Source organism: Cololabis saira, chromosome 15, assembly GCF_033807715.1.
Source record: "Cololabis saira isolate AMF1-May2022 chromosome 15, fColSai1.1, whole genome shotgun sequence".
Taxonomy (NCBI): Eukaryota; Metazoa; Chordata; class Actinopteri; order Beloniformes; family Belonidae; genus Cololabis; species Cololabis saira.
This window is the reverse complement of record NC_084601.1, coordinates 22,939,900-23,082,128: the sequence shown is the minus strand read 5'-3', so window position 1 is coordinate 23,082,128 and position 142,229 is coordinate 22,939,900. Positions and strand designations below refer to the sequence as shown.

Here is a 142,229-nt window from a genome sequence, read left to right as displayed (position 1 = left end):
ACTGATGATGTGTCCCAGAGAGCTGACATCCTCCCCACTTTTCTCAAGCCACTTTCAACATCTTGTGAGTACATACCATCTATTGGCCCAATGGATAGTTTTTACACCACGTCCTGTGTATTTGTGATTCCTCTGGGACCTGTGGTTGCTGGGGCTACAACCCAGACCAGCGGGCTCAGAGACCACCGGTCCAGACCACTGGTCCAGTGGACCTTCACGCGCTCTCGTTTCAGATCTGGCAGCACTCGTTAGATGTCCTTGGTTAATGCTCTAGTTAGTCAACCTGGAAGGATCAATGATTCGCTGGTTCTGAGGAAAACCCTTCAGACCAACACAGAACCGATCCCAGAGGTCTCTGAGTGCAGTTATCAGCAAAACAAGATACGTTATCTTCAAATAAGAATAATTACTCTCTTATGTCTTTATTTACAGCTCAGAAGTCACCATGTGATAAATAGACACCATAGATTCACACCATGGAGGTCACAAGCCCCAGAAGATACCCTGCGTGTAGGTCTAGCGTGTCGCCTGTCCTCTTTAGACTGACCGACGCGGGGTGGCGTGTCAAGCTGCCCTGCAAATAACTCTCCTCCGGAGGTTCACTTAACTGCGAGTCAGGTCTAATGTAAACAGAACTATGTTATGATCCAGGTCCTGGTCCAGGTTTCTTCCCTCCGAAAGGGGAGTTTTTCTTATCACTGTTTGACTTAAGGTTTTTCTCCCACTAGGGGAGTTTTTTACCGGCCATTGTTTAGGTTATGTTTATGTAATCATTGCTCGGGGGTCATGTTCTGGTCTCTGGAAAGATCCTAGACGCAACTTCTGTTGTAATAGACGCTATATAAATAAAATTGAATTGAATTGAATTGAACTAACTGGCGGGTCGTGGGAGGGATTTGCTGAACAAGTAACCTGAGTACAACCCAGGTTCTTTTTTAAATGTATTATTATTATTATTATTATTATTATTGCAATAACATAAGATGTTGCAATAACATAAGATGTGCAACAATCATATGTGCAATATCTGCCAGTCTACCTCACACACACTCTACCTGCTTTTTTTGCACTGTTTCTACTGTTCATATTTCTGTAATTATACATATTTTATATATATTTTTTATGTTTTACTTTTTAGTCCCTTTTTACCCCTCTCCTGCATGTGTGTGCTAAGTGTACTGCTGCCAACAAAATAAGTTTCCCCACTGAGGGAGAAAATAAAGGATTATCTTATCTTATCTTATCTTATCTTATCTTATTATTTTATGAAATAAGGAAACAGCTGATGAGAGGAACGGCAGCAGCAGGATGTCACAGGTAGGATCTGTATTAGCAGGATGAGTAACTCAGGGGACGAGGAGATCCACGAGCTGCTCAGCCATAAACCGGCGTATGTCCAGAATCACAAAGGATAGTCCTCAAAAATGATAAACTTTGCAAGAAGAAAATTCAGCCAAAAAACCCTCATCCTGATGTTCATCCATCATCGTTCTGAAAACTACACCTGTCCGATGGTGATAAATCCTGCTGATTACACATCATGTTATGCGATAGTCTCCCGACTCGCCTTCAGGCACGAGGTGGCGAATCACACGCCTTGCGTTTATATTATCCAACAGATGACAAAAGCAGGATCCAATCTAAAATTGCCTAATGAAGACTGACTCATTTCTAGACCCTAGTGGTCAGAGGCAGAACTACAACCTTTGTTTTGTTTGGAATGTGTCAGACTAGCAAGCCCGAGGTAGCGCCCTGCTTTAACAAACACTCTTTGGAAACTTGTGGGTGATTTTAAAGAGTGCTGTGACACAAACAACAGCATGTGATGAGCAGACGCACCACGGCCATCCTCAGCTGATAAAGAGGCGACTGTTCCCTCAGTCCTTGTTGAGCCTGCGGCTGCAGAGCGTGGAGTTCAAGCCCAGAAATAAAAAGTTCCTTCCTGAAATTAACACCCGGAATAAACATGTTTCCATCCACATAAGGTCATAAAAGCGGCATAAAACACACAAATACACAAAATCTGATATATTCTTTAATTTATCTTCTCCGGCATCTCAGGCGACAAATAATTTTATCATATTTTTGAAATCTTAGATATTTTCAACGGTTCAGTTCTCTACACACACGTCAGGACAAACAAATGCAAAACTACTCTGACAGAACGGGACATTAAAGTGCTCGTCGTGGTTTGGCGGATGCGTGATGCTGCAGGTTCAGTCCAGTTTCCAGGGAGGCTGCATCCGGCCTGAGGTGACAGGTGGGGGCAAGCAAGGGGAGCCTGTGGGCTACGAACAGGACAAGGTCTCTAAGCCCTCGCTTACGACTGCCCCACGGCGGCGGCGGGGGCGTGGCTCGCCACAGAGGCGGCTCCCACCCTCAGCAGCTCCTTCCTGTGGGTCAGGATGACGTCGAAGCTGGACTGCAGGCGGTTCTGCTGCTCCTGCACGCGGGCCTGCAGCGTGCGGACCCAGCGGATCAGCGCCAGGCGCCGGTACATGGTCAGCTGCACCTGGTGCTTCTCCATCTCCTGGGCCTTGAAGCGCTCGCGGTCCTGCAGCGTCCACACGGCGTCCGTCAGCTCCGGCAGCTCGCCGTCGGAGTCGGAGGACTGGAGGTCCCCCTCCTCCCGCAGGTCCGCCAGGGTGCCCCCGGGCAGGTGCTTGTGAGCGGAGCTCCTCCGTCTGGTGGCCCTGGTGGGCCCGGTGGGCTCACCTTCCTGCGGGTTGGATTTGGGCTCCCCAACCCCGATGCGATCCCAGCCCCCCATGAGCATGGCGTCTGCTCCGCCCTCTATGTTCAGGGAGGACATGCTCCCCCCCGAGCGCTCGCTGTACTGGGACTCAGAGTCGCTGTCGCTCCACTCGTCCTCCAGCTCCTCGTCCGCCTCCATCTTCTTCTGCAGCTCTCTGTTTTCATCCCTCATCATCAGCTTCCCCACTTCCTCCTCCATCCTCCTCTCCTCCGCCCCATCGGGGGGCACCCGGCCGTAGCCGTCGTCCCCGCTTTCGATTTCAGGGAGGGGCTCCAGGGGGCTCCAGCAGGGCCGGCGGGAGAGCGGCGAGATGAGCCCCGGGTTGTGAAAGCCTGACGGAGACGTGGAGGAACTTTGGAGGTCATGCCCCAATGTCAGGTTACGGGGCCGCACCCGGTTCCGGTTCTCGTCTCCTCCTCCTCCTCCTCCATTGCCTGTGAAGCCTTCATCATCTTTGCCTGGTAGGAAGTTGAAGTTGCTGTCTTTGTCACACACCCTGTTGGAGAGCGAGGAGGAGGAGCCTCCGTAGGCGGAATTCAGGTCCTGATGGTGGAGCATCACTGACCTTGACTGAGCCTCACTGAAAGAAAACGAGACATGGACGTGAAGTCAGAGCAGCCACAAACAAATGTTCAGTCACGAAAAAAAGCATAACTAAAGTCGTCTGGGCAAATATTCCCTTCCTGCATTGACGGGTTTAAGAGCTGCAGCCAGGTGCTGCTGCTAATCGTCATGTCATCAGCATGTGTGCAGATGTTTTTGAAGTTTCTTGGCCTGGAGCACGCAGGTGTGTCAACACTAAGCCAAAAGTAAAAGACATCATCAATGGTCTTAGAAGAGCAACTGTGATTGGTGATCAATCTGGAAAGGGTTATAATCCATCCATACGTCCATTATCTACACCAGCTTTTCCAAACGCAGGGTCCCTTCAATGGCAGGAGTAACCCCTGGACTGGGAGCAGACATCCCAGCAGACTGAAGGGGGATTTAGGATTGTCTAAATTATTATTGTGGTTTCTTTTAGGTAAAATGTAGAACGTATCAAGAGGTAAATCAGCAGTTTATGGAAGAAATTCAAACTATATTTAATGATGAATACTTGAATGCATTTTAAAGAAAACAGAACCCCCCCCATCCCAAAACCTCAATGCAGCAACTAAAAAACAAAACAAACATCCACAGTTGAATGATTCAGATGAAAACACGAGACCGCGAGGAGCCGAGGAAACAACAACGCAGCTTTCGAGTCTCCAGTTGGAAAGTTTTCAACTGGAACACCCCGAAATGGGTCAGGGTGTCGTAAGACCAGAGAAATACCAACGTAGCCAGGTCCAGACTCCAGTCCAACATGGCAGCTAATAGCGTCAACGATGTAAACACTCTAATGTACTCTTTCAACAGTTCTGTTTTATTCACATGAAGTTATTCTGTTGGTTTATTAGCAGTGTGGCTGCGCCGGTAACAACGGCTAGCAGCAGCAACAGCTAAAGCTTGAGTTATGGTTCTGCGTCAAAACGACGCCGTGCCTACGGCGTGTGGTACGCGTTGACGCAGACCACACGCCGTCACTGACGCCTTCACTGACGTGCACCTCCCGAAAATTGTAACTATGTGTCGAGGCGACGCAGACCACACGCAGACCACACGCAGACCGAGAGGGCTGTGATTGGTTCGCTTGGAAGCAACGCATTTCCGGTTTCCGGTTTGAAGCAGTCGTGAACTTCCAGGGCTCTTTTCTTCGTGTATGTGTGATTTTTTTTATTTCGTTTTTTTGCATAATAGTTGTCCTTATCTCTTTGATTCACTGTGACCGGAAAAAGCAGGATAAACCATTCAGGAAAAGATCGCGAATTAGGGGTCACGGGGGGTACTGCACCGTGACGAAATGGAGTGACGGAGAAGGGTTCACGACGGCGTCACGGTGATGGCGTGTGCTCTGCGTTGGTTTGACGGAAAACCATAACTCAAGCGTAACATTTGGAAAGGTTAATTTCCCGGCGTTGCAGCTGGAACGACTGGTTCCACCATCCTCCAATGGCGCTTTTGCATTAGTGTATGGGGCAATGATAAGTTTTCTTTTGGTTTTGTAATTACAGTAGATTTATATGGTTTATGTTGTAATTTGGATCTCAAATTTGCATATTTATTAGTAATCATTTTGGATTGATGCTAATTGAATGTGTTTAGGTTAACCATAGAACTGGAATACACTGTTTGGTTTGTGTTTATTTAGTGACGCTGTACCTTTAAGAGCTGCTGCTGAGCTCTCCAGTCAGTTAAGAGTTTTTCAGCTACAGAGTTTTTCAGCTACAGAGTCAGTACAGAGTTGAGTAGCAGTGGAGCGACACGGTTTCTTACCCGTAGCCTGTCGTAAACTGAATTGAATGTTCTTGTGGATTAGTGAGTTTGTAAATAAATTTTTGTTTTTCATAACTTGGATTCCATTGGATTTTTTAAAACAACGGAGTTTGGGACTTGGACCGGAGTAAACCATAGCCTACTGCTAACTAGAATCTGCCTGTACAATTAGTATCACCTTAGCTCGGTTCTACCCGTTTTGCGCTTTCGCACTAGGGCTGAGACGAGTAGAGCCACTCCAAGTCGATACTTTTTTCTGTAACCATTTCAGTGAGGTTCTGAAAGCGGGCTGAGCAGGGACTATTTCTGACGTCACCACCTCCTCGCCACCGATTGGTCGGGGGGCGGGGACGTCACCACCCTCCGCGCCTCTGATTGGTCGGGGGGCGGGGCCGTCAGACGTTTGAATCAGGAAGCGGGAGTCAGCGCGAGGCTGTTTGGTGATCCAACTCTGAGGTGCAGATGTTCATAAACCTGGTGGCTGTCGAGAAAAAATTAAAAAAGCGATGTTGCTGTTTTTTTCTCAGCCGCTCGCGGCTCCAGCTGATTTCTGATCAGCGCCGACATGAACAAAGCGGTTGCGCAATCGAGTACGTCACAGCAGCTTCACCCCAACCTGCACACTTCTCCCCTGGCAGTGCGAAAACACACGTGTGGAACCGTGTCGTACCGCACCGAGCAGAGCCGGGCTGATCCGATACTAGTGCAAAAGTGCCACAAGAGGATGAATTCAGGTTCCTAGTTGGAGGTTGTGATTTGAACACCCCTAACATAATCTATTTTCACTCCCAAAACAGTTTTTTAATTCTCATTAAATGGGACAAACATATAGTACTGTTGGTATCTCTATCGGCGGCCGTTTTGAAGTAGAAAAATGTGAAGTAGAATCAGTAACAGCAGCTAGACGGTGTTCTGCCAATCCTTGCTACCTGCCAGAAAATGCTACTTTGTGGTTCTGCGCATGCGCAGAGTGGATTTTCAAAGTTTGATTGGCACGTCCATGATTTCTTGCACGATGTAAAATTGATAATATGGGAAGTTGAGTATTTGATCCTTCAAAATACACGACCCATGACATGAATCACATTACACTTTGTGAACATTATACGATAAAGAGAGAAAAACGATGGTAGAAAACCATTAGGTAGCATTTTTTTGGCAAAGCAGCAGAAATTGGCAGAACAACGGCCATAAAGGCCTTTCAACGGTGATGCCTCAGCCTCCGTGACGTCACTCCACGTCAATGCGTTAAATCATAATCCTCACTCGGGAGCGCGCGGGGCTGACGGACAGCGACGGGAGCGCGCATGCATCGGACAGAAGGATGATCGGGGATCGATCATCTGTGGCAACACGCACAAATGAATACATGGCATGTGAGCGCGAGTGCAACACTCATAAAACAGCTGGATGCTGCGCATCCTCCTGAGTTAAGAAATAAATTAATTAATAAATAATAAATGAGGAGAAATGGCGCTCGGCGGCCGTCTGTTGACGTCTTGAAACGATGATAAAGACAAAAACGTGGAGATGTTTTCCTCCTCCACCTGCTGGTGTTAGTAAGGTCTGATTCATGGTTCCGCGTTACACCTACGCAGGCCCTACGCAGAGCCTACGCCGTAGGGTACGCGGCGAGGCGCACCATACGGTGCGCCTCGCCGCGTACCTTACGGCGTAGGCTCTGCGTCGATTTAACTGCGGAACCAAAATTCAGGCTTAAAACGACGCAAAAAACGCATCAGCCAGGACCGGCCCGGTCCCTGTCCCCGCGAGGCTCACCCCATGTCTCTCCTCCGCAGCCAGCATCAACAGTCAGACCTGCACGGCTGTTTCAGGGCTGTTTCAGGGCTCTCTTACCTTCCTGCTGCTTTTCTGCTCGTCGTGCTGGAGTCTGGACGCTGCGACCTCCCCGTTTCTGCTCCTCCTCCGAGCCTCCTGTGTGATGTTTATCCTCCTCTCCCTCCCTCATCCTCCCCCCTCATCCTCCTCCCTCATCCTCCCTCTGTGCTTCTGGCCGAGTGAGTAACGCTTCCTGAACTGGGCCGAGAGGAAGAGAGGAACAATGCACTCCTGGAAACACCAGTCATGTGAAAAAAACAGCCTCTTTTAACCCCCAAATTTAATGTACCACCACATACAGGCACGTCCTTTATTACTAGGTTTTAAAATAAGGTCAATACCAGGGGCGAAAATCCCGTTTCATAGTTGGGGGGGACAATAAACAGTAAAATTTTAGAGAATAAATCCAGGGGGGGACAAGGAATAAAAGTTTTAGCCTTCCTTTAATACAGCATTTTGACATTTTCAACTCTATCTCGCAAACAGGCAGAAGACCTTTCTTAGAGCAATACAAAACAGTGGTATTAGGTGGAAGGTGGCAATAATACAGCACATCTGACATAATACACTGCAAAAACCCAAAATCTTAACAAGAATATTTGTCTTATTTCTAGTTAAAATGTCTCATTTTTAGTTAAACAAAATCTCATTACACTTAAAACAAGACTCACTGGAAAAAAAACAACAATTTTCACCTGTTTCAAGTAGATTTTCACTTAAAATAAGTAGAAAAATCTGCCAGTGGAACAAGATTGTTTTGCTTATAAGATAAACCTTGTCGCACTGGCAGATTTTTCTACTTATTTCAAGTGAAAATTTACTTGAAACAGGTGAAATTGTCAAATAACAAGTTCTTTTTCTGATGATGACTCTTGTTTTAAGTGTAATGAGATTTTACTGTTTATTATTATTTTCGATTTCAGTTTCAGCCACAAATTTTCATTTTGGTGCATCACTACTAAATACTACTGCATTGTTCCAAAATTATTAATTCTGTCTCAAATTATTCTAGGGAGGGACAGCTTTACTAATGGGGGGGACTTGTCCCCCCTGCCCCCCCCAGGATTTTCGCCCCTGGTCAATACAACCTCAGCTGGTAAATATGTGTTGAAATCATAATCTAGTGACATAATAACTGAGGAAAAACAGCCAGAAGAATGAGAAGGATGCAGCAGCGACCCTCCTGCTGCCTTCTCTGGGAGGTAAATCACAGCCAGGTCTGCTACTCATCCTCCCTGATGAGCTGATCGGCAGGGCAGACCTTTATTAAATCAGATTTTATGGCAGCTTGCTGCTCTGGGACATTCAGGCGGGTGTTAACACAATGCCAAGAAGGAAAGACATCAGCCTGATCAAACCACCAGACCAGATCAAAGCAGAGTTGATTGGTCTTAATGTCCAGCCTTTGTTAGTCCGACACAAACCAGGAAGTGACCAAACCTGACAGATAAGTCAGCCCCGCCCCTCACTCTCACTTATGTAATAATAAAGCCTGGATCACCAGTGACCTGAAAGAGTTCCTCAGCAAGTAAAAAAGGAGCCTTCGGGGAGACGGAGAATTATTGAGGTCAGTACAAAGATGAGTGACAACAAGGAGATGTCCAGGAGGAAGCTGGAGAACAAGGTCCAGCAGGAGATCACAGGCTTCAAGCAGTAGGACCAGATAGATGGAGGTCTGGACGGAGACAATGAGCTGAACACAGTTCAGAATCAATCCCAGCATCCTCCTCTCCTGCCCCTCTTCAAACAGACCTCCCTTGACCCACAGCTTCCTGTCACACCTCAGCAGTCTCATCTTCCCCCTCGGTCATGGATCTTGCTGCTGCTCCATCTTTGTCTCCTACCACATCAGGAGATGCTGCCCCCAACCTCCCCACCCGGGTGTCTGTGAAAAGACAACAGGAGAGACAGAACTGGAACGAGACTGCAGGTCCAGATGGCATCAGCTCCACCGCCATAAAGCCTCTTTGGACCATCTATGACTACGTTTACATGCAGTCAAAATTCGGGTTATTGCTAATATTCTGGTTACTGAAACATTCAGAATATTCCATTTACATGCGTGAGCAAACAGGGTTATCCCTGTATACATGGTAATTAATCATTCGGGATATCTCCATCAAAACAGCGATGCGTGGAGAACATGATGACGCAATTAGCTTCATTTTTGCTTCCTCTTCCTGTATCCAAATTCAAAACAAATGCTGCTTCGCGCAACTTTTCGCTCACCTTCTTGTAAATCTCGCTATCCCCGTACTTTCTACCGTCTACAAATGCAAAAAAGTTCATATCCTTCATTACATTTATGAAGTGATTACTCTCCTCCTGGTCTTGCGTTTCTCCGTGTTTATAAGAACTTCCTGGACTCAAAAGACCAAGATTCCTTGCGAACAGAGCGCGTGCAGAAAACAAATTCATGTTCCGTTTGATCGGGATATCCCGTTTGGCGTTTATATGACCGAATATTCAGGTTTTTAAAAACCGGAATATGAGCAAATTCGGGTTATTCAAATGGGTTATTGGTGTTTACATGGCCGTGCAAATTCGGGTTATTGTCAATATTCGGGTTTTAAAAGGGTTATTGACTGCATGTAAACGCAGTCTATGATTCCTGGACCCTTTAAGGTTTGCTTCATCAGCGTGGGGTTGGAGCTGAAGACGCCATCATACGTCATCTGGACAAAGCAGCAGTACTGTCACCCCTTTTCCACCAAACCGGTTCTGGAGCTGGTTCTGGGCCAGTGCTGGTGCTGGTTCACAACTCGTTCAACCTACAAACCGGTGGTTTTGGATTGAGTTCCATAAATAACAATTCCTGACGTGATCTGTGGCTCAGGAACATAAACATAAACTCAGAAGATTGTTTATTCTGTTCTCGTAGATAAAGAAAAAAACTTGAACCAAGCTGCACTCTCTGTTTCACATGACCGAGCATCACACACAGACACGGGACGCTGACGATCCCTGTTCCAGCTGTTGCCATGGAGACCGTGTTGTGCTCCCAACAACAAGTGGAGGGTTATGGAGGGACTTCCCGTTGATGTAGTCAGCATCACTGAACACTAAGTAGGTCATCGATGCCTCCAGTCGTCCTCTTCCACAGCTCCACGGTTGCACCAGCCAGAGGAACGCACAGACCCCACACAGTAAAAAATATCAAACATGAACTTTCTGTTGGGCGGTAAGAAGCTGTTTAACTCAAACATTTATCTAAACTTTTATTTTTACAGCTCTGATTTTCTCCAACCGGAGACCAGGATCCCCAGGTGACTGACAGCTGCTCCACATTAAATACCAGCAATTATCCATCCATCCATCCATCCATCCATCCATCGCGGGTTGGAGTGAAGCTGCTGTGACGTACTTGATTGTGTGATCTAATAGGAGAAGGCAACAACACTATGATGTAGAACCTGGAGGAGATGATAGATGTGCTGTTGGGTCTGTGGCTTGTGTTTGATATCAAGTTAAAAAATGAGAGTGAGAGAAGCTTCAAGCAGCAACACTTTTTTTTTTTGTTTGTTTGTTTGTGTCGGCGCTGATGAGAAGTCAGCTGGGAGCCGTGAGCGGCTGAGAAGTGACAGAGCTCCTGGTAGATCTGGTCGTTCCTTATCGCTGATATCCCGCTTCCTGATTCAAACCTCTGACGGCCCCGCCCCTCCGACCAATTGGTGAGCCGCTTAGAACCTTGGCAGAATAGATACAGAAAAAGTATCTAATCGGCACGCCTCAACCCCTACTGGAGAAGCGCAAGACGGGGGCGTGGCGAGTAGATGCGCGCTGAGTAGGTACTAGTGGAAAAGCGCCATAAGCGGCTGAGTCGGGCTGTAATGTCATCACACTACAGGCCACCGATTGGTCGGGGGGTTGGAGTCAGACGTCTGAATCAGGAAGCGGGTGTCAGCGCAACTCGTAGCTCGCGGCTTCCTGTTCATTTTATTCAACAGGCAATGGCAGTGCAAACGTCTTTTTCTGATCTAACTCTGAGTTGCAGATGTTCATAAACCTGGTGGCTGAGGAGAGAATTAAAAAGGGATCTAGACGGGCGATAAGGAACGACCAGATCTACCAGGAGCTCAGTCACTTCATAACTGCTCGCGGCTCCAGCTGATTTCTCATCAGCGCCGAGACAAAAAAACAAAAAAAAAAAAGCGTCGCCGCTTGAAGCTTCTCTCACTCTCATTTTTTTAACTTGATATCGAACACAACCCACAGACCCAGCAGCACATATATCATCTCCTCCAGGTTCTACATCATAGTGTTGTTGTCTTCTCCATTTAGATACACAATCAAATACGTCACAGCAGCTTCACTCCAACCTCCTACTTATGATCTGGGTATTGAAAAACAAATGAGGACAAGGCGAGTGGTGGCGGGACGAGGCGCGCTGAGTAGGTACTAGTGGAAAAGCACCATAACTGGTACTATAACTGATCCATCCATCCATCCATCCATCCATCCCTCATCCATCCATCCATCCATCCATCCATCCATCCATCCATCCATCCATCCATCCCTCATCCATCCATCCATCCATCCATCCATCCCTCATCCATCCATCCATCCATCCATCCATCATCTACCATCCATCCATCCATCCATCCATCCATCTATCCATCCCTCATCCATCCATCCATCCATCCATCCATCCATCATCCATCCATCCATCTATCATCCATCCATCCCTCATCCATCCATCCCTCATCCATCCATCCATCCATCCATCCATCCATCATCCATCCATCCATCTATCATCCATCCATCCCTCATCCATCCATCCCTCATCCATCCATCCATCCATCTATCATCCATCCATCCATCATCCATCCCTCATCCATCCAGTCTTCTTTTCAGTTCTGTTGTCAGATGAGGATCTCTGGAGGGACCTGGACCGATTAGAACAAAGCTTAGGTAACATTAGTTAGCATCATAAGTTAGCATGAGCTAAGTAAGCTCCAGTAGCTAACCCCGACTGACCTGAGGGGGCGTGGCCTAGCGGCGACGTGACCTTGTCCAGTACAAACAAAACACAGAGCCTCTGAAATGCGTTACTTCTCACGCGTAACCTGGGTATGTGAACTAGTGCACCGGTTCTGGGAGAAGGTCCTGGAGCAGGTGAGTAACTGGCTCGGTGTGGCAATACCGGTATCACCAAGACCGGGTCGGTTAGGGGATCAAATAGAAAAGCCAAATACTGTATATCTAAATATGAATGTTTTTAAAGTTGGGATGGTCACAGCTGCTGGAATAACTCTTAGAAGAGTGCAGTCGTCCCAGATGTTGAACCACGGATGTAAATGATGTCAGCAGCTGCATCATACGAATGCTTGTTGGTTAACAATGATGAAGAACATTGTAGGACGGCCTGGGGACACATTTTCTTTTTAGGTAGGACATATGGGTTTGTTCTAATGTTATTTGGTTCTCTTTAAAAAATAAATAAATAAAAAAACGGTAGATCTGCAGGAGGCCTTTATAGGATTTTATGCTGGATTAATCCGTGTCTGTTGATGATGGTGATAATGTTTGTTTCCGAGTTTGACTAGATGTTTATGGATGCATGAATAAAAAAACAACAACTTTAATGACAAAAAAACAAACAAAACTTGTAAAACCCACTTCAGGAGCCTGTGGATGAACCCACAGCAGGCTTGTCCAGCTCTTCTCCTACAGTCCACGGTTACTGCACACGGGAGGATGGAGGACCATCTGATGGGTTCTGTCTGTGTCTCATCTTTCCCCACCAAACCAGACCTCTTCTTCTCTGCCTGTTCAGCTGCGTTAACCTAGTTACGCTTTTACCACATAATTTATAAACACTTCTGAAGAATTCGGTGTGACCCCAATGACAGATAAAGTAGTTAAAAACAGAAGCGGGGAGGATCAGACGGGGGATCAGGTGATCAGCAGTCTCACAGTAAAACCCAGAGGGGTTTATTCCCCCGTTGGAGCTCTCCCACTTCACACAGTTACAATGTGTCTTCTGTTTCATTACAGTCTGGTTCACCTATATTTTAGATGAATGTATCTGAAGAGACTTAAGCAGCAAGCACAGAGTTGGACAAAAAAAACAAACCAACAAAAAACAACAAAAGCTAAAGGTGCAGTGTTTTTGTGATCTAGTGCCACCTGGTGGCCCACCAGAAAGTGAAGGGTGCTCTCTCCATTTTTAGGCTTGGAAGTTTCCTGTTTTGTCTTTTTTGCATCCATCCATCAATTCTTACATGCTCTTATTTCCAAGGGCCACAAATGAAACGGCTCATTTTACACTCACCGGCCAATCACATGGCAGCTACTCATTTAGGCATGTATACATGGTCAAGACTATCTGCTGCAGTTCAAACCAGCATCAGATGGGGAAGAAAGGTGATTTAAGTGACTTTGAACGTGGCCTGGTTGTTGGTGCCAGACGGGCTGGTCTGAGTATTTCAGAAACTTCTTATCTACTGGGATTTTCACCCAGAACAGTCTCTAGGGTTTACAGTGAATGGTCCGAAAAAGAGAAAATATCCAGTGAGCAGAAGTTCTGTGCGCACAAAGGCCTTGTTGATGCCAGAGGTCAGAGGAGAATGGCCAGACTAGTCCGAGCTGATAGAAAGGCAACAGTAACTCAAATAACCACTCGTTACAACCGAGGTTTGCAGAAGAGCATCTCTGAACGCACAACACATGGATCCTTGAGGCGGATGGGCTACAGCAGCAGAAAAGCACATCAAGTGCCCCTCCTTTTAGCTAATAACGGGAACTGAGGCTACAAGTAACACAGGTTCACCAAATGTGGACAGCAGAAGAAGAAAAAACGTTGCCCGGTCTGATGAGTCTCCATTTCTGCTGCGACATTTGGATGGTAGGGTCAGAATATGCATCAACAACATGAAAGCATGGATCCATCCTGCCTTGTATCAATGGTTCACTGGTGGTGGTGGTGTAATGGTGTGGGGGATATTATCCTGGTGCACTTTGGGCCCATTAGTACCAGCTGAGCATCGTGTCAATGCCACAGCCTACCTGAGTATTGTTGCTGACCATGTCCATCCCTTTAAGACTGCAGTGGACCATCTTCTGATGGATACTCCCAGCAGGATAATGTGTCATAAAGAATCATCTCAGACTGGTTTCTTCAACATAACAATGAGTTCACCACTCAAACGGCCTCCACAGTCACCAGATCCTAATCCAGTATAGAACCTTTGGGATGTGGTGGAACAGGAGATTCACATCATGGATGTGCAGCTGACAACTCTGTGATGCCATCATGTCAATATGGACCAAACTCTCTGAGGAATGTTTCCAGAACCTTGTTGAAGCTATAGCACGAAGGATTAAGGCGGTTCTGAAGGCAAAAGGGGGTCCAACCCGATACTAGTACCCAGGGCAGCTGACAGTCCTGCCGGGGCCCGGGACAAAATAATATAAGATGGGCCCCCCTGTGCACGGATCTCTCCTTCTCCCTCTTCCTCTCCTCTCCCTCTGCTCTTCAGGTTTTTATACAAGGTAATGGACGTTAACATTAGAGCTAGCCAGTTAGGTTAAGTTACAAGGTTGGTAAACGTTGGCTGCGCTGTTTCTTACCTTGCTCTACGCTGACTTTATTAATTCCAGCTTCACCGTCACCCCCTTTTTAAAATATTTGTGTAGAGAATCTCTGAGGCCTCTATTTTCTTCTTCTCTTCTTCTCTTTTCTCAGCACCGGACTTGTGCTGACCGGACATTTTGACCATTCTAATGGTTGAATTAAATGATAACGTCAATGTTGTGATGTGGTTGTTGAGGACCCAAGCGCAGGAGAGCAGAGTAGGAGGCCGGAGGCAGGAGTTCTCAACCAAAAGGGTTTATTTACCAAAAACAAAGAACTAAAAGCGCTGCTGAGCAGGAACAAGAAACTAAAGACATCACAGGGATCAAAACTGGGCACAGAGGGAAGAAACAGTACGGACCGACAGGGAACAAAGGTATGACAAGACCAGATATACACAGGGGATAACGAGACACGACGAGACACAGGTGCAGACACAATCAGGGCAAATGGGAAGCAGGAGGGACAGAACTGAAACTCAAAAACTGGGGGGAAGTGTCAAACCCTGACAGTCAAATTTTGATCAGCGGCCAAACCATTTTTGTGTTGGGGTTCTTGACCACAAGGACAATTAGGAAGTTTTAAGTTTTCTAGTAAAAAGGTCAGATGAAGCGTTCCAAACCCAAAAGAATTAGCCCTCTAGTGCAGGGGTCACCAATCCTGGTCCTCGAGGGCCGGTGTCCCTGCAGGTTTTAGATGTTTCCCTGCTTCATTGCACCATGATACAAGTGACTGTGTCATTAACAGAATTGTGCAGCCGTGGATGACAAGCTGATGACGATGATTAATTAGAATCAGGTGTGTTAAAGCAGGGAAACATCTAAAACATGCAGGACACCGGCCCTCGAGGACCAGGATTGGTGACCCCTGCTCTAGTGTATCTCTCCGTTGCCTTGAACAGGCTGTGTGCTGCAAAATGTGCTGCAATTTGGGCCCAAATTTCCCGCGCTGGGCTGCGGATGTGACGTCACATGACGCTGCATGTGCCTTCTCCCCGTTCTCCCGTGCCGGCTTCACTGTTGGCTGCAGTACCCCCGACGGCCGTCGTGGTGAAGGGTGGCGCTAATGAGTCTCATTTCTTAAAAGGAGCCTCATGCTCCTTTAATGAGAATTAAAAAAAATAATACATTTATTTTTTTTTTTCTTCAGTTCTGGGCCCCCCCCCTACCCTGGGCCCGGGACAACAGACCCGTTTGTCCCCCCCTATCGGCGGCCGTGCTAGTACCTAATAAAGTGTATTTTTGTATTAATTCTGGATGACGCTGATCTTGTAATTTATAGCCTCCTGGTGGCTAAAAGTGGAACTACACAGCTGCACGTACTGCATAGAGAGAAACGATTCTGTGTGTGTGTGTGATCTCCTCTCTGACAAGTTGCTGCTACCAGGAACCCCCCCCCCCCCCCCCCCCCCCCCCACACACACACACACACACACACACACACACACACACACACACACACACACACACACACACACACCCACACACACACACACACACACACACACACACGTCTACCCTCTACCCCTATTTCTCCTTCAACAACATTTCCATTGAAGTGCACCAGCTCCAGGCACCCCTCCCTCCCTCTCTACTCCCCCCTCCATCGCTCACCAGTAACCCTGGGACATAAAAAATACATCAAACACGAGCGTCCACCCGAGGCCCCGTCACACACACCATCATCTCTGCTTCCATCTCAGAGGAGGAGTTGAGCAGAGGGCTGCGGAGGACGTGATGCACCGACCCCGCAGCCTCCGGAGGGGTGACGGCGCCGCCGACACAACCAGGAACACGACTTACCTAGCGCATAATCAGGCCTTGTTGCAGCAGTGACCCACTTCCCCGGGCCGCCCGTCTGCTGCAGCGCCGGCCGGGCCGTGACAGAGGCCCCCGGAGGCCCGGCTGTCAGATCCCAGAGAAGATCCCAGAGAAGATCTGCTCTGACCTCCAGCTCCCGGCTGCTGCATGTTTGCCCTCGCTCCTCCTCGCAGTCTGGATAAACCGGGCCTGTGTCCCCCAGATGTTTATCAGCTGGCCCTCACGCCAGGACGTGTAGCCCTCCTCCTCCTGCAGCAGCAGAGGCACGAGGAGCTCAGTTGGGGAGTTCAGGCTCTGCTCAGGCTTCTTTCACGACTTATCTACGACCTTCAGGACTTCAAAACTTCTGTAATACACCGATAAGGACAGATGCAGTTCTGGGCCAAACCTGGTGTCGCTGCTGGTTTTCAGGGTTGACCAGGGTTGACCCAGTCTAACCAGTCTGAGGCAAAACAGGAAGAAAAGAAACATGCAGTTCCTCTACTGACCACCAGGGCCTGGATCCAGACCTGCAGTTCCTCCACTGACCACCAGGGTCTGGATCCAGACCTGCAGTTCCTCTACTGAGGAGCAGGGTTATAATAGTTTTGAATTTTTCATTTTAGTTTAGTTTTATTTCGTTTTGACTTTTTCTCCTTCAATTCAGTTAGTTTTTTAGTTAGTTTAGTTTAGTTAGTTAGTTAGTGTGGGTTTGCTAGTTTTTATTCGTTTTTATATTTTCAAAAATGCTTAGTTTTAGTTTCGTTTTTATTAGTTTTAGTTTTAGTTTTAGTTTTGACGTCACGGACCGTGAGGCGTTAAGGTGCCGTAGTGCCAGTTGGAGATAAATGGCCAGAACGGAATAAATTGATCATACCAAGAGGCTTATATTGACAGGGACAAAAACGGAGGAAATTATATCTAATTTCAGTTCGTTTTAGTTTTCTAAACACGCAATATCGTTTCAGTTAGTTATCGTTTTTGTCTTTTAATTTTCGTTTTTATTTAGTTCAGTTAACTAAATTGTTTTTTCAATTTTAGTTTTCGTTATTCCGTTCGTTTTCGTGAACGATAATAACCCTGCTGAGGAGTTGGATCCAGAACCAGGGGCCATTCCAAGAACTGCAACAAATCTTTGTTCCACCTGAGCCCAGACCCAGAAGTTAGACGGTTGGTTAGCATGATTGAAGACTCACTGTTGGATCGGCCCCTAAAGGTCACCAGAGGAACTGCAGCAGTTATTACTGCATTGGACTCTTCCCATTGTAAATTCTGAACATTTTGTCCTCCGTATAGCACGGGGGTTGGAAACCCGTAGCTCTGGAGCCGCATGCAGCTCTTTAGCGCTGCCCTAGTGGCTCCCTGGAGTTTTTTCAAAAATGTTTGAAAATGGAAATCGATGGGGGAGCGAAATATATTTTTTGTGTTAATGTAGGTTCTGTAGGAGGACAAACATGACACAAACATTCTGAACGTTTTCCAATGCTGTAAAAATGCGTAGAATAAATTAATCTCGACGTTTCGACTTTTTTCTCAACATTTCGACTTTTTTAATTTCGATTTTTTTCCTCAAGATTGTACTTCAACATTAATCTCGACATTTCGACTTTTTTCTCGACATTACGAAAATCTTCCCCCAGTTATAACTAATAGAGATACATGCAGCATGTGTTGCCTTCATTCTAAGGCTTATACATACAAGACTTTTAATTTTTTGCGGCTCCAGACATATTTGTTTTTTGTGTTTTTGGTCCAATATGGCTCTTTCAACATTTTGGGTTGCCGACCCCTGGTCTAGCAGGAACCGGTGGTGGAGCCCGGCAGGCCCCGGGTGGGGCCTGTGGAACTGTTAGGGTGGCCAAGAACACAATCCTATGGAAGTGAAGATGTTACCATAGGGCCCTCGTGGAATACAGGAGGGGTCATGAGTGAGTGCAGCCCTAAAATAGTCCTGCTGGCACCCTGCTGCTGAAAACAAAAGGATTCCTCCGTAAAAAACAACGCTCCGGGTGGCCGCCCCCAAATCCGCCACCGGCAGGAACATCCCACCGTCAACATGTTGTTGCACTCTGTCCAACTGTTAAATGGAGGTAGAAAATAAATGATCAAATGATTAAACGCGGTCCATCAAACTCGTGATTGTGGATCAACCAAAAACACCATTAAAAAAAGAAAAAAGGTCAGAATCTGGCTTCTTCTGTCAGACAAAAATGAGCAGCTCCCTCTGGCCGGCGGCAGGTTCCTCCACAAGACTCCTGCTGAAGTTGGCCCCTAATGAAGCATGATGGAGCCTCCTGCATCCCCCCCCCCCACCCCAGGACCTGGTCCTAATGAGACGGAGACGAGCGCGGGCTCGTTAGCGGCCGTCGCCCTGACGACACTATTATTAGCTCCTTGCAGACTCATTAGTCTCTAAAGTGCAGTTGTGCTCCACACCAGGATGGAGGAGGGGGGGGGGGGGGGGGGGTCTCCTCCAGACCTGATCTCGGACTAGGATGTAGGTCTTCCAGCGATTTTACCCACATGAATCCAGGATTTGAGCTCATCAGGGAGGACTGTCCAGAATGATATTCATCTTAATAATGATGCATGCAAATCCTCTGTTCTGCTATTACTGGATCTAAGTGCTGCATTTGACATAGTTGATCATAACATTCTACTCAGCAGACTGGAAAAGTGGGTGGGACTTACCGGCACTGTGCTTCAATGGTTTAAATCTTACTTGCAAGATAGGGCCTTTTTTGTGTCAATTGGAAACCATGAGTCTAAGAGAACCAAGATCACAAGTGGGGTTCCTCAAGGGTCCATTCTCGGACCGCTTCTATTCAACATCTACAGGACTGTCTCAGAAAATTGTGATAAAGTTCTTTATTTTCTGTAATGCAATCAAAAAACTAAAATGTCATACATTCTGTATTCATTACAAATCAACTGAAATATTGCAAGCCTTTTATTATTTTAATATTGCTGATTATGGCTTACAGCTTAAGAAAACTCAAATATCCTATTTAAAAATATTAGAATATTTCCTCAAAGTAAAAAAAAAAGGGTTATAACAGCAAAACAAAATCAAACATTTGAAAATGTCCCTTAATGCACTCAGTACTTGGTTGAGAATCCTTTTGCACAGATTGTTTGTTTTTTTTAAATTGCATTACAGAAAATAAAGAACTTCCATCACAATATTCAAATTTTCTGAGACAGTCCTGTATATGCTACCCCTAGCCTAGATTATGGAACATCACATTTCCTACTATACTTATGCCGATGACACACAGCTCTATATTTCAGTGTCATCACGTGACTACAGTCCCCTGATCTCATTGAGTAACTGTATTCACCAAATCAATGAGTGGATGTGCCAGAATTTTCTCCAGCTAAATGCAGAAAAGACAAAGGTGATCATTTTTGGCCCTAAAAATGAAAGGGAAAAGATCAGCGCTCACCTTGGCTCCATGTCATTGACAGCTATAAATCAAGCCAGAAATCTTGGTGTAATTATTGACTCAGACCTGAACTTCAACAGCCATCTAAAGTTTATTACTAAATCTGCCTAATTCTTATCATTTTATTTGTTATTTACTGTTTAATTGTGTCTTGCTGCTTTTAATGTCGATGTAAAGCACTTTGAATTACCTTGTGTTGAATTGTGCTATACAAATAAACTTGGCTTGCCTCGAGCTGGAGCCATGATTTGTTGTGAAAACTCAACTTTCACATCTAACGACCTTAAACTAGCAAATTCAATAAAAGCATACAAGATATTATTCAAAGCAAAAGGTAATGGACACATATATAGAAACACAATAAGCAAACAAAGAAGAATGCACACATGCATGAGATAAAACGACAACTTAAATTGGTTTTGTCGGTTTCCTTAGCATCTTTCCACTTTCTGTTTTCAGAGCTATTATTATTATCATTATTATCATCATCATTGTTATTATTTTGTGTAGACTTATGATACTTCATTTGTTCTTTTTGTATATTCTATTCTGTTAAAAGGTGGGCAAAATAAGCTTTATGCTTTAAGCCCAGACCTTTTCGGTCAAATAATCACAATGTTGACCAGGGAAAAACCTGTGGTATCTTGTTTGTTGATTTTTGTTTGTGATTGACCGAAATAAATATTAACTAACTAGCTAAAAGTTGAGTTCGAACAAAGCCAGTGGTTCAACACCGCTGAGCCAGTTTTCCTTATAAGTCTGAGAAACAAGCGTGTAAAAGTGTAGCTTTACAAAAACATGGCATGTAGGAGTTACAGATTTAATGGGGCATGAATGTATCTGAGCGTTTGAGCTGAAGAACCCGGGAACGCAGAAAGAACCAGACTAACCTCTGACGTCACCAAGGACCTTTACGACCCCCTCCACAAAACCTGCATCTTGGGAATAGACCACGAGCCAAAGTCTTAAAATACACTTTTATTTACACTTTAGGACAAATAGACGACCATCGTAGTACACAGATTAAAAATCAATCATTTACAGGATAAAACGGATCAGGTCGGAGTTGATTACATGGTCTGCGGAGTCGGACCACTGAAGCCCCTCCTCAGTGGTCCAGGAAGCTGAAGATGCTCTTCTGGCAGCTCTTCGTCTGCCCCGCCGGCTTGTTCTCTCTGCAGATCCTCTTCGCTGTGGGGTTCGCCGCCTCCACCTGACTCCTCTTCTTCACCGCCTAAACATCAAACATTCAGAGTTCACATCAGCCTGAACATCAGCGTCCTCCTCCCGACAGCCCGGACTCTGGCGCCCTCTGGTGCTCAGAGTCGGAACTGAGGACCTCTCCTCTAAAAGTAAGTCTCTTAAAATTCAAATGTCAGAAATAGCTTCAAGAAAAGAAATTAATGAACAGACTGACAGCTGAGGGGGTGCAGCTAAACCTCAAGGTTCAAACACATTTTCCGGCTGAAGATCCCATAATCCTTCAGACTGATGTCAAAACTGAGTACAAGCATGCACATGTTTGTTGAGCGGTTTAAAACCCAGCTGCCGTCACCACGAGAAATGCTGTCTTTAACTTGGTCCAAAATAAAGGCTTTCATTGATTACCGTATTTTCCGCACCATAAGGCGCACCTTCAATAAATTGCGTATTTTAAAACCCTCTTTATATATAAGGCGTACTAAATATATGGTTAAATACCGTACTATAGTGGCTAAGGTTGAGTTACGCAGTTACGCAAGTACTGTAAGTAGGGCTGAGCGATATATCGAGATTTTAATATATATCGATATATTTTCAAACGCGATATGGTACGAGACAATATCGTTTATATCGATATAGCTTTTTTTAATGATTTTGATATAGCTTATTTTGTGACAAATTGACTTGAATGTTTTATTTGAGATTTACACAAATGTTTTGTTATTTGCACAACTGTCAACCTCAGTGGAAAAGTCTGCCTGTTACTGTCTACATTGTATTAATTTACTCAGTGTATTTTAATTTAATTGTTATGCAGGAAAGGGATATTTGTTTTATTTTATTCAAGAAGCATTTTTATTCTATATATGCAGGCAGTTTATTTTTATTTCATTTGTTTTATACATTTTGATATTGTGCAGACCTCTGTTAATAAAGGAACCTGTGTGACATTTAGCACGAGGCTTTGTATTAAAACTGACTGTTTTTTTAAGGGTTTGCCTCAGAAAAAAATTAAGCTAACAGAGATGCTATGCTATAATGCTTTGGGGGAAACCCCAATTATGGCACAGAAAAAATATCGATATATATATCGAGTATCAACATTCAGCTAGAAAATATCGAGATATGACTTTTGGTCCATATCGCCCAGCCCTAATTGTAAGTCAAACTTTATTAACAAAATAAAAACCAGCTTTGCTCCGTCTCATCACAGTGGCCATTATGCGAGTCAGCGTCGCTGCCGTCTTGAACATCTGTGACGATTCCTGCCGTTTTTAGCGTTGTTACTTCGGCAACACTGACTACAGTACCCAGAATCCCCATGGCTACAGTAACAGAAATGAACGTAATGATCCTATATCAGGCGCACCCCATTATAAGGCGTACTGCCGGTTTTTGAGAAAATTAAAGGCTGTTAGGTGCGCCTTATAGTGCGGAAGATACAGTATTTGAAGTCTGAGAGGAGGAGCATCAAAGTAGTGAAGATTCATGACAACCAGTCCACAGCTGATGAATCCAGAGCAACAGAGCTCAGAGTTCCTCCACCAGCAGATGTGGAGTTCGGACTCTCAGGAAGACAACCGGGACACCAACAGAACCCAGACTCTTCCTCGTGGCTCTAAGAGCCTAAGGTTGGTATAATGACCTACATACACATAACTGACATCAACTAACATGAAGGGAAAGTTCAGATTACTAATGAACAGAGGTGGACAGAGTACTCGACCCCAGTACTTGAGTAAGAGTACAAATACTACTGGTCAAAATTTACTCCGTTACAAGTAAAAGTAGCTCAGTCAAAATATTACTCGAGTAGGAGAAGAAAAGTACTTGCTTTTAAAGGTACTTAAGTATCCAAAAGTAAATGCTACTTACTTAAAGTTACTTTAAGTAAAAGTAAAAGTAAGAGTAAATTTCAAAGCAGAGAGGTAGTTCTGCTTCGGCAGACACAATAAACATTTGAAAATAAATGTCACGGTCGAACTCAAACATTGAGTTAAGATACGGCCAAGGATTTTGTGAAAGTCCCTGCTCCGAGTCCGGCTCATTATCAGACTCAGACGACTCAGCGGATTGTCTTTCTTCTCCTGACGCAGGCGTAGCCATTGTTGCGGCTCTGTCTTGACTTGTTGCGGCTCTGTCTTGACAAACGCAGGCTACTTTGGCGGTATCGTTTTGAGGAGGCTTGACGTATTTCCGCTTTACGTACATCCCAGTGGAGAGCGTGCACTGTGATAGGTCTCCTCCTTTGACAAAAACAGCTTGTGTCCAATAGGATTTTAGGGAAGAAGAAAAAAGAGCAGACCTGAAAGTAACAAGTACTTTTCAGCCTCCTAGAAATTTACTCGAGTAAAAGTAAAAATATTTGTCTTGGAAATGTATTCAAGTAAGAGTAATAAGTACCAAAGAAATCTAATACTCAAGTAAAGTACAAATCCTCTGGATATGTACTTAAGTACAGTACTCAAGTAAATTTACTCCGTTACTGTCCACCGCTGCTAATGAAAATCTAAATCTGGGCAGTGGAAGCGGCCGGAGCAGAGCGACTGACGTGAAGGTCACGCCAGGCGACTCACCTGTTTCTGTGGAGCCGCTGATGTCACGGTAACCTTCTCGGGGGACAGCGTCTGGAACAGGAAGCTGCGGGTGTTTCTGGGAGCCAGAGGATTCCCCTCTGAGATGGAGGCCAGCTTCTTCAGGACGGACGGAGGCTGGCTGAGCAGGGAGCCCCTCCTCACCTGGACAGGTTGTGAGGGTCTCTGGAAGGGGTTCAGAGCTGATGTCGTCTTCTTCTCTGGTTGTGGAGCTGCAGGAGTTTCTGGTTGGAACAAACAAAGACTTTTGTTAATGTCAGTCTCAGAAAAACCTTCACACTCGACATGCGAGACCCTCGGCTCTGTTGGGATTTCAGCTGGACCCTCACACACTCTTACTCAGACACACATCTCAGATGACGGGGACCTTCCTGACATCCACACTGGATAACATGTACTGGACACGCCCCCTTTGACATCACTCAGCGTTTTTGAAGCCCCCCTTTTCCCCTGCCCTTAGCGTCGTCCTCGGAGCCTCCAGACTGACCCAGGACCCCGGCCCACGGTCGGGCAGTAACATTAACCATGTTGTGTTGGCCCCGCTGGGACCTACAGTCACCTGCGCTGGTCGGGAAGCAACCGCAACCAAGGTCCTTTTGAGGTTGTTTCAAATAAGAAGGAGTATGTTGTGTTGGGTCTTAATTCACAGTAGAGCCCTGCGCGGGACTGTTTTCTTCAGCGCGCTCCGGCTGAATCTTTGACCATTACCACCCGCACCGTGTGTGTTCCACTCCCACATCTGCAAAACAGAGTTTATGCCCGCACTATAACAGAGATGCATTGATTTAGTGTCTTCTCCCGTCCCGCAAGAGAAATGTTGTCCTAGATCAGGGGTCGGCAACCCGCGGCTCCAGAGCCGCATGCGGCTCTTTAGCGCCACCCTAATGGCTCCTGGAGCTTTTTCAAAAATGTTTGACCTCTTTTTTTCTTTTTCCTCTTCTTTTTCCTTTCCTTTTTAATCTCGACATTTCGATTTCATTTTTTCTCTAAATTTTGACTTTTTTCTTGACATTTCGACTTTTCTCTCAACATTTTGACTTTTTTCACAAAATTTTGACTATTTCCTCGATATTTCGACTTTTGTCTCAACATTTTGAGTTTTTTCTCGAAATGTTGGCTTTTTTTCCACATTTCCATTTTTTTCTCTTCTTTTTTTCTTTCCTTTTTAATCTCGACATTTCGACTCTTTTCTCGACATTTCGACTCTTTTCTCGACATTTTGACTTTTTCTCAAGATTGTACTTCAACATTAATCATGACATTTCGACTTTTTTCTCCACATTTCGACTTTTTTCTTGAAGTGCATAATGAAAAAAAACAATCTTCCCCCAGTTATAACTAATATAGAAACATGCAGCATGTGTTGCCTTCATTCTAAGGTTTATACAAGACTTTTCATTTTTTGCGGCTCCAGACATATTTGTTTTTTGTGTTTTTGGTCCAATATGGCTCTTTCAACATTTTGGGTTGCCGACCCCTGTCCTAGACAAATCTATCCGATTTAATGTTAACATGATCATTGTGGAGCTTGATGGATAATTGACAGTTCATAGGCCACCTTACCGAAAGTTAGATGCAAATCCATCATTATCATTGCACAAGCTAGTTCCCCTTTCACGCACGCATCAATTATGTGATTGAGGTTAAAGCAACGAGAGTAGGCTGTGAGTGGCTCAAATAACACTAAAATAACATAAAATAAACAAAGTTAACGAATGAAATGAATTCATTTAACAAATTATGATTAATTTAATGAATCTCTTGGCCATTATATTGCTGTAGAGGGAGAGAATGCTGCTGACCGACTGAGGTCCCAATCCCTCGTCTCTCTTCCAAGATGCTCCACAGACACTAAACGCAGTTTCTCCAAATATCTGACTTGCTTTGTATTTGTTTTGTAAAGACCTTGTTTGAGTTTCTTTTCCACTTCACTGATTTCCATCTTGTCACAAGGCTACATCCCGATCCTGCAGTGGTTTTTTTTAGCAACCCGCAGCAAAGTTCAAACTGCCCGCTCCCGCCAGATTTGCATTGGGTCCGGCGGGACCCACTCCCAACGCAGCCCTCTAATTCTCAGCTCAGACATTAACCCCGCCCCTTCCGACCTCCCTCAGTGTACGAGTTCATTGGCTACAAGACTAGCTGTGTGGACACAACCTGGTTGGCTGACACATGCGTCGAAGCAGGAAAAGTTAAAAAAAACCTCAACTTTTGACGGAGGAACACGTCACGGTCACCCAGCACCAGATGTCACCTGGTCCGTCTACGGCTGTGAATCCAGCGTTAATCAGGTCAGAAGTCCAGTTCAAAGAGCTGCAGGTTGCAAGGGTGACAGCTGGACTACAATGCAGCCGTCGCTCATCAAACCACGCCCCTCGTGATAGATACATTTGTGCTGCTGCACACGTGGCCTACTCAAGGACCTCCCGTATCCCCCTCCCCTATAAAAGCCCCCCCAGGCTCGTGTCTGGCTGTTTTTAACCTCTGCTGTCACACCTACCTTTCCTCTGCAGAGCTCTGGCGGTCAGTTTCTTTGCCACCTTCATGAACTGACTATCTTCCTCATCGATCTTCTCATCATCTGCGTCAAGCTCTTCTCCTTTCTTGGCTTTCTGTTCAGACTGAGAGAAGACAGAAACATGGAATGGAATACGAGGTGAAGTCTGGACAGCAGATCCCCTGGTGGTTTTAACAACCGCAGAAACATGTGTTATCAGAGACTTGAACATGTTACTGGGATTAAGGAGCTGACTTAAGTTAAACCACTCATAGATTCCAGTTTATTCATGTTTCCTCAGACTTGGTCATGGTGTTCCACAGGGTTCTGCTCTAGGACCACGACTTATCAATAAATGACTGCTTGTTTGTGGGATCTGAGGATCAGTTGCTGACGCGTCTAAATGTAACCGCTCGATTTTTTCAATGGGCCAAAGTTTGTCTCTCTTGGCTGTTAAGAAATCTTTTGACGTATGATAAAAATAAAATATAATAAAACAGCCATTTGTTTAAAGCAAGGATAAATGTCTTGCTCTATTGGATTTTCTAAATATCTTTAACAGAACATATTAATCACAAGTTAACTATGAAAATCTTTTGATTAGGCCCAATTAAGAATTTTTATTAACTAACAGCGGAGGTTTATTTTATGCGCGCGCGCGCACACACACACACACACGCACACGCACATGCACACGCACACACACGCACACACACGCACACACACGCACACACACGCACACACACGCACACACACGCACACACACGCACACACACGCACACGCACGCACACGCACGCACACGCACGCACGCGCGCACGCACGCGCACGCACGCACACGCACGCACGCACGCACACACACGCACACTTCTCCAATCAAATGAAACCAAAATTCAATGAATCTGAAAGCACTACGTTCTAACCTTAAAGAAAAGTTTCTAAATTCCTTGTTTTATTGACTCATATTGGAGGTAAAGTGTGAAGAACGGACAGAAACACCAGGTCCATTCAACTCGCGGGATATTTGTTAGCGGGAAGCTAGCAGTTTTTTTCTTTTGGTACTTTTAATGATTCATAAATGTTTATTTCTCTGCAGATCATACAACCAGTACTAAGAACGTGTCTTAATGGGATAAAGACCTGGATGCCCGCTGACTTCCTGTTACTAAACATCTGCCGTGTCTTGAGGACTTTCAGTGTGAATATTATGAATAAAAGGACAGGTGTACCTGCTCTCTGAGCCACTGTTCCCTCTCCAGACGGTCCTTCCTCCTCTGGACCTCAGCGGGGTCCACGTCGTCCTCCTCTCCATCGTCCTCCCCCTCTTCTCCCGGAGCGTCCATCATTAACCCATCATCTGGATCAGAGGACAAACAAACTCTAAATAAGGCGGAAATACACCTCGACACGTCCAGCGTCTTCTTACAGTTACGTTTCAAACCAGAGATGTTGACGGACCAACGCTGGTTAACAGTTTCCAGATGTTGAGGGCAGTCATCCCCTTGTCCGTCAGCTTACCGATATTTTTCCAGCGGAAGCGGCGAGCTCGTCCAGGGCCGTCAGAGTGCAAGTCCCCGTCGGCCAGGTAACGCTCCTGGTACAGCCTCAGGCGGCGTTTGTCTTCGTCCAGGACCTGCTTCCTGCAAGACATTTTTAAAGACTTTAGCAGCTCCCTCCACCGTTCAGCCGGAGATCCAAGTCCAAGATCAGATCAGAGGCCAGACATGATCTCCTTCTGGTTCTGATGGCACCAGATCAGACTGGAAGACTCAAAGTCTCGACAACAGCAGAACCACAGGGGGATGCTGCGACATGGAGTGGCTTTAAACCATGACAACTGTCCATTTCCAGACATTGAGGTGAGCCATCCAAATAGTTCTTGGTCTTCAGAATATGACCCCAAAATAGGGGCTGTAAAAAAATAAATTATTTTAAAAACTTTCTAAAAAAAAAACCACCCGGAGTGAAATCCCACAATGCAACATAACCACCCCAGAGACACACAGAAGTAGGTAGCTCTCATCAGTCGTTTTCCCGCTGTAGAGGAAGGTCTTGTCTCCCAACTTGATTCACTCGCAGAGACGACATGAGGCCGAACAAATGCCTAGTTGATGAGACTCCCCCGAGCTAACAGTTAATGTAGCTGGAGGACACGTGTGCGTTGTCTCAATTAATACAAGATCAAATATCCAAGCAGGGAGGGAGGAGCCTTTCAGCCCCGCGTGGTGGCTCCGAAAACTGACTCCAGAAATCAGAGCCGAGGTGGTCTGGACCAGCCGGGGCCGGCCCGGCCCGTGAATCACCGGATAACGTGGGGGTTTAAGATGCAGGGCTGTGCGATTAATCGATTTTAAATCTAAATCGGATTTATTAATCTAGACGATGTTAAAAAAGGGAAAATCGGAACATCGATTTTCCTTTTTTGCAGCTGGCTGCATTACAGACAGAGCTCGTCTAGTCATCTTTGATTGGTCAAGAAAATTGTAAATGTTGTCACTTTACTAAACTCAAGGAGGATTTATAGTATCTTTCAATTGCACTTCATTCCCAATAGGGAAATTTGTTTGCTATTTTTCTTTAAAAATAAAGATAAAATATTTGAAACAATGTATTCCATTGTCTTTTGTAGGTTTACCAAAAAAATCGGAATCGAAAATTGGGTTTTTAGAGGAGAAAAAAAAAAAAAAAATCTGGATTTTATTTTTGTCCAAAATCGCCCAGCCCTAATGCAAACAGATTTTTTTTTTTTTTTTATTAATCCCGAGAGAAACTGAAGCCTCTGCTTTAACCCATCAGTAGTTAGACCAGGAGCAGTGGGCCGCCATGTTTCCAGACCCAAGCCCACTTGACACCGCTAGGTGACCATCATCTAACAGTCTCCCTCACAACCGTCCTCGACCTCTTCTCCTGCATTTATTTATTATTATTTATTTGGCCTGTGTTCGATTTTCCGATTCTAAATCGATTCTCATATTCATTCCTAAAAATTGATTCTCATGTCTAAAGATCTAAAGATTTTTTTTCATCATTACATTACAACTTTTGGTATTTTTTTTTGTTTATGCCCAAAAAAGGAATGGACACGAGAATAACTGGTGCCATGTGTTTTGCCTTTGAATATGTTTAAAAGTATGAAAACATTAAAGTTTTCAGTTATAATTGCATAAATTATCTATATTTCTTTGCTTTATATACACCTTCTTGGGGTTACATTTGCATAAAATGCTAAAAACCAAATTCTAAAAAATTAAAAACCGAAATAGCCCGAAAATGGAAAAAATGAAAACGGAATGTGGGAACAAATAAAACAGATTTCATATAGCCTCCGTTTGCTGTCCCGGATCTGTTTGATAATTCTGCCACACAACGTTTCTGAAAGCAGTTCTATCAGCATTCTGGGAGGTGATTGGTCCTTACAACATCATTAGCTGCCAATACATGCTGTGGAATCTCGTAGGTTTGTCCACATGGTTTCTTTTTTTCCTGGTTCAGCCTAAACAAATGAAGCCCGTTCATCCCCGCTGAGATGAATCCTGGGAACTCACATGTGGATCTTGTTGACCTGGTCCTGCAGCTCCTCGTCAGACGGCAGCTCCTCCAGCAGCTCCTCTTCCTCGTACTCGCTCCCCCTGCCGTCGTCTTCGTCGTCGCTGCCGTCATCGCTCCCCGACAGCTCGGCCTCCGAGTCCACGTACTCCATCAGTCTCCTGAAGAGGGGAAACGTTCAGCTCGTCTTTCTGGAAGATGCTCAGGTTCTGTACGAGTGAAGCTGCATTCTAACATACATCTTCTTTTTCTTGCTCCGCTGGGGAGCAAACACGGCCTGCATCTCCTCCTCCTCCACATCATCGTTCTCTTCGTCGCTGGCCTCCTCTTCCTCCTCATCCCCATCATCCTCCTCCTACAAACACATTTCAGTTTACAAACTTCCCAAAACAGAAGCTTGAGCCTCCAAATTTAAACTTTCTACTTTACTACCTGAACACTTTCTACATCTGAGAGAAGGTGGAACTCGCAGTCCTCGTCCTCCTCATGCTGCTCCTGTTCCTCCTCCTCCTCCTCCTCCTCTGGTTTCCTTTTACTGTTGAGAGAAAACAGTGAGTCTCACATAAACCAGAACATCCTTGGGACCATTTTACAGAAGGAAGAACTAGAGATGAAATGTATTTCTAGTTTATGTAATCAGGCAGTTTCAGATAATAAACCTGTATTTCTATTCATTATAAAACGGCCCCAGTGCTGCTTTTTGTCCTAAAAGGAAGGCCTCACTCAGGATGTAGCGCTGCGACCTTTCGTAGAGATTCATTGTGTGTTTAAGAAATAAATAAAAGAGTAAAATAGAGAAGCACTTCCAGACATAACAGGGCTTGCTCATAGACTGGAATTTAAATTAATTAGTTGGAAGCTGACATGTCCATCACTGTGCGTGGACTCCAGCCCGACCCTGGTCCATCCATCCATCTCTGTCTGGATGAATGAACGGTAACGTTAGTTAGCATCAGCTCAGCCAAACAGCCAACTAGAGGTGACGGAGGTGATGTGTTCCTCCAACTGCCAGTCTTGTCCCCCCCATCTGTCCTTTTATGGACTCATCTGTGCAGTTAGCTCCAACCAAGTCTCACTTGGAACGTCGTGATAAAAGACGGGAATCTCTGGTGCGTCTCAAAACTCTCATTTATGATCAGTTCAGATGTTACTGGTTCTTCTCCGTCCTGCCCGTCACTCATCTACCAGATTTTAAATCTCTCATTGATTAACAGCCAGCTTAGAAATAAAAACTTTATTTATTATAGCAAAGAAACTTGTTTTGATGTTTTGGAAAAAAACAGAAAGCCCTCCTGTTAAACTGTGGCTGGAAGAAATGGTGAAGCTCTCTCATCTGGAGAGAATACGGTTCTCACTAGTAAACAAACTGAGACTTGGCAACCCCTTCTACAATATATTGATGACTCAAGCTGAATAGTGGTACGATTTGATGGCCACCCCTGTTGTGACAAGATCTAAGTCCTGGGAAGAGGGGGGTGGGAAATGGGGATTGTTTTTTGTGTGTCGTTTTCTTATGTACCTTGTGTTTGTTTTGTATATTTTTTATTTTATAAAATTAGGACAAAACTTTGATATTGGACATTTTCTTCTATGACCGATTCCTCAATATAAAAAGTTAAACAACAGAAATAAGAACTTTATACTGTACCGGTCCTTTGCTGGTGAAGCTGAGGGAGCAGAGCCTGAAATTTATGAGAAAAAAAAAAGGGAGTGGATCAATTTTCATCATTTTTAATTAATGACGACACGTCCGTGCAGAGAATAGGGGTGTGAACGGACCTGGGCTGGGGAACTGGCCGGAGCAGAGCCCCAGCAGCTGATCCATGGTGCTGCTGGAGTCTTCATCCTGCTCCTCCTTGGTCTCCCCTCTCTGCTCCTCCCCCGCCTGCGTCGCTGGGAACGCTCCCGAACACATGCCGAGCAGCTCGTCCTCCTGCGTGGCCCCGAGGCCGCCGCCCCGGCCGGAGCTGCTCTCCCCCGACCCGAACGCGCCCGAGCAGAGCCCCAGCAGCTCCCCCATGTTGGCGTCCATGGCGTTCTCGTCCAGGTTGTCCAGCATCAGCTGCCTCTTGTGGGAGGGCGGCCCTCCGGCCCGCGGCCCCACGTTCAGGAAGCCGTCGGCGTCCAGCAGCTGCGACTGGGCGTCGTCCTCCAGGGAGAAGCGGCCCTGGGAGTCTCCGCCCAGGCCGGGGCCGGGGGCCAGTCTCCCCAGCAGCTCCGAGTCGGCGTACAGGTCCTGGGAGTCCTCCACGGGGAGGCAGAGGGATCGCTCCGATAGTTTACCTGAACTCTGGCGGGAAGAGAGATGAACGTTTGACAACTGCAAGTATTTGAGGTTTACAGTAATCCCTCCAGGGTTTATACAGCAATCCTTATGTTAAATTTAATACCAATTTAATACCTTTTTCACTACATTCAGATTTTTTTTTTTAAAAACTGTCACAACATTAAGTGTTAATCACGGACATTTTAACATTAATACAGATTTTGACCTATAGAACACTATACAGAACAGATTTATAGACTCGATGTTGACCAGATGTTTCACATTTATTTCACTTTCTGAATGACAATAAAATACTGCTTAAAATGTAAAAGGTAAAAAATAATACCTCTGACAGTGAATTTAACACTTTTAATGGCCTTAAATTTGGCAATTTTCATTTATCACTTTTTAATACTTTTTAAAACCCCGCAGAAACCCTGTCCCTCGCTATAACGCAGTTCACCTTTCACGTCTCACTGCTTCACGGATTTGCATTGTGCATCGTGTTCTGCATTCTGATTGGCTAAATAGTCTCCCCGCTTCTTCACTTCCTGTGTCAATAACTTTGGTTGCTTAGCAACAATGCTGAGAACGGCCAATGAGCTTCAGCAGCAGCTCAAGAACGGGACCCTTTGATGAATCGTTCATTACAGTTTCAGATATAATCGATGGTGACATGTCGGTTTATAAGAATCTTTTTGCCCAGAAGAAAAAAAGAGCGACAACAACGACCCATAACTATGTTCTTCTCTGGAAAAAACACACCTGCACCGTGGGCTTTAGAAGAAAAAGATGCTACAGAGCGAGTCAGGATGCAGCGGCATCAGAAGAGCAGTGAAATATGCGGCAGTAACAATTTGTCCTACTGAACTTATTGTATTTTTTTTCATAATCATTTTTCATTGTCTTCCGTTCACATTCAATTAATCGGGTCGCGGTGGGGCGGGGCTGATCCCCGCAATTTGAAGCCTTGTATAATAACAAAAAAAAAATGACGGTTGCTACTTCACGGGTTCTTTTTGGAACGTAACCCCTGCGAAAAACCAAGGATTTCTGTAATCTGAAACACGGCTGAAAACCTAATCCCTCCATCTCACCTTGGAGGCGGAGCCGAGGAAGCTGGGCCTGAAGAGGCAGGGCGAGGGCGAGCGGAACGTGGAGGAGTTGGACACGCTCCTCCCCGCGGAGCGCTGGTGGCTGACGGGCTGGTACGAGGTGATCATGGACCCGGCCAGCTCGAAGCTGCTGTTGTGACTGTTGTCCTTCACCAGGGACAGAGAGTCGTCCTCCTCTGGAGACGAGGACAGAGGAGTTACAGGACCGTTGGAGTTTCACTCCCGGCAGGTCGGGAAGCCCCAGAGCCCCGGGCCCCCGCCTCCTCCCCGACCTTACAAATGGCAGGATTATCCGTCAGACACAACTCACCCATCTTATTGCTGCCGTCGGGTCCAGCAGGAGCAGACTTTCGGACGCCGTCGCTGTGGAAGACAACAGATTCCCACTGAGTGAACGTTGCAGCGCCACATAAAAGGGGTTTCATTCGCAGGGGAGTAAAACTTTGGGACACCAAGTCCAGACAGACCCGGTGCGTGAGCAGGAGCTGCCCGGGAACAGCATCAGAGTCCCGTCCGTGTTGACCAGGTCAGGGGTTGGTGCTGCAGGAGACATGCTCCTGACGCTCTGCACCACGCTGCCCTCCTCCTCCTCCTCGGCGTCACCACCTCCCAGCAGGTCCTCCACACCCTGACACACAGACACCAGCACACACGCGGTCAGTGACTCGCCCGTCCGTTTTAAAGAAGACGTGTCTTACCTAGGCCTGTGTTGAAAAAAAAAAAAAAAAGATTTTCCGATTCTACATGGATTCTCATATTAATTCCTAAAAATCGATTCCTATGTCTAAAGATTGATTTTCATTTTTCATTACTTTAAAACTTTTGGTATTTTTGTCTTTATGCCCAAAAAAGGATGTTTTATTGCAGTGTCTCCCAACCTGGGGTCCGGGCCCCCCCTGGGGGGGCGCCTGAGATCTCTGGGGGGGCGCGAAACTTTGTCTGCTTTGAGGATATGCAGTTGTAAAAATTATATTTGCGCATGTTAAATAAATAAAAAAATCATAATAACACACCTAATGGAATACTGTAATCAAAGTCTGTATAAACCCACGTGGTATTTTAAAATGACCAAAATATATTTCTAAGTGATTTAGTAGGATAAAAACTTAATAAATTATTATTTTTATTATATCATTATTCAACATTTAATCATACTACTACTCTGACAGGTTGTTAAAGGAAAAATGTAAAAAATGTTTGCTCTCATATTAAAGGAGACATTTTTCAGTAATTATTTTATGGCCTTGCAATTATTTTCTGTGTGTATTTTATACATTGGTGACACAAAATGAAGGTGAGAAAGACAAAGTCATATGTATACAGGTTAAACCAAAGAGAAATGTATCACAAAAACATAATTAATGTACATTTTTTTCAATTAAAGATTTTTAACGAATCACTTTACTCTATTGATGCCAGTACGTACGGGTCGGGGGGCCCGGCTGGTCTTAGACACAAGTAGGGGCTCCAAGGAAAAAAGGTTGGGAACCACTGTTTTATTGGACACAATGTTTTTGCCTTTAAATATGTTTAAAGGTATGAAAACATTAAAGTTTTCAGTTATAATTGCATAAATTGTCTATATTTCATTGCTTTATATACTGCGTTGGGGTTACATTTGCATGAAATGCTAAAAACCAAATGATCAAAAATTAAAAACTCGAAAGACAAAAAGAAAATGGAAAAAAATAAAACCGGAATCTGGGAAAAAATAAAACTGATTTCATACTCATTCTGTTTTCTGTCCTGGATGTGTTTGATAATTCTGACCCACACAATGTTTCTGAAAGCAGTTATATCAGTATACTGGGAGGTAATTGGTCCTTATAGTCATCATTAGCTGCCAATACTTGTATTTAGTATTAGTACTAGTATTTATATGTTGCATAACTACACAGTCATATCATTCATGCAAAAGCTCAAAAAACAGTTTTAACAACACTACCTCAAATCAATATTGGAATCCAATCGAATCGAACCAAATCTTGATAATCGATGCTGAATCTTAAGAATCGGAATCGAACCCCATCCCTGGTCTCACCAGACATCTTACCTCTTCATCCGCCGACTCATCCGTCATGTCTTCCTCCTCCTCTTCCTCCTCCCCACAGTCCTCGTTGTCGAGGCGATGCAGCTCGGCCTTGCGGGCCCGCTCCTCTTTCCTGCGCTGGGCCATGGCGAGCTGCAGGCGCTGCTTCAGCGTCAGCAGCTTCTCCCCTTCACAGATCATAGATCAGGTTAACACCTGCATGGAGACCCCTGTCCACAACACCTGCCCCCCCTGAAGCTGCCAGACCTGGTTTGGTGGGCGCTGGCTCTTCGGCGCCCTCTTTAACGGTGACGGTGAGCGACTCGGCCCGCAGCTCCTCCTGGCCAGAGGGGGCGCTGTCCTTGCGGATGATGCTGAGCTGCATGGTCCGCTCTCCGTGGGGCCGCGGGGGGGCCTTAACGTGACGGAGGTAGCGCTCCTTCAGCGCTTCCACTCCTGGTGGGAGGACAGACCCGAGGGCAGAAGGTTAGTTAGAGGAGAGAAGAACATAGTGAGCAAGGGCTGCAGCCAGGTGCTGCCACCGTTCACACTGTTTTGGCAGTGTGTTGGTCTGGAGCATTCAGGTCTGTGTTGAGGGAACACCTGGAGGTAAATTACCTGATATTAACTTTTTAAACTTCGGTTGGGGACCAAAACAATGGCCACGGTTACAATACAATTCGGAATTACGGTAATTATTCTGGATTAAATAATTCAGAATTAAACTATTTTCCTTGGAGTTTACATGGAAATAGTAATTCCGAACTGAGGTTTACATGGAAAACATGTTTGATCGGCTTTATCCAATTCCACTTAATGTCTGGGGGTTGGGAAGGTTCTGATTGGATAGGGGGGCGGACCGGAAGTTACATCTACTGGAGGAAAAACAAACTTAGCCGCTACAACTTTGAAAAGCTCTCAATTTTTATGTTTCTTGCCATCTGTTCTTTTAATTATTTCCAGGTCCTCCAAGCTATCTATTAAATAAATGGTCTCTGCTCTTGACCACCGTTTACTGCGTGCTGCCATCTTGAAACTTTGTTTGGAAAACAAGCCCAGTGCGGAATATAAGCGTCATCGCGACAGATGGGCAAGGGAACGAGCAGCGCAGAAAGACCGGAATTAATTTAAAGCAGAATGAGTGTATACATGATCGCGGAATTACTCTATTGGGATTTAAAATCAGAATAAACCAGCCACTTACTTCAGAATTAAGTCTAATTCGGAATGGCCATTTTCATTTGAATTAGGTGTTTACATGGTCATTTTTAAGTCGGATTTAATTTTAATTCTGAATAAAATTTCCCATGTAAATGCTGAGTGTTAACTAAAGCAGTTCTGAGTTGGAATAGAATAAGTGTCAGAGAAACGGGTCACCCACCATCAAGACACACGATAAGGAGCTTTCAAGACTGCCTCCCCAGAACCGGATCGGAACTCGGCTTTGACATTTATCATAAAAAACCGGCAACCGTAGCAGAGGCCACCAACTCGTCCATTTGCACAACATCTGTAGCTGACTTGTAACAAGATGTTTCTTTTAGTTCTCCATCTGTAAACGTAGTTAAAATAACCTGTTTTTTCATCAGTCAAACCGAACCACATAAGGTAGTCTGTCAGAGGATTAAGTCAACGTTTATTCTGAGTAGTGCCACAGCTTCATGTCCTGACACTGATCACCACTTTGGGAAGAGAAATTAACTTCCATCTTCCCCTTTGACTCGGGCCAGATCCCATTTCTAGCCCACAGACCGAACCTCGTAGTCAAGGCTGTTCTGGTTTATTTTTCAAATATTTATACCTTTCCCCAGTCTCCGTGTGTGTATTTAACCACAGTTCCTAGAAAAAGTGAAGGTTCTGATCACCCTTTTCCACCAGCTCCTCAGGTAGAAAGACAGGAAGATGGCTCATGCACGTCAGGTACAGAGATGGGGTCAACATAGGGTTCAGTGTCCGGTCCGGGGTCACCTTCAGCCATGAAGGGGCTGCAGATCCCTCCAGTGGACCACAACCACCCCTTGGGCAGCAGAGAGATACTCAAAAGAACTTGAGGAGGACCAGGACTTACCAGGGTTGAGCTGCGGCGGCTCGAGCTCAATGAAAACTCCATCATCAGGACACAGCTTGGCCACAGGCGGGGGGTCCAGCCCGAGCTCCCTCAGCATGGCCAGTCTGTTCTTCTTTGGCTTGACGGGCTCTGCAGGTTCCACCACAGCCTCCGACGGAGGTTCTGTTATCTGGGCTGTAGATTCGGACGCTGCCAGAACCTCACTTTGTTCTGTAGGAGCCGCAGATGCTTCCTGTCCACCGTCTGAAGGAGGTTTCTCTGCAGCGTCTGGAGCAGGTTTCTCTGCATCGTCCTGCAGACTCTCTGAGAGGTAGAGTAGCGGTTCTGATCCCTGGTCAGCATCTGGACCCTGGCTGAGGTTCTCCTGCTGAGGGGAGGATGTGGTTGCAGACTCAGGTAGAGGCTGGATCTGACCAGAGCAGGCGTCCAGAGGGGGAGGAGGATCCTGCTCTGTGGACGGCTGAGTGGAGGCGAGTGGAGGAACCGGTGGCATCTCCAGCATCACCTCTGAGTACTTTGTAGATCTGCATGGAGGAGGACTTTCATTAACTACAGCAGAAAATAACAAGTAATAATCATCTTAGCGCCCCTAGAGATGCACCGATTGATCTGCAACCGATCGGTATCGGCCGATAATGCCCCTATCGGTTTTGATCGGCGTTCTCAAAATAATAGTTCAAAGGGAGGCCGATCCAATGACATTTACAACAGCCTTGATCATCATTTCTGTTGTAGAAGACATCAGGTTTAAACGCATCGTGAGCTGCTTGGATCCCGGTACGTACTGCAGAGTCGCAAATATTGATCACTGATGAACGTCTGCTGGAGTTATACCAGACTATATACAGTCCTAAAAATCACGCAGGACGACAGTCGTGTCAGTCGGCTTCACGAGTGACATTTGGAGCTCTAGTGTGTAGAGTTTCCTGGGTCACATGGGGCGGAAGCTATCGCCAAAGCTTTAGCAAAGCTTAATAATTCATAATTCATTTTTTATTTTCAGATTTAATTCCTTTTTCCACAGGAAAACTAAGGTTTATAGTTAACTTTTATCAACTCTAAGAGAGTGAAATATCTGCTGTTGTCTGTGTTGGTGCACATGTGATGTACACATAATTATTACCACAGGAAAGCTTAAACTACTAAGTCTAAGTCGTCTCTAGAGGGGGAAATATTGCATACTGCCTCAGCCTGAAATAAAACAGTCAATTCGTGATACTTTCTCATCTCCTAATTTTGATACCTAATAATAGAATGTCAGTGTTGTGTATATGAGACAATAATATTGACGAATTTATGGATTTTAAGCTGTGATCGGTGATATTGGGATCGGCAGATACTGATTTTGGAGATCGGCCATCAAAATCCTGATCGAGCATCTCTAAGCGCCCCTGGAGGGACGGTGGGCACATCCAGTAACTCGGGGTGAAAATGCATCTGCTAAAATACTAAGAAATCGACAGTGTCTCTACTGACCACCGGGTCTGGGTTTCATAAGTGGGGCTTAAGAGGACACAAAGATGAACCGTTGCAGCTCACTTCTGGTCTAACACACATTTAGGGTTTGTGGTGTTTGGACCTACTTCAACAAGGCCATGGCCGGCCCCTCTGGACGGGCTCTCCTCTTGAAGAACTGGTCAATGGTCTTGGGCTCGGGGATGTGATACGGCAGGCCGAGGGTGGACTCTACGAGAGCAGGAGATGCAGTCATGAGTAAAAGTCAGCACATCCTCCATGGATCCTGGACCCTGAGCAGAACCTGTCGGGTCTCAAGGACCGTCCAGGGGGCGGGAGGTGAACTGACCTCTGACCAGCCTCTGGGACTCGCTGTGCAGCTGCTTCATGACCTCTTTGCTGGCACGGGCAGCTTTCCTCTCCTACAGATGCCACAAAGATGAATCTCTTCAACATTTATTTAATTTGAAAACATTTGAGCGTTGAATGACAGAACTGTGCAGCTGCTTACGACACGCTGGCGCTTCTCTGGAGCCTCTTCGTCTTCCTCCTCGTTCAGACAGGGTTCCTGCAGCGACATAAACACTCCTCACTGTCTGTTTTCACAACCTGACATACGAACACAGCAGCAGAATGATGAGGCTTCTCACCGCTTCAGGATCTCCAGATCTTCTCTGCACCTTGTGTTTCTTCATCTTTTGTTTGACTCGGTCTCGGATAGCGTCCAGAGACTCCTCCTCTTCTTCGTCGTCCAGCCCCGTGTCAAACAGGTCGGTGTCGCCCAGCAGACACCCGCTGTCGTTCAGAGGCGGCGGCAGAGGGGCTTCCTGAAGGAGGAAGATGGAATTAGTTCATCTGGTTGGAGTGAGAGACATGTAACGGCAGAAAAACGCACCTCATCTCCTTCTGGGAATCTCTCCCTCTTCTTCAGTCTTTCCACCGCCTTGCTGCACTTCTCCTTCTTCTCTCTGCGTCTCTGGCTCTTCTCCCTTTTCTTCCTGTCCTTCTTCACTTTCACCTCCTCCTCTTCCTCACCGTCTTCACTCTCAGCTGGCAGGCTTATCCTGCTCTTCTTCTTTTGGCCTTCTCTGTCGTTCCCCGCCGTCTCCCCCTCCTCCCCACTGGAGGCAGACAGTAGCAACGCCTCCACCTCGCTGACGCGGTTCGCCGACGCCGCCTCCTCTTCCTCGCTGTCGCTGTCTCTGATGGCGTTCCGACGAGGCCTCCTGTGAGCTGTGATGTCTCCATCGTCATCAGAATCTGGGAAACAGAACGACGGGTGATCAAATCACGCCAAGACGTCAGCGATGCCTTCAGATTAATCATCTCAGATTTAAGATAAGATAAGATTGTCCTTTCTTTCTCCCTCAATGGGGAAATTCACTTTGTGCAGCAGTAGTACACTTAACACACACATGCAGGGAAAGGGTAAAAAAAGTAAAAAAAATATATAATCACAAAATATAAACAGTATATACACTGGAATGAAAAATAAAAAAGTAGTGCGGTACGGGAAAAGAAAGAAAAACTGCAAAAAAAGCAGGTAGGATATGTGTGAGGTAGACAGATATTGCACATGTTATTATTGTCTGTTTGCTACTGTGAGCAGGCCTTGTTGTACAGTCTGATTTGTTGACTATTTGCTCATTTTTCCTGGGTTGACCTCACTCTTATGGCCCTTTTCCACTAGTATCTACTCAGCTCGCTTCTACCCGCCACGGCCCTGTCTTGCGCTTTTCCACTACGGGCTGAGACAGGCACCAAGCAGATACTTTTTTCTGTAACCATTCTGCCGAGGTTCTAACCGGGCTGAGCCGGCACTATATCTGACGTCATCACTCTAACGCCACTGATTGGTCGGGGGGCCGTCAGATGTTTGAATCAGGAAGCGGGAGTCAGTGTGAGAGCAACTTGCGGCTCGTGGCGATATTATTATACAGCGCAAACGTCTGTTTGGTGATCCAACTCTGAGGTGCAGATGTTCATAAACCTGGTGGCTGACGACAGAATTAAAAGAGGGATGTAGACGGGCGATAAGGAACGATCAGATCCACCAGGAGCTGTGTTTTACTCTCAGCCGCTATCGGCTCCAGCCGATTTCTCATCAGCGCTGACACGAACAAAGGGGTTGCGCAATCAAGTACGTCACAGCAGCTTCGCCCCAACCCGCCCACTTCTCGCCTGGGTGTGGAAAAACAAACGGAGACAAATTGGGTGGAGCCGAGACGATGCGTGACGAGCTGAGTCGGGCTGAGGAGGTACTAGTGGAAAAGCGCCATTAGTGTCTGGTCTGAAGCTGAGGGCGGCTCCGGACCGGGCCGTGGTGGCTCTGGAGGAGCTCAGACCAAAGTCCAATCCCATCCAGCATAACAATAGATTAACGAGTCAAAACTGTGTTTCTAACAGGACAGAGAGTTATTTTATGTTCTGGGGAGTTATTTGCCAAACCCTGATAATTGTGTCTAACCTCAGATCAGATGGACCGTTCCAGTCCACTCTCTGGGGGTTTGGGGAAGTCCACATGGCTGAAGTGATCAGATTGTGTCTGCACTGGCCATGGGTACCTGATAGTGCTAATTTTTGGTACCAGTACCAGAGTACCAATGACGTAAAGGAACAAATAGTGATGTTATCAGTATTGACAATGGTTTTTTTCCTTGCTGTTTCCATCGCTAGTCGACACTAGTCTTTGTTCATTTTAAAAGTGTTTTAATACAAAACCAGTCGTCAACCACGCTCGTATGTCAGCTCAATGTCAGGACAGACCTCCAGCCACTGAGCATGCTGAATAAATACAGGCTGCAAACACTGCTAGGTTGGACTCTCCTGCACATCGAGGCAGTTGGTTTCAGTTGAAGTCTCCATGCTGTTGTTGATGCTGTCGTTAAGGCAAGTCTGTCATCATCTAGTCTTGGTCACATGATACAGGCTGGACCAATCACGGGTCACATCAAGGAGCACGGCAGTGTAACTGTCATTGTTTGAAATGTTTTTTATTTCAGGGGGTCACGTTAAACCTTACAAACTGTTGGGGGACATCAGGGTTTTAGTTTTTGAGGATCCAATTCATAGTAGGACCGATGGTGGACAAAACCAACAAAAGTTTTATGTTTCAAGTCTCAAACTGACTTAATTCACTCCAAACACAAACAAATGAATCCCTCTTAGACCCACCTGGGCCCTGGTCTGAATGCGTACAACTACTGGATCCTGGTCTACATCTGTAAAACTACTGGATCCTGGTTTACATGTGTAAAACTACTGGATCCTGGCCTGTAGATGTGACAATACCTGCAGGCTTGTCCATCATGCTGACCGTCTGGGTGACCATCTCCTCGGCTGGGGAGCCCATCCCGCTGTCTGAGTCGCTCTCTGGTTCCGCCTGGGCCACAACAGGAATCACATCAACCTGACAAACAGAGAACAGAACAGTGTTGATCCCTTTCAGTCCGTGTGCAGGTATGGAGAACTCAACCCCGGTTCTGAGCAGCTTTCCAGGACACAGAAAAATTAATGTATTAACGGATAGCCCCTTGAGATGAATCATCTCGTTTTCGAAGGGGTCCAACATAAAACATACAACACAGTACTAGGGGTGGGCAAAAATATCGATATGGCAATATATCGCGATACTTTTCCAGCTGATTGAATATCGATTTTTTTTTTTTTTTATATTTTTTATCCCCGATTTTTTTCCCATTATATCACCCAGTGCTCCTACCTAAGTGACAGTCCTGGGCATTCCCACTCTCTACCAACCCTGGGAGGGCCCTGCACTGAGCTCAGGTTTTATTTCACTTTATAATTTATTTTTTATATAACACAATTGCCTGTCCTTAAAAAATGAAAAATAATGGACAGAGGTTTATTTATTTATGGATTTATATCTATACTGACTGATCACTGTGCCTGTCCTTGGTTTTAGTACCCATCTTTCTTGTGTTTATTATCATTTGCCACATAATTAAAGCAACCTCATACTAAATTTAATGTTAATTTCATATGATGTAAATAATATGAAAAACATATACAAATATGTTGTAACTTTAGCTTGTATAGTTATAATAAAACATTGTTTTGACTCAGTTTGTCCCATGAATTGTCACTATAATCTGATGAACGTGCAACTCGGATTTTAAGATCCATCACTATCATCTGATGTACATATATACAACTTGGATTTTAAGATGTGTAATGCATTTTTAAATTTTTCGGTGAACTATGTAGAATATAATAATCGGGATATCGCAATGTGTATCGTATCGTGGCTCAAGTATCGTGAGGTCCTTCCCAATACCCACCCCTACACAGTACAAAACAGTTACATACATAATACATAAGGCTCTCAAACGCAAACCTGCCCATACACCAGTCCCCAATACCTACCACACCTGAAGAGCACAAGTAAACACTGCATATAATGCAGTAATAGCAGCAAGAACACCAATATTAATAATATAATAATAATCATCATTATTATACAATATATGAAGAAATGGATACATTATATATAAAATAAATAAATAAAATGAGAAGGGAATACCACTAGAGGCAACTACATGGTTTATTGAGGTTGGAAAATAGTGAGTTTTACAGAGATGTAATGAATTGAGTTCCCTCATATTTATGGGTAGGTTGTTCCAATCTGATGGGGCTTTGAACTTAAAAGCACGTCAGCCAATTTCTTTAAACGTCAAATGAACGAAAAAGAAGGGTTGCTGAGTGTTTCGGAGAGAATATGAGGATGTATATGGAATCAAATATTGTTTTAAGTAAGATAACTAAAGTGGATACATTAGAATATGAGTTGGAGCCAGTGGTATTGTCTTCTTGATCTGAAGGGTAACCACACTTGACTCATTTTAAGCCTTAATGCTGGCCCATATATTAGTTTATTAGAATATGAAGCAACCGTGTAGTTATTTTGTGTGATTTAAAGCCTCCTGGCTCTGATGTGAAGAGAAAGACAGCGCTGGCGCCCTGCAGCAACAATGGTGAGCTGCACGCTTCACCCCAGCTTTAACCTGCAAAAACATTCATGTTCTCATATACACATGGGGATCTTTAGTGGTCTCTGTGATTACAGACTGTTTTAGTTAAAGGTTAAAGTGAAATAAAGACATGTATGTCAATTTAATCCAAAGAGGGACCGATTCAAAACAACTTTCTCTGCTAATGGCCCTAGCCACCAGCTAGGGCGCTAAAGGCTGATTTTTGGTTCCGCGTTACACCGACGCAGAGCGGTGCGCGTCGCCGCGTACCCTACGCCGTAAGCTACGCCGTCGATTTAAGCCTCCTCACCTGCTGCTGAGCCGCGGTCACACTCATTGTAGTCCGCCGGGAACGTCGGTCCTCTCTGGGGCTAAAACCCGGGACTCGCCGCGGAAAAACGAGCGCTGCGGCTGGCTGGTCAAAGACTGTCCCTCCGGCGGCTGGGCTCCTCGGCTCTTCTCCCTCCGGCGGGTCAAAGACTCTCCCTCCCGCTTCTTCCAGCACCGAGGTGGTTTGAGATTTCGCGCCGTGACAGCTGTCCCGCAGCCTTTCATCACCAGCTGTCACTCCAACCGTCCTCGCTCTGCCATTGGTCCGCTACTCAACTCCGGACCCGCCCACTACGGCCGTACAATGTATGGGTAGGTTCCATTTTAGCGCCCGGAGTGCACGGGCAGGCGGGGATTAAAGGTTTCAAAGGGAGTATGACTGAAGAAAGAAAAGGTTACATTCAGACTCCACTCATTCGGCGTGCGTTGGTGTACAAACAGAGCGGGCCACCGCAGCTCATAGAAACACAGAGGCAGGAAAAAGTCTGAAGACATCTTGGAGTTAGTTTTTTTTTTATTGAAATATATGCACAGGAAAATGTTACATAACCGTAGGACAAAATGTAGATACACAAATATAGAATATTTCACATTTCAAATTTACATATCCATGAAAAACAATAAAGTAAAGGAACAAAAAATTAAAATAAAGAAAATAAAGAAGCTCGAGATACAGGATTTATATTAAATTGTATTCTTCACACAGTCTTCTAGTTTTGCTGGCTTTAGGATTCATACTTTCTTTCAAAGATTTTAAATAGGATGAAAAAAGTGCTTTAAATACTATAAAATTCGGGCGTTGGTGTGCAAATTTGGTACAATGAATATGAAATTTAGCAAATAGTATTAGAAGGTTAATAACATATAATTTATCTGAACTTATTTCCTCATTTTGTGACAGACCAAATAAAACATGTTGGATGTTCAGTTTACAAGAATAGTCAATTTTGTTATTTATGAAATTATTTAGATCAACCAAAAGACATGAGAGTAGGTACAATCCCAAAATAGATGACATATGGTTTCCTCCATACTGCTACAAAAGGAACAGAGTATATCAATATGAATCTTGTATTTTACAAGAAGGGTCTTGACTGGATAACATCTGTGAAGTATTTTAAATGTAACTTCTCGTATCTTATTTGTGATACAAAACTTCCTTGATAACATCCAAGTGTTCTTCCAAACATCTTGGAGTTAGTTGACTTGTTTCGTCGCTACATTATTTGTCATAAAATCTGATCCGAATTTTATTTAAGGCACAATAACTGACCAACACGATGTCCTTAAGCTCGTACCACACAAGCAATTGTAATTTTTCTGTGACTTTATTGAACACATACATTGAGATACATTCTTAAGAATCAAATACTGTTTTTAAACATGTCATTTTATTGTTTTATAAAAGGTCAATTAACCATATATAATCCCTCCTATTATAAAGATAAGAAGTCTTTTTGTACTGCTAATTGTGGTAAGAGAGCATGTAGACCTGTTCTGGGTTAGCCTGGAAGGGTTTGAGAGTAAACTGGCAGCTTCTGGTTATTCTGACATAATTATCGGGCGTTGATGTGGAGTAGCCTCCAGATCAATTTCTGATGACACTCTCAAAGTATATTTTCTACCTGGCATTAAATAACAGCTAATTTTAGAACTGTATGTCATTTTGTTTGTACTTTATGTGATTTTTACTGCCGAAATGTAGTAAATAAAAAATGAGAATTAAACTGATATAATGTAGAATTTGTATTTTGGTAGTAATCTGACACAAATTTTAATAAAAGGTTAGTCTTGTAGATTTTTTAAAGCCACTTTATGGAGTAATACCTTTTTTGGCCACTTGGGGGCATTCAAAGCTTCTGCGTGGACAAAATAGACACTGACAATGCTGTACTAATGAGTTAGGATGGTCTGGCATGCCTTGTAAAATCACTTTGACCCATTGGAGGTGCACTTTGTTGTGTTGTACGCCAGGAACAGATCACAGGAGAACTGAACCAACCCCCTGTGATGTCACCCAAAGGTTTCCATCTATCTAGCCCAGGGGTGGGCAATCCTGGTCCTCGAGGGCCGGTGTCCTGCATGTTTTAGATGTTTCCCTGCTTTAAACACACCTGATTCTAATTAATCATCATCATCAGCTTGTCATCCAGGGCTGCACAATTCTGTTAATGACACAGTCACTTGTATCATGGTGCAATGAAACAGGGAAACATCTAAAACCTGCAGGTACACCGGCCCTCGAGGACCAGGATTGCCCACCCCTGATCTAGCCCCTGGTTACTTTAAATTCATTTTGATCAAATATGTCCAAACATTATTTTTAAGTTGAACCATCAAAGACAACTTCTGAAAGGAGTGCAGCTACAGCTGGAATGAGCCTAGTAGCAACCATGGTGACAGGTATCCAAGCATGGCTACGAAGGGTCCTGAGATGATCTGATCTGAGCTCCGCTCAACCGGAGTACTCAGCTGCAAGAGGTCAAAGCCAAACCGCTTTGTTAAACCCCCAAACCCTTCCAGGCCAACCCAAAACTAGTGATTTAGGTCTCTTAGGACAATTAACACCACATGTGTATTACATTTAAATCAAGAGTGATTATGTTCTGTTGGGTCTTTATTCACAGATCAGAAGTCAAGGTATACAGTTCTAACCATTTACTAGCTAAAATGTCATGTTCTACATACATATAAACTTAGCACAAGCACAAAAGTAAGGAAATTTGTGTTTGGTAGATAATTTTCGTGCTATAACAATATGTTAAACAATATTTTTTTTTTCTAATTTGCAGTCAACAATTTTAGTTAAGCAATTTAGGTCAAAATACCATTAACCAAAACAAACAAAATTATATTAATTTCATAAAATATTAATTAAATAAACAAAAATGAAGAAAAGTGTCCATTGTAAAAAAAATAAATAAAAAATAAATAAATAAATCAAGTCAAATGAAAAAAATGAAAATGAAAAATGAAAAATGTTAAGAAATTATATAAACAGACGATTGTAGCACAAAGACTGTATACTATGGAGGACCAAAACTGACATAATTAAAAATAAAAGCTGAAATATATGTATTTAGATATTTATTTTCCTTATACATGTATTCCTTGCTTTTACAGTCCCTCCTCTCCTCTTCTTACTTTACCATTTCTGCCTCAGTATGCAAATGTAGAGGGCGGTCCTTCTTGGTCCAGTTCCTCTATTGGTCAATAAACGGGAAGGAGCAGGATCGGGCCAAAATCAAGACTATTGCACAACCGGCGGTGACACACTGGGATAAACATACACGCCCCCCACATTCGTTGAAGCGTATGTTTAATGCTGCTCTCACTACCTTTTTGTTGGCACAATGAGCCCTCACTGAAGACTGAATACTGTCTAATTGGCGAATTTATAAAATAATCTATAAATGTTATGTAAAATAAATGCTGAAGGAATAAGGTTTGAACGTTTTTCAAGCATTTGAAGATGTCCCCATTATATTTGAATTATATTATATTCAAGAACTTGGTACAAGCCTAAAAAAAGATGATAAAATAAAGAAAGAGAAACAGGAAAAACAAATATATATCTGCTTTTATTTTTAATTATGTCAGCTCTTTTTTTTAAACAAAACTTTATTGAAAATATACAAACTCTCAGAGGCTAATGGATAAATATCAATTTAAATGCAATATGAAAAGAAAGGAAAATAAAATAAAAAAAATAAATTAAAAATGGGGATTCTTGTAAGGAATACAAAAAACAAGGCGCTCTGAGAATTAAAAGGTGCATATGAATAACAAAATAAATTAAGCATTTAAATTCACATAATGGAGCATAGAAAAGGATAGGAATTATTAAATTAGATTAACAAATAACGAGCAATGTCTAGACTTATTTTACTTGCATTTTTGTTTTCTACTCTTTTGAGACATGTGAAAAACATCTTAAAATCGTTAATAAAACCCAGGAAGGAGGGTTTACAATTTCTCCATTTGGCACAATGAATATGGTACTTACCCAGTAACAAAATTATATTAACAATATCAGAAACAGAAAATTCCAAATCATCCATGAAGAAAATAATATGGCTTAATTCAAAAGGTGGAACATTATTAATTTTAAGAGATAACCAATTGTGTATGTCTGTCCAGAAACCATGAGACAAAGGACATTGATAAAACAAATGATCCAGTGTTTCTTCATCCTTTTTGCAGAAGGAACAATAATTATGTCAACTCGGTCCTCCATGGAATATGACAAGGTTGTAGCGCACCACGGTAAATACAGTCCCATGATCTCATTGAGTAACTGTATTCACCAAATCAATGAGTGGATGTGCCAGAATTTTCTCCAGCTAAATGCAGAAAAGACAGAGGTGATCATTTTTGGCCCTAAAAATGAAAGGGAAAAGATCAGCGCTCACCTTGGCTCCATGTCATTGACAGCTACAAATCAAGCCAGAAATCTTGGTGTAATTATTGACTCAGACCTGAACTTCAACAGCCATCTAAAGTTTATCATTAAATCTGCCTATTACCACCTGAAAAACATTGCTAGAATTAAGGGGTTTCTTTCTAAACAAGACATGGAAAAACTTATTCATGCATTCATTTTCAGTAGGTTGGATTATTGCAATGGCATCTTTACAGGCCTTAACAAGAAATCTACCAGACAGCTGCAGCTGATCCAGAACGCTGCTGCCAGAGTCCTTACAAACACCAGGAAACTGGACCATATTACACCGGTCATGAAATCACTACACTGGCTTCTAGTGAGTCAAAGGATAGAGTTTAAAATCTTACTGCTGGTCTACAAAGCACTGAATGGTCTTGGACCAAAATACATGCTGGATCTGTTAGTTCCTATGAAGCTCCCAGACCCCTTAGGTTCATCTGGATCTGGTTTGTTCTGTGTCCCAAGAACAAGAACCAAGCAAGGTGAGGCAGTGTTCAGTTATTCTGCTCCTCACCGGTGGAACAAACTTCCTGTAGACCTGAGGTCTGCTCCAACTGTCAGCTCCTTTAAATCAGGCCTAAAAACATTACTGTTTACTCAAGCGTACTCCTAAATTAAATACTTACCTGCTGTACTCTACTGTCCTTATTTTTAACAGCTTGTGCTTTTTATTATTTTACTACTTTTCTTATCATCTTATTCTTAATTCTTTCAGTCTTATTTGTTATTTACTGTCTAATTATGTCTTGCCACTTTTAATGTCAATGTAAAGCACTTGCATCCTATACTACCAACATGTGGAATTCCTTACCGACAGCCATAAAAGAGAGCAAATCCCTAATCTCCTTCAAGTCTGCCCTAAAAAGCCACCTACAGGAGGCTGCTACTCGTAACTGGGAATAATCAAAGCCTCTACTGCACATCCCGCTGTTCCTTCTGATTATTGCTTCTTGTTTTTGTTTTTGTTTTTTTTTGTTTTGTTTTCTGCTTTTGTATTGTATTACCTAGCTTATTCTATTTGTCTCATCACCTTTTTAGTCTCTCTCGGTGCAAAATAACAGTAATTCCCCCCTTTTCTTTTTTTTTTTACAATCTTCCCTATAAAGTACTGCTTCTTACCTGTATGTCATTCAATGTTATATGAATTTAAAAAAAGGTCTCCAATGTAAACAAGTGTAATGCTTTCTTGGAATAATGCCTTTTAGTTGACTTTGTATCAGCGAATCTGTACTGTCATGAAACTGTACCTGATCCTATGCAATTCTTCTAATAAATTCGTCAATCAATCAATCAATCACTTTGAATTACCTTGTCTTGAATTGTGCTATATAAATACATTTGCCTTGCCTTGCCTTGGCTAAATTACGCATGCGCACAGAGCACCCCACGTCTGCTGTTTGGCGCAGGCGCAGACACAAATCCAGCAGAGGCAGCGCGTGTCCGTCAGTCAGCAGCGCAGCGCGACCATCGACGTCCCGTTTCCTTAAATTAGCCCCTTTAAGCTTCGCGATACCGCCCCCAATCTCAGCGCCGGTACGGAGCCGCCAGGCCGGGACAGAGACGGAGAGAGAGGCCTCGGCCATGGAAGCGCTCGGACCCGGTGAGTGAGCTGCTCCCCGCCGCCGCGGAGGGCGGGAGGCGCCGCCGCGGCGCTCACTGGGGGCCGCGGCTGCAGCAGCGGCCTCCGGGAGCTGCCGGGGACACACACGGAGGCCCAGCCCGGCCTGGGGGCTCGGGTTTTGGGGAGTGGGGGGGTGGACGGCTGTTTGTGTTCCCAGCAAGGGGGGTGGGCGTCTTTAGCGAGCCTCCGGAGCTGCTCGGGGTTAAATGTGCAGCACGCCGCCCGTCAGGTGGAGCTGGCATTGTTATGCTGCGTTCTATTTACCTCGGAAGTCGGAACTGGGAACTGGGAATGACGTCACAGCCGAGTTATCAGCGTTCCAGTTACAAAGTAGGAAAACAAGATTGTAGTTCGCATATACCACATGAAAAATGTAAATTACACTATAGCAGCATATATATGCCGAACAATACTTGTATACGACTGATTTAGTGTGACCAAAACTAGAATGAAGTGCTACGAATTTTTACAGAGCTCTCTTCTACTGTTTACAACCGGGGCAGCCATCTTGGAATGTGAACTCGGAGGTGGTGAAGACTCTCCCACTTTCCCAGTGGGAAATCCCACTTCGAGGGGCGTTCCAGTTGAAAACTCCGACTCGGAACTGGGAAATCCCCACTTCCGAGGACAAATGGAACGCGGCATTTGAGGGGATTTAACCCGGACCTTCCTCCTTCCTTCCTCCCTTCTCCCCCCATCCTGTTGTGTGTATGTGCTCTGATCTCGGTGTGATTGCGCTTATTAGTGTTCCTACACCCGGATCCGCTCAGGCTGGACGTGGACGTGTCGTGGAAATGTGTCAAACACGGCGTGTTTACACCGTCGCCATCAGCACGGTCCGCGGTGACAGCGGTGCACGGAAAAACAAAATGAATGCCGAGCAGCGCACGTTTCTCGCTCTGGAGAGTCAGTCCGTGTGCGGGGGTTCGCCTGCCATGCGGGGCTGTCATCGGCTCACGGGTGGCGCCTGCACCGATCACACCCCCGTGGTATCCGTCCATGTCCTGCATGATAACAAAGACCCGGAGCTGCGGGGGGGGGGCTGGGTCACCTGCGAGCTGGTTCTGTGTGAGGAAACCCCCTAATTACCGGGTTCAGGCTGCACATCCGTGTTGGTATCACCGCGGTTGAATTGGTTTGATATTGGATATTGGATATTATGAATTCAACACCCATAAAACTTGTGATACATACCACTGATTTTGGTCATATTGCTTGTGATGTGTTCATGGTCATCTAGACTATATATCACAAAACAGTAATTATTAAAAAATCATATATATGGGCTGATTTAATGTGGTTTAATGAAAACAATCGGTGTTATGTATCACAAGTTTTATGGGTGTTGAATTCGTTAAACCTCATTAAATCAGCCCATAATATGATTTTATAATAATTACTGTTTTGTGATATATAGTCTAGATGACCATGAACACATCAAGAGTGGTTTGACCAAAATCAGTGGTATGTATCACAAGTTTAATGGGTGTTGAATTCATAATATCCAATATCCAATATCAAACCAATTCAACCGCGGTGTTGGTATCCGATATCGGAGAAATAGGTGATTTTTTTTTTCTTTCTTTTTTTTCTTTTTCTCCGAGGTAGAAGGTGGTTTTGAATAAACTTGGTATCAAGGTAAAAGGAACAATGTGAGATTCCAAGAGAACTGTGAAGTTAACTATCTATATCACCAGTAGGGCTGGGCGATATGGACCAAAAGTCATATCTCGATATTTTCTAGCTGAATGGCGATACTAGATATATATCAATATTTTTCCGTGACATAATTGGGGTTTCCCCCAAAGCATTATAGCATAACATCTCTGTTAGCTTCATTTTTTCTGAGGCAAACCCTAAAAAAAACAGTCAGTTTTAATACAAAGCCTCGTGCCAAATGTCACACAGGTACCTTTTATTAACAGAGGTCTGCACAATATCAAAATGTATGAAACAAAAATAAACTGCCTGCATATATAGAATAAAAATGCTTCTTGAATAAAATAAAACAAATATCCCTTTCCTGCATAACAGTTAAATTCAAATACACTGTGCAATTAATACAATGTAGACAGTAACAGGCAGACTTTTCCACTGAGGTTGACAGTTGTGCAAATCTCAAATAAAACATGTAAACAGATATTGCATCTCTTTGAGCAAATCTCAAATAATTACAACAAGTCTACTACTGTACATTTTACAGATTTTGTGCCAGGAAAACTAACCTGTCAGCACTGTCAGGTTTCAGCACACAAGGGTACTTTTTTGCCAGCGCGAGGGGTCAGCAACGTTGATGTACAGTCAATTTGTCACAAAATAAGCTATGTCGATATAAACGATATTGTCTCGTACCATATTGCGTTTGAAAATATATCGATATATATATATATATATATTAAAATCTCGATATATCGCCCAGCCCTGATCACCAGGCCAGGGTAAGTGAGGTAGGAAAAGCTGGGAATAATGACTAAAGCCTTCACTTTTAGAGCTTGCATCGGTTTGGAATAATTGCAAACCTAAACATCTCACCATTTATTGGACCAATAATAATAATGATAATAATACATCTTTATTGTCCACCTGGGTGGAAATTCATCTTTGGCTCACCAAGATACATACAGACAGGACATTGTGTGGTACAATACAGCAGTGAGGATCACATCGTAGAAAAGATAAAACTGCACTAAGAAGAAATATACCAACATTAAAAAACCTGTTTCATAATCACCATCATCGTCATGCAGTTGGTCATTCTGTCAAATTTAAGAACGTTGACTGCTCTGGGGACAAAAGACTTCTTATAAATATTTTTGTTTGCCAGAGGAACTCTGTACCAGAGTTCAGAAGCACAAACTCTCTGGAGAGAGGATGGGAGCCATCAGCTACGATGCTCAGCGCTTTCCTCCTTACCCTCTCCTTGTACAGATGTATGTTCCTGCTGTGTAACAGAGAGTTTTTAGAGGTTTTTGAAGTTTGTTTTTGTCAGTGACCTCTTCAGTATGTTCTAGTAGTGCCTCCGCGTGCAACAGATGCTGAGCTGGGGGTGTTTGAACAAGGATGTATTTTGGGAATAATGATTGATTTATCTGATTGACAGATCTGTCTAATCCTCATTGCCAATGGAGTCAACAGACGGTTCACAAATTCACATCATTTCAGGAATTGGCAGAACAAAGATAGGACTCTGTTTGCTTAATATCATTTTTGGAAGTCCAGTATTTCTACTAATGACTCATTTGTGTTGGTGGTAGTTTCCCAAGCTGGTCATGGAAAAGCTGTAAAAGTCACAAATAGTGAATAGACCATAATATCTTTGTCCTCTGGGTTTTTTTTTGTGTTTGGAGTCAATTTCAGAAAGGAGTCAACCTGATTGGTGCTGAAACCATAGCTGCTGAATTCAAACTTTGTTGTACTTCTGGTGGTTACGATTTAGATCACATCTGGGGCTGTTGAGGAAAGCACTGGTGCTCTACAACTTTTATTGTCCTTGGATGATGACTTGGAAGTGAAACTGAACCTCAGGTACCAGGAACTGATGGTGAAGTGATTGTTCCAGCCGTGTTTAATCATAGAAACCCTGGTATATATGCAGCATTACATATTAATGGAAAAAGGCTCAGTTTGAAGCCTACAGAGATGGTTCCCAACAAAACAAACAAACAAAAAAACCCCGGCAACTTTCCCTTTTTCCAGCCCGTCTTATCTTTGTCTTAAAAAAAAAAATCATAAATCAAGTTGAAACCTCCACTTGATTCATGGAATAACAATTCTGTGATAAATCTGTCAGTTTAAATCTTGTATTGTTTCTGTTACTGACTGGAGTGCACACAATACGTCATATCTGCTGATCATCTTGGAAAACATCATTCTTTCTACGTTAATTGGATAATTCCTGGAGTGGATTTGTGAACTTTATGTTGATTCTATTAACTCTGAAGATTCTATTTAGGTGTCAAACATTCAAACCCGTCATGTGTTCCTGAGATTTGTCCTTATACGATACAAACACCCACAGCAGCTCTTCCACATGGGGTTCATATGTTTAAACGTGGCCCAATAGCTTCATTCATTCCGCTTCAAAAAGCTCTAAATAACTCTGTTCCACAATAAGAACACCAGTCCTGGTCAAATAAATGGATAATTGAATAATAATTATTGGATAATGGATTTCTAGAGTGTTTTGGTTTTCAGTACACAAATCCAAACAGATATGAGCTCTAAGAGTGGATCTGGAGGTGTTTCCACACTTTTCAGTTGGTTAGTGTATTTTGTCATATTTTGCTGACATTGCTACTACTTCCTGACAATTTTGTATAAACTACACAAATCACTTCCTTTGGCACTACTGGCAGCACCCAGTGCAGGTCACAAGTTTCCACCGCTCGTCTGAGCTCCTTGAATCACAGCCAGGGGGCGTGTTTACAGAATGTCACTCCGTGCGGTTACTTGCACATCTAAATCAAGCTGTTGGCAACAATCTAGTTAAGGATGAGTTTCAGAGAAATGCAAGTAAACATGCACGAGAAGACAATCAATTTATTGAGTGAGGTGGGTTTGACTCCACAACGCTAGGTGGCGCCACACACAGTTTCGCATTGGCATTCTTCTGATACAATTGGTAAACTAGGAATTGCGAAGGACAACAACAACATGCAAAAAAATGGATGCTAATGATGCAGCAGCTCTGTAAATGTCGTACATACTAAGCCTGAACACATTGCAGGTAAGATGCAGCAAAGTCTCCCTCTTCTTCTGTTACCGTGTTGTTGTGATGCTGTGAATGTTATTATTCCAGCTCCCGCGGCTCGTCACTTCCGGAAGGGGGAGTCCCAGGGCGGTCAGTAGCTCGGCTAAGCGTGGGTTGCGTATACATGCTGGAATAACTCTGATTATGACGCATTATCTGGCACTAAAAACTCAATCTCAAAAGCTTCAGTTCGGCCCGGCTAAGGTGTTTACATGACTTTTAAAAATTAAAAATCAGTCTGATCAAGGCAAGAATTCGACCTTCTGTTTTACTGGCAACTCGCACTTCCTCCCCTCTAGCTCCACGCTTCAAGTAAACATTTGCACACCACCCCTTGAAGAACACAGGATGTAAAACGGTTGGTCGGGGTTATTTTTTTTTAAATAAAAGTTATTTACCAGCATTTGTTCCATTATTGGTTTATTGTGAGGTATTTGTTCTCTGATGCCTCGGATTTCCGTTATAATGCGACCTAAGCTGCGTTTCCATTACACCTTTGCGCAGAAGAAAATCAAATCTATGAAAGTTGGATAAAGGTAGTGCTGCGGGGGGGGGGTGTCTTTTTCCATTGATCGCTGTTTTTCGAGCAAATGTAATCCTCGTAAATCTCCGTGATCTCGTCCTGCAAGACTTCTCTTCAATATGCACAAAACAATAAAAAAAGAATCTCAACGTTGAAGAAAAATTAACTAAAACAGTCTTTTTTTAAATGATTGCGATTGCTGCCACTGCATATGATCATTTGAAATGGTTATTTAGAGGCAAAGCCCTCATGTAATGTATAAAGCTGACGTAATGTTACAGCACAGCTAATTAATGAGGTAAAGAAAAAACTAGGAAAATAGGTTTTGATTGCTTTAGATTGACCGGCTATGTAACATCCAGCGCTAGAGACGTGGAAATTTGCAAAAAGCGCTTCAATTACACTTTTGCGAATAAGTGGAAAAACCACCTCCTGGAAGCGAAAAAGGTTTATTTGATATTTGGGATTTTTTACGAATTAGTGCCGTTTCCATTACATGAAATTAAAAATCTAGTGGTAATGGAAATGTGCCCTTCTCTTGTGCTCCGAACTACAGCTATGCAAGCACTCTGGCGAGCGCGGCGTGGTCATCGAAGGTGGAGTTGAAGTACTGGAGAGGTTTGGGAGGCGTATCAACGGTTGCGGGTTTATTGCCACTCTATGTAGTAATATCACTGCTGACCTAGTGGGGGCGTACATCTCTACTGTGTTGAAAAGGGACCAGAACGATTCTGTGCTAATGAATGGGGAGGGTCCAGCGTGTCTGGGGATGCTAAATGGTCTTTACTTACATTTACTCTGATGAAATCATCCTCTTTTCTATTGTTGCTATGGAAACGACATTTGAAACCATCACCGCCAGAGCTGAGAGGAGGACTGGGGTGGCTCAGATCGAGCAGCACCAGGACCCTCGTTGCATTTTTATGGAGAAAAATAACAGTCATCGTAACAAAAATAACACGGATCGCACTTTAAACACAATGTCAATCAAAATCTGATGTTAAAATGTCCATCAGTCCTGGATAATTAGAACCAGGGCTGAGTTTAACATAAGCTGGATGAGAAGAAACAGAAACTTTCCTTGTTTCTTTGCTTTTGTTGTGCACCAGTTGGTGCTCAGCGGTTCATCTGCAGAGCCAGAATCTCCATCGGTTTTGGTTTTAACCCAGTAAAACGGCAGAGCTAAATAACAGATCACACACACTGATGTCTGAGGCTGTGGATTCTCTCTTAATACTCAGAGAAAAGGCAGATTGAGCACAGTTAGACAGATGTGACGGTTCTGTTCGTACGTTGGGGCCACAGCTGAATGTCCTGTTTTACGTTTACTCGCCAAACAGAAATCTTACCCGCCATTGATGCTTGAGCAGGTGTTTCGGACCCTGGTTGTCATGGATGTTAAATTTAGCTAAGGAGACTGAAGGAATAAAATATATAGTTGAATATTTTAACATGGAAGTCAATGGCTATTAACACACTGTTGGATCCAGACCCTAGTGGTCGGTAGAGAAACTGCAGGTTTCTTAATTTCCTGGATCGAGACTATCAAATGAGATGTAGCTCTTGATACTGACACAACTCATGGATTGGATGTTATAATGATGCCTCAAATCCAAAAAGATGGTAATCTATAATATTAAACATAGTTTAAAGGTTGAGTCTTGTGGATTTGCTTTTAGAAATTTCAGAAATTGATGGCTGATTGTGATTTATTGAATTAAGTTTTGTGCTGAATTACACACTAATTTGATTGTGTCAAATTAGATTTTTTTTAGATAATTTGATACACTATCAAATTACAGATGTTATGGAATTTATTAACTTAGAACGTTTATTAAATGTTTAGTTATTAAATAAATGGTTTTACTTGTTAAAACCCACAGGCCTGCCCACATCAGTGCCTGACTAGACTGATCTATTACACATCTTCAGGTGTGACCATTGATTGCCAGTTACTTTAGCCTGATTTTTAATTGTTTGACTGTTTAATCAATAAGCCTTTAGTAATAGTAATGACGCTATTCAAGAAAAAATAAAATACTTTAAGGAGAGGTGAAGCATCTTGAGATGCCCATGTTTTGGTTCTCAAACCTGAATACATCAATATGAGGTGGCTCAAGCTTTATATTTATGCACTGTAGAGCCGTCGTCTGTGTTGTCATAAAACCTAGAGGTGAAAGGTGGCTCATCAGACAAAATCTGATCTTTCCATCTCAAGAAGGTCCTCGGTCAAGCTGCTGTTTCAGTCCGGTGCAGAGTAATCCAGGTGACTTCAGGTGTGGGTGGTCTTAACTGGTGACTCATCACTGAGCTGGGCACCAAGTCAGCCTGGGGTTGCCATGGAGATGCAGGGCATTCACAAGTGCTGTGAGAGCTAGAGAGAGACTTCATAAAGTTGATCAACAACGGCTACGTTGGCTACGCACACCCTGTGCTGCGTCATACAAGATTCATATCAGTGTTGTCCTGAGTTTCTGATCCTCATCACAGCATCACCTTCCCAGACCCGCTAAAAACTGATGGAAGGGCTTTAGTTGCTTCGACCTTAATTGTCACAGCTACATGGTGTTGGGTGCACAAGTAAATACTCAGACAGCTTTTCTTTTCATCGGTATCTGAGTGTTTCTGCTGCTGCTGTGTGAACAACTCTAGCGTGGAGCTCTGGGGCCGGTTTCACAAAGGAGGTTCAACAAACTCTGGTCCGAGGAAAGGTGTTCAGAGATGGTTCTGTCAAACCGAGTGTATTGACCGAGTTACCGCGACTATGAAAAGCCATCAGTGGAGCTTGGATATCGTGATTCACCATGGCAACGCATAGTGAGCAGATGTCATATTCCCATTTTAGTTTGCTGGAAATTAACATATTGGTGCAACAATATCATGAATATAAGCACATATTCAGACTAAAGTCCAACATGGCTGCTGCAGTGATGAAAAGATAGTTGCCATCGGAGGAAATTGCAGAGCGAATGAATGTAGATGCATATTGTTCTCCATATTCACTGCCATGTATGCTCAATCTTGGGAGCGAAAATAAATATATAAAACAAAGACTTTGGCCAAAACATGTTTCAGACACAACTCAACTGTAACCGGTTCGGTTCTATTCACTTTAAAACCATACGGGAGTAAAACATCAAAAGATAAACTCATTCAAGCTGAGAAATGTCAATCATACATCCAGTCACACGCGTAAACCCTAGAAGGACCTGTCTTTACTCGCAGAAGTGGGAGTGACACTTTTGTCACAGTTTTGCATCAATCACTTTCAAATGTTTTGGTATCCACATCGTTAAGAAAACGGACATATGCAGATACAATTAATAACTCAACCATTTACTGTTGAGAATATATTTGTGATGAACGGACGTGCACATCGAGTGTCAACTTAACCCGTTTTGTGAAACGGACTCCTGTGCGAGATGTTGAGATAGCAGGAGGTACCGCGTATCCAAACATCCGTGAGACAACATGGATATATCTGCACAGATCCGATGCTTCAGATCAGGATTGGCTTTTTTGTTTTTTGAATGTCTTCTGAACTGGAACGTTGACGCTCCGTGTTATTTTTTTAGTCTTTGTGCTGCTAGTTTCTGCCTCATATTATTACAGTACGGCTCCGTTGCCATGACGACATTTCGGGTTACGCATCAGACTGGTTGTGTTGAAACCTGCCGCCCTCTTTTATGGGGTTTGCCTGGTTTCCAGTCGGGCAGACAGGAGGGCGAGCCGGGGTCCTGACAGTACGCAGATGATGTGACGAACACAACACTGTTTTAAAAGTGGCTCGTCACCAAGATCTTTGGTAATTCACCAGATCTTTTTCTCACATTTTATGTATTTTTTGTCAACCCATTTTAAGATGTGGTCATATTCTCCCCAAAAAGACCAGTTATTTATTGCTCTGATGGATCTCTACTGCAAATTCAGACGATTAAGTCCGAGTTGTGATGGGGAGAAACGTCCTCACCAAGCAGAATCACAGAGGGCCGTTGGAGGGCGGGGGAGGGGGTGGAGGCGTGTTATTGGGAAACGATGGGGAGGGTCCCGATTGTCCATGTTCTCGCGCTTCAGTAAATAACTGGAACATGAGGGGGCATGGAGTTCAGGAAGACCCCCTCCTGAATTGTCGTTGACAAAAGGTTCAAGCAGCCTCCGTTCTCCTCAGTAACACGGCTGATGTTTCCAGTCGTTCAAATACTCTGGTTTCAGAGCCCCCCTGGACCTTTCCACAGACATTGGTGCGTGGACCGACACTTAAAAGTGTGAGACGGTCTGTGTTGATGTAAATGATCCTGGTTGGTGTCTGAGGGAGATGATGGAACATGTTCCTGGATCTTTTTAGCTCGCCTCATCGGGGTGATGGTGATCGTGCACATGTCGTGTTTGACATGTGTGCCGGATGTAACGGTAATCTCAGCCTGTGCGTGGTCGACCTCCATATGCTGTCTGTCTGCGAGGGGCCCGTCTTTGTCTCGGGAACGACCCCAGTGCGTCTGGGTGGAGTTGGGGGCGGGGCGATGGATAATTGGGAGCTCTTTGTTTCACCCGTTTCTCGCTGACCCATGTAGGTCAGGGGTCAGAGTCGAGTGGAGTGAGACCACCGGGGGTACAAGCTCAAGGCTCCTGCTGTCTAGCATATCTAGCAGGGTTTTTGTTTCAGTTCATAAATTCGAGTTGTATTATTGATCGTGATGAATGATGATTCAACAGAATACGTTGGTGACCGGCTCTCCTCCTCCTCCTCTCCCCTTCAGGCCCGCCTGCTCCCACCTCTCTGTTCCAGCCTCCGCGGCGTCCCGGCCTTGGCACGGTGGGGAAACCCATCCGGCTCCTTGCCAACCACTTCCAGGTGCAGATTCCAAAGATTGACGTCTATCACTATGACATCGACATCAAGCCCGAGAAGCGGCCTCGAAGGGTCAACAGGTATGTATGAACCCGGAGAAGCTACAAGCTTCATATGCTAATTAAAGCTGTGAGACCATCCTGCTGTCTCTGTCTTGCAGGGAGGTGGTGGACACCATGGTGCGCCACTTCAAGATGCAGATCTTTGGAGACCGACAGCCTGGTTACGATGGGAAGAGGAACATGTACACGGCACACCCACTGCCCATCGGGAGAGACCGGGTGCGTATCACGTTACCAGCTTGGTAATGTGTGTGTGTGTGTGTGGGATGATGGAGAAAAACCTGCCTCAGTGAGTCTAGATCAGGGGTCACCAACTATATTTGTCCAGAGGGCCAGAATTTTACCGGACAGTCACATTGGGGGCCGGAACCCTTAAATAAAAATCTAATTTTGGCATTAATTATTTGATGTTTATTGTTCATATCTTTTTTTTCCATTTCATTACAAAACTGAAGGCATTTTTAGCCTTTATGGGTCAGTCTCCTATCACCTATACCACAGTCATCCACCAGGAGTGATAGAGATATTTTGCCTCAACTCAATTAAGTCAACTTTATTTATAGAGCACTTAAAAAACAAACACCACGGAAGTGATAGGAAATGGCCTCTTAACACAGGTAAAATGGCACTCTCAAAGGCTACGAAGCGAAAAGTTGATATGGAAAACAAATCCTTTAACGATGACTGGACTGAAAAGTACGCGTTTATCATGCCAACCTTCCGAAATGCGTCACCTGTTTGCCTCATTTGCAACAAAACTGTTGCTGTTGCAAAAAAATATTTAATCTGTGCCGTCACCAAAACACTAAACAAAGAAATTTCAAGGATTCATATCCTGCGCTGACAGAGGCCCGTCAGAGAAGAATCCAGTCGTGGGCCAGATTAGATGGTTCGGCGGGCCGGATTCGGCCCGCGGGCCGCCAGTTGATGATCACTGGTCTAGATCATATTTTACAAGAGAAGGTGACAGCTGCATATTTTGTGTGGAAGGTCTTGTAATGGACCGTCACATCTGTGGAGGCAACCTAGTTGTCGGGCTTATCTGTAATGCTAACTAACGTTAGTTTACATAAATGCTGATCATATCTGTCCATCAGTCCTCATTTCAGATGTTGCTCCTGAAACAACATCCAGAACAATTTCTGTCAGGACCGACATGAGGATGAGCATTGCTGCGCAATGACTTGTGCTTGATCGGCCGCCTCACCTCGTCACCGGGCGACTGAGCCATCATGAGTCAACCGTCGGACGGGTACAGAGCAAATCTGCTCTCCTGGTTCTGACTTCCACAGATGAATAGTTTTTATAATATATATTAAAAAGTTGAAAAATACTATTCTCTTCAAAGAGTTGTTGTAGAGGTTTATTGCTCCTGTAGCGGTCTGAGTGGCTGCAGGTCTGAAGGAGCAACAAAGGGCTGCCCACTGATGTGTCTCCTTGGTAACTGATTACATATCAGCCGTTCGTCATTGTTATTATTAACAGAAACAAAAGAAAAAGGCCAATTTTCAGTCATATTGTCTGTCATTTCAGCAGTTGGAGCTCCTTGCAGACCACCAGGTCTTGGTATATTTTATATAAAAGGGACATTTTGTTCCCTCCAGTTACTTAGAAAGAGTTCTTCACAGCAGGAGAGTCTGTGGGGGGGTCTTGATTCAGGTCAGAGAACGTGGGATATGATGCTGGAAGAATGCCATGGAAATCCCTGAGATGCATTTACAGCAGGATGCAGGAGGCTTGTCAATTGCTGTTTTAGTCTCAATGTCCATGTTGCTGGTATTAGTACGGAGTTTAAACGGCCTGCAGGTCAGCAGAGAAGTATTCAGAGGATTTGCACGTTTAATCACATTGTGGATGCACTGGCTGAAGTCCAGATTTATTTAAAAGTATCAGACTGGTTTGTCTCCAGAAGGTCCCTAAAGCCTGTTACAGACACTACTGTTTTGGTGAGTGGGGAGGGTCCGGCAGGTCCACTTTGTCCCAGTAGAGGTGCGGTTGTTGAGGTCTCTTACCGGTAGGTGACTTTATAAAAAGAATTGGAGACACCCCCTACAATGTTTTTGGGTGTTTTTTTTTTTTTTTTTTAATTTAATTTCATTTTAGTAAGAGCTGACTCCACCGGTCTGAAGTTAAATCCAAAAACTAACCTATGGGTGGAACGAGCAGCCCTGGAGGGCGGTTGGAGCACGCCCACCTTCTCCACTTATCACTCTTAGCTTGTTAGCTCATGCTAACTGGGGGTGATTACAAAAGTTACTTTGCATTCATTGAAATCAAATCTGTCCAAACATCCTAATTTTAGAATTTGAAATGAAACCAGCCGGTTCTTGAGGTCACCAGGTGCTGGCTAATGGTTGGTGGTGTAGTTGACCCTTTGTCAAGCCCCGTCCCCGTTGCTAGGTGGGACAAAACTGTTGTCTCTCCCGTTCACTTCCATTGTAAAAAATAGGGTTTTACATCACTTTATTTCTAATTATTGGACCAAAGAAAATCAACAGCAACTAGAGGTACTGAAGGAACATTTCAGGTACCGTGTAGTGAGTTTAAAAAACTGAGGTTTTCGGCGAAAACAAGATATTTTGATTACTTTAGCTGACAGCACGGTGGAGCAGACATTTTTCCTAATTTACCGTTTTTTTTTTTGTTTTTTTTTTCCCCTCCACTGATGTGAACGAGAGACACGGCTGTTTTGTCCAAATATGTCCATGACGGAGAGAATGGACAATAAAAGAAACTTTGAAATTCAATTTTTATTTTATTTTTATTTTTTTTATACTTAATTCATTGCTAAAATGTATCTGATCGGGAAAAATTGTATTGTGAGCCAAAAAAAGTGATCGGATCGAGAAAAATCAGGATTGGCAGATACTCAAACTCAAGTTATCAGAATCGGATCTGGAGCTAAAAAATCCTGATCGGGAAAACCCTAGTAAATACCAAAGACGCCACAGGCGTTGATCGGTACTCTACGTGTGGCTTTGCTACACGGAAACATAAATTAAGCTTTAGTACAGTTAACATAATATGACATATCTGTGGAATAAAAATGATTTATGCATGGTCTGTATTAGGTCTTTATTCCCAGCTCAGAAGTTGAGACATCTTTCATGCCAGATGAAGACTGTCAATCATAAACAGTCCCTGTCACATAAAGACTCTCCCATACATTTGTCACAGATGTGAATCTAACTACGGAGACCAAAACTGTTTTTGTATCAGACTAAATTAGTTTGTCTGCTTGAAAGTCAGACATATTAACGTGTCGGTCAACGTTGATGAACTCACTGTTGGATCCAGACCCCAGTGGTCAGTAGAGGTTCCTTCACTCCCTGGATTTTAGTCAGATGAGTTAATGTAATTGAAGCCCTTGTGCGGACACACAAGCGTTCACGTGGCCTCCACTAATATTTGCTCAGTGTAAATGTTTGTCTTTAAGTGTCCGGCTCTGTGTTGGTTCGTCAGGTGGATCTGGAGGTGACCCTGCCGGGTGAGGGGAAGGATCAGACCTTCAAGGTATCGCTGCAGTGGGTGTCTGTGGTCAGTCTTCAGATGCTGCTGGAAGCTCTGTCAGGTCACCTGAACGAGGTCCCCGAGGACTCCGTCCAGGCGCTGGATGTCATCACGCGCCACCTGCCCTCTATGAGGTACTACTGTCCATTCATTCACACAGATTTCCAAGTCTGACTTGGTACCATTTACATATCAAGATATGCGGAATATAATAGACTGTTTGGCTTTATATTTGGGTACTCTGTGATGCTGTCAGGTGTTTGCAGCCTGTCCTTATACTGGTTAGTAATTGTTTTTCTGCAGGACTTTGGTCAACTTGATTCGGGTATTTGAGTCGTGTTAAATTGATATGTTCCAGATTTATCTAAAATTGGATATTGCTGATGTGTTTTTTACGGAAGAGTATTAGGCCATGCAGGAGAAAAAATATTTGAGATGGGAAGATTTTTTTCTTTTATTGTGCACTTCGAGAAAAAAGTCAATGTCGAGAATAATGTGGAAATACAATTTCAAGAATAAAGTCGAAATGTTGTGAATAAAGTCAAAATCTCGCCTTTTTTCTCAACATTTCAATTTTATTCACAAAATTTTGACCTTATTCTTGAAATTGTACTTCAACATTTTGACTTTTTTCTCGACATTTCGACTTTTTTCTCGAAGTGCATAATGGAAAAAAAAAACCTTTCTCCTCTAAAATATAATTTTTTATTTTTCTCCTGCCTGGCCCTAATACTCTTCCGTAGTTTTTTAATTGATCGTCTGGAGTTTAAAAAACTGTTGCTGCTGTGCAGGTACACTCCGGTGGGCCGGTCGTTCTTCTCTCCCCCGGAGGGTTACTACCATCCTCTGGGGGGAGGCCGGGAGGTTTGGTTCGGCTTCCACCAGTCCGTCCGTCCTGCCATGTGGAACATGATGCTCAACATCGATGGTAAGACCTGATTATGTGACGCAGAAATCTTCAGATATGGTCGTAGAAAATTCTCCACCAAATGGCTGTTGTTCTTCACCTGCTTTAGTGGCTGAGAGCGAATAGTCAATCTGTACGATTGTATTTTTTCTCTTAGTTGATGATTTTTATGTAACTTGGTCCTTATTTGAAAAAAGTAAACGCATCCTATAACATTCAGTTAATGTTTCATGTTTGAGCTGGGTGTAACTACAAACTTTACAATATTTTGGGTCCACTGGTTCTTCTTGAACTGGTCCAACACGACCTCACACAGTTTAAAAGATCTCAGTGTTGCTTTCCTTGACACTTCAAATGAATTTAACTTTTTTGCCTTGTATCTCTCAAACTGAACACAAATTTTGAAATATTAATCTGGAGACCATCATAATGAGAAGTTATCCTTCCATGTATGTCCTGCTGCGACACACGGGTGGAACAATATATCTGCCTGGTAGTAATATCTATAAAAGCTACTATTTATCAGCTCCAGGTCCTGTGTGTTCTTTTTTTTGTTCTCTGTCATGTTTGAGGTGAGGGAAGAAATCAAAAGGAATCTCTATTTCTGGCTACAGCGCTGCAGAAAAGAGGGTACAGTGCTAAAGAAAATAACCCACACTGCCACCTAGTGGTTGGATGTGTAATTACAAAATGGTACAATGACAACGAATGAGTATAACGGCGTATGTCATGTAGACCAGTTGTGTTTATTGTTGCAAGGTAGAATCAAATAACACTTTTAATACTTAATAATATGTGACGATAAATACGAGGAACCTGCAGGAAAACATTTACTGTTCATAGAAGGTCTGGAATGTTACCAAGGAACTTAGGCGTAAATATAAGGGCCAATCCCAATGTTCGCCCCGGCACGCCCGGCAATCACCCGAGCACAGGAGGAGAGGGGCGGCTCAGCCCCTCTCCTCTCCGGGTGGGGTCCGCGCAGTCTGCCCGGGGGATTCAACTTGGGGATTCAACCCGAGGCTCCGCCTCCCCCCACAGATACAAATTTTGATTGACAAGATGGTTCACTCCGCCCAGGTGCTAAGCCCGATGCACAGAGTGAGCCCTCTTGTCATCCAGTGTGTTTGGAGGCCGGAGACGAAGAAAACAAATATGCGTGCATATGGCCATTTATCGAGGCCGGAAACATTATCGAGTCCATTTTCATTTATTGTGCGATTAATTGATTTATTGATTATCGTCCCAGGCCTAGGCCCTTGTAATCTTCCCTAGGGATTGGGACACCACTTGCCACGTCACTGCGTGGTTTACGTTCGGGTACGTAAGCGACTGCGTAGTTACATTTGCACTTAAGTCACACCATATCAGGAAGCCGAGAGCTAAAAGCTGTTTTAATTTCCGCTGTAGCGCTGTTAATATGCCACTTTATTAAGTTTTAATATTTTTCAGGCGTAAAAGTAACCGTTAAGATCCCCAACCTGGGCTCAGTTTATCCAAATAACGCCTGTTAAGAAATTTGCTCCGATGTTTTCTGGGATGAGAAGAGCGGCCGGCTCGGGAGCAGCAGCAGCTCACGGCCGGAGTACAGACGTGATCGCCGGGTTAACCTGCGCCGTCGTCCCGGGGAGAAAGTGATCCAACGAACTGACCTGCAGCTCTGTGGCACGGCGACGCGCGCCGTACGGTGCGCGTCGCCGCGTAACCTACGCCGTAGGCTCTGCGTTGGTGTAACGCGGAACCATAAATCAGCCTTTATTCTGGCGAGATCTGGAAAAGCAACTCAACAACGAGCAAGCGAGTGATTATGTACATTCACTGAGTGAATATTATGAAAGTAAAATATATATTTCTCGCTAGAAATGTAATCAAAACACATTTTTATGCAGAAACTAACTCAAAATATTGATTTTATTCACTAAAAATGAGAAATGTCCGCCATGTTTTTTTTTGTTTGATTCAGTCTGCAAATGATGATTTAAAGCATTCTGGGAAATTTTCTCTGGCCCTCGGTCGGCGAGTCAGCATCTGAAATCCCTCACTCTGAAGGGCTACATTCATACCCCCTACCCCTCGTTATGCCCACTACCCCTATATGCAAAGAGTAATTGGGACACCACTACCCTCACAGGAACGCGCAAAATTTAGGGGTAGTGCTGAAAAGTAGGGCTAGGGGGGGGATTGGGACTGGCCCTTAGTATAGATCCTGCAGGACTTAGGCTGACGAGCTGTTATCAGTTCTCAAGAAATCAGTAGAAAGTTAAAATAGAGGGGGGGAACAAAGGATACAGATTTCCTATGTGCCAGTGTTTGCTTTTTTTAAAAAAATAAATCTGATGATTCCGATTCACTTGGTTAATCAGTTTGAATGTCTTGTTCCACCCCACAGTGTCAGCGACTGCTTTCTACCGCGCTCAGCCTGTGATCGAGTTCATGTGTGAAGTTCTCGACATTCAGAACATCAACGAACAAACCAAACCCCTGACTGACTCGCAGAGGGTCAAATTCACCAAGGAGATAAGAGGTGAGCACAAACATACAACCACAACCCGTATCATTCTGCAGTGCCAGTTCAACACAGAATGTAGGTTCAGGTCCGTAAGGACATTGAAAACTGAAGACAGAGCTGCACCTTCAGGTCCATGTTTTCCAGAGTAAAAACTTTTAACGCTCCCTTATGTCTCTGTTTGGTTTCATTAAGCAGAGCTGATTAAAATTCTGCTCGCTCATTCTACTCAATCTACTCATTTCCAGTAATCTAATTTCATAATCATACATATCAATCATACCACCTCTGGATAGATCCGACCAATCAGAAGCATGTGATGTACGCACAATCCAACCAGACCAGTGTTCAATAAAGACATCCAGAATGACTGAATGAGTAGGAACGCTGGCGAAAGACTGTTTTTGGTTTTACAGTGTTGTTAGTGATTCTGCAGCCTTCTTGGTTGTTTTGAACACGCGGACTGTCTTTTATGAATCGTTTGGTGTGTTCTGTATGGGCTGTGAGTGGGTGGGATTTGGCAAAAATGGATGGGGAGGCCAGGTTGTAAAACAATCCTCTGTGAAGAGACAAAAAGTCTGTTTTGGCCGAGAAAAAGAAAATGCACCCACTGGCCACGGTTACATGATGTTTTTTTAAATCGGAATTAATTATTCCGAATTAAATAATTCAGAATTAAACTATTTTCCTTCGAGTTTACATGGAAATAGTAATTCCAAATTAAGGTTTACATGGAAAACACGTTTGATCGGCTTTATCCAATTCCGCTTAAGGTCTGGGGGTTGGGAAGGTTCTGATTGGATAGGGGGGCGGACCGGAAGTTACGTCTACCGGAAGAAAAACAAACTTAGCCGCTTAGCAACTTTGAAAAGCTCACAATTTTAATGTTTCCTGCCATCTGTTCTTTTAATTATTTCCAGGTCCTCCAAGCTATTTATTAAATAAATTATTCTATTTGGATTTAAAATCGGAATAATCCAGCCACTTACTTCGGAATTAAGTTTAATTCGGAATGGCCATTTTCATTCGGAATTGGGTATTTGCATGGTCATTTTTGCTCATTTTAAATCGGATTTAATTTTAATTCTGAATTAAATAGGAATTAAACTTCCCATGTAAACGCACTCACTGAAGCATAGCTCTTTGAAAACAAAGACTTTCTTAAGAATTCTCAAGAACGCAAGTAGAAACTTGCAAGTACGGGTTGGGAGAACGTCCTTTGGAGGACAGTTGGAAGAGCATTGTGTTCTTTTGTTCTTGATGACGTCATATCCGAGCTAACAGACTAACGCTTATTGCACTTTCCACATAAACTCTGCAGTTTAATTGATTATACAAACAATTACCCTCAATACTAAAACCACTGAGAATGGCCCATATATTGCTCCCTGTCAAGTCTTCTAACCATTCCTTTACGTGATGCGTTTTTAATGAATTTACTTTACACTTTTGTGTGCCAGGCACGTTAAGCTGGGAGAAGAGAAAAGAAAAAAAACTCAGAAAACGTCTGAGGAAATTTTAAAATACACTCAATCGTTATAACTTTACCACAAATATAAAGTTATGACTATATTCCTGCATGAAAACCTCTTAAAACAACAATCTGTCAAACAAAAATAAAGTTATAACTTAACATTTATTCCTCTCTCTTCTTCTAATAATTTCCCTCGCCGGCTCGAAATGCATTCTGGGATAATTGGCCGTCTCAAGTCTACACCGGCCTCCGCTGGAGCCATCCTACTTCAGCTGCGGATGATGACGCTTCACAAGAGCGCAAGAACACAGGAACGCATAGTGAGAAATGGCCGAAATCAAAATTTTGATTAAGAATTACGAGTGGACTGTGCTCTGAATAACTCAGCTGGTTGAGCGGGCGCGCCATAAACGGAGGCAGCGCAGGTTCCAATCCTGGCCTGTGTTTCTTTACTGCGCGTCTCTCTCTCTCTACCCAAGTTTCCTGTCTAGCCAATTTCAAAAATAAAGGCCACAAGAGCCAACTGTCCTCCATCCTTACAGTACAGTAGTGAACTTCCATGTTCAAAATGACCCTGAAGCTCCTGATGTTGGGTGTGTCTGCAGAGACCACATAAGGAAATTCCAGCCATAACTCCAAACATTAGGAAGGAAACTGTCAGTGCGTTTACATGGGAAGTTTAATTCCTCTTTAATTCAGAATTAAAATTAAATCCGATTTAAAATGAGTAAAAATTACCATGTAAACACCTAATTCTGAATGAAAATGGCCAATCCGAATTAGACTTAATTCCGAAGTAAGTGGCTGGTTTATTCTGATTTTAAATCCAAATAGAATAATTTATTTAATAAATAGCTTGGAGGACCTGGAAATAATTAAAAGAACAGATGGCAGGAAACATTAAAATTGTGAGCTTTTCAAAGTTGTTAAGCGGCTAAGTTTGTTTTTCTTCCGGTAGACGTAACTTCTGGTCCGCCCCCCTATGCAATCAGAACCTTCCCAACCCCCAGACCTTAAGCGGAATTGGATAAAGCTGGTCAAACGTGTTTTCCATGTAAACCTCAATTTGGAATTACTATTTCCATGTAAACCATGTAAAGGAAAATAGTTTAATTCGGAATAATTAATTCCAAATTAAAAAACATGTTTTTTAAAACACCTAAAAGAGGATGAATATCTTGTTAAAGTTCTGCTATTGACAAGTAAAAAAGCAATAACAAGGTTATGGTATAAAGCAGAACCACCGACCGTGGGGCAATAGCTGAGCACTGCGGAAGAAATATTTGTAATGGAAAAAATGACATATAAACTACGATTACCAGACACAATTTCAGGAAAAATTGGAAAAATGGACAAATTATAGAGCACAGCAGGAGAACACCACCATCGCCACTGGACAATAAGGACATTGATATGAGAATAATTGCTTTGTGAACTATGTAAAACCTGACACTGGAATTGTTGACGGAATTTTCATTAAAAAAAAAAGTAAAAAAAAAAAAAGAAAAGGGAACTCCGGCCCCTGGTGATGTCATAGAGAGCTGATGGTGAAACAAACTCTCCAGAGCATAGGGTTCATAACCAGATGCCAGATTACGTCTAAAATCTAATTCATTGTACTGATGCTGTAGAAGGAGAGGGTTTTGATATTCTACGTCTAAAATGCATTCACTCTGTCTTTTCCAAGTCTGACTCAAACTTGAGCCAAATAATGTTCAATATTTGGAAATCAAAAACATTGAATCGCCTTGTTTTTTTGTTTTTAATGACATTATGCGGGTGTTTAAAAGGAAACTACAGACCTTTGGGCCCAATATCGGCTTTGATTTTTGTGGTTCAGCCTGTTTGGCCTCCCCTACTCCCCTCACTCACCCTGCTGTAATCCGATGCTTCGACTACGCAACATCCGTCTTAAGCTAGATGGAGTAAAACCTGGGTGTATTATAGTGTGAGGCACTTTATAACCTTTTAAAAGCCAGACTAAATAGTGTGGGAGCATTTAAGTAGATGAAAGATGCATTTGCAGAAGAGCAACTGAAGGCTCAAGCCATGTTTCTTGATGTTGACCACAGGTTCTCTCCGTGTGTCTTGGGCAGGTTTGAAGGTCGAGGTCACACACTGTGGTCAGATGAAGAGAAAGTACCGCGTCTGCAATGTCACTCGCCGGCCCGCCAGCCACCAAACGTGAGTACCGGTGCTCCAGTTGTCACTTTGGGGCTGCAAAGGCAGCAAGATTTGTTTGTGACCTGTTTACTTTGTTCACAGGTTCCCCTTGCAGCTGGAGAATGGGCAGGCCATGGAGTGCACCGTAGCCCAGTACTTCAAGCAGAAGTACAACCTTCAGCTCAAGTATCCACATTTACCGTGTCTGCAAGTAGGACAGGAGCAGAAGCACACGTACCTTCCCCTGGAGGTGAGACTTTATCCTCTTCCCAACACCAGTTCATCCTAGCACTCCGCCCAATCCAGGCTAATCTGAAAAAGAGGAATTACTGGGACGATCAGACCTGAACACGGTTGTCACGAGCTAGCTTAGCTCAACTTAGTCTTGCCAACCTATGCCGCTAATATTGGATTCATTTTGATCAAAGCTGTCAATTTATCTGATTTCTAACGTTGCCGACATCTGAAAAGAATAATGTCGGAGTTAATACAAGGACTGTTGGAACTCTGAGCAGTACCATCGACAACTCAACGCTATCTGACCGCAGCGTGGAACTCTCCTGGGGCTTCGCTCCTGAGCCACGGCTGCTGAGTCGAACTGTTCAGCAAAGACTGCAGCTTTGTAGCTCCTGAGGTTTGACCAAAGCCTGGTCCGAGCTAAGGTAGTCGGTCTGAAAAGAGAGCCTAACTGAAGGGTGACTGCAATCTGGAGCTAAAATATAAATATTAAATATGATTCATATTAAAATATGAAACATTGTGCTCTGTTAGATCTCTCTTCCGCCCGCAGTCAAGACGTTGCTCAGCATCAAGTAGTTAAATTGGTGACAGCTGGGTGGTAACCATGGCAAGCTGTCACTCAAAAGACCAGGCCTCTTATTGTATATACATTTGTGACTGTATATAACTTTGACTGGTGTGATGCATATTCAGATTTAATTAAGAAGTACTTTTTTTTATCCCCTCAGGGAAATTAATTTTTACTTTATTCAACACTGAAGTCTCTACAAAGTTTTAAAGCTGTGGGCAGGAAGGATCTCCTGTTGCGTTTTGTATTTTAGCAGATCTGACTGAAGGCTCTGTTGATGAATCACTGCGTTGTGAAGAGGACGGTCAGAGTTGCCTATGATCTTCATTTTATGACTCATCCTCCTTTGCAGTCATCTCCAGAACAGAACCAGCCTTCTTTATCAGTTGGTTCAGTTTCTTTACTTCACTGGTTCTGATGCTGCTCCCCAACAGATGACTGCAGATGTGATTGAAATCTCAACAACAGACTTATAGAATATATTTAACATCTATCTGAAAACGCTGAAGGACCTAAGCTTCCTTAAGAAGTAAAGTCAGCTCTGTTTCTTATAAACAGCATCAGTGTTGTATCTCTGGCCCAGTTTGTTGTCCAGATGAACATGGAGGTATTTATACTCCTCCACCACCTCCACTACTTCTCCCTTGATGGAAAAACTATCCGACTAAATCCTGGCTCTCCTAAAATCCACAATCATCTCCTTTGTCTTGTTCACATTAAAGATGAGGTGATTGTTCCTAAATGACACAAAACTGTCCACCAGTTCTCTGGGAGATGGATTTGTGAATTTCCTTTTGATTCTCTTGGTTACAGTGATAACGATACAGATGAGAGGCAAATATTGTCTCCTGATCACTCACCCAGCAGATGGAGGTGATTCCATCCATCCATTCACTTCTGCTTACCTGAGTGCAGGTTCTGCACACCTCCTCTAGTTTTGTCCCAGGAGAAGAAAACTATCTCTATAAAGAGGGATGTTTGGACAGGAGATCAGTCTATGTACATATGTTTTAAGATTTGATTTCTTGTGGTTTTCATTAGTTTTCTCTACTCTGTGTGAAGACCACAACAAAGGGAACTTCCTGTGACTTTTCACCTCACCCCATTTTTCCGTTTCTGCAGGTCTGCAACATAGTAGCCGGCCAGCGCTGCATCAAGAAACTGACAGACAACCAGACATCCACCATGATTAAAGCTACAGCTCGCTCCGCCCCCGACAGACAGGAAGAGATCAGCAGACTGGTGAGGCCCCCGTCGTACAATAAATTACAGTAATCCCTGGCCATAACGCGGTTCACCTTTCACGTCTCGCTGCTTCACGGATTTGCATCGTGCATCGTCTTCTGCATTCTGATTGGCTAAACAGTCTCGGCGCTTCTTCACTTCCTGTGTCAATAACGTTGGTCGCTTAGCAACAGTGCTGAGAACGGCCATTGAGCTTCAGCGAGCAGCTCAAGAACGGGACCCTTTGATGAATCGTTCATTACAGTTCTCAGATATAATCCATATTTTGTACATGTAAAAAGACAACAATTAAAAGAGAAAATAAGAAAACAAAACAAAAAAATACAAAGAATTTCATCCTTTAACACTTAATATCTTAATTTACATGTGCAAAAAGGAGTAGGAAGAAGTGTAACTTATTTAATCCTACCTCCATTCACTAATCAGTTATTAACAAGTATTTATTATAACTAACTATACTATAAATATACTCACACACTATACATACATACACATAGTTGAATATTTCTATATATTTGTACACACATGCCCATATAAATATTTACATAAATGTACTTATTTACACCATACTATCTATATATATATATATATATATATATATATATATATATATATATATATATATATATATATATATATATATATATATATATATATATATATATATATATATATATATATATATATATATATATAAATCGGGGCTGATATCTGCAATTTGAAGCCTTGTATAATAATTGTAAAAGAATAAATAAATAAAAAGGTTGCTACTTTGAGGATTTCACTTATCACGGGTTCTTTTTGGAACGTAACCCTCGCGAAAAACCAGGGATTACTATACACCGAAACCCGTCATGCTTTTCTCCCAGAACTTTTTCCACACGTACTTGTTGAAGGAAATCCTGCTGAAACCTTCTTCCTCCCTCCTCCAGGTCAAAAGCAACAGCATGGTCGGGGGGCCGGACCCCTACCTGAAGGAGTTTGGCATTGTGGTCCACAATGACATGACCGAGGTGACGGGCCGTGTCCTCCCAGCGCCCATGCTGCAGTATGGGGGCCGGGTGAGCACCGACACAGGGAGGGACTGTGGAAGGGTGAGTAACGGGCAGGGCTGACCGGGGGGGAGGGCGTATGTGGGAGGGGGGAGCTCCAGGTCTGCACAGGTCATTGATGTGAAAATGAAACACTCAAAAAGAAGAGTGTGAGTGTTTGATCAGAAATCCACAGAGAAAAAATAATGTATAATTTGAGTTTAAGAACAAGTTTGTGTAAAACCTGGATCTCTCCCCGTGACCTGGTGCATCTCAGCAGTCCGGCATCTCCCCTCTCAGCTCACAGACCGCCTGGAGGTGTTTTTAGATGATGATGGAGAATCAGCACCTGTTTTTCCTCCTTTGTAGACTCTTAATATCTCGCCTTTGAGTTGGTAGGTGTTCATAGATTGGATCCTGCTAATATCTCTGGCTGTTGTTTCTCTCATCAGCTGTTTCTTTATTTTATGAAATAATAAAGAAACACTCCCCTGGTGGGCTGCACTCAGGTTAGGTGATCAACAGACCCCTCCCATGACCACCACCCCGTGTTGGTTCTGTTTACATCAGACCTGACCCTCTGTTAAGACTGGCCTCAGAGGAGGGTTATTCGGTGAATGTAAAAAGGATCCGAGCGTTAAAACGCTGAGTATCCGCCAGTGTAACGGGCTTGTGACTAGCCGTTTTGAACCTGCAGTTCAGCGACCCACCATCTTTAATACCTGAAGTTCAGGGTGATCGGTGGCTTTGAATCATGGTCTTACTTCATAATTTATGATTACAGATTTTTTTTTTTGGTTTGTTTGCTTTTTTTAGGCAAGGTAAGGCAAGTTTATTTGTATAACACAATTCAACACCAGGTAATTCAAAGTGCTTTACATCAACATTAAAACCGACAAGACACAATTAAACAGTAAAAAACGAATTAAATGATAAGAAAAGAGGTAAAATAATAAAAAGCACAAGTTGTTAAAAAGTAAGGGCAGTAGAGTACAGCAGATACACATCTCATTCTAACAATGGCAAGAATTACGTTTCCATACGGTCAAAACGTACAAAGACCGGGTCAAATACAGTATTACAAAAGTAACTATTCGTACAGTGAATTAAACCAATTTGACAATTCTATGCCACAATGCCTGATTCTTAATTATTATTATTATTATTTCACACAACTGACGAGAATTACGTTCCTATACGGTCAAAACGTACAAAGACTGGGTCAAATACAGTATTATCCCAAGGAACTCAAAAGTTTAAGCCCAAATTTTGTATTTGGTATTATTTATTGTTATTTATTAGATAATTTGGATCTGAGGTCTTATAGAGATCTGGAGACTCTTCTGAAGTACAAAATGATCATCTCCTGTCATCAGTGATGCAGAACTGTATCAGAACGGGTCAAATGTGACGTCACCCACAGATTTCATCGAGAGTGAAACCATAGACCTTTCAGCTCTGGCAGAACTCACTTATTGACATCATCGGCTTGTAGTCAATTTCGCCAACTTTGAATGGTAGTGAAATGAACCGAGGTGGATTGTCACGTCACCTGAGGAACCAGCTGCCACTAGAGGTAGAAGGTGAAGATCTGAAGGAAGTCCAGCTTGTCCTGGTTTGCAGCCTTTAAATGGGAATGAAGGTTGCAGCTTCAGGCTGCTTTGCAAAGCTTAATCCCAGAAACTCCTAGACCAATTTAGACCTCGCAATCAAAAGACCACACATACATTTGATGCTTTATATCATTTTACCTGATAAGGTACATAAAAACGTCCCCTTTACACTTGTCACGGATGTGAAATCTGACTGGAGGCCAAAATTGTTCTTTGTATCACACTGTGAATGTATATTTCTGCTGTAAGGTTGGATGTTTTTACATGGAGGTCAGTGGAGATTAGCTCACTGTTGGATACAGACCCTGGTGGTCAGCTATTCCACTTGGAACAAAAAGCTGGAAAAATAAATTTTGCACATTAGTTGCCAAGTGTCTGAAAGCTATCTTGCTTTAAAAACATGGAGCTGGGTCTCTGGTTCTGTTTGTGGAAGAAATGAGACGAGGAACTGCTGAGATGCACACTCTGACTTTCGAATCAGTCATTCACGGATCTGCAGTCAAGCCATAATCACACACGAGAGAAGTTTCATGAGAGAAGTTTCAAGTAAGAACTTCCTTCTAAAGACCTTCATGTGGTCAGAGATCAGAATCAGTTTGGGTTATATCTGCCTGGTTTCCAGGTTTCAGAGGCTGACTTGAGATTCAGACTGAATTGAAAGGATGGATGTGTTTGTAACAGGAGACGATGAGACTCTGTCCCGCATGGCTGACATCATTAGGATTGACTCTCTTAGAGGTTTTGGGGGAAATATGACTTGCCTCCGATCTGATAATCAATAAAACTTGAGCCTGTTCCGAGGCAGTGCTCGATGGTTCTGTTCCCTGAGGGAGAAATTGATTTCCATCAACTTCTCTGCTTCATTTTAATGTTCCTCACTGCAAGTGCAGATTTTTGCATTAAGCCACTATATGTTGCGATACCGCTTCTGACCACACGGGGCACAAAAGAGCCAAGTGCTTCTGAAGTCTTGCAACACACTTGTCCCACCAGTGTTCCGCTTTGTCGTCTTGTGCACGGACTTAGTTGCTATTGCCGACTAGCCGACACTCTGCTAACTGACTTCAGACTGGGGCCCAATCAGAGTTTGGCCTGGGAAAAGGTAGCTAGTTGACTGTATTCTCTGACACATAAAAACCATGCTCTGTTAGTCTGTAATTGTTTTTTATTTTATTTTTTAATTTATTTCAAAACAGGGACAGTGCACAATGAGACATTAATCTTGTACAAGAGAATATGCATTGTGCAAGGTTGTAGCAGCTTGCTATTTTCCACCTGTAGTCCCTGGGCAGGTTGATGGAATAGTACATAAAAATGAGTATAGAAAAAGAAAAAATAAGTAAAAGAACAGAACAAAAAAAGGGGCAATAGATAAATAGAAACATGGAAGCAGATTCAACAGAGCATGGGATCTGTCAGATGTTGACACCTAAGATTTAACGCTAGGCAGCCCCCCCCAACACACACACATACACACAACACACTTCATAAATGATGGCTAGCTGTTTGACATCATAGACGTGAAGAGTAAAACTGTCACTGATAAAACCACATCCCTAACTGATATCGGTGACAGCCACCCCTCAAACGAATGAGCTGTTGAGTATCTGTTCCGCAGGGACCCAAACTCGGACATCTGTAGGACAGTAAGCGGTTTGATACCATCACAAAAAAATCCCATCTGCAATTATTCACACATTTCACCACACAAGTCTGATCCAGAGCCTAGTTCTCAGTAGAGGAACTGCATGCATCACCACCGTGACAGTTTCAGGAGTCAGTTGTAGGTGTGTGGTTTTGCACAAGGAGCTGACGTCTCCTGAGATGTGCTGCCCCCTGTGGTCAGAAGTGGTGTTGCCACAGAATGGCTTGAAAGAAAACCTGCTTTCAGCTCTTGCGGCTGGCTTCCTGAACTTGAAGGGTTAACACTAATTCTGTGTCCCAGCCAGAGCATGTGAGCGGAGTGGAGCGGCGAGAATTTCCGCTCCTCGCTCACAAAGGTTGTTACCGCTCCGCTCCGCCCTCAAAGTCGCAAAATGCCGCTCCAGCCATAACCGCTCCGCGCTCCAGTAACACTGCAACCCGCTCCGCTCCGCGCAGCGCTCCACGCTCCGCTCCAAAAATGTTTGCATGCATATAAAATGCACATGTTTACCTGAAGCCTTAGATCTAACCAGAGGTGGATGAGAGAGAGAGAGAGAGAGAGAGACTCAGCAAAGTTACGTTCCTTGCAGCCAGTCACGGAGCCGAGAGGAACAATTACGCAGAGCCGACATAGTTTTAAAGTCCAAAAAATAGATATTTACTGACAAGAAAAAATAAGAAAATAATTTCACCTAATGGAATTATCTGGTTTAATAGACTTTTGTTTATTAACCTTTCCCGAAACAATGTTTCATTCACTGTGTGTTCGAGTGTGTGTGTGTGAGACGTGTGGGTGCAGCGGAGGAGAGAGAGGAGATGCAGGTGTGCGGGTGTGGAAGACCGGTACACGTGTTCAGTTACTTTTCAGTGTGTCCTCCGTTAGTTTCAGTCGTCGGCCCTCACGCGTTTTGTTTGCTCTTATTAGATGTTTGTAATAAATGTGCGAGGTTGCACGGACAGCATTTTTCCTCCGTCCTTTTTTCCCTTCACTTTCCCCGGACTTAACGCCGGCTACGAGCCAGAGACCGAATTAAAATACCAGCTCTCCCAACTACGGTTCAGAGATAGGACTGGAAAAGAAGAAAGGTAACAGGTAGTTTGTGGAGAGGTGGGATATGTTTGGACACGCATCGGGGCCGTGATATGGGGTAACGGAGCGAAACTGGAGCGGGATGACGCCCCGCTCCAGCCAATCATCCTAGAAAAAAAAATCCCGCTCTGCGCTCCTTTCAAAATTCGCCGCTCCGCTCCGCCGCTCGCTCACGCTCCGCTCCGCTCACATGCTCTGGTCCCAGCAGGCAAGGGGCCAAATATGAGTCTAATCGGCTTCTGGTGAAATGCCCTTAAATGTGGACTGAAAGCTTTTCCCATCTCCGTGTTGAGCTGATATGAATGAAACGCAGCTTTGGCCTGGTTTTCCTGCTGCTGCTGGTTTTCCTGCTGCTGCATCAGTTTTATCAGGAAAACGCACAAATCCTCCACATCCGACTGTAGGGCTGGGGATCGATTCAAATGTCAAGAATCGATTCCGATTCTTAAGATTCAGAATCGATTATCACGCTTTGATTCGATCCGATTTGATTCCGATATTGATTTGGGTTAGTGTTAATGAAACTGAGAAATTACTGTAGTTATGCAACATATTAATACTAGTATTATATTGAGATTCAACAGCAAGTATTGGCAGCTAATGATGCTGTAAGGACCAATCACCTCCCAGAATGCTGATATAACTGCTTTCAGAAACATCAAACCAAACAGATCCAGGGCAGCAAACAGAGGCGTATGAAATCGCTTTTATTTTTTCCCACATTCCATTTGAATTTTTTACATTTTCGGTCTATTTCAGTTTTTAACTTTTGAGAATTTGGTTTTTAGCATTTTATGCAAATGTAACCCCAAGACTGTATATAAAGCAAAGACAATTTATGCAATTATAACTGAAAACTTTAATGTTTTCATACCTTTTTAAACATATTTAAAGGCTAAAACATGGCAGTAGTTATGCTTGTGTCCAACAAAACATTCCTTTTTTGGGCATAAACAAAAAAATACCAAAAGTTGTAATGATGAAAAAAAAAAAAAATTTAAATCCATCTTTAGACATACGAATCGCTTTTTAGGAATTAATATGAGAATCGATTTAGAATCGGAAAATCGATATATATTTTTTTTCAACACAGGACTATCCGACTGTGTGTGCCGCATGTGAGGTGGGAAAAGTTTCCGGTAACGTCCTCTGGGTTTTCATGTTCATGTCAGGATCCTGTAATATTTCTGTTGAACCCGTCGCTGATCCTGAGGAAGCTCAGGAAGCGATGCAATAGCTCTTCCTCCCCAGTCATTCAGTGTGGTCACTTGTTTCAAAGAATAAAGCCCTTAATTGTCTTTTGGCAGATCTGGTTATGTTAATTGAAAGCCGCTGCCGTTTTGATTCCGGCTCACGGCCGGACTCTTGAGCCGGAGCGCTCGCCAAATGTCTGAAAGAGACCGAAGAGCAGGCTGAGAAAAGCAGAACCCAAAACCAAGCTTTCCTCCTGAAACAAGGGGCCAGTGCCTCACTGAAGCGGGATGTTTTCATGAAAATGAACTTGTGTAGTAACGTATGTAACGACTCGTCCCACTGGGGGGTTGACTAAGAGCGCAGGAACTCTCTCCGCAGAACAAAACGGTGGCCACGCCCAACCAAGGCGTGTGGGACATGCGAGGGAAGCAGTTCTACGCCGGCATCGAGATCAAGGTGTGGGCCGTGGCCTGCTTCGCCCCGCAGAAACAGTGTCGAGAAGACCTGCTCAAGTGAGTGTTTAGATTCTTACCAGAGGAGCTTCTTGTATTTTACATGAAAGATGAGTATTTGGATGGATAACCTTTAACACGCAATCTGAACCAGGACCTAATGACACCAGGTCAGTGGGTGTCATTAGTGCACAGTCATGGAAAAATAAGGAATCAGTCTTTTCGTGACTCACAATTTAGAGACTGTTAAAATTGGGAAGTGAAGATAGAAGAACCACAAAAAAATAAACCCACTGATTAAAATTATGATGAATGCATCCGGCCTCGTGGTCTGTAGGCTTTAACCATCATCTGTACCCGCTTAGCCCTGTTCTCAGGGATCTGCTGGACTCTGTCCAGCTCTCCTCAGGAGTTGACGTAGACGGATCCATTACTGGACAACATGTACGCAAACAACCACACACTCTCCTACGAACAGTTTAGAATCAACAATTAACCCGACACGTGCGAGGAAGCCAGAGTTCCTGGAGAGAACCCGCTCGAGCACGAGGAGAACTTTGAACCAGATCCTGCTGGAGTCAAACCAGCAACCTTCCTGCTGTGATGCACCCTGCTGATCTCTCTGAAGCAAGACCACACCTGGAATCAGATTAAGAAGATAAAACCTTTGCTTGATTAAAGCCCAATTATAAATATACAATATAAAACAAGACAGATTACTTGATTAAAAACAACCAATTTGTTTCTTTTATTAGAATAATTCAGGGTTTCCGCGGGGTTTTAAAAAGTATTAAAAAGTGATAAATGAAAATTGCCAAATTTAAGGCCATTAAAAGTGTTAAATTCACTGTCAGAGGTATTATTTTTTTTAAAATTGGTATTATTTTTTACCTTTTACATTTTAAGCAGTCTATTTTATTGTCATTCACAAAGTGAAATAAATGTGAAACATCTGGTCAACATCAATGAGTCTATAAATCTGTTCTGTATAGTGTTCTATAGGTCAAAATCTGTATTAATGTTAAAAGGTCCGTGATTAACACTTAATGTTGTGACAGTTTAAAAAAAAAAATGAAAAAGGTATTAAATTTAACATAAGGATTGCTGTATAAACCCTGTAATTGACATTTATTTACATATTATGCAAACTAGTAAACTGTTTGTTAAATTTTCCAATAAAAATAAATACAATTATTTTAAACTTAACATTTCCTGAAACATTAAGTAGGCTACTAAGTATCAAAAATAAAAAATATTCTTAAACACTGCTTTTAAATTGTGCAACTTCACATTCAGAATCAAGACGTTTAAACAGCAATGCTTGGCTGTGGACCGGGACTCTGAACCAGAGTCTTCCATGTGGGCCAGGACCTTCATTTATATTTTAAAATAATCCCACAGCTTTGGCATTTTCTGTCTCTTCCTCTTATTACTTTCTCTTAGCTGCGTTTTCTCCTTGTTGCTGTCACTGGCGTCTGTGCAGCTAAACTGTTCACACGTTCCGAAAAGTGTGACGGCGTCGTCTTCCGCTTTATAGGGGACACATGCGTGTTAGCAGCACGTTGTCACATTAAAAAGAATCGTGAATTTATATTTTTATATTTAAACGAGGCTTCGAGGCAGAGGAAATTCCTCCATTTTTGTGTAATCGAGTTACTCAAGGAATCATTACAGCCCTACAGCGAACCTCCACAAGCCCACCGCTGCTGTTGGCTGGTCTTGGTCACCAGTTCCCGGTCATGGGTCGTCTTGTTCCTGGGTCAGACATCCCAGCTCCCCTAAAGAGCGACCTGGACCTGGTTCAGATGCTCCTTGCAGCATCAAGGAGAACCAGAACCTGGTACCGACCTGAAGCAGGAGAACTGGTTCACCGTTCTTCTCCTGTGGTGTGTTTGGAGGAAGGTGTTGATGAAGACGTGGCAAACAAGAAGACTCTTGTTTGTGATAAAAGGCTCGATGACTGATGTACATGAACCTCAGACGAGAACATCAGCTCATGTTTATTTCAGTGTTTTACCCGCGTACATGTATGATATGAACATGGGTCGTGTTGTAACAGATTATTTTCTGGTTTCCATCAGGAGCTTCACGGATCAGCTGCGGAAGATCTCGAAGGACGCTGGGATGCCCATCCAGGGTCAGCCGTGTTTCTGTAAATACGCCCAAGGAGCCGACAGCGTGGAGCCCATGTTCAAACACCTGAAGATGTCGTACGTGGGTCTGCAGCTGATCGTGGTCATCCTGCCCGGAAAAACGCCGGTCTACGGTAGGAAACCTGAATCCAGACATGGTATTCCCTAAGGCTGGGGATCGATTCAAATCTCAAGATTCGATTACAATTATTAAGATTCAGAATCGATTATCAAGATTCGATTCCAATATCGATTTGGGTTTGTTATTAAAACTGTTTTTTGAGCTGCTGCATTAATTATATGACTGTGTAGTTCTGCGACATATTAATACTAGTATTATATTGAGATTCAACAGCAAGTATTGGCAGATAATGATGCTGTAAGGACCAATCACCTCCCAGAATGCTGATAGAACTGCTTTCAGAAACATCGTGTTGGGCAGAATTATCAAACAGATCCAGGGCAGCAAACAGGCTATATATCAAATCGGTTTTATTTTTTCCCACATTCCATTTAAATGTTTTCCATTTTCTGTCTATTTTGGTTTTTCATTTTTGAGAATTTGGTTTTTAGCATTTTATGCAAATGTAACCCCAAGACAGTATATAAAGCAAAGAAATATAGACAATTTATGCAATTATAACTGAAAACTTTAATGTTTTCATACCTTTAAACATATTTAAAGGCAAAAACATGGCACTAGTTATTCTCGTGTCCAACAAAATATTCCTTTTTTGGGCATAAACAAAAAAATACCAAAAGTTGTAATGTAATGATGGAAAAAAAATCGATCTTTAGACATGCGTATCGATTTTTAGGAATTAATGAGAATCGGAAAATAGATTTTTTTTTTTCAACACAGGCCTAGTCTTCCCAGGTGGTTTGAGATGATTGACCTGTGGTTTTCCTGCAGCGGAGGTGAAGCGGGTGGGAGACACGCTCCTCGGGATGGCCACCCAGTGTGTCCAGGTGAAGAACGTGGTGAAGACGTCTCCTCAAACTCTGTCCAACCTCTGCCTGAAGATCAATGCCAAGCTGGGAGGCATCAACAACGTCCTGGTGCCTCATCAGAGGTCCGTAAGCAGCATTCAGATATCTGACTGTAGATTGTATAAGAAAGAAGTATTACACATACACTACATCCTCTGAAAAAACACAATGTTTGTTTGTTTATTTCGGTCATTTCCAAATTAAGAATTCAAATACAAAAGAAAAGAAAAACACAAATAAACATGAAGTTAATGCTTATATTGCATTAGACCAAAATATATAAACAAAACCGAAAAGGTGTAGGCTGAAGCTTAGCTTATTACCCTTATAATACATTTGTCAGCTCCTACATATACCGATCAATTAAAAGAAAAACATTTCATATACTTTTTGCATATTGAAAACATTCAATATACTGCATAGACCTATTATCTATTTAAGTTCTGACAGTTACATAAACACTCATACAATATGATCATACTTAATGAGCCTCTTGTTCTTCATTTGGTATGTACTGCACTCTTTAATTTCCATTTCCAAAACATTCCACAGATTAACCCCATAAACTGAAACACATCTACGTTTGACATCCGTTCTGTTCTTTGTTTTATTGAACATACAGCTTCCTCTCAGTTCATCTACACTTTATTTTTGCTGAAACAGCTTCTGGATACAGTGGGAACATTATTATAAACCTTGTACATCAACAGTGATATAAATCAACAAGCTCATTAAATTTGAGTATCTGACAATTAATAAATAATTTATCCGTTGGTTTTGTGTTTTTATTGTTTATTCGGATCCCCATTAGCTCTTGCCTTGGCAAGAGCTAGTCTTCCTGGGGTCCAGCAAGGACAAACATTCCAAAACATATTACTCTACAATCGTCCTTTAACCAAAAAACAATAATTAAAAATTAAGAAGCTAAAATAAAAATAAAATAATATAAAATAAACAGCAGTAGAACTCAATACAATTACTTTGTAAAACTAAACCAAAATCACAACATCACATCACAACACTTTGCCTCTGAACAGTTTTGTTCAGCATGTTTTAGTACAGTAGTTCAGTTGCATTAGACTCAAAACCTTGCAAAATAGTACACTACATCAGATGTTCCTTTGGTTTTGTGTTTACGCACCCGGAGCTGCTGCTGATCGATTGATCAAGGGCTGATGATTGGCAGAACGATTTTCGTGAATCTTACAAAGGCAGTAAGGGGTACTTAGGATTGACCACATTAAAACTGTGAAAACACTTGCTCTTCTGAGGTTGTATTTGCTTATGAAGGAGTGATCGAATGAATCGAAACAAAAACTGTTGGTCCAGTGCCTTGGGAGGGGCAACGTGTCCAAGTGGTGGTCGTTAACCAGCCTGATTTCCTGTGTCCTGCTCCTTGTTCAGACCTTCAGTGTTCCAGCAGCCCGTCATCTTCCTGGGCGCTGACGTCACTCACCCTCCGGCCGGCGATGGGAAGAAGCCGTCCATCGCGGCGGTGGTGGGCAGCATGGACGGCCACCCCAGCCGATACTGTGCCACGGTTCGCGTCCAGACGTCTCGGCAGGATACGTCGCAGGTGACTCAGGTGTGTGAACTAACTTGGTGAGGTTTTTGCTGCCCAGAGTTGTGGTTGCGTTTCTAAGTGCTCTGGTTTCTCTCCTACAGGAGCAGCTCTTCAGCCAGGAGGTGATCCAGGACCTGACCAACATGGTGCGCGAGCTGCTCATCCAGTTCTACAAGTCGACGCGTTTCAAGCCAACGCGCATCATCTACTACCGCGGGGGGGTTTCTGAGGGGCAGATGAAGCAGGTGAGTGGTGGTAAAGCAGGAGGGGGAGATGATTCAGCCCCAAAGCACAGAGCAGACCAGAGAGAACTCCATGCTCCGGTGTTTCAGGTGGCCTGGCCGGAGCTGATCGCCATCAGGAAGGCGTGCATCAGTCTGGAGGAGGACTACAGGCCGGGGATCACCTACATCGTGGTCCAGAAACGCCACCACACTCGTCTCTTCTGTTCAGACAAAGCTGAGCGGGTCGGTACTGCTCCCTCTCTCTATGACCTTAACTCTTTTCCTGGTTTGTGTTGAGGGTCTGACCGGGTCTGGATGTCCCTGCAGGTCGGGAAGAGCGGGAACGTTCCAGCCGGCACCACCGTGGACAGCACCATCACACACCCGTCCGAGTTCGACTTCTACCTGTGCAGCCACGCTGGGATTCAGGTGAGGCTCACTAGAGATGCACCGATCAGGATTTTGAGGGCTGATCACCAAAATCAGTATCTGATCAGATATTGACGATCACCGATCACAGCGTGAAATTAGTGATGCACCGATTGTTCGGTAACCGAAATTGTTCGGCCGAAAATGGCAAAAAAACACTTTCGGTGTTCGGTGGAATAAGTGGGAAAAAAACCGAACAATTAATAACGGCGTTGTAATATAAATAGACTGGCCGCTCCCGTAACGGTTGCGCACCACATAAATAGTTGGCCAACCAAAAACTAACCACATAAGAATTTTACCTAACATACACCAGCAGGTGGAACCAAAACAACATAAATCAATCTATTACAGGTGCGTTTAGATAGAGGAAATCAAACAGCGAAGAGCGTGGAGTGAAGTGGTGCGATGCAAACATGTCAGCAGTGTGGAAGTATTTTAGAGTGGCAAATAATAATACAAGAATGGCTGTTTGCAATGAATGTTCTGCTCAAATATCTAGAGGGGGCACATCTGCAAAGTCTTTCAGCACTACAAGTTTGATTTATCATTTGAAATTATAAAAAATGTATTTTGCTAATTTATTTATTTTAAGTTATTGTTCTTTGCTGGTATAATGTCTGCTGGAATATTTAAGAAATGCTGGGAAATTAAATTTTTTTTCAGTTTTTTATGTTCAACAAATGTTTTCTACCTTGTAATTTTGTAAAAGATTTTTTTCTTTTAAAAGCATGCCTAAATCACATTTATTTGATTTATGCAATGGTGAAAAAATTGGCAAAATAAATGAAAAACTGCGAAGAACCATGTTCGGTATTGTTCGGTATTCGGCCAAGTGTTTATTATTATTTTCGGTTTCGGCCACAAATTTTCATTTCTGGTGCATCACTACGTGAAATACGTACATTTTTCAATATTGTTGTCTCATGTACACAACACTGCCATTGTATTATTAGGTATCAAAATTAAGAGATGAGAAAGTATCATGAATTGACTTTTTTATTTCAGGCTGAGGCAATGAGCAATATTTCCACCTTTTTAGAGACGACTTGGACTCATGTAGCTTATTAACTTAAGATTTCTTGTGGTAATAAATGTGTGTACAACACAACGTGCGGTACACAGACAACAGTAGACATGTCACTCTCAGAGTTGATACAAGTTGTAAACTATAAACCTTGGTTTTCTTGTGGAAAAAAGGAATTAAATCTTACAATAAAAAATGAATTATGAATTATTAAGCTTTGTGAAAGCTTTAGCGATAGCATCCACGTGTGAGTGAAGCACAACTCTACACACTAGAGCTCCAAATGTCACTCGTGAAGCCGACTGACACGACTGTCGTCCTGCATGAGGCTTTGGACTGTATATAGTTTGGTATAACTCTGGCGGACGTTCATCAGTGAAATATTTACGACTCTGCTGCGCGTACGGTGGATCCAAGCAGCTCACGACGCGTTTAAACCCGATGTCTTCTACAACAGAAATGATGATCAAGGCTGTTGTAAATGTCATTGGATCGGCCCGCTTTGAACTATTATTTTGAGAACGCCGATCAAAACCGATAGGGGCAGCATCGGCCGATACCGATCGGTTGGTGCGTCTCTAGGGCCCACAGCCGCGGAGGTGCTGCTGCGAGGACCCACACGGAGCCTTTTCATGACTCCACCTTCCTGTCCCTCAGGGAACCAGCCGCCCCTCCCACTACCACGTCCTGTGGGATGACAACTGCTTCACGGCAGACGAGCTGCAGCTCCTCACCTACCAGCTGTGCCACACCTACGTCCGCTGCACGCGCTCCGTCTCCATCCCGGCACCGGCCTACTACGCCCGGCTGGTGGCTTTCCGAGCTCGCTACCACCTGGTGGACAAAGACCACGACAGGTGAGGCCACGTTTGTTTCACCACATCTAGACGGCATTAGAGGCTGGTCTGAGCCGGTGGAGGTCAGGGCTCGTCACTGGAGGGTTTTCTGATCGCTCCAGATTCCTCTTATTAGTAGTAGTAGGAGCAGTAGTAGTATTATATTTTAATAATAGTAGTATTTTTATTATTATATCTTCTCATCTTGAGAAGATATAAAGATATAAGATATAAAAAAATATATAAATCCTCCAATTTAAATGCTTTAGATGGTGTTTAACATCCAGGGTTGGAAACTAGTTTTTAACTTGAAACACTTGTGATCAGCCAGTCAGATGTCAGGGCCGTATCAGCCAATCAGACCACACAAACGTTAAGCAGCAGGAGCGTAAATCTTAGAGGTTCTTCTTTCCAAATTTGGTGTCAAAATTCTTAATTTTCGAGCTAAAATTGACATATTTCACGTGACCTCCTTCCTGTTCATTAATTTGAGGCAATTCTTCCTGGGATTTTATTAATTCATGTGGAATCTTAAAAGGGATGAAATGGAGAGATAAGATAAGTCCAAAAGACCTGCCGAGGCCTTCGCTTGGGAGCAGAGAAATGCAGGATAACAATATATCATACTTGTGATTTATTTTGTTTGATTTTTGAAGTGTGTTTGATGTGACCCCTCATTGATCTGCACTCGGCTCAATGACCACCATTAAACGACGTTGGGACTAGTTAGTAATTGACCCTTTGTCAAGCCCCGCCCCCGTTGCTAGGTAGGACAAACCTGTCATCTCTCCTGTCCACTTCCATTGTAAAAACACGGTTTTACATCACTTTATTTCTAAATATTGGACCCAAGAAAATCAACAGCAACTAGATATGAATAAAAAGGAACACTTCACTGTGTAGTGAGTTTAAAGAACTGAGGTTTTCGGCGAAAACAATATCTTTTGATGAGTTTAGCTGATAGCACGGTTAGCTGATAGCTTTATCCAAAGCAGACATTTTTTGTAATTTACCGTTGGTTTTGGGATGAAATGTAATCCTGTGATTCTCTGGGTAGCGGGTGTCACTTTTACAAGCGAGCACACCGTTTAACCATTTTAAGACGAATAAATAAAGGCATTTGCAGTTGTAGCTGCTGCCGAGCCGGATTTCTGCCAGTTTGGGGATAAAAATACGTTGCACCCTCACTACACTGTGTGCAGTGCGTTCCCAAGTTTCCTTTTACTAATACAAAGTTTAAAAAAAAATAATCCAGGGATTTAAATATCGATACAAAGCCAGTAAAAATTAGGCTTTTTCCACTAAAAACTGATGTGAACAAGAGAGACGGCTGTTTTGTCCAACCAGATATTCTGACCCGGATGTAGCAACGGAGAATGATGTTTCTGATTGGTCAGTCAGGGACCAGTCAGAAGGCTGATAAAGGGTCAGTGCGTGAGGTAAGAGTGTCTGTCCTGCGTACCTGTGAGCATCACTCCCGTTCTGTGTTGCAGTGCTGAAGGCAGCCACGTGTCGGGGCAGAGCAACGGCCGGGACCCGCAGGCTCTGGCCAAGGCGGTGCAGATCCACTACGACACCCAGCACACCATGTACTTCGCCTGAGCGGCCCGCCGGCCGCTCCACCTGTGGATCTGTCCGCCTTTCAAACTCTCCACTTTTGTCTTTTTGTCTCCGTCTGTCATACTCGCTCTTCGTTTTCTGATTCTGCACCAAAGCGGCTCGTAGAAGAGGGAGGAGGAGAAGGGGGGAGGGAGGGAGGGAGGGAGGGGGGGGTGAAGGGAGGTCAAGGAAAATCTTCAAGCAGCGTTCCCAATCAAGCCGCCATTTCAACCAGCAATCCCGCACCGCGAGCCTCGCCGGGGCTTCGGTGCGCCAGCGAAAAAACAAAAACAAACCCCCCCACACACACAGACACCCCCACCCTCCCCCACCCACACACACCTACAAGTTGAGCCATTATTTTGAGTTTGTTTTTGTTTTTTCTCATTGAATGTCAGATACGCGGAGCCTGGGAGGCCCCGGGCCCCCGGGCTCCCCCAGCTAAGCAGGACTCTTATCTACTTTACCTCAAAGCCCCTCGGGGCCAAATCTGTCACAAGGTCTGGGGTTCGGCGGGTGGTGGGGAGGGGGGATACACGGACGTAGGACAGAGGGGCTCGACCTTTTCAGAATGATATATTATATAAATATACATATATATTTTTCCTTTTTATGAGCGTGTGTCGGAACTTTTTCTCCTTGGTCTTTTACAAGCGAGGTGACCTGGGTGTCCACGCCCACTTTCCTTCCATCCTGGTGAAGAAGTGTGTCTGTATATACATGTACTGCTGTATGAGTGTGTGTGTGTGTGTGTGTGTGTGTGTGTGTTTCATGGCAGGCCACTGAACTGTAAAGGGAAATCAAGGAGATGACTGCTGTAAATGCCTCAGATGAGTTGTTTTTATATATTTCACACATAACAGACATAGAAGCGTATATTTCCACGTGTAGGCGGTATCCGGAGCAGTCCTGGCTCGCGTATCGTTGGAAACTCGTCTGGAAGCGGTGGATGAGGCCAGGTCTGCTTGGTGACGGCGGCACCAGCTGAGTTCGTGCCGTCGGCCTCCTTTTTTGAAAAGGCAGGATCTGGTTTTTCTTGGGACCTGATCGTATGATGAGACCGCTGGACGTTTCTGGACTCTCCGGGCCTCCTTTCTTACTGGCCGACTCATTGCACTGACCGGGACGCTAGGCAAGCAACAGAGGGCACTCTCAATCTCTCGTACCTTTATGCATTTATACATACAACAGAAGCAGATTTGTAAAAGTTTAATATAAGATGTTTTGTGGTTATCTTTAAAATTGTTGTTTAGAAGTAGTATTTTACTGTTGTCGTTTATCGTTGTCGTCGTTACTGTTGTGATAAAATTTTAAGGTTGGCCGCGGAGACACTTGTCTGGTTTTTGTGAGTTCAGGATTCAGTTTTTGAGCTGCAGGTTAAAGCTACCCGAGGCAACATTACCGTGTCGGACCACATGGGGGCAGCATATCACAGGCAAGTTCATGTTAACCCCCTAGCAGAAGGCATGAAGACATGCACCTTTAGAGGAATAAAATGGTATTACAAGACATGCAGTGTAGGGTTTTATGGGTAGGGGTCTCTTTAGCTACTAAGATCTTAGGTGAATTTAACATCTGATTAAAAATGTAACAGAGGAGAATAATTCTGTCCATATGACTTAGTAGCAGCTACCTTTTCTCATGGCCGCTACTGGGGCTAACCAGAGAACCGCTAACCAGCTCCTTGGCCATTTCTCCAGCCAAGACCCCCCCCCAGCTTGATCAGAACCCTTCCACCTTAACTGGACCACTAGCCAAAGATCAACGAGCTTGCTTTATTCAGACCTCTGCTGGGACAGAGTTCCCACAAAGCCGGGTCCCTGTATTTGGTCCAGATGCCATTTTTCAACATCAGACAAGAGTTTAGACGGAGCGGAAGGAAGGAGAGGTGGCGCTAGCTGGCATGAGCTCAAACGGTGGTAGCTAAAGTTGGTTAGGCGAGTCCCAACCAGTTGGTTTGAGCCTCTAGTGGTGCAAACTGGTATTACAAGACGTGCCAGCCCATCCCCTCTAAACCACAGTATTACTCCATCACGCCCCCGTGTGGTCACAGGTGGTGTTGCTGAGTAGTGTGGCTTTCAGAGGCAGACTAGCAAGTTGTTTTTATCATTTTCTTTTTTTCAACTTTAATTTTTGTAGCATTTCAGTCAGCAGCGGCTACGAGGATGGATGAATTCCTGCTTTTCTCTGAGGATAACGTGATAGTGTGTAGCAGATCGGATCGATGGAGACAATCAGGGCTTGAGCTGAAGTTGGCTTTTTAGACTTTTTAAAAAAATGGTTTCTACTACCGTGTTGACCTAAATCCATCACGAAGTCGCCGTTTTAACGTTTGTATTGTATTTTAACGCGGTTTTTAACACTGGACTGAACAAGCACTGCCTGGCGGAGGGGCGGGAGCGCCGCGGCGACGCCCCCCGGTGATGGAAGCTGCGGGTCGGGAGGGAAGCGGCCGGCGCGCACGCCTCAGCAGGAGGGGCAGCTCGCAGGAAAACCCTTTTGTAATAAACCACCCGTAAAGCAGCAGGTTTACTATGAATGAGTTTGAGCGCCTTCCTGTCGACGGCGTGCGCGCTGGCGTCCAGCACGCAAAAACCATGTATTTCAAAAGGGCAGCTCGATGTTGCGGGCGGGCGGGCGGGGTTAAATCAGTGGAAACATCGATCCGCGTTTTTATCACCACGAAGCAATATCAACCCAGTTCAAGATTTCAAGCTAAAACTCTCCTCGTTGTGGTTGTTGGTTCTTTTACGTGACTGTACTTTTAATTATTATTTTTTTAATTGTTTGGCTCATTTTTTTTTTTGCTCGTATCAATCAGTGGGAACGTGCATTTTGGTGGCGTAGTTGTGTAGGCTTTAGACAATTTCTTTTCAAGTGACAAATGTAGACTTTGCTCGCCTGCATGCTGGCGTATCACCCTTTTAAAAAAAGGAAAAAAAAAAAACTTTTAGGAAGCATATTTATTATGAGAGGAAAAATATACGACTTGTTTTTTTTTGTGGGGGGTAAATGTTTCTAGTCTAGCAATATTCGTCCCGTCTCTTTCGGATGTGTTGATGAATACCGTGGAGGTCTGTGGTGAGGGGGGCCGAGGCTCTCGGCGCCGGGTCCGGATCCAAACGAGGTACTTTGTTCAAACGTGGACCCGCCGAAGAGCCCCGCCCCCCGCCCCGCCCCCTCGCCGTTGCTGCAGCGAGCTGCGTGCCCCCTGTGGCCACGCCCTCTGTTTCCATGGCAACTCCGACCCCTCGCAGGGTCCTATTTTCTCTGAGGTCTCTGCAGCAACGTCGGAGGAAGACGACCTCTTTTTAACCTTTATAAAGATAAACTCTCCCTGATTGTTTCTGTGCCCGTTTTAAAAAGAGAGCATGAATTATTTTGACATTTTTCTCACTTTGATATCTTGTTATATCTTGACAGATTTGTAATTTTTGTGTATGATGCATTTATTTTTCTTGTCCTTTTTGGTTCCTGTTTGGAGGTTTGTTAAAGCTCTACTTATTTTTATTTTCCCCCTCATCCGGCTCATGTTGGATCAGAGTTGGAGGTTCTGTCTTTGGACTGTTCTGATTGTTTCTGATTGGATGTGAGGGCCGAGGCTAGAGCCATTCACTTGCTGTTGTTGTTATTATTATTGTCATGTGAAATGTTCAGGATTTTTTTCTTTTTTTTAAGCCTGCAGGGAAATCTTGTGTTAATGTGCAAAGTAATAAATTGGTATTTTATGCCCAAAACGTTGCTGTGGTGTTGTCATTATGAGTTCAAGCAGCAAATATTATCTATATATTTTTTCATTATTATTGATATAGTTTTTTGAAAAGTTCTGTCGAAGAGGATAAAACATGTCTGGTTCTGGAACCGCCTTGAGCTGGTGACTTGTACTGGTTCCTGGTTCTGGAAGCAGTCTGGTCTGGCAGCTTCTACAGGTTCCAAGCTGCACCGTCTGGTTCTGGAACAAATTTGTCCCTGAAGCAACATCTGATGATCAAAATGATCTCAACATTGATCATTTGATATGGATGATATTATGGACGTCGCCATTATTGTTCTTATTAGGATTATTAATATTAGTTTTATTTATGATGAATATACAATTTGTAACATTAGAATTTGGGAACTATTGATGTTATGTATTGGTCACAGAACTATAACTGTTACAAAAATTATTATAAAATCATATAAATGTAATTGAATTGTAAATGGTGGCAAGTTTCTGGCTTTCAAAGGGGAGTTTCAATAAAATCGAGCATCAGATTAGTTGTATGTATATTGTGTTTATACGTACGTTCATTTTGTTTTCCAGCTGGCTGGTATGTAACTGAAAGTTTTACCTCTTTAAAATGTCCCAGCGTCCCACCCATTGCTCTGCCATACATAAGTTTTCCCACAATTTTAAATAAAAAAAAAAAACAACTCCCTGTACAGATCTGCTGTGTTGGATGCAGCCACTGGCCAAACTGCACTGACAGAGACGGTCCAGTACCTTGTGATAGCACTTTGTTACACAAGAATCTGTCACATCAACTCGTGTTGCCCTCATCTGGTCACAAGAGGTACTTCTACACAGGGTGGCTTTACATCTACGGTGTGCAGCGATGACAACCCACCCAGCAAAGTTACATTGAAAAGTCGTTTAAATGACAACTGTCAGTCGTCTAAACCACTTTTTGTTCTGGTTGAAAAGTGAAAGGCGAGAAGTCGTCTTTTCCGGACAAGAAATGATTTCGAGCGAATTTTCGAGCGTGACACTGAACGCATTTGGTTTTTATATTTATTAATTCTCGTCTACTATGTTTACGAAGGTACATTATTAATTAGTGATTATTATTGTTTTGTTGTTGATCCATTGTTTTGCTGTTTTATTTTTTGTGCTTGTGTTTGAAATAAAGATATCAAACAAACAATGAAGACATCCATTGACCTCAAAACATCTTTTTTAGAGCTAAATCTGGACCAAGTCAGGCCGGTTAAACACAGACGAATATTGAATGTCTCTTTCAGGGATAAATAAGGGCTGTGACAGGCCAACCATTAAACGCCCAAGAAAGACGTCCAGTGTTTGGTGGGAAAGGTCTGAAAAATAATTTAAAAGGGTCTGTTAGGGCTCCGGACAGCTCAGTTGGTCGAGCGTGTGCACCATCTACACAGGTTATCGCCCTTGTGCACGTGAAGCAGGTTCTGATCTCTATGGAGCTAAAACAGTCTAGATATTCATCAGTGCACAGGATGTTTCACAGGTGCATGTGACAAGGGTTACAAATGTGTTTCTGATGCACACAAATATAACTTGATTTATAAATAGCTTCATTGCATTTGTGTGTGATTTTGAAATGCCCTGACTTGCCTCAACCCATAAGTTGTCTTTTTTTAAACACTAAATGATCTGCAACCAATATATCTTCCTTGTTTCTGCCAATCATAAGAATGCACCTCATGTGGGGGACAATTTACTCATAAGCCAATCACATTAAGCCATTCAAACCACATGTGAATTTCAGTCAGATCAACATGGCTTCCAACAACGACAGTGCAGCGCTAAGTGAAACATCTAATTTGATGTTTGGTTACTTAATCCCATTGTTTGTTATGAGAAGTTTTAAGTTATTAATCTCAATTATGCACCTGTGAAACGTCCTGTGCGTTTGAGAATATTGAGAATATTGCCTTCTAGACACTTTCAAAATAAAGGCACAAACAATCTTTAGGAGAAAAAACCCCCCAACTTTCTGTCTGAAAATTTGTTCGGGAAAGCGATGACACCATTTATGGGAAGAAACAATTTATGTTTCTGTGAAAAGGTTCCTTGTATATGGAAGAATGTCCAGAGTACAGCCATGAAAGACAACCAAGAAGAAGAAAGTCGGGGTATCCGTGATCACTAATGGATAATGAAAGATTATTAAAATGACTTGCTTATTTATTACCAATATTTGGTCCCACCAACTTGGCATGAGCTCCTTAAAATATTATTGACAATATATTCATAAATGTTTTTGTTTTTTTTATATATAAAATACATACATACAGCTTTTACTTTTACACGATCAATTTTAAGTACTTCTTTCATTTTTATTATACGTTTTTTTGGCATTCATGTCATTTCATATGAACACACTCTACATAGCAGTACCATTCCTGACCACATGGGGGCGTACCGCTCTAGGGAGTTGACTAAAGTGTCAGAAAATACAGTGTGGGTGAGTGAGGACGGTCCCATAACACCACTCTATTCTAGACGGGCGAGAAGGAACGACCAGTTCCACCAGGAGCTCTGTCCCTTCCTAGCTGCTCTCGGCTCCCAGCTGACTTTTCAGCAGCACTGAGAAAAACTAAAAAAACTTAAAAAGTGTCACTGCTTGAAGCTTCCCTCACTCTCATTTTTTAACTTGATATCGAACACAAGCCACAGACCCAGCAGCACGTATATCATCTCCTCCAGGTTCTACATCTTTAGTGTTGTTGTCTTCTTAGTTTAGATCACACAATCAAATACGTCACAGCAGCTTCGCTCCAACCTCCTACTTCTGCTCCAGGTGCTGAATTGTTGTGGAAAAGAAACCAGGCTGAGTCGAGCCGAGCTGAGATGAGTAGAGCTGAGTAGGTACTAGTGGAAAAGCGCCATTTCTGTCTAAAGGCACATTGTTTCCAAGGACCGACACTGTGACTTCCTTGAGATGTGCTGCCCCCATGTGGTCAGAAGTGGTGGTGTGACGTAGAGTGTCTTTGGCCCAATCCCAATACTACCCCTACCCCTACTTTCAGCACCACCCCTAAAATCAGGAAGCTGTGAGCCAAAAGCTGTTTTAATTTCAGCTGTAGCGCTGTTAAAGGAGCTTGAGGCAGGATTGAGGCAGGATTTATGAAAAAAATTCGTATACGTTTTCTAGTTTTCTAGTAATAATGTCAGATGAAGCGTTCCAAACCAAAAAGAATGACCCTCTAGTGTATCTCTCCTTTGCCTTGAACAGGCTGTGTGCTGCAAAATGTGCTGCAATTCGGGGGCCGAATTTCCCGCGCTGTCCTGCGGATGTGACGTCACATGACGCTGCATGTACGTTCTCCCCGTTCTCCCGTGCCGGCTTCACTGTTGGCTGCAGTACCCCCGACGGCCATCGTGGTGAAGGGTGGCGCTAGAGAGTCTCATTTCTTAAAAGGAGCCTCATGCTCCTTTAATATGCCACTTTATTAAGTTTTAATATTTTTTCAGGCGTAAAAGTAACCGTTAAGATCCCCAACCTGGGCTCAGTTTATCCAAATAACGCCTGTTAAGAAATTTGATCCGATGTTTTCGGCGATGATGAGACCGGGGCGCAGCAGCAGCAGCTCACGTACAGACGTGATCGCCAGGTCAAGCTGGTCAACCTGCAGCTCTGTGGAGAATTACCGCTGGGTGAAATAAATCATTTAGGAAGATAAATGTTGGTTTAATAGATGAAATCTAACAGTTGTAGATGTTGCCTGTTAAGAAATTTGCTCCGAAAATTTCCGGATTTCCTGCCTGCCTGCTTCGGGAGCTGATTTATGGTTCCGCGTTAAATCGACGCAGAGCCTATGGCGTAGGGTACGGCGTAGGGTAAGGCGTACGGTGCGCGTCGCCGCGTAACCTACGCCATAGGCTCTGCGTTGGTGTAACGCGGGAACATAAATCAGCCTTTATTCTGGCGAGGTTGCAACAACGGGCAAACAAGTGATTATGTACATTCACTGAGTGAATATTATGAAAGTAAAATATATATTTTTCGCCAGAAATGTAATCAAAACGCATTTTTATGCAGAAACTAACTCAAAATATTGATTTTATTCACTAAAAAATAAGAAATGTCCGCCATGTTTTTTTTTTTTTTTTTGATTCAGTCCGCAAATGACGACGAAAAGCATTCTGGGAAATATTTTTGTCCCTAGATCCGCTAGTGAGGATCGAAAATCCCTACGTCCGTAGGGAGAGATTCATAGCAACTACACTACTTTTCTTCACTACCCCTAGGTGGAAAGAGGAATTGGGACACCACTACCTTTACGGGAACACGCAAAATTTAGGGGTAGGGATGAAAACTAGGGGTAGTGGTAGTATTGGGACAGGGCCTTAAATATCAAACATCAGCCTGTTTTCTGTTGTTCTTTTCCTTCCACATAAATGTTCCAGCACCAGGTAAAAATTTGATATCAAACATCTGGTGGCCAAATGGTGACGGAGTCCCACCATCGTCACCTCCTGACATTTTTGCCACAGTTCACAAAGAAGTGTTCAAATATTTAAAAAAAAGAATAAATACCATTGACAAAAACCAGTTCTGCAGCGAAAGCGTCTGCGGTGACCTTCGCTGTCCTCATCCTCTCCGAGTGTACTCCTGTTGTCTGTGTCCTGGCCCGTTGTCATGACCACAGTTACCAAGGAGAGGAGAGGAAACCCGAGCGGCTGATCTCCATGCAGTCATATTTAATTCATCGTATCTGGGTTGGAGGGGGGGTTGCATTCACCTGTGACCCGTTTGTTCTCAGACAAGAAAAGTTCTCGTCAAATGTTTTGTAAAATGCTGCTTTGTTGTGACTGAGTGGTCCTGAGAGTGTAATCCTGGCTGAAGAGCCCCCCCCCCCGACGCCTCTGTGCTGGCTGAGCCACAGACCTCGCCCACATCCATCTGTGCGCCCCCCACCCACTTCCCCGGGTTCAGCCTTGCTCTCGTTGTGTCCGTCAGCGACCACAGAACCGCCATCGCCTCCCTCAGGTGCGACCAGATGACATGGACCCGTCAATTAAAGTCCTGTTGGAACTGGACTGATCCGGTTCCTGAGGCAGTGGGGGAGGGGCCCGCGGATACTCGGAGCTTGAGGATGCTTGAGTGTGTGATGAAGAGCTGCTTTCCTCTGAAACCAGGCGTTATTTCAGCAGGCGTTTGTGTTCGGGGTCTGGTGGGTTCTTTAGACCCTGTCGGGACTGAAAACTGCGAGGTGAGAGTTAGAAAGCAGCTCTTCATTTTTTAAATGGGTCTGGCTGTGACCGGATACTCCTGGCTGCAGGTATCAGGTTCAGTCAGCCTGATCCAGCTCAGTAAACTTACACCCAACCAGCAGAGTCCCGGTGGAACGAACAGCAGCCGGACGCTCGGCCTCCAGGTCTGAACGAGACTCGGCCCAGACGGATCCATCCGGGTCGAGGGGCGAAGACGAGGGCGAAGCCTGGGACTCCCTGAAGCCGTGACGGCTGCATGTTTGTCATGAGGAGAGCTGGAGGGGGGAAGGCAGAGATGCTGAAGAACATGGCTGCTGAGGCAGTGGCTTTCACCGGACCTTAAACAACAGAACCAACGCAGAACCAGCCAGGGGGGGAGCAGACCGAGCCTCAGCAGAGAGAAAGGTCCAGGGGAAACCAGCGCCATGGTGAACACGGGCATGCAGCTGATCAGCTTCACCTGCGCGGTGACGGGCTGGATCATGGCCATCGCCGTGACGGCGCTGCCGCAGTGGAAGGTGTCGGCCTTCGTGGGCAGCAACATCCTGACCTCGGAGATCAAGTGGGAGGGGATCTGGATGAACTGCGTGTACCAGACCACGGGCCACATGCAGTGCAAGACGTACGACTCCATGCTGTCGCTGCCGCCGGACATCCAGGCGGCCCGCGCCCTCATGTGCCTCGCCATCTTCCTGGGCTGGCTGTCCTGCACCGTGTCCTGCTGCGGCATGAAGTGCACCACCTGCGCCGGCGACGACCGCCGGGCCAAGGCCGGCATCGCGCTGGCCGGAGGGGTCCTCTTCATCCTCACGGGGGTGTGCGTCCTCATCCCCGTGTCCTGGACGGCCAACACCGTGGTCCGGGACTTCTATAACCCCAACGTGCCGACGATGCACAAGCGGGAGCTGGGCCAGGCCATCTACCTGGGCTGGGCCGCCGCCGTCATCCTGATGATCAGCGGGGCCGTGCTGTGCAGCACCTGCCCGCTCATGGAGAGGGGGGGGCGCTACCGCCGGGGCTACATCGGGCGGAGCTTCGCCAACTCGCCAGCCTCCGCCCCGGACCCGCCCAAACCCATCAGCACCAGTCATGTCCCGCTGAGGGAGTACGTGTAGGAGGACGGGGGGGTGGTAGTCTATCTAGTGGCTACAGAGGTGGGCTTGGGTCTGGAGGACCCAGGTTCAAGCTCCACAATGGCAACCAAGATGAACCACCTTGGGCCCCTGAGCAAGGCCTTAACCCTAATTGCTCCCTAATTGTGTGTGTTTCTCAGATTTGGATAAAAGCATCTGCTAAATGACAGTAGTAGGACGAGGACGTCAGACTCGTCACGCGTCCGTCAGGACAACACCTGCACCTCCCCCAACATGTAACTACATGTGATGTTGACATCGGCTAGAACAGTGGTTCCCAACCTTTTTTCCTTGGAGCCCCTACTTGTGTCTAAGACCAGCCGGCCCCCCCGACCCGTACGTACTGGCACCAATAGAGTAAAGTGATTCGTTAAAAATCTTTAATTGAAAAAAAATGTACATTAATTATGTTTTTGTGATACATTTCTCTTTGGTTTACCCTGTATACATATGACTTTGTCTTTCTCACCTTCATTTTGTGTCACCAATGTATAAAATACACACAGAAAATAATTGCAAGGCCATAAAATAATTTCTGAAAATGTCTCTTTTAAAGACCAAAAAGAGATAGAGAGCAAAAATGTTTTAACATTTTTCCTTTAACAACCTGTCGGAGTAGCAGTATGATTAAATGTTGAATAATGATATAATAATAATAATTTATTAAGTTTTTATCCTACTAAATCACTTAGAAATATATTTTGGTCATTTTAAAATACTACGTGGGTTTATACAGACTTGGATTACAGTATTCCATTAGGTGTGTTATTATGATTTTTTATTTATTTAACATGCGCAAATATAATTTGTACAACTGCATATCCTCAAAGCAGACAAAGTTTTGCGCCCCCCCCATAGATCTCTGGCGCCCCCCCAGGGGGGCCCGGACCCCGGGTTGGGAGACACTGGGCTAGAATGATAGAATGATTGTGATTCGGTCCACTTGGCCACTCTGCACGTTTGCTGCCGCTAGATCTCTGAGGATGTCAGTGAAAGTTACTGTTCTTCATAACATCTGCTTCATTTAGTCTGTTTTAAGTAATTTAAGTCATTAAGGACGTGAAATAATGGCGCTTTTCCACTAATACCTACTAAGCTCGACTCGCCTCCACTCGGTTTGGCCACTAGGGGTCTAACGTGCTGAGTAGATACTTTTCTGTAACTACTCTGCCGAGGTTCTAATGGCGCTTTTCCACTAGTACCTACTCGGCACGCCTTGTCCTCATTTGTTTTTAAACACCCAGGTGAGAAGTGGTGAGAAGTGGGCGGGTTGGGGTGAAGCTGCTGTGACGTACTCGATTGCGCAACACGTTTGTTTTTGTCGCCGCTGATGAGAAATCGGCTGAGAAGAAACAGAGTGCCTGGTGGATCCGATCGTTCCTTATCGCCCGTCTAGATCCCTTTTTAATTCTCTCCTCAGCCACCAGGTTTATGAACATCTGCACCTCAGAGTTGGATCACCAAACAGATGTTTGCGCTGTATAATAAAATCGCTGTGAGTCGTTCTCGCACTGATTCCCGCTTCCTGATTCAAACGTCTGACGTCCGCCCCCCGACCAATCGGTGGCGTGTAGTGTGATGACGTCAGATACAGCCGACTCCGAACCTCGGCAGAATAGGTACAGAAAAAGTACCTACTCGGCACACCTCCACCCGCCTCGGCCCGTAGTGGAACAGCGCAAGACGCGGGCGTCGCGAGTAGAGGCGCACTGAGTAGGTACTAGTGGAAAAGAGTCGGGCTGTATCTGACATCATCACACTACAGGCCACCGATTGGTCAGGGGGTTGGCCCAATCGCACAATTAATCTATTAATTTGAACCAGGTGTGTTGAAGCAGGGGAACATCAAAAACAACATCAAAAACCATCGGCACTGGACCCCTCTGACTTCAAACACATTTAAATTACGAAGCTAGAGGACACAAACATGCCTAATATTATAACGTAAAAATGATGAGCTGTGTCATGGCAATAAAATTAAAAGCAACTTATAATCATATTTAGCTTCAATAATTCACTCTGAGGCACCATCATGCACTGAACATTATTTGTTATGAAACTGTTATAACCTATGTGCTTTTATTTTGTACAATGCATGTTATTTCTGGGTCTGGCTTACTTTTATTTTGTATTCTGCATTTCATTTCCAGTTCTGATATGCTTTTATCTTGAAGTTTGGATGCTATTTCTGGGTGTGACACTTTTATTTTGTATCCCACATCTCTTAAACATTTTCAATGTTTATTTTGCAGGTCTGGATCTGACATTCTTTTGTTTAGAAGTCGGCACTTTATTTTGCTCTATTTTCGCATGTCTTTTTCCAGCTCTGGCATATTTTTATTATGAATTCCGATCCTACCGATCCGAGTTACATTCTGTCGTAATTTCCAGATCTGACTTTTATTTTGTAATTTGCATGTCATCTCTGAGTCTGACATCCTTGTATTGTGTGGTTTACATTTCATTTTATTTTGAAATCGACACATATTTCTATGTCTGAGCTGAAGAAGAACCGAGACTGCCACCTGGTGTGTGGAGGTGGAATTACAGACCGAAATAAATGACGACAGACAAACACCTGTACAGAGACTGTGTGAGTTCATGTGTTCCTTCAGCACTGAGTTTGTGTTCATCAGAGCTGTGAAATAAATTCAGTTTAGTAAAGTGTGACTAAAGCTGAGTTGGACTCGTCTTCCTATTTGCGTTTGCTGGTTAAAAAGTCATTTCAAGTCTGAAAGCACAGCGTCTCGTCTCCTCCCTGCATCCTCGTCATCTGCACACCTGCAGACCGATGTAAAGTTCCACTCAAGGAACCAGTTCACCTCCAGAATAAAAACCCAGTCTGGCCAGCGTCCGTGTGACCGGGTTTTCACATCAGCACAGGTTTTCACTGGGACTCCATGAACGACGACACCTTACACAGCGTATCTGAAAGAAGATGGAACTGATGAGACCAAACGCTCACTGTGATTCAACCTTGAAATGATCACTCACTCACTCACTCACTCACTCACTCACTCACTCACTCACTCACTCACTCACTCACTCACTCACTCACTCACTCACTCACTCACTCACTCACTCACTCACTCACTCACTCACTCACTCACTCACTCACTCACTCACTCACTCACTCACTCACTCACTCACTCACTCACTCACTCACTCACTCACTCACTCACTCACTCACTCACTCACTCACTCACTCACTCACTCACGTTCTTTTAAAAACGGAACCATTCACAAAACTGCTATAAAAGATATTTTTTTTCCCCAGACAGATCACATCACCTAACATCCAAAACAAAGATGGACAGATTTGATCACAATGAAGCTCAGATAACATCAGTTCGTATCGTAGGTAAGAGGTGAGCGGAGCGAAAGCGGCTAGACCCTGTTGACGATGTTTTTGGACTGACAATGTTCAGGGGGGAGCACCCAAAGACACGGGGAGGACGTGGAAACTGATCCCAAGGCGAGTCTATTTGTAAACACAAGACAATCCAAAGTGCTGTACATAAAACATTTAAAAGAAATGCATTAAAAGAGTTTAAAAGCAGAATTAAGAAAAGGATTACCAACAACATACATTAAAAAGAATTGAACAAATAAGATGCAAGAAAAAAAGGTTGCAATGCATTGTGGGAGATTAATGAAATGCAGCAGTAAATAAAAAGGTTTTCAACCTTGACTTAAAGCAACTGAGAGTTCCAGCAGCCCTGATGCATTCTGGGAGTTTGTTCCACAGATAAGGAGCATAAAAGCTGAAAGCTGCCTCGCCGTGTTTGGTTCTAACTCTGGGTACAGAAAGTAGGCGTGGCCGTGAAGACCTGAGGGTTCTGGTTGGTTCATCATGGACCAGGATCAGAGGCCACGTTCACACCGCAGCCCAACTACAATGTTTTGCTCGGACGTGACTCATATCGGATTTTATAACGACAGTCTGAAAGGGCCAAATCGGGTCTATTCAAATCCGACCCGGGCCACTTTACGTAGCCGATCTGTGTTAAAGCGACCACAGTCCGAACCGTCATGTCGCAAAACGGTCTTACTCTGTAAATTAAAATAAAAAAAGTTTAAATTATGATGTTTTGTTTACAACTTTGGAACAAGATTTACTGAAACTTTAAAACGTTGTAAAGTAACGTTTACTTTTTAAATTATTCATATTGCAGTCACATATTAACCCCCACGACTCCTCCTAGGGGCGTATTTTGGCCATGTTCAACGGGGAGAAGGCCCTGAGGCCGACCCAGGACACCCAGGACTTCTCCACTGGCCTGGGAATGCTTCGGTGTCCTCCCGGTGGATCTGGAGACGGAGGTCTGGACCTGTCTGATTAGACTGCAGCTGGGCTTTGTTTCTGTTAACCAATCGGGCATCGTTCAACGAAGAAATGTGTTTCCGGCACCAAAGTGAGCAGTTTGCACCTCCCTCGAGCAAAACATTTCATTAAAATGAATGGGTGGATTTGTTGTGATCCCTAGTGGAAAGTTGAAAATCAAAAACCAAAAAGTTTCCTTTAACCTGCCCCAGAGGCCAACGTTTTTACTCAACAGGCCTTAAACTGTCATTAAAACAGAAGTAAATCTGTCCTCTTTCTCACGATCTACTACTCAAAACAAAAAGATTTAAAGTTCTTTTTCGAGAAGCCTCCAAATGATAAAAGTTGCTCCGCTCTCTCTTAGAAGCCAAGACAACATCACGGCAGGATTTCCAAATAAATCCAAAACTTAACTCGCTTTTTAACGTTGAACGTTTCCCTCAACACACACAAATGTCACATCAGTGTGTGTGGGAAGTGGGAACACCCTCACAGTGCCAAATAAATTCCATTCAGTTACGTTTTTTTTTCTGATTAGTGGCAGTTTGTGGTAAAGTTTTTGTGCATTTTCAGTGCATTCAGGAATGTTGCAACTTAGACGGCCTTAGAAATGTCTATTTTTCTAGTCTATTGATTCAGAAATGTGGCCGGCTCTGAGGAGTTATGATTCATCGCCTCACCTGAAATTCGCTGCTCTGCATCTGGAGACTCCAGACTTTTCCATCTCCGGGGGGCAGATTCCAGCTGTGCGAGGTCGTCCGGCCTCAGCGAGAGCAGCAGAGTCTTCCTCCGCAGGAGTCTGAACAGCAGCTGAGGAGAACACACCAACACAAGGCAACACAGACGTCCACAGGCGAACAGGAAGGATACTGCTGTCTGTAGTGACGCTCTGCGTCCTGAAGCCACTCCAGCATGTCGGCGACCGACGGCGAGGTGGCCGAGCGCTCAGTGACCGCCGGCAGATCCAAGACGTCTGCGCTCTGCTCGTACAGCTGCAGCACTGCAGACAGCTGGTTACTGATGGCGTCTCTGGCGGACTGCAGGCGGCACCTGAGGAAGGAGAGTCAGATTTAGGTCTGTGCTGGTCTTGAAGTTCTGAGCTCCATCCAAACCACTAAACTATATCACAATATCTTGTGAGTCCTTTGAACATGAGAAATTAGGTAAATTCCCTGCTGGAAAGACACACATCAGATTTCTGTTTTTACTGGTAGCACTACGGACACCCTGGTTGCTAACCAGAGCTAGCACCGGTTGCCAATTTGCCTGTTTCTGGATTAACTGGGGTGGGGGCGGAGTCAACTGCGGTCACTGTGACATCATCCAGATTCCTCGGAAACCTTTTCCTGCTCTGCCCAGCTGGTCTTCAGCAGGAGGTCCCCCCTTATGATCCAGGTCCTGGTCCAGGTTTCTTCCCTCCTAAAGGGGAGTATTTCTTGCCACTGTTTATGTTATGTTTATGTAATAATTGCTCGGGGGTCACGTTCTCGGCCGCAAACCGCCCCAGCACATGCTGGAGGTCCCGGTCTGATGAAGCCAACAGGACAACATCATCTGCAAAAAGCAGAGATGAAATCCTGAGGTTCCCAAACCGGATCCCCTCCGGCCCCTGGCTGCGCCTAGAAATCCTGTCCATAAAAATTATGAACAGGACCGGTGACAAAGGGCAGCCCTGCCGGAGTCCAACATATACTGGGAACAAGTCTGACCTACTGCCGGCAATGCGAACCAGACTCCTGCTTCGATCATACAGAGACCGGACAGCCCTTAGTAGAGGGCCCCGGACTCCATACTCACTCAGCACCCCCCAGAGAATGGCACGAGGGACACGGTCAAATGCCTTCTCCAGATCCACAAAACACATGTAGACTGGTTGGGCAAATTCCCATGAACCCTCGAGCACCCTGCGGAGGGTGTAGAGCTGGTCCAGTGTTCCACGACCGGGACGAAAACCGCATTGTTCCTCCTGAATCCGAGGTTCGACTATCGGCCGTAATCTCCTCTCCAGTACCCTGGAGTAGACTTTCCCCGGGAGGCTGAGAAGTGTGATCCCCCTGTAGTTGGAACACACTCTCCGGTCCCCCTTTTTAAACAGAGGGACCACCACCCCGGTTTGCCACTCCAGCGGTACTGTCCCCTTCCTCCATGCAATGTCACAGAGGCGTGTCAACCAAGACAGCCCTACGACATCCAGAGACTTGAGGTACTCAGGGCGAATCTCATCCACCCCCGGTGCCCGGCCACCGAGGAGCCTACGAACCACCTCGGTGACCTCGGCTTGGGTGATGGATGAGCACGCCTCCGAGCCCCAACCCTCTGCTTCCTCAGTGGAAGGCATGTCAGTCGGGTTAAGGAGATCCTCGAAGTATTCCTTCCACCGTCCGACAATGTCCCCAGTCGAGGTCAACAGCTCCCCACCAGCACCATAAACAGTGCCGGCAGAGTACTGCTTCCCCCTTCTGAGGCGCCGAACGGTCCTCCAGAATTTCCTCGAGGCCGACCGAAAGTCTTCCTCCATGGCCTCCCCGAACTCCTCCCAGACCCGAGTTTTTGCCTCCAGGACTGCCCGAGCCACGGCCCGCTTGGCCTGCCGGTACCTATCTACTGCGTCAGGAGTCCCACCGGCCAACATAGCCCGGTAGAACTCCTTCTTCAGTCTGACGGCATCCTGTACTTCCGGTGTCCACCACCGGGATCTAGGATTGCCGCCACGACAGGCACCGGAGACCTTGCGTCCACAGCTTCGAGCAGCCGCGTCGACAATGGAGGCAGAAAACATGGTCCACTCGGACTCAATGTCCCCCGCCTCCCCCGGGATCCGAGAGAAGCTCTCCCGGAGGTGGGAGTTGAAGACGTCCCTGACAGAGGGCTCGGCCAGACGTTCCCAACAGACCCTCACAATCCGTTTGGGTCTGCCCGGTCTGTCCAACCTCCTCCTCCGCCAGCGCATCCAACTCACCACCAGGTGGTGATCAGTGACAGCTCAGCCCCTCTCTTCACCCGAGAGTCCAAGACATGCGGCCGAAGGTCAGATGAAACGACAACAAAGTCGATCATTGACCTCCGGCCTAGGGTGTCCTGGTGCCACGTGCACCGATGGACACCCTTATGTTTGAACATGGTGTTCGTTATGGACAAACTGTGACTAGCACAGTCATCACGTTCTGGTCTCTGGAAAGATCCAAGAGACAACTTCTGTTGTAATAGACGCTATGTAAATAAAATTGAATTGAATTGAATGATATCACACCTGGTTTGTCCAGCTCTTTTAAAACAGCATTTTAAAATATACATGTCATGCTGAACATTCTAAGTTAAGGAATTTTCAAAATAATATTAAAAATGACCAATTATTACTAATGATAATGCATTTAATTTTACATTTAACAATACATTTGAAACAAACCAATAAATACTATATATGTTCAAAAACAATATTAAAAAACGTTTTTAAGAACATACTGTATCACAGATTTCTTAAACGTCTGTTTCTACATCGCTGTGTGTGTGTGTGTGTGTGTGTGTGTGTGTGTGTGTATGTATGCGTGAGTGTGCGTGTGTGTGTGTGTGTGTATGTGTATATGTATATGTATATGTGTGTGTGCATGAGTGTATATGTGTGTGTGCGTATGTGTGTGCGTGTATGGGTGTGTGTGTATGTGTGAGCGTGTTTGTATGTGTGTGTATGTGTATGGCTATGTGTGTGTGTGTGTGTGTGTGTGTGTGTGTACGTGTGTAGGTGTGTGTGTGTGTAGGTGTGTGTGTGTGTAGGTGTGTATATGTGTGTGTGTGTAGGTGTGTGTGTGTGTATAGGTGTGTATATGTGTGTGTATATGTGTGTGTATGTAGGTGTGTGCATGGCCGTAGCTACCATTGAGGTCACCGAGGTCATGACCTCGGTATTTTTTTCGACCAAAAAACCCCAAAAACGTTTTATTGTGAAATTACGTGGGAGAACCGAGGGAGAGTGACTCCTCTTCTCTGCGGAGACGATCTTTGACACCCGCGTGTCCGCGCGTGCAGGTCGCACTTTGTATTGGCTGCCAGAATGTGACGTGGAAGTAGAGCACGGATACTATTGGACAGAGCTTTGTTTGGGAAAGACGAGGAAAAGACTGCAGCCTGCAACGGAGGTGCCAGCACTCGGCTCAAACGTTAGCGGGAAATACAAGAAGGTACGTATAAAACATATAATATTACCAGAGGTGGGTAGTAACGAGTTACATTTACTCCGTTACATTTACTTGAGTAAGTTTTGGGAAATGTTGTACTTTTAGGAGTAGTTTTGAATCACTGTACTTTGTACTTTTACTTGAGTAGATTTGTGAAGAAGAAACTGTTCCTCTTACTCCGCTACATTAAGCGACGTTGAGCTGTTACTTTTCTTTTATCCCTTTTATCTGCATACGCGTCAATCTCATGACATCAATGGGTGATTCTTTGGGAAAAATGTTTGTTTTTGCATGTTTTGTCACATTTACACAGACTCAAACACACACAGAGTTTCTATGAGTTCATGTTTGTTCTAGTTCTGGTTGAAAAAGAAAAGTACAAAGGCTTGAAATTTTGTGCTACTTGTGCTTAATTTATTTTTTTATTCTGTTATTATTTTATTATTTATTAAAGTACTTGAATTTACTTTAATATTATTTTAATTTAAGCTATTTTTTATTAATTTTAATTAATTTTATTATGTTATTGATTTAATTTGCCTGAAGATGATTATTTTGTACTTTTGTCTGTTTGAATGGTTGTGTTAAAAAAAATAAATCAGACGTTACTCAACAGTTACTCAGTACTTGAGTAGTTTTTTCACCAAGTACTTTTTTACTTTTACTCAAGTAATTATTTGGATGACTACTTTTTACTTCTACTTGAGTCATATTATTCTGAAGTAACAGTACTTTTACTTGAGTACAATTTTTGGCTACTCTACCCACCTCTGAATATTACTGAGTGTGTGGGCTGCTTGCGTCTTGTATTTCTTTCTATATCGAAATTACATTCTATTATAATAAGCTAACCTCAGTAATCAGCGGGAAATACTCGCCTCCCGTCTTGTAACTATAGCAGAGGAATTAACAGATCAATAACCATGTGTTGCTTTTCCTCACTGACACAGAGAGACCATGAAAAGACTTCTGCAAAGCAAGCTCAGGTTTGGAGAGGGAAAGCGTGAGGAGAGTCCAAATAAAAGAGACAGAGGTGATGTTCTCAGGCGCTGGGATGCATCTGGACACAGACGAGTAGCACTGGCGTTCAATTAAAAGGCAGGTAGCATATATAATAAATAAACTTTGAAATATTATTCATTTAAGGCTATTCATATGTTTGTAATAGACATTGTGTTAACAGTTAACGTTCATGTGGGCTAAATAATGTGATTTCAGTGATTCTACTGATAGATTTGTGTGTATTATAGTTTGTTTTGTTAATTTGTTGATAGGTAACCAACATGGACAGCAGAATGGAGGAGCGGTGGAGAACTGGAGGAACATGATCTATGTGACAGCGCTGGCCCGACCCCCCGACTCCTCCCATGACCTCGGTATTTACAAAATCCTGGCTACGGCCCTGGGTGTGTGTGTGTGTATGTGTGTATATGTGTGTATGTGTGTATATGTGTGTGTGTGTGTGTGTGTGTGTGTGTGTGTGTGTGTGTGTATATGTGTGTGTGTGTGTGTATGTGTTTAGGTGTGTGTGTGTGTGTGTGTGTATGTGTTTAGGTGTGTGTGTGTGTGTGTGTGTGTGTGTGTGTGTGTGTGTGTGTGTGGGTGTATGGGTGTATGTGTGGGTGTGGGTGTGTGTGTATGGGTGTATGTATGGGTGTGTGTATGTATATATATATATATATATATATATATATATATATATATATGTGTGTGTGTGTGTGTGTGTGTGTGTGTCTTACATGTGCTCGCTGAGTCTCCCCAGCACCGTGTCCGTTCCCTGCAGCAGCTTGAACTGCAGCCGCTCCTGCAGATCCGGGAACTTGCGCAGCGGCGTTTCCGATATATTGACGCGGGCCAGCGCTGCCATCTGCTCCGCCAGGTTCCCCAGCGCCTCCAGCAGCGGCCAGCACTCCGCCAGCACCTCGGCCCACACCCGCCGGCTGCTGTCCAGAGTCTGGAAACTCCTCCGGAGCGCCGGCTGGAGGGAGCACATCGGCCTCTGGGTGGATTCTCTGACAAACACCCGCGGATTCCTTTACTTAGTTTTGGTGGAAACGCTTCGTGAAATCGATTTTTTATCAGTTTGACGAGATCTCCCCTCAACACATGTTCCCCGAATCTGCTTCCGGTCTCAGGATGTAAACACTGACGTTTGCTGCCTTCACGACACCTCCACAGTCGGAACATTGAACTCTCATGACAATGTTGAAAGCAGCCTTTTTTAGGTCTGTTTAGAAACGTTTAATCATCAACATATTCATCAATTTCTATTACATTTCTTAGCTTTTTGGTTTTATTTATAAATAAACTTGGCCAGAGACTAAAAAAGAAAGATGTTTAGTTTTACATGCATTACAGTATTGGTTATTTTTAAAAACGTATTTGCTCAAAAGTTAATCTAATTAATGTCCTCTGATAATAATTGTATAATAAGACATAAAAACTAAAAGCACAGATCAGATTCTAATCACAATTAGCACAAATAAAAATAATACATTTAAAAAAGAAAAAAATATCACTCAAAAGACATTTATTTGTTCAGCAGAGCCTGAAGGTTCCCGTTCTTTTTGCTTGTAGATTAATTTGTTTACATTTATTTTAATTTTCAAGTTTGTTATACACATACGACGCATAATTTCATGTTTTGTGAACCTCATTAAAAGAATAAAGTCATTTTTTCCTTGTCATTTTCTCATTGGCAGTTCGATTTCCCAGAGGTTCGTGAACGTGGTTTAGGAAGAAGCGTTTGCTGATGACGCAGCAGCAGGTGCGTTCTGATTGGCTGAGGTCGTGTTGTGGCCCCGCCCCCGCGGAGATTTGAAAACGGCTCCGTGAAAAAGAGGGAGACAGCGAGGAGACAGCTAGGACACAGCTACGATCAAGGTATTCAACTATACCTTACTATACTTATCAAACAAACACCACAGAGGCTTAAATGATTACCAGGAGTGTTTTATATAATATATGGATTGAGTCTGTGATTACTAAAAGCACAGGAGAAGCTCGTAACCGTCGAAACTAAGCAGCTAACAGTTAGCGGGGACCGTGCGCGGCCGTTGTGTGGCTTTTACTCCACGTCTTGGTGCGGTGATAGATGTGTTTGTGTCGGTGTTTCTGTCCAGGCAGACATGGCTCCCAGGAAGAGGACCACCAAGCAGCGCAGGAACGACCCGCGGGCCGCCAAGCACGAGGCTTTTCTGGAGGACTTCGACAGCGAAGGTGAAGCTGCTGCAGACTCGGAGCAGCTGAACGACCTGCGGGTTCTGTTGTTTAATTAATCTCATGGTGGGGTTTTATGCTCAGCGAACGTTTGGATACATACAACCATTCTGTGACGTCACCCAGGGGTTCTCTTTACTCAATCTGTTGTCTCTAGAAGCTGAGAGAGAGATGTGACAGCCTAGATCAGGGGTGTCCAAAGTAGGTCCTCGGGGGCCGGTGTCCTGCATGTTTTGGATGTGTCCCCTTTTTTTTTTTTTTTTTTTTTTTTAATCAAACCGTGATACAAGGAGCTTGGTCATCAACAGAACTATCCAGACTTTGATGACAAGGTGGTGACGACCGTTGATTAGAATCAGGTGTGTTGATGCAGGGAAACAACTAAAATATGCAGGACTGCGGCCCTCGAGGACCGACTTTGGACACCCCTGGCCTAGATATACATCACTACACTAGATATACACCAACAACCTGGCTAGCTCTAACTAGACGTGACTAGACGAGATCTAACTAGACTAGACTACATCTGACTATACCCGACTAGATCTGACTAGACTAGACTAGACCTGACCTGACATGACATGTAGCTCAGTGCTTAACTTTTATTTTTAATCCACTCTTCTGGTTGTTCTCCGATATGCTCCCCTAAAGCCTGAATTATGGTTCCGCCTTAAATCGACGCAGAGTCTACGCCGTAGCCTACGGCGTAGACTCTGCGTTGTTGTAACGCGGAACCATAAATCATCTTCACCCGGTACATACATAGGTTTCTCTAAACATCTGTCCCCGCTAAAGTTTTAACTAAAAGAAAATGTGCTCCAATACAGCAGGTCTCATAATTTTATTTTGAACACTGCCAAAACTCTAACTTAAAACGTAACTAGAACTTAAAATTTGCTTGACACAAATGACACTATTATGGCTGCTGCTACTACTAATAGCCTTGAAGTGCACTTTATATTATATTCCTTGTGGTACAAAATGTCTTTTTGTTACTTTTGTATCAAATAAATATTTGATTAAGGAATACATTAAAATGTCCTTTGTATTTTATATAAGCAAAAAAAATTATGTTTGTATCTCAGATGGGGGAAAAACGCCGCTTATCAACTAATCGATGATCGATCGATAAGGTTATCAACTATCAATTAATGAAATAATCGATAATTTGCATCCCTAGTCCTGTAGGGCTGGGCGATATGGCCTTTTATTAATATCTGGATATTTTTAGGCCATGTCACGATACACGATATATATCTCGATATTTTGCCTTAGCCTTGAATTAACACTTTGATGCATACAATCACACCAGTATGATAATTCTATATGTCTACATTAAAACATTCTTGTTCATACTGCATTAATATATGCTAATTTTAAACTTTCATGCAAAAAAGGGGGAATAAGTCAAATTTATCAAAACTGTATCTCTCTGACTCTGTCTGAAGAATATCTGCTAAGAATCTTCTGGTCCCGGTGTTGTGGTTGTGGTGGCAGGTAAAAAGACCAATTTTCAGGGGAGAAATCAGATTCTGGCAGGCAATCACTTTTTGGCACGACACTGGTTTTACATGGTTTTACCAGGATGATCTGCTCTGAGCAGGAGGGGCCTTTAGAGCATCTTTATATTAAGACTAATTGTAGGTGTAGGGACTGCAATGTTTCATCCTCTCCTCCTTTACTTTGCATCACTTTCACTTTCACACTTTTTCACACAAAACATCCCCTCCCGTCTTTACTAAACCGGGTCCGTCGCGCGTAACAACCGCGCGGATGAGCTCACGGCTCAAACGGGCCGAGTTTAGGAAAGTTAAAGTTAAGTTAAAGCGGGGTGGAAGTGAGCGGCGGCCCCGGACAGCAGCGCCGACACCTGCAGCTGGTCGGGGGCCAATGATAACGCACACACGACCGCACGTGACTGACGTATGTGACTGGGTACGCTTGTTTTATGTCTCAGAGAAGGAGAGACGAGACGAGAGAGTGAGAAAAGCCTGTAATTTAATGCCCGCGGCTTAAAGCAAAATGCGTGAACATTTATATTCGAATATGCACGATAGAGTCATTTTGTACATCGCACAGAGTAGAAGCCGAGATACATCAGCTATACTCGATATATCGCCCAGCCCTACTGTCCTGTACCCATACCCTAGTCCAGCAACCGCTAGGCATGATGGGTTCATGGGAGTGGTAGCCTAGTGGTTAAAGAGGAGGGCTGGAGGCTGGAGGAGGCCCCCTGGATGGCAACCAAGATAAACCACTTTGGGCCCCTGAGCAAGGCCCTTCACCCTAATTGCTCCCCGGGGCGCCAGAATAATGGCAGCCCACTGCTCATAGTGTAACTAGTGGTGGGTTAAAAGCAGAGGAGAAAATTTCAGTGTATTTCCAAGTATACTGAGTGACAAATAAAGAATCTTTCTTTCATCACTTAATCACTTCTCTTCTTTTACTGCTGGCTCCTTCTCGTGCTACCAGAAATGGACCACGGTTTCCATCCCCAAACCTTTTTTTTTTCTGGTTGGTGACAGCTGCACAACATTCTTTGACGTCAAACCGTTAGCCTTCATAGCCTTCATAGCCTTCATAGCCTTCGGTGAAGTTTACTGTGATGTCGGGGGCTTTTTGGTCGCTCTGGCCTAAATTATCAAGCTGCATGTCTGGTTCCAGACCTTAGTGGTTGTCGGGGAAAGATACATTTTCTCTTTTTTCAAAAGCAGGAGCACTGTAAAAGTCATTGGTTTTCATCTCCTACGATTAGTTAAACACAGGTTAACGTTTGCAGCATAAGACTAGATCACGGTCTTGTATTTGCTGAATAGCTGGAGCTGTGATGGTAACTACACAGCTGTGGACCAGGATGAAACGGACACACACACACACACACACACACACTGTCTGTCTCGTGGGGAAGCGGTTTTTGTGAAGAGCATGGTGTGTTTCCACAGTGAAGACCAGAGTGGGGCAGCTGAGGGAGAAGCTGAACCAGCTTCTGAAGAGCGTTGACAACAGCTACAACATGGCTCTGATCAAGATCCCTACGGCGGTGAGGCAGACGCTCTGGATGGACTACTGCAGTAAGTCGACACGAGCGCCCTCAGCGGTCTGTGTTCTCTAACCAGCTGAGCACTCATCCACGGCTGTCTTTTCAGAGGCTGAAACCCCCAAGACTCAGGAGGTGGACACCACGAAGGTGAGTCGCCGGCCTCGGGTCGCGCACAGCTTCAGGTTTCAGCTGTAAACTCTGTAAAACACCTTGCTTCTGTTGCTGCTGAACAGAGAGAAGAAGAGGCTGCCATCGTGGAGAGCGTCGTCGCTGAGGACCACGCAGTCCTTCTGAAAAGTGTCAAGAAAAGTCTGTTCAATGTTTTTACTTTTGAAATGACTGATGAAACAAACAAGAACATGGCTGCTGATGCTGTTTATTCTGTGTGACCCGCAGCAACGAAGAAGAAGGGTGGAGCCAAATCCAGTGCGCAAGATGAAAACACCCCCAGCACAACGAGGAAGGTAATGGTTGCTATTTATTTACTGCTTTGCGTCTTAAATTTCCTGAGACATCAAACTGTTCAGATGGTATTTTAAAACGTGCACCGTATTGGCCTGAATGTAAGACGCCGCCCTCTTTTTCAAGACTCAAGTTTGAAAAGACTTTTTGAACACCACATTCAATTTTTATACAGAAAATAATTACAGTACATCTGAAACAAATGATTATAACAATATATTTGAGAGAAAAAGCCTGTTATTTTGCCTCATTCAAATCATCATCTTGAAGTTTGCATCATAACTTCTCCTCAGCTGCCGGTTAACCTGCCGATCTTCAACCCACTTTTCTCCAGATTGTCGCTACGTTTCTCCATTTACTGTTATCTCCTTTTATTTTCTTCTCTTTTCTTACCGCTATTTTTATTTTTCTTCTTCGTGACAGGGGTTTGCTTCGGCCTGGGCAGTTAAGTTCAGCATTTGCTTTAAAGATAGGTGTATCTGGCACCATCTAGCGTTGTGAATGGGTATAATGTCTAGACCCCGAATGTAAGACGACCCCCACTTTTTCAGTCTTATTTCAATGCAAAAAACACTGTCTTATATTCGGGCCAATACGGTAACTGCTGAGGTCAGGCTTGAGCACCTGGAGAAATCCCACGCCCTGATCCTCCGCCGCATGCACAAGTGTTGGGTCTCCATCATCATGAGTTTGTTGTTGATTTAGGCCAGAGCGACCAAAAAGCCCCCGACGACATCAAAGAGAGCGAAGGCGCTGTCGGTGAGCCAGCAGAGCGGCACCATCAGACGGTGGGTTCAGGTCTTCTGGGTTCGCAGCTCTAAATCACGGCTGGGTCAGTGGTGCTGACTCGTTTGTCTGCATTCAGGTCCAACAGGAAACCTCTGGTGACTCCTGCCAGAAATGTACTGGACTCCTCCCTGATTGGGTCGACGCCCCTCATCACCCCGCGCTTCGACCCCAGGTAAGACCTACCCAGACCGGGGCTCTGCGCCCCTGCTCAACACTTTGGTCCACTTCTGTTTTTTTGTGGAAGCTGCATGAAGATGCACGAGGCAGGAAGACCGTGGAGAGCTGCTCAACTTTCAGAATAAAAGCTTTGTGCACACTACAAACGAGTCCTGCATGTATCAGGTTTCACCGGGCCAGAAATCAACCTGTCGGATGTTTACTTGAGCTTCAGGACGGCAGATACTGAGTTGAGTCTTTTGTCTGCATGTTGTTGTTTACACTTTAGGCCCTGCTATACTGGCTTTTCTTTGTGGGACATTTCCCCCTTTTCCTGGTTTTGGTGGCTGTACATAAGCGCCACTTTCAGGAAAAGTACAACCCCCAATCCCCTCTTTGTCCCACCTCATGGGTAGAGATTAAAAAGGAGAGACTGCTTGTGTTTGTAAGGAACCCCCCAAACCTGAAGTCCATCAGTTAAATTGTCTTGAAACTGGAATTAAGCACAAAGAGGAAGCTGCCTTCTGATTTGTCGCAGGTCATTTTGTCAGCTGTTGAATCAGAGGCCAACTTCGGTCTCCTATGGCGCTTTTCCACTAGTACCTACTCAGCTCGGCTCGCCTTCACTCGATTTGGTTCTTTTCCACTAGGGGTCTAACGTGCCGAGTAGATACTTTTCTGTATCTACTCTGCCGAGGTTCTAAGCGGCTGAGTCGGCTGTATCTGACGTCATCACACTACAGGCCACCGATTGGTCGGGAGGTTGGAGTCAGACGTCTGAGTCAGGAGGCAGAAATGAACTAAAGAGCGACTCGCAGCTTCTTCATCTTATTCTACAGGCAATGGCAGCACAAAAGTCTGTTTGGTGATCCAACTCTGATGTGCAGATGTTCATAAACCTGGTGGCTGTGGAGAGAATTAAGAAGGGATCTAGACGGGAGATAAGGAACGACCAGATCTACCAGTCACTTCTCAGATCTCTGTCACTTTATAGCTACTCGCTGGTCCCAACGGACTTTTCAGCAGCGCAGAGAGGAACAAACAAAATAAAAAAGCGTGGCCGCTTGAAGCTTCCCTCATTTTTTAACTTTATCGAACACAAGCCACAGATCCAGCAACACATGCAGTTGTGTGAAAAAGTGTTTGCCCCCTTCCTGATTTCTTATTTTTTTTGCATGTTTGTCACATTTAAATGTTTCAGATCATCAAACAAATTTAAATATTAGACAAAGATAACACAAGTAAACACAAAATGCAGTTTTTAAATGGTTTTAATTAACTCCACCATAAGAGAGGGGCGAGGAAAAAATGGCCTGCATGGCAGAGTTCCAAGACCAAAACCACTGCTGAGCAAAAAGAAGATAAAGGCTCGTCTCAGTTTTGCCAGAAAACATCTTGATGATCCCCAAGACTTTTGGGAAAATACTCTGTGAACTGATGAGGCAAAAGTTGAACTTTTTGGAAGGTGTATGTCCCATTACATCTGGCATAAAAGTAACACAGCATTTCAGAAGAGGAACATCATAGCAACAGTAAAGTATGGTGGTGGTAGTGTGATGGTCTGGGGCTGTTTTGCTGCTTCAGGACCTGGAAGACTTGCTGTGGTAAATGGAACCATGAATTCTGCTGTTTACCAAAAAAATCCTGAAGGAGAAAGTCCGGCCATCTGTTCGTTTCTGCAGTAGGACAATGATCCAAAACACACCAGCAAGTCCACTTCTGAATGGCTTAAGAAAAAGGAAGACTTTGGAGTGGCCTAGTCAAAGTCCCGACCTGAATCCGATTTGAGATGCTGTGGTATGACCTTAAAGCGGTTCATGCTCGAAAACCCTCCAATGTGGCTGAATTACAACAATTCTGCAAAGATGAGTGCTGTAAAAGACTTATTGCCAGCTATCAAACACTTGATTGCAGTTGTTGCTGCTGAGGGGCCCAACCAGTTATTAGGATTAGGGGACAATCACTTTTTCACACAGGGCCATGTAGGTTTGGATTTTGCTTTCCCCTTAATAATAAAAACCTCAATTTAAAAACTGCATTTTGTGTTATCTTTGTCTAATATTTAAATTTATTTGATGATCTGAAACATTTAAGTGCAACAAACACGCAAAAAAATAAGAAATCAGGAAGGGAGCAAACACTTTTTCACACAACTGTATATCATCTCCTCCAGGTTCTACATCTTTCTTCGTTTAGATCACACAATCAAATACGTCACAGCAGTTTCTGCTCCAGGTGCTGAATTGTTATGGAAAAGAAACCAGGCCAAGTTGAGCTGAGCTGAGATGAGTAGAGCTGAGTCGGTACTGGTGGAAAAGTGCCATATGTTTCCTGCAGAACCAGTGACAATAAAACACTATTCACATCAGTGGCGGCTGGTGCTAAAAAACAAAAAAAGAAAGGTAGAAAATAATATTTTGGTCCTTTTTTAATTTTGAAAAATGTAAACATCCAACAATGGTTTATTGGTCATAAGTTTTAGTGAAGCAGTTCAGTTCTGCTGCAGTGGAAAAAGAAAACTGAACATAAAGTAGGGGTTCTCTCTGGGGCCCCAGCTCTCACTGCTCCCCATCCCAACTCAACAACCAAAAGGAAATGTGAAATAGATGAGCCTGAAGGAAGAGATGCATGTTTGCTTCTTTTGATGGTTGAATGGAAACAAGAACAAACAGAAACTCAGCTGAAATCAGAAGATGTCCTTTCTTCTTTAAACCCTGTCTCATCTGCTCTGACACCTTCAGGTGTGCAGGTCTCCTGCTCTCCGGTACGCCTCTCACCGCCTGGTTTTTATCTCCTCAGACTTCCTAGGACTCCTGCTGTGAGGGTTCCCCGCCACAAGGAGAGAGTCTACAGCATTTCCGTCAACGGGTCTCCCATCGGCACTGGAAATGACGACATCGTCATCAATGTCCCCATTGGTAACGGAGAGGTGAGTAGGCCTGTGTTGAAAAAATCACTTTTCCGATTGTACATCGATTCTCGTATTAATTCCTAAAAATCGATTTGTATGTCTAAAGATCGATTTTACTTTTTAAAATTTTATTTTATTTTTTTCTCATCATTACATTACAACTTTTGGTATTTTTTTTGTTTGTGCCCAAAAAAGGAATGTTTTGTTGGACACAAGAATAACTGCCATGTTTTTTGCCTTTAAATATGTTTAAACTTAAAAGGTATGAAAACATTAAAGCTTTCAGTTATAAGTGCATAAATTGTCTATATTTCATTACTTTATATACTGTCTTGGGGTTACATTTGCATAAAATGCTAAAAACCAAATTCTCAAAAATTAAAAACCGAAATGGAAAAAATTAAAACGGAACGTGGTAAAAAAAAATAAAACAGATTTCATACGTTTGCTGCCCTGGATCTGTTTGATAATTTTGCCCCACAATGTTAGTTATATCAGCATTCTGGAAAGTGATTGGTCCTTACAGCATCATTAGCTGCCAATACTTGCTGTTGAATCTGAATATAATACTTATATTAATATGTTGCATAACTACACAGTCATATAATTCAGGCAACAGCTCAAAAACTTTTTTTTTTAAATAATTTATCATTGAGCATCAATAGCACAGCACATGGATAAAGACACAAAAGGATTATAATGCTCATTTTTATAATTATAATAACACTAACCCAAATCAATATCGGGATCAAATCTTGATAATCGATTCTGAATCTTAAGAATTGGAATTGAATTGATTCTTGACATTTGAATCGATCCCCAGCCCAAGAGGTGAGTGTCCCTTCATCTGGGATCAGACCTGGATCCTTCCACTGGGACTGATTTGTAGCAGGTCTGCACTCATCCGCTGTAATTTGTCCTTCAGACCGTCCAGCTGCTGGCCAGCCAGATGGACTCGGTGGACCTGTCGCTGCTAGATGAGACGGCTCTGAGGAGCATCCGACTGCTGCAGGTAAATGCACGCTCTGCAGCTCTGTCGTCTCGGAATCCAACTCCATTCTCACTGTTCTGTGTTTCCTGACAGGATCGGCTCACCAATCTGTGTGGGACGTCGCAGTGACAACCACCTGGATGCTTTTAAAGTAAAAGGCTTTTATTTTGAAGCTTTCACTCCAGACCTTGTCTACTCCATGGAATTTAACCGGTAAACCCGTTAAAACCAGAGCTGGGTAGGAAATAGTGGAGGTTTATCTGAATCATCACGCAATCAAAGCAGAGCTCAGATCTTCACCACATATGGCAGATGAGGCAGAATCAAACGTTGCTCTGGTCTTCACGGGTTTCATGGAGGTTCTCAAGTGGGTGAAAGCGGCCTGAAAGTTTATTCACCTCTGTGACATCTTTGTCTCTGAACTTTTAATGTGTATATTTTCTGATATTAGGTTCTTTTGTACCCTTTTTTTTCTTTGGTGTAAATGAAACATGTCTTGTGTTCATTCCTTTCAAAATACTCTTCCACCTGCTGTTTTTGTAGATTTTTTTTTTCTGAAAAGCCCTCTGTTGATAAATCCAGCTGCAGATGCTTCAGTAAAGAAAACATTTCTTTCATGTTCGTTCTTGTCTCTTGACTCATTTTTCTAGCAACAAGTTTCAGTATGGAGACTTGAAACCAGTTCAGTACAAGCAGGGCCGGCCCAAGCCACCATGGGGCCCTAAGCAAAATTCGATTTTGGGTCCCTCTATTACTGCCAATAATACTGATTATTGATCATTCACACACCCACTATATAAACTTATTTCATGTTCTTCACTGTCATTACAAATACACTTGTAAAACTAGATGTAAGAACTTTTTGTGGTAGTTAGATCAGGGGTGTCAAACTCATTTTGCTTGGCGGGCCGGATTTGACCAATTTCTTTCTCACGGGCCGCATGCTCAAAATAACAAAAAAAACAATGTTCTAATTCTTTGCACTTTGTTTACACTCTAATTATGTAAAATATATTTCTTCAGGATCTTTTCTTGAAATTTCTCGTTTTTTTAAATTATGTAAGATACTTTTAATATCATTTTACAAAGAAACAGAAACAAGTATGTTTTTTTTATATTTCGCTTTTTTATAGGAAATTTAATTAAAAGCAAAATCTTTCTTATTACATCCGAGAGTGTTTCTTTGTGATTTAGAGATTTTTCCAGTACAAAGTGTATTTATTTTGAAAAATTGGCGCGGATATTTACGCCAGTGTGTCGAAAAAGTCAGCACTTCTTTTTTTTTAACTGTTTTACTTTGTCACTATCCTCGTATTCAAAACGGAAATTCTCTGAATAAATATCTATCATCTTTTTTTTAGCAAACTGCTCTCTTTGTGGAATAACGATGGATTTGTAGAAGAAATATATTATTGGATATGCTGCGATTCATGGCAATTATGTATGCCTTCCTTTTTAGTAAATTAACATTTCGATTTTTTGCGTTGGAAACTTCTGCACATTTGACACCCCTGAATTAGATCGTAATCCACAGTGATTAAGACTATGTAAACAGACAACAGATTAACAAATTTGTGGAAAAATCTTTCAATTAATTTTACAAAGTCAGCAACTGCCCTTACTGGCCACACAGAGAAGCAATAGATAAGAGGTCAAAGAGCTGCACAGTTGCAGCAGTGTTGTTTACATCATCCCATTGTCAGCCTGGCATGTTTTTACCCATCTATGGTTTTTAATCTGAATCTTTTTTTTTTTTTTTAACTCTTGAGGGCCCCCTAGTGGTCACGGGGCCGTAAGCAGCCTCTTATCCCTTGGGCCGGTGTTCTGCCAATCCTTTCTACCTGCCAGAAAATGCTACTTTGTGGTTCTGCGCATGCGCACAATCGATTTTCAAAGTTTGATTGGCACATCCATCATTTTTTGCACGATGTAAAATTGATAATATGGGATGTTGAATATTTGATCCTTCAAAATACACTACCCATGACATGAATTGCATTACACTTTGTAAACATATGATAAAGAGGGAAAGAAAATACAATTCTATCGCTTTATTTGATATTCATTGAGTCATTGGCCTTTATTTAACCAGGTAGGTCATTAAGAAACACATTCTTATTTACAATGACGGCCACTTGTGGGGAAACAAAGTGGGCTATAGGGAGTAAAACACAGTTAAATTGTAGCTCTACAAAGGTAGAAAACCACTAGTAGCATTTTTTGGCAAAGCAGCAGAAATTGGCAGAACACCGGCTCTGAGTAAAAGTATCATAAAACGCAGTCCAGTTATACTCAAATTACTTGTTTTATTACAATATAATACACATATCCCTGGAAGGAAACTTCATAAGAAGCAGGTGACACAGGAATAAACCTGGAAAATCCAGAAGAAACTAGTAGCGGGAGCCTGAAGTGGAGGTGTTGCGGCCCTGCAGTACTGACCGCGACCAGCAGATGGCAGTATCTCACCGTCAGCTTGTCTCGTTTCATCCTCGGGATAAACTTTCTCTTTTCAATTTTGATCTTTGGTACACTCTGGTGTGAGGTTTTAAACTTATGTCTGTAGTTAGTGATGACACTCGGTAATTGTTGTGAAACTTGTGCTGCCGGAGCTGCAGGTGTCCTTTGGGAGCCTCTAAACTGGTTGTGAGAGAAGTGATTGCTGCCCTTTCCTGACTTTGTTTACGCAGAGGGATAGCGGTGGGTCACGTCACACGCTGTTGGCAGGAAGTGTCGGCCTGGCCCAGACCTGGCGCTCGTACCTGGACCCTGACCTTCAGGGACACCGCGACTCCTCCAATTAGAAGCTCGTTAGGCCTCGTTAGTCCTGATGAGCTCGTTAGAGCTCCCACCCGGGGGGCACGTTTCTCATGCATCATCTTTTGCCAGGGCCGTGGCTCGGGACCCCCGCGGCCCCAGCCTGTGCAAAAAGGCCGGTTCTTCCTGTCTCTGGTCATCATCGGCAGCTCCATCATGCTGCGGCTCCCCAGCTGCGCGGACAGATGTGCTGGTCAGCAGAGCGTGAGGTTCGGCTCCCTCGTTAGAGGAGCGGGGCACAGCTGCTCCGCGGATCACAGACCTCACCTGGATCCGCTCTTATCCTGCAGGTGGGGGGGGGGTTGCACGCATGGCTCGGTTTCGGAGGAGGCAGGGTCTGAGGTCATGGAGCCGCCCTCGCACATAAATCATCCGCTGGGACGTCCAGGAGGAAGGATCTGGGGGGGGGGGGAGACACACCGCATCTCCCACAAACACTGCCCTGGAGCTCCAGGATTCATCTTCACGCGGTTAAAGGTGGCGGGAGGAAGTATTGGCACTTTTCCACTAGTACCTACTCGCCTTCGTTTCTTTTCAACACCTAGATCAGAAGTAGGAGGTTGGAGTGAAGCTGCTGTCACGTATTTGATTGTGTATCTAAACGGAGAAGACAACAACACTAAAGATGTAGAACCTGGAGGAGATGATATATGTGCTGCTGGGTCTGTGGCTTGTGTTTGATATCAAGTTAAAAAATGAGAGTGAGAGAAACTTCAAGCGGCTACGCTTTTTTTTTTGTTTGTTTGTCTCTGCGCTGCTGGAAAGTCAGCTGGAGCCGCGAGCAGCTATGAAGTGACAGAGCTCCTGGTGGATCTTGTCGTTCCTTATCGCCCGTCTAGATCCCTTTTTAATTCTCTCCTCAGCACCAGGTTTATGAACATCTGTACCTCATCATGAAACAGACTTTTGCGCTGCCATTGCATGTCGAATAAAATGAACAAGAAGCCACGAGTTGCTCTTTCGCTGATGTCACATCCTGACTCAGACGTCTGACTCCAACCCCCCGACCAATCGGTGGCCTGTAGTATGATGACGTCAGATACAGCCGACTCAGCAGCTTAGAACCTCGGCAGAGTAGTTACAGAAAAAGTATCTACTCGGCACGTTAGACCCCTAGTGGGAAAGAACCAAACCGATGCGAGTCGAGTAGGTACTAGTGGAAAAGTGCCAATATGGGAACCCACGACGACTCACTCTAGCTCCATAAAATAATTATTAATGCAGTTAATCCCAAACTGGATGGCATGAGTTCGAAGGTGTGGTTTAGATCTTGTTGAGGCCACAACTGACATCTGAAATGAGGTGAACTGGAGCTGAAACAGATGTTTGATCTGGCAGAAAACTGTCAGGTAACTTGACATCTGAGGTGAGAACAATAGAGGGTATGCGTTGACATCACTTCCCCACTGAACCACGCCCCCTTACTCGCACTGAGTGGCAAAACCATCAGCAAAAATGGCTGCAACTAGTGGAGAAGACGGGATAACAGCCGATTATGGGCTTAAATTAAAGGCAGTTGGACTTGACAGTGACCCGTACAGTTACCCCAAGAACCAGTGGTCCTGGACATTAATATTTGGCCATGAATCCAGTTTCCTGATATTTATATCTACTTAATTTGGCAGGGTGAGGGGAGACCACTTTATATATGTTAAAGCAAGAAAAAAACGTGTATTTCATTATAGGTCCCCTTTAAGCTTATTTTTCGGCAGTCTGTAAAACGATTTCTTGCTACAACAGCTCTTTCCCATTTGAGATGTTTTCGAGTTGCTCAAACTGAAAGTTTACGCTGCCACTCAGTCTTTCTGCCACTCAGTGGGCGTAATCTTTTAATCTCACTGTACCCATGTATAATGACAATAAAAGTATTCTATTCTATTCTATTCTAACCCGCTGTGAAGTCACATCAGGTGACGTCATGCGCATTGCCTCTATTACTCTTGTTTTAAGACGGATCTGCTGCTAATTGCAGTGACGGATGAGCACGACCCGTCCTGGCGGTCCGCCAGTCTGGCGGAGTCTGAAGACAGAGGTAGCTCGTCTGTTGGAGCTGGCAGCTTCCAGCTCTGGCCAGGGGCCGAGTCGGCAACCCAGGGGACCTGAGCTGAAGCTGCACCACGGCCGACCTTGGCGGTCCGGCTAGTGGCCGGTGACCTCTGAGCAAGGCTCGGCTGACGCTCCGGCAGGTCTCACTTCAACTGTTGTTTTAGATTTAGTTTCAGAAGCAACACCTGAAACGAGAATCAGTAGAATTAGGCCACATTTCAGGTTAGCATGAAATAGCTCACTTGTGGTCAAGGGCGAAACTTTAGTTTCAGAGGTGGGGGGGACACAATTAGGAATGGTAAATTTGTGCATGTAGCTGTAGCGTGGATGTGCAGTGTGGCTTTGTAAGACTACGTGTGTGTGAATGCAAACAATCAGACAATTTTAATATGGATTTACTTTTTTAGACACTTTTTAACTTTTTTTTCCTGATATATGTATTTATTATTATTTTCGTTTAGGGCTATACAATGATAAAAAAGAGTCTTTAATCTTGTGACCTCTTTCTCTTTGGGCATCCTTTATTTTTGACACAACACAACATTAACATGCCACATCAGCTCTTACCTTAAGACAGTATACAAGCTTTACAGGCTTACTTGCAGGCCTCTGGAGAAACATAGTTCTTGACCAGGCTTAATTTTTCATTTTCAAAAGCTTGGCCACAGAAAAAACATAAAATTCCATTGACTCCTTGTTTATAAATGAGCCAAGGAAATTCACAGTAACACTACTCTTGATCTTAAGGTTTTGTTCCTGACATGCTGTTCTACAATCACTTTTGGGCTAACATGGTTGGGTTCCTGCCTGCACTTCTTCACTTGCACCTGTTTCCACATATTTCTCCTATGAAATATGAAAATAGATCATGTTCATTCCTTCCTTTCCTTATAAACAAACCAAAATCACCTAACCATTTACAACATATTAAGTTGAGTAATATTTGGCTACTCATCTCTGAACAGCCTACCTGCAACACAGCAGTGCTGCTTTTTTGTCCCGCTGCAAAAATGGATTTTAAACTGAGCTGTCGTCATTTCTGCTGCTGCCGCGTCCTGGCTGTCTGTCTGTGAAGGATGATTTATGGTCCTGCGTTAAATCGACGCAGAACCTACGCCGTAGGGTTACGGCGTGCGGGGCGCGTCACTGCGTAACCTACGTCGTATGCTCTGCGTTGGTGTAACGCAGAACCATAAATCAGCCTTGAGCAGCTCTGAGGGGAGCAGGGAGGGGAGGGGCTGCGGGGCTGCCGGGCCGTCAGTACCGTCGCACAGGGTGTCTTGATGATTCGCAATTACAGGCTGAGCCTACGGTTAGTTTTTAAACTGTAAAAAGTGGGGGGGACAAAAACACGATTTTGAAAAGTGGGGGGGACATGTCCCCCCTGTCCCCAGTGGAAATTGCGCCCATGCTTGTGGTCACTGATTAGCTTATTTTATGACTAGTCTGAGGTGGGAGGAGTCAGCTCCTGCCGAGATGTCGCCCCCCATCGGACTGAAAATGTGCTTCAAAAACAAGTTTCAGAAAACGCTGGGTGACATCGCAGAGGGCTTGCCCAGCTCTCTTTACAGAAAGCAGAGCTAACCGTAACTAGTGATACACGTCCCCCCCGTCCTCAGCCTCCTCAAAGAAGGTGTGAAAACTCTCAGAAATGCTCTCCATGTTAGCTTTGAGTCAGGATGTCCTCAGTTCCTGCCTCCAGTAGAAGCGTCTGGATCCATGTCATGTGACCCGGTTCTGGAGGGAAGACAAAAACACCCCGGGTGTTATTCCAGCTGAAAACATCTGCAGCAGCTGCAGCCTTAAACAGAACCGAAGTTTTAAAGTCCCATCGACCACCTTGGTTCCTGTCAGAGTGCATCATGGGACGAACGTCATTGATTTATGAAGAAAAAGGAAAAAAATCCCCCTAAGTGCACCTCTCGCTGCTTCCAGAGGATCTGAGGAGGTGAGTTTCTGTCAGATTCTGCTGGACAGCTGTAGTAGATGAGGTTTTGGCTTCCAGATGTGTGTTGACACCATCCCAAGAGGGAACGGGGGCAAGGGTCTCGAATAATTGTCTTGGAAAGGGATTAAAATCAATTTCTTAAGTATTCTGCAGTGAGAAAGATTCGTCACAAGTGAGACGAGTCAGCAAAATGCCCTCACACGCTGTCCAGCACAGCGGAGGAGGGGCCATGGTATTGTCTTTCTTCATTTTTGTGAATCCACTGCCTGATACCCCTTTTAGGGTAGGGCTAGAGCCAGACTTAGCACCAGTTCTTTGGTTTTACACAGCCTAAGCACCGGCTCCTGGCTCTCAAAACTGGTGCTAGACAAGAACCAACTATTTGCTGGTCTAGAGGAAAGAACCAGTTCTTTGACAGTTAAACTGCAGGGAAGCCCAATGCCCTGACCTATATATAATTATCATAAAGTTCTAGCCAAAAATGTCAAATTTTACTTAAAATAGCACCTACAATTTAACTAGATGATTTTTACTTGATTCGTGCAAACCTAAACTTTAAATACATAGAATATGCCAGTGTAACTGGCTTGTAATACATTTTTCAAAATTCACTTGAAAGAAATGTAAACTGTGTCTTACTTAAAGTTACTTCTTAGGTGATTTCTGATGATAAATGGGACAGATTCTTAGTAAGATTGAACTGCTTATACTGTATGTATATATACACATGTATTTGTATTGTGTGTGTATATTATGAATATATATATACACACTACTCACATTCATTACTAGTAATATCACAGGGAACTTTTGCGTATTTCATTCAGACCAGAAAAGAAAAGCACACATGTAAATAACAATATTAGGTGGTTTCTTTCTTTTTTTTTTTTTAATATCTTTTTATGGTAAAAAAATGGTAAAAAAAATGAAATTTGATCCCAAAAAAATTTAAAGTTGGAGGGGAATCATCTTTCCAAAGTAAAAGTATGCATTTCTTAGAGAAGTATGTGATCATAATTAATATCCTGCTTTTTTCCGGTCTAACTGAAGATCCAGTGTGTCATTTAATTAATACAAATTGTAGCTTAACTCAAATTTAATTTCTAATACTGATTGTGTGAAGGAATGAATTGATTTCCAGAAACGTATTAAAAGATCACATTCCCAAAACATATGTACAAATGTTCCATCGATTCTTTTACATTTTGGACATTTTGAAGAGATATCTTATAAATAAAATATAAAACTCACTGATCATTCCTTTAATTGTGTATGAGGTTATAAATATGTCTTCTATTTCAGATAATCCAAGTCGGATTTTATTTGTTTTGATAAGTGATTGAACAATGCTCCATATTTGTAAATATTTAAAAAAGTGTTTTGTCAGGGATGTTGTATTTTAGTTGTACCGGGAAATGGTGACGTACACAGACGTATACAGTAACGTGATGACGTGGCTCTCTGGCCAGCTGCTGGCCAGCACCAGCTTGTGTAAAAGCAAACGGTTCTCAACCGGTTCTTACTTAGAACCAACCGCGAACCGGCTCTGGCACCAGCCCTGGAACCAGATTGGTGTAAGAGGGGTATGAGTGGATCTCCCTGCTCTTCAGGTGCAGCCTCTTCACTTTCTAAAGCATGTCAGATGTTGCTGAAACTGCATAAAACCCACACACGCTGTGCCTCCTTCTCAGCCCCCCTGCTTGGCCCGGGGCCTTGCGTGTTGGGCCCGTGATTCTGAAACCATCAGGTCTTTCCTGAGCCCAGAACTGCCTATTACCCAGGTACGTCTTTCACCTCTGGAAATGATCTTCCTAACACAGCTCTGTTTGGGCGGGGGTTTTCTTTTCCCATGATGCCCCTGACGGGAACCTCATAAGTGCTGAGTTAAATGAGCTGAGCTCACGGAGCAGGTGGTGTTGGCTTAAGCTGATTCGAGGGGTATAAACCTCAGGTGTGGACGGTGCAGCAGGGGTTTTTATGCTCAGCTTCTATAATGAGCACTGACTGGAGGGATCTTAAACTCACTTCAAGTTTGAACATTTACATAAATGAAGCTCCTTTTCCTTTGTGCTATTATTCCACCTTGAAGCCCCGCCCAGCCCTCGTCTCTGCAACATCTGTCTGGAACACGAACCTTCCCTCCCCTCGCCAGAGGAATCGCTGCTTAATTGAGCCCCCAGACGTGGTGAAGCTGCTGAATCTCCTGCCAAGATGGATGAACCTGGCAGAGGCGTCCGCCCAGAAATTAATGCTGCGGTGCGTCGAGGCCTCTTGTAAGTCCCATCCGTCAGCTGCTCCGCTAATCGATTGATTCACGCACCCACTCCTCCGTCTGGAGGGGAACTTCTGCTGCCCAGGAGAAGATTCTTTTCCAATCCCGACGGTCTGAGGAGACGCCGGAAGTTACCGCTTTGAAAAACATTTGTTTGAAAGTGCTGGAAACGTGGGATCTGAACGGACGTCTGCAGTCGTGCAGGACTTGGTAGCCCTCTTCAAATCCTGGTTTCTATCAAAAATAATGTAAAATATCTGACCACAGTGTCTTTGGGCCTGATTTACTAAAGGTTTGCGTGTGTAAAAATGTGTGCAAACTTGACAGCACCCGCAAACCAAAGTGCCAGCTGATCTACTAACGGCGTGCAAAGAGGACTGCGTCTCTCAAATGCGCAAAATAGCACACGCAATTCAGTTAGTACTTTTGCCCTGATGAATAATCAATATGGGGCGTACCCGCCAGAAATCGCTAAATACTGGGAGGGGAAGATGCAAATTGGTCCATTTACCACGCGCAATGAGATTTACCAAGCCTGAAAGTTTTTGCGTGGATTGTGATTGCGTCTGTATTTAATACGTTCGAAAGGAAGGTGCTAATCTCCACATGCAAAAGGAGAAATATTTTATTTGAATGTTAAATCGAGTATTATTCAGCAAAAGGTTGCCACAGGAGGCACATTCATTTTTTTATTTGTGATAATAAATAAATCACGTGTTTTCATGGAGAAAAAAGTGTTTCTTATTGTGCGCCTATACTTGTTCTGCAGTCATACCCCGGTGTTGTGCCGTATTCAGCACCCCTGCCGTGAAAAGCACCCCCTCGTCTGACAAAATGATATTCTCATTCCGTGTCATGTTCTGTTTAGCGTCCAGTTTTGTGTTAATGATTCATGTTTAAATGCACTCATGGATTCGGGTAAAAAAAAAAAAAATCGGGTAAATGGTTATTGATGTCATTAATTAATAGCCTGCTTACTGTGTTGTCTTCCATAATATTTGTAAATATATATAATATAAACTCCTAAGTATGTGTTCGTGAGTGTGTATATATAAATATATTGAAGTGTCAGTGTGTTGTTTTTTTTCTTGGTCTACTTATCATTGAATATACGAGGGGGTGCTTTTCACGGCAGGGGTGCTGAATACGGCACAACAACTTGTCTCTTCCACTAATATATCTCTAACTCCAACTCGTCAAATTTCATTTTGCGCTTGCGACTATATCCTGCTTTCCATCCACTCTCCATGGCGCAAAGTTTGCGCCGCAAACCGTAAGACGCGCAACACCTCATTTAAATACTGAGGTTTGCACCTGTTATCAATTGCGCACGCAATCTTAGTTGATCACCCGCAAAACACACAACAACAGCACGCGCAAACTTTTTCAGTGCACACGCAATTTAGTACTCTTTATTTAGGATCTTAGTAAATCGGGCCCTTTGAGTTACAACCAGGTGCTACAAATGATCGGCCCTCGCAAGACACAGCCCCCAGTGGTCAGTAGAGGAACTGCAAGTCTGAATCTGGAGACTGAAGGAGCGCAGTGTTGCTAATTTAATTTCAGGGTGTATTTGTGTAAAACTAAGACCCAGTATGATAAAATTATCTTTAAAAAAAGGAGAAAAGAACGAGCAGTAACTTTAATACACGACCACGGAGCGTCCTGCCTTCACTCCCCTTCGCTGAACTTGTCGGGGCTTCATCTGAAAACAGGCTCCTCTTATTTGCCTCCACAAATTACAGATGCAAATGCAGGAAGTGTGACAGAGCAGGGATGAAAGAAAGTGAATTCTCTCTCCATTCATTAGCTTCATCAGAGATGAGGAGAAAAGTGACCATAAAATGAACACCAGAACAGTGGCCTGGATTGCCTTTGAGAAATAATTAGAGGCTGTTTGCCGAGCTCCCCAGCCTCCAGGAAAAGCACCGTCCTCCACGCGCTCTCCAATTGATGTTTGCTTTACAGCCCCTCTGTACGGAGCAGACCTTCAATAAACTATATCACCCTATTTGTGAGAGTAATACAGCCCGCTGCGGTCCTCAATTAGGACTAAATGACACAGCAAATTGGAAAATTAGGTGGAGAGGGAGGGATAATTTGCTCCGAATCAGACTCAAAGCAATTCATTAGGAGACAAAAGGGTCCGTTTGCGTCCTCCAACGGAGAATCTCTCTCTGAGTTCAGATGCATTAATGTTCACCTTGTCGTGGGCCGAGCTCATCACGCAGAATGACTCACACATAAGCGGGTAAAAGTGCGGCTTTCTGAAACCTGAGACACGGGACTGCTTTGTTAATCCACAAAACGCCTCCTGGTTACACAGGTGGGAGGATCCGGCTGTCCAGGCTGAAGAACACGACCCAGGTCATCCCAAGAGGTCACATGACATGCCACAGGTCGCCATGGAGCGCGCAGAAGTCATTGACTACGTTTACATGCAATCAAAATTCAGGTTAAGGTTAATATTCCGGTTACTGAAACATTCGGAATAATGTGTTTCCATGTGTGAGCAAACAGGGTTATCCCTGTACAGGGCCGCCGCAAGGGGTGTGCGAACCGTGCGACCGCACGGGGCCTCGCGCCCAAAGGGGCCTCGCGCTATGGGCCGTTTTTGAAAAAAAAAATAAAAAATTTTAAAACTTTTTTTTTTTTTTTTTTTTTTTTCTCCCTTTTTTCCCTTATAATATGACAACAGTCACGTTCCATTACAGACCTAAATGTGTACTAGTCTGTGCATATCAATAAATATATGTGCAATGATGCGCGTGTCTGTTGTTCAATACAACTGATCAGACCAAGCGCAGACACAAGCTGCTCTGATCCAGACGGTGGAGTTGGAACAAACTGTCACACAATGTCGAGAGAACGAGACAGATTCAGGAAATTTCCATCAGGGGATGAAAAAAGAAAAAAAGAAAAACTAAAGAAAATGGAAGAGTTTAATGCCTCTCTGAAAGGCTCGTTTGATAAATTTGTTACAAAAATCACCGATCAACCGGGTCTCAAGCAGTCACGGGGCCCCGCGTCGAGGCAAGCCGAGATTATGATGAGGCAGGGGAAGGTATCCAGTATTTTGCTAATTGGAGAGTTAAAATTGCGCATATAGACACCCGATCCGACCCGAAAAACTCGAAAATTTCGCACGCGCTCGCTACGCTCACGCACAAAGGCCCCCCCTAGCCGTTTCGCACAGGGCCTCGCAAATCTCCCAGACGGCTCTGTCCCTGTATACATGGTAATTAATAATTTGGGATATCTGGATCAAACCAGCGACGCATGGAGAACGTCATGACGCAATTCCTGTCATTTCAGCTTCTTCCTGTATCCAAATCCAAAACAACAACAACAATAACAGTACGGTGGATAATCAACAGCCCAGTAGAAGTTGCCTTTTTCAGCATCTTCCAGTGGAGCTTGATCTGGTCTGGAGTTCGTACAAATCCTGGTTCGCGCAACTTTTCGCTCACTTTTCTGTAAATCTCGCTATCCCGGTACTTTCTACCGTCTTCTACACTTTCATTACATTTATGAAGTGATTAGTCTCCTCCTGGTCTTGGGTTTCTCCATGTTTTATAAGAACTTCCTGGACTCAAAAGACCAAGATTCCTTGCGAAAAGAATATGCGCAGAAAACAAATTCCTGTTCCTTTTGACGGGGATATCCCGTTAGGCGTATACATGACCAAATATTCGGGTTAGAAAAGGAGTAACCCAGGGGTCATATTTGGGTTTTTAAAAACCGGAATGCAAAACCAGGTTATTGCTAATATTCCGGTTAGAAAAGGGTTATTGACTGCATGTAAATTTAGTCTTTGTTTAGACGTCACTGTAAGAAAAACTCTGAACGCTGAACTGGTTTTGGAGAAATTCTCCACCAACACTCCAGCAATGTTCCTTCAATATTCCACCAAGGTTTGTGCAAAGTTCTGCAGAGTTCCACCAGTGTTGGAACAACACCCTAGCAACATTCCTGCGTTGTACCTGCGGCGTTCCTGCAATATTCCAGCAAAGTCACGTCTGAAACGGATGTTGCCGGAGCTGAAACGAGGAGCCCCACTGGGACCTGCAGTCACAGATGTTTTTGGCTAGTTTTCCGGCTAGTCAACCTGGAAAAACCAGGGTTGGGTCTCTGGACCAGAGCGTCCAGCTGCTGCCAGTGCCAAGACCGGATGATCTACAGCAGGGCTGGAGGTGATTACTGCATATAACACAACGATAGATAGCCTGACCTCTGAGGGAATCATTGTCTAAATAAGATAAAGGGAAAAATGACTGCTGCCTTTAGCCAACGCTGGATTAACACACGCTGGTTGCTCTTTGGTAAGCGTCATCCTCCGACCCTGAACCATTCATCGCTGTGACTGTGGAACTCTGCTGGTCCTGGTTTCAGCTCCTCTAGTCCTGGTTTCAGTTCTACTAGTCCTGGTTTCAGTTCCTCTAGTCCTGGTTTCAGTTCCTCTAGTCCTGGTTTCAGCTCCTCTAGTCCTGGTTTCAGCTCCTCTAGTCCTGGTTTCAGTTCCTCTAGTCCTGGTTTCAGCTCCTCTAGTCCTGGTTTCAGCTCCTCTAGTCCTGGTTTCAGCTCCTCTAGTCCTGGTTTCAGCTCCTCTAGTCCTGGTTTCAGTTCCTCTAGTCCTGGTTTCAGCTCTTCTAGTCCTGATTTCAGCTCCTCTAGTCCTGGTTTCAGCTCCTCTAGTCCTGGTTTCAGATCCTCTAGTCCTGATTTCAGTTCCTCTAGTCCTGGTTTCAGCTCCTCTAGTCCTGGTTTCTGACCCGCTGCGTAGACGGCATCTGACAGACATTGATTCTCGTTGTTTTGCTTCCTAACAAATGTTTCTGCTCCTCACCATCTATAAACGGAGCATTCAGGATGATCCTTTTATTGAACTGCCAGGTAGCATGTGGCTAGTTTAGCTGTGTTTTAATACGTTTAACACGCTCAACTGCAACATTTCCTGTGAAATCTGGAATCTTAAGTTTAATGTGATTCCACCACCAGGTCAGGTTTGACTTATTCTCACTCGATCTTTATTGATACGCTCGTATCAGAGGTAGCATCTGACCAGTAGCGGTCGGTGTACCGATGGCTGAATCGGACACCCTGAGTCAAAAATGAAATTTGGGTTTATTGAGTTTTCCTGTGTCTTTGCTGTTTTATGATTTACGAGCTACTTTATGCCAATCGGGCATTTAAGAACTACTTGTAAGAAATAATGATGCCACTGTTCTCATGAAACTGCTTGAACATGCCTTTATTTTTCATTAGTGAGTGATATAAAACACTCCAGACAGACCTCCCACTGAAACACGGTGGGTGGCCAAAGGTAAATAAATATGCGAATAAACTCATTTACTAAACAGTTTTTGTTGCTCCTGAACCACGACTCTGGATCGATGAGCAGCTAGAAACAAGCCTCGCCGCCACCTGTGACCCTTTAAAGTCATACTTCCTTTGTCGACTGCCACGACCAGCTGAAAATGTCAAATATGTTGGGAGCATTTCATGGCTTCGGGAGAATGTCGACAGTCCAGAAATGTCAGAGGATGATGGGAAAGAGCCGCGGCCAGAGATGTGGCCTTTCACGGTCAGCCGGCCGGGCTCTGCGGACACCGATGTGGCCACGGTCCACCTCCACAACGTCACGCTCTTCTTCATGTGAAAAATCAAAGAACACACTCTCAGTCTTTACATCTCACCATTTTTTCTGAACCGATTATTTGGTGTTTTTGTCTTCACAATATTTATACTTGGTGCATTAAAGTCACGGTGGAGGTCCAGCCCCCAGGTCTACAGCACACACCTGTTATTCCATCTGGCTGGAGCCTCGGTTTCTGTGAACTGATTCCAGACACAAATATTTCATGATGAACCTGCCAAATTCCAGCTTGACTCTTGTGCATCACAGAGCTGCCGACAGTCAAAATCCAGACGTTCATATCCTCTCAGGTTTTTCTGACAGCAACACACAGCAGTACACAGCACAGCTCCAGGAGGCTGCTGAGCTGCACACGTTTCCCACCTTTGCTGTCACTCCAATTGCAATTCCTGAATATTCAGCTGCTGACGATGGAAAACAGTAACGAGAACTCAAATGGAGGAATGACGACTCCCGATAAACACCGGCTAGTCTGGTGCGCTATTGCAGTTCCTCTACTGACCACCAGGGTCTGGATCCAGACCTGCAGTTCCTCTACTGACCACCAGGGTCTGGATCCAGACCTGCAGTTCCTCTACTGACCACCAGGGTCTGGATCCAGACCTGCAGTTCCTCTACTGACCACCAGGGTCTGGATCCAGACCTGCAGTTCCTCTACTGACCACCAGGGTCTGGATCCAGACCTGCAGTTCCTCCACTGACCACCAGGGTCTGGATCCAGACCTGCAGTTCCTCTACTGACCACCAGGGTCTGGATCCAGACCTGCATTTCCTCTACTGACCACCAGGGTCTGGATCCAGACCTGCAGTTCCTCCACTGACCACCAGGGTCTGGATCCAGACCTGCAGTTCCTCTACTGACCACCAGTCTACAAGGATCTAGTCCAGTTTGAACCTCTAATAAATAAATAAATACTTAAATACTTCATATTTAGCTAACAATTTACATCTAAAGGACTTTTATTAGTATGAAATATATTTACATTGTGGTTTTGTATTATGTAGAACAAATATAAATACAATATTTGATCTTTATATTGAAATACAATAAAGATAATGACCAATGACACTATTGTGTAAAAGTGAAATAATACTGAAGAGGCAGTAGCCTAAAGCGCAGCAGACATTTATGTAGCATGGAGGTGATTACTGCATATAACACAACGATAGATAGCCGGACCTCTGAGGGAATCATTGTCTAAATAAGATAAAGGGTTAATACCTTGCAATGCAGTCGTTGGATCTACATTTGCATGTGTGGATCTGTGTCCTGGACCTCCGATGTTTGCATATTTCTACCGTCATACACGTCTGCATCAACATCTGAAATGAGGATGTTTGGACACATTCAAAAAGAGTTGATCCGAGTTAATGTTAGGTTAACTTAAACTAGCTAGTTAAGCTAAAGTGATCTATTTTTGGCTTGAGTTGGATGGAGTCAGTTCCTACCAATGTGGCGCCCTGAAGAGCTACAAAAAAAGAGTAAAACCCATGAGTGATGTCTTAATGGGTTTGTCCCGTTCTGATGACTCCCCACGCTGCTTCCAGGTATTGTTTCCACGGAGACTCAACTGCTGCAGACATGTGCGTCTTCATGTGATGGCTGCTGCAAAGACGACTAGCAGCAGCTCTTACACCCATCCTGCTGCCGTCCTACTGATCGGTTTCTTCTCACCCCGGTTCTCTTTTTACAAGAAGAGACAGTTGACACGCTTCGTTACGTGTAAAACAAGTTTTACAGCCCTGCAGCAGAGCCCAGAAGAATAAAAAGTCTGCGGAAGAAAAGTTTAAGTAATTTCTTTTCATTTCAATTGAGCTGTTGGGAAGAGGGTTTCTGTGGACTGCTGATGTGATTTAAATTGACTGAGGATGGCGAGGCGTCTCAGGTGGCTCCTGCTCTGAGTCTGCAGCAAAATGAATCCATTTCAGAGCATGCTGGGAGATGGTTCTGTCTAGAGATACAGGCTCTGTACACTTGTACAATTACTGTACAGTGCAGCATGAAAACATAGTCAATATGTGAACAAATGCACTTGCAGTACATTTTATTTGAACTAATTAATCTGGCCGAACAAACCCACTGTAATTAAAGTCTGGCCTCCTTTGATTCAAAGGTTTAAGGTATAAAATTTAAGTTAAAATGATGTAAACCTCAAATGCACAACATGTCATGATTCACTTTGCAAATATGCAGCCGAAGAAAAAGATTTTATATGTTTTGTATTCCGTCATCAATTTTTCTAATTAACACAGCACCATTTATCTTGTACATGCTGCTCCTGGGTCGTGTCATCAGCCGGCACGGAGTCTCTTTTCACTGCTATGCCGATGACACTCAGCTCTACCTCCGGACTGACCCCAACCTACGTTCCACCCCAGTCCTCTCATCTTCACCCACTCAAGCCCTCTCCAACTGCCTGGAGGAGATTAGGGCGTGGATGAGGCACAACTTCCTCCAACTCAACAGTTCCAAAACCGAAGCCATACAAATTGGCACCCCTCACCAGGTCCAGTCATCACCCATAACCACCATCTCCTTCTCCGGTCAAGACATCCCCCTCTCCACCTCTGTTACAAACCTCGGTGTGAAGCTGGACCCACAACTCACCTTCATAAACCACATCAAACATCTGTACAAAACTTGCTTCTTCCACATAAAGAACATATCCAAACTCCGCCCCTTCCTCACTTTCCCCGATGCAGAAAAACTCGTCCACGCTCTAATCTCCTCCAGGCTTGACTATTGCAACAGCCTGCTCATCGGTATCCCCAACAAACACCTTTGGAAACTCCAACTCATTCAGGACTGTGCCGCCCGAACTCTGATGAAAACCCGCAAATACGACCATATCACCCCTATTCTCCAGAAACTACACTGGCTTCCCATAACCGCAAGAATCCAATTCAAGATCACCCTCATCACCCACCTCTGCATCTACAGCACTGCCCCTCAATACCTCAAAGACCTCCTGACCCCTCACTCATCCACCCGGAACCTCCGCTCACAAAACACCAACCTCCTCTATCAGCCCCGCACACGACTCCGCTCCATGGGAGACCGAGCCTTCTGCTCCGCTGCCCCCCACATCTGGAACTCCCTCCCTGAACACCTCCGTCAACCACAGTCTGTGGACACTTTCAAAAAGGGGCTTAAAACTTTCCTGTTCAGGGAGGCTTTCCCTGGTCTTTTTTAGATGTTTTTATTATTTTTATGCTTTTTTACTTCTGGTCTTTTATGTGTCCTTACTTTCCCTTGTTTATGTAAGCACTTTGAGATTATACATGAAAAGTGCTCTACAAATAAAATGTATTATTGTTATTATTATTATTACCAATAGGGAAAGGCATCAGGAATGGTTTTAGACACCTGTTATTGCAAATAATTTAGCAATGAATTATAAACCCATTAAATGTTCTACAGTGTGAAGGATTGCTCACACGTGGAAAACATCCAAGACAAGTCTCCATCTGATTTAACCCAGCAGATTGAACCCAAGTATGGTTACCATGTGTCAGGCGGATCTGCACTGCACTGGTTGTTAGCCTTGTAGTTCCTGCGATTTCCTCTTCTTTGTTGTTTTCGAGCTGATAGAAAAATAACTTGCTGAAATGTCACTTAGCCGTAACGCAGCTAACCTGTCTACCTAACCCCCGAGGCTGTGATAGCTCAGCTGAAGCTGTGTTGGGGCTCCACCTCATTCCAGATGTTATTTTGGTGGAAACATCTGCAACGAGGACTGAGGATTCCATTACAGTAATCCCTCGTTTTTCGCGGGGGTTACGTTCCAAAAAGAACCGGTGATAGGTGAAATCTGCGAAGTAGCAACTTTTTTTTTTTCTACAATTATTATACAAGGCTTCAAATTGCAGAGATCAGCATGCCCCACCGCGTACAGTAGGACAAATGTGTCTGGCGTGTATTTCACTGCTCCTCTGACTGCCGCTGCATCCTGACTCGCTCCGTAGCGTCTTTTTCTTCTAAAGCCCGCGGTGCAGGTGTGTTTTTTCGAGAGAAGAATATAGTTATGGGTTATGGTAGTTATGTTGTCGCTCTTTTTTCTTCTGGGCAAAAAGATTCTTATAAACCGACATGCCACCATGGATTATATCTGAGAACTGTAATGAACGATTCATCAAAGGGTTCCGTTCTTGAGCTGCTGCTGAAGCTCATTGGCCGTTCTCAGCATTGTTGCTAAGCGACCAACGTTATTGACACAGGAAGTGAAGAAGTGGAGAGACTGTTTAGCCAATCAGAATGCAGAACACGATGCACAATGCAAATCCGTGAAGCAGCGAAACGCGTTATAGCGAGGGATTACTGTACAATAAAGGATGTCGCATTAGGATGTAGCATTAGTTAGTACCATAGGTTAGCAGGGCCTATGTAACCTAACAACTATCTTGTGTTTACTGAGGTGACATGGGTGTGTCCCAACCACATCTGACCCAACCACATCTGACCACATCAAGATGGTGGTCCCCACAGGTCTGACACATACATCACAGAGGACTTGTCCACTTCCCTTTATACAGTTTGTGGACATTCATCTGTGGATGTTTAGTGCTTGTAGCAGTTTCCAGGTGATTGACAGCTCATTTCAGAAAGAGTGAACATGTGAAAAGAGCAAGTAGAGTAATAAATCACTGCAGCACTATCACAAACCTGCTAATAAGACGCAAATAAAAAAGTAATTTCGGGGAGCATTCAGCTGTGCCGACAGAAACGGTCAAAACCACTTGAGGACCTGACATTGGAGCGGAGGAATTATCCGAGAGCAGCTCAAGTATTTATGTATCGATCCTAGGGTGAGTCCTAAAGTGCTTTTAATTCTCAGTCGATACGCGTCAGAACTGCCGTGTGCCGGCGGACACGTGAAGATGGAGCAGAGACTGGTTTCTGACAGATGTGAATTCATCACAGAGCAGAGTTTGGACTCGTCAGTCCATCTGCAGGTCAGCAGATAAGGAGTAATCACTGACTGAAGATGATAAACACTCCAAAATATAGTAATGTGAAAAATAAATCCTCCTCTTTTAATCCTATTTGTGTTTGCATGTGTGTGTGAAAAAAGAATAAATGGCAAAACAACTTCATGTCAACAACATATAACAGTTTTCATCATAACATGATTTATGTAACAAATATGAAGCCAAAAAGTGGAAGAGAATGATGTGGGCGGCAGTGTTGTGCATGAATGAGTTCAAATGAACGCGTTCATTCAACATGTTCATTTCTGTGAGAAAGTTGAACTGAACGCAACATATTTGCAAATAAAGAACTTGAACGTGAACTTGTTCATTCTGCAGATCACGAACTGGAATTTGAACTGTTCAGATTATGTGAGTTTCAGCTTCACTATTTAGGTCCATTTATTACGGAATACATTTCACCAGCATTTAAAATACTCGACGAGATGACGACTTAACACTGCATTACCCACAATGCAGTGCAGTCTTATCATTATCTGCGGGAATTTTACACATTGTCTCCCAAAGAGTCAGATAGTAAAAATCTAACCTTTCTGTTCAAATCATGTCCACCTGCGCTGAGAAAACAAGTCTGAACATCTGCCTCGTCAACTTCACATTTGAAACATCATGTGGAGTCAAAGCAACCGTCCAGCGTGAGAAAATATCTGCAAGTCCTTGACAATCAAAAACTGTCTTCATCTGGGCGCTCCTTTGGTCCTGGAGGGCCGCCTTCGTAGGGGCGGGTGCACCTGCCCGCGTCGGCGGCCGGGCAGGCTGGCCTCTCGCCGGGTGGGGTCGTTGGCCTGGAAGGTGAGGACCTCCTGGCCGCATGTCCGGCCCGCGCCGGGTGGTTGGTGTTCGCCTGGGTCCCGGTCCATAGCCGCGGGTTCCCTGGCTGGGTCCCGGGTACCTGGGATAGCTGCTGCTCGTATCTCTGCCTGTTCTTGTGTCTGTTTGTTTTTTCTCTTGCAGATTTCCTGGGCTTGTGTGCTCGTTGTGCGTTTCCATGTGTTTTTCGCGTCTTGGACTAGCAGCGGATGTCACCCCTCTTCAGGAAAGACCAAGAAGACCCAACAGCCCCAAACGACCCCAGTCCCACCGCTGCACCTTCAGGGGGTTGATTTCCCAGCAACAGGTAGACACATTGATAATGGACTACATTGTTGGAGATTTACAGGCTCTGAGTGAAGTTGAAAAGCCACTAGGGCCAAGGCCGCCTTAATGCACGGGCTTACCTGGGCTGAAGCCCAGGGGCCCGCCAACTTCAGGGGCCTATCATTTTGGGGTCATGATGAGCTGAAAAAGTCATATTGTTTTGTAACTTGTCAGGTTTCCTGTCAATCACTCTAGACGCACGTTACGGGCTGCTGATTGATCCAAATTACGAGTGACCCACGTGGGCCCCGCAGCCTGTGGGCGGGCCTTAGGCCATGGGTGACCAATCAGAGTGTGTTGGGGTGCGTCCCGCTATGATTGATTGACAGTTGCAAAATGTCGGGGAAGAAGTGTGAAAGCGGAGCCCAGAAAATAAAAAAGACTGTAGAAAAAGAGATTCGTGAAAAAGAGTTGCTTAAAAGCATTCCGAAGCTAACAGGATTTGTTTAAACCTGTTGCTGGTGATGGACCAACCGGGGGAAACTCAACCCGCACCGGAGGAAGCGGAGAAGGCGCCGGCCGCACCGATGGATGTAGCGGGAGAGGAGCGGTCTCCCGCCCGCAGTGGAGGGGAGGAGGAGGGGGGTCCCGGGTCACACGAACGGAAGCACTTCTAAAAAGGTAGGAAAGTGCTGTATTAATTGCTAGCTGGTGCAGGTTTTAAATTGTTGTGGTTGTGCAGTGAAATGCATACCGTATTTGCTTAGATGTTTGTCATTATACTCAAAATCTTCCATAATGTTTCATTTTTTGGTACCTGGCTGGCATTAAGCCAAGTTGCTATCCATGGTGCTGAAATGGAGTGTGCGTGTGTGTCTGTGCAGGTGCATGTGATTGGTTCACAAGGCCCGCCGAGGCCGGGGGGGGGGGGGGGGGGGGGGGATGTTATACGTTAATATATATGTTGTTATATATATGTTATATGTTTCTTTACAGTCTATGGTTAAACCTGAACATGGAACTTTATTTGCATCACAGACCTTACTATGCAGGTTTAGTTCAACATTATTTCTGTGTCCAGTCCAGCTGTCAGTTCAGCAGCAGTCTGTATTTTACAGTTCTGATAAAAAGTGGAAGTGATCCCAAAAATACAGCTTTACTGTGTGTTAATTATATTATATGTAAACTTTCACACATCTTGGTTTGCTGTGTGTGGTTGTTATAAAAAGTGTATTTTGTGTTTATACTCAAGTGGGCTCAGTGATACGTTAATCAAAATATGATTTTTTTATAATAAGACTATGTAAGTCGAGGGGCTGGGGGGCCTACAAAACCTGTTAGCCCCAGGGCCTATCATTAGGTTAAGGCGGCTCTGACTAGGGCAATACATGATTGTATACAGTGAACAGTTTTAGGATAGGGTGGCGTTTCATTCATATTTCTAACTTAAAAATATTGACACTGGTGGGCGGGCCTAAGTAACCCCACTGAGTAGCTTATGTTTGGGCTCATTCCTGTCACATGATCCGGTCCTCTCGCTTGTCTCTAGACTCTGGTACACAGATGGGTGGCACTTTAGCAGTGGGTGGACAGTTCAGTTATCTCACTTACCTCAGGTTAGCTAGTTGAGCCTGGTTTAGCTTATGCTAACCTAAGATCCTAACGAACATTACCTTACAGCGATTCTGATTAAATCTGTCCAAACATCGGGATTTCTGATGTTGCAACTGATTGACGTTTGAAACAATATCTCTGCTGAGACGAGGACTGGTGGAAGTCCGATCTAGCGGGACCCTCGATGAGCTGGTGCTAAATGATGACAGCCTTGCAGACCCCCTTCACAGCTGCAAAGGTCTGACGGAGGTCCAACTGCAAGGTGTCTTTGTTTAGCTGACACACAAGTAGCTCAATCTGCAAGCTGCTGTGCTGAGCTTCTTCGTCTGTTTAGCAGCGCAACAAAGCTACAGTGATGACAGCTGACCATTGGCTGCACCAGCTGTCAATAAAAACACTAAATCCCTAATTATGCATAAATGTTTTGTCTAAAATAATTCCACCTGATAAGGTACATAAAAATTCCCACTGTCCAGTTGTCATGGATATGAAATTTAACTATGGGGACCAAAACGTTCCATGTTCTATTTAGAGAGAAGAGTTTTTCTCCTGGAAACATCCTGTTCTGGTCCAGTCTTCTCCTGATTGTGATGTCATGGACTGTAACGTCTAACATGTTTGTGTGTCATGTCAGGTTTGGGTTTTTGCATGTGTGTTTTTTGCAATTCTGTTTTTGGTATTGTACGTGGTAGTGGTCCTCCACTGTTGGGAAAACTGACAGCTGTCTTGAATGTTTTCCACTATTAAACAATGTTTCTCACGGTAGAATGTTGAATTACTAACTAACCCTCTCCAGGCTTATGTGCAGCAATAACTCCATATTCTCTGAAACCATTGCTGATGTCTTTCCCTTTTGGCATTGTGTTAGAACAAAACTGAATACTCCAGACCACTTAACTGGCAAAACATCTGCATTTGTAGATGTCTGTACACCTGCTGATGATCAGATCACCAATGATGATGACTAGTAGCGCCTGGCTAAAATATACCCTCTCATCCCAAGCCTGTAACCTTTGGAATAAAACAAATCTTCATACAGAAGATCTGTTATCATGCTGCCGTTCTTATTGGTCTCCAGTCCCTGATGCCTTGGTGGCGATATTACACA

At 44.0% G+C, this 142,229-nt stretch overlaps 6 protein-coding genes across 10 annotated transcripts; 3 read left to right on the top strand and 3 right to left on the bottom strand.

Moving 5' to 3' along the window:
- Window positions 1-2,028: 2,028 nt before the first annotated feature.
- On the bottom strand, window positions 2,029-7,091 carry LOC133461190 (UPF0500 protein C1orf216 homolog). 2 transcript variants are annotated; one of them, XM_061741991.1, is made up of 2 exons: window positions 6,893-6,995; window positions 2,029-3,335 (listed from the first exon to the last, which is right to left on the bottom strand). In XM_061741991.1, exons 1-2 carry the CDS (start codon window positions 6,895-6,897, stop codon window positions 2,321-2,323), a joined length of 1,020 nt encoding a protein of 339 aa, XP_061597975.1. In that variant the 5' UTR covers window positions 6,898-6,995; the 3' UTR covers window positions 2,029-2,320. The 2 variants fall into 2 exon arrangements, 1 of the variants encoding a protein (XP_061597975.1); XR_009784171.1 differs by having other exon boundaries at window positions 3,198-3,335; window positions 6,971-7,091.
- A 13,645-nt stretch (window positions 7,092-20,736) lies between these two features.
- On the bottom strand, window positions 20,737-44,083 carry LOC133460509 (claspin). Its single transcript, XM_061741099.1, has 23 exons — window positions 43,846-44,083; window positions 41,836-41,953; window positions 39,440-39,804; window positions 39,195-39,371; window positions 39,056-39,112; window positions 38,894-38,966; window positions 38,673-38,775; window positions 37,090-37,613; window positions 35,289-35,477; window positions 35,046-35,209; window positions 33,460-33,620; window positions 33,303-33,355; window positions 32,975-33,168; window positions 31,391-31,901; window positions 31,260-31,293; window positions 30,041-30,146; window positions 29,851-29,966; window positions 29,611-29,772; window positions 27,584-27,705; window positions 27,295-27,422; window positions 26,071-26,191; window positions 23,553-23,794; window positions 20,737-21,007 (listed from the first exon to the last, which is right to left on the bottom strand). Exons 1-23 carry the CDS (start codon window positions 43,870-43,872, stop codon window positions 20,882-20,884), a joined length of 3,873 nt encoding a protein of 1,290 aa, XP_061597083.1. The 5' UTR covers window positions 43,873-44,083; the 3' UTR covers window positions 20,737-20,881.
- Window positions 44,084-49,739: 5,656 nt separating this feature from the next.
- Window positions 49,740-88,693, top strand: ago4 (argonaute RISC component 4). Of its 4 annotated transcripts, none has more exons than XM_061741098.1 (19): window positions 49,740-49,909; window positions 59,961-60,132; window positions 60,213-60,333; window positions 63,577-63,758; window positions 64,416-64,552; window positions 66,921-67,055; window positions 70,608-70,695; window positions 70,777-70,924; window positions 72,605-72,724; window positions 73,660-73,821; window positions 79,678-79,811; window positions 81,833-82,017; window positions 82,797-82,956; window positions 84,278-84,458; window positions 84,539-84,682; window positions 84,770-84,904; window positions 84,989-85,090; window positions 86,775-86,974; window positions 88,447-88,693. In XM_061741098.1, exons 1-19 carry the CDS (start codon window positions 49,891-49,893, stop codon window positions 88,553-88,555), a joined length of 2,634 nt encoding a protein of 877 aa, XP_061597082.1. In that variant the 5' UTR covers window positions 49,740-49,890; the 3' UTR covers window positions 88,556-88,693. The 4 variants fall into 4 exon arrangements, with proteins under 4 accessions (XP_061597082.1, XP_061597081.1, XP_061597080.1 ...); XM_061741097.1 differs by having other exon boundaries at window positions 79,663-79,811; XM_061741096.1 differs by having other exon boundaries at window positions 70,584-70,695.
- Window positions 88,694-97,930: 9,237 nt separating this feature from the next.
- cldn35 (claudin 35) lies at window positions 97,931-98,620 on the top strand. Its single transcript, XM_061741990.1, has one exon. It carries the CDS (start codon window positions 97,931-97,933, stop codon window positions 98,618-98,620), a length of 690 nt encoding a protein of 229 aa, XP_061597974.1.
- Window positions 98,621-101,222: 2,602 nt separating this feature from the next.
- Window positions 101,223-109,270, bottom strand: airim (AFG2 interacting ribosome maturation factor). The gene is made up of 4 exons (XM_061741989.1): window positions 108,874-109,270; window positions 103,833-104,012; window positions 103,643-103,761; window positions 101,223-101,566 (listed from the first exon to the last, which is right to left on the bottom strand). The coding sequence occupies exons 1-4, from the start codon at window positions 109,125-109,127 to the stop codon at window positions 101,526-101,528; spliced, it is 594 nt and encodes a 197-aa protein (XP_061597973.1). The 5' UTR covers window positions 109,128-109,270; the 3' UTR covers window positions 101,223-101,525.
- Window positions 109,271-109,945: 675 nt separating this feature from the next.
- On the top strand, window positions 109,946-119,250 carry cdca8 (cell division cycle associated 8). The gene is made up of 11 exons (XM_061741988.1): window positions 109,946-110,017; window positions 110,257-110,353; window positions 113,296-113,424; window positions 113,500-113,540; window positions 113,627-113,702; window positions 113,790-113,857; window positions 114,561-114,643; window positions 114,721-114,816; window positions 117,600-117,729; window positions 118,637-118,723; window positions 118,796-119,250. The coding sequence occupies exons 2-11, from the start codon at window positions 110,263-110,265 to the stop codon at window positions 118,829-118,831; spliced, it is 837 nt and encodes a 278-aa protein (XP_061597972.1). The 5' UTR covers window positions 109,946-110,017; window positions 110,257-110,262; the 3' UTR covers window positions 118,832-119,250.
- The last annotated feature ends 22,979 nt before the right edge of the window (window positions 119,251-142,229 follow it).

What these genes read in the sequence shown, in the direction of transcription:
- LOC133460509 (XM_061741099.1), bottom strand. Translation starts at nt 43,872, where the DNA reads ATGAGTGTGACCGCGGCTCAGCAGCAG. An exon ending in CCGGCCATGGCCTTGTTGAA is followed by an intron (nt 37,614 to 38,672) that starts GTAGGTCCAAAC and finishes TCCTCCATGCAG; the next exon opens with ATCTACAAAGTACTCAGAGG. An exon ending in GCTTCACCAGCAAAGGACCG is followed by an intron (nt 30,147 to 31,259) that starts GTACAGTATAAA and finishes TTCTCTCAACAG; the next exon opens with TAAAAGGAAACCAGAGGAGG.
- ago4 (XM_061741095.1), top strand. An exon ending in CGGCCCGCCAGCCACCAAAC is followed by an intron (nt 70,696 to 70,776) that starts GTGAGTACCGGT and finishes CTTTGTTCACAG; the next exon opens with GTTCCCCTTGCAGCTGGAGA. An exon ending in AGGAAGAGATCAGCAGACTG is followed by an intron (nt 72,725 to 73,659) that starts GTGAGGCCCCCG and finishes TCCCTCCTCCAG; the next exon opens with GTCAAAAGCAACAGCATGGT.
- cldn35 (XM_061741990.1), top strand. Translation starts at nt 97,931, where the DNA reads ATGGTGAACACGGGCATGCAGCTGATCAGCTTCACCTGCGCGGTGACG.
- airim (XM_061741989.1), bottom strand. Translation starts at nt 109,127, where the DNA reads ATGTGCTCCCTCCAGCCGGCGCTCCGGAGGAGTTTCCAGACTCTGGAC. An exon ending in GAGCGTCACTACAGACAGCA is followed by an intron (nt 103,762 to 103,832) that starts GTATCCTTCCTG and finishes GCTGCTGTTCAG; the next exon opens with ACTCCTGCGGAGGAAGACTC. An exon ending in TGCAGAGCAGCGAATTTCAG is followed by an intron (nt 101,567 to 103,642) that starts GTGAGGCGATGA and finishes ATCTTCTTTCAG; the next exon opens with ATACGCTGTGTAAGGTGTCG.
- cdca8 (XM_061741988.1), top strand. Translation starts at nt 110,263, where the DNA reads ATGGCTCCCAGGAAGAGGACCACCAAGCAGCGCAGGAACGACCCGCGG. An exon ending in GGAGGACTTCGACAGCGAAG is followed by an intron (nt 110,354 to 113,295) that starts GTGAAGCTGCTG and finishes GTGTTTCCACAG; the next exon opens with TGAAGACCAGAGTGGGGCAG. An exon ending in ACCCCGCGCTTCGACCCCAG is followed by an intron (nt 114,817 to 117,599) that starts GTAAGACCTACC and finishes TTATCTCCTCAG; the next exon opens with ACTTCCTAGGACTCCTGCTG.